Below are 121896 nucleotides of genomic sequence, written 5' to 3'. Positions count from 1 at the left end.
TTGATTGTTGACAATAATAACCTTCGTCAGTTTTTCCAATACATGTATGTACCAAAATATCGTGAGCAGCCTCCGATCTTTAAAATCAGTATGGATGCTGTCGTAGCATATGCCCAAAATGAGCCAAAAGGGAAGAGGAACCTGTTGAAGGTCTTTCAGAGTGGGTTAGTCTGTGTGTGGTGTTGTCATTGGTAAAATGCACATACTGATAAAGAGGAAACAGAATGGCAACCCATTCTGTCTCAGCCAGCTGTTATCCAAAGTCTAACTGCCCCACATGGAAAGTTTGTAGTTGTTTTCACTGACGCGACCTCAGATAACACAACCATTATACGTAAGCAGCACTACATTAATTGTTTGATGAAGCGATATTTACAATAATGCCACATAAAGAGCCAAATATGACACATCAGTGACAAAATTATGTCCGATGCAATTCGCTATTTTGACTTGTACAATTTTCACTTCTATATTTTTTTTCCGATGAACACTTGACTTGTCTTTGCATGTGTTTGTGACGGGTGTCCTCGGTGGACGTTCTCCTATTCGCGAACACCTGGTACCATCACAATTTGATTAATAAACACATGCCGATGATGTTATTATTCAGTTAATCATCATCTACTGGTGGCACGGGTGGCCCAGTTGTCTAGGGCGTCTCGATTCGCAGTGCAGAATTGCGTCCCTTGGGCATGCCAGAAACCTATGATTGTGGGTTCTGATCCCGATTCGCCCCGATTATGTTTCCAGGTTTGTCAGCACCATACCCGTGCTCGTGGGTTTCACCGAAGTGGTAAACGCATGAGACCTGTATCACTTCGGGCTTTCCACCCACATTAAGCTGACACGCCGTGATATTACTGGAAAACTGTTAAAAGCGGCGTTAAACCCAACTCACTCACTCACTCACTCACTCATCTACTACACTGAATATACATTAGAACTTGTTATTTTTTACCCATTTACGAATCATAACAGACTAGACATACTGAGGCTAACTTATGTAAAAGAGGTCCATGTATTCACGATAAGCTGTCACAACAAAAGTGACGACGTCCACACAAAGTGGAAGCGAGAAATGCAAGACAACATGAAACACTGTGAAGAAACAGGACTAAACTGACGATCAGTTCCTGAACTACCATCAAGATTATTGAACTTATATTAACGAGGTGACGTGCTCTCGTCTGCTTATACTATCCCGGATTAATGCCGGCTCACTGAGATACCATGCCACAGTTTAACATTGATACCCCGCTCAGACACAGTATACTGACTCTGAGTCAACCAGTCTTTGGCGGCCTTATCCCCGAGTGCCAGGCAGGGTAACAACGAGACAATGGGAGCGGTCGCAGCAATAAGGAACACGTGTAGCAAATACCTCAATATTACTGTATACAGTATTTATTGCCATCAGTGTTCGAGAACATAGGTTGCCCAGGCCACAAGACCCTGGAATGTTTCGGTTCCAACTCGTATTATCTGGTCTTGTGGCAATAAGAACCCATATTGTCCCTTATCTGGAAGCTCAACAGCAGCCGAGTATAAAACCCCAAGCTTTCCATAGGCCCAGTCCACGCTGTTCCCATTGGAGATATCTGGACAAATGAAGGAAATAAAAGCCAATTAACAACATCACAAAAAATGAGTTTGTATTCATATCATTACTATTTGATAGTGATTCATAAAAAAAACATGCTCATGATATATCGTATTCGACGTAATAAGCGCCTAGGGCGCTCTCAAAATTAGAAATAGGGGTCTCTTATTAAAATATTATTTTGGTGGAAAAAAACAGAGTTAAAAGATAAATTTCGTGGTTTATGCTGACAGCCTGAAATGTTTATGTACGGCAGATATATTTTGCCAGAATTTAATTGCCCATGATTAATGGTGCATATAACACAGAAGTGCGTATTATACGCGAATGAATAAGTCTTGTTTATATTGATCAATAGGAAGGGGTGCTAAATTGGATTGTTCAGGTGCCAATACATTAGTAAATATCGCCGTGTGCGCTTATTAGAGCGGGGCGCTTATTACGTCGAATACCGTAGTCGGAATCGTAAAAAGTCAGTTAAAGCCCTTGTCTCGGGAAGATGGTCTGACGTAAGTAAAGAGCCTAAGTCCTCAATACATAGACACCCGTACACAAATACAACAAACTGCCAAGCAACAGAAAGTAGACACTCACACTTGATGATGGCTAAAATGAAACAAACAAGAAATGGTTATTCGATGGTGATACGTTTAATATCATAGCTGTGGTTTAGACCTAAAGTTTACAGTGCGACTGTTTCAGCCTAGTAGCGTCTTTTATGTTTTGGTCAAACCAAATTTCCAAGTGAATACTTTCTTTTGCCCGACAGATTATATCTTGAAAAAAAGTGTTGCCTTTTTTGCTAAGTTCAACCACTCGCACATCATCCATCGCATACATTATGTTTCTAGAGTCATTCATATGTACTCGTAGATGTAGGTGTCTGTCATTGGATCCTTTCTAAGCATGTACTTACATATGGTGTTTGCTATTGTGCCGTGATCGTATATAGGACCGCCAGCGTTGCTAATGGCATCTACAGCAGCAACAGATGAGGCATCCTAAATGAAAGACACAAATAACTCCACAGACATATAGGATGTTCACAGTGACGGAGAGATGGCTGGTAGTATTTCCCCAAGAATGCAACACAAAACAATGTGAGTTCTGTTAAAACGTAGCCTTAAACAGTAGTTCAGTTACACGACTGTCTGCTTGACGTGGAACACAGTGGAGCCTGAAGTAATCCAGGCGTTTACAAACTTCGTGAAACCCATGAGCATGGGTATCGGGTTCTCATGCCTTAAATCATAATCAGAGCGAATTTGGGATTCTGACCAAGGGATGTTTTGAAGTTCTGATTGGTCATTGGTTTGAATCACAGATGATCACAGGTCAATGACCATAATGTCCGACCAAAGATGTGAACATTTACCAGCGAGTGGGCTTTCCACCAACGTTTGGCGTCCACAACCTGATTACTGTGTTAAGGTGTGTTGATGTAGCCACTGATCATCACTGATTACGTCATCGCTGCCACAGTAGCATACCCGATCAGTCATCACAGGAATGTCTGTCACAGAAGTCACTCTGGAATTTATGTCAGCATACATGTGTAGACGCTTGTTCTTTTAGACTATAGTTTGAAGACTAGTGTCTTAAATCTTTCCCAACAGTAGCAAACTCCATAATAGAATTCACCTTCTGTAGCATAGCTGATTAAAGACACCACTTTCTACAATCTCCGTCACCTACCAAAGATAAGAACTGACGTTCTGTCACAGCTCCATACCTTATTATAATGATCATCCTCTTTAATGTCTGTGTTTGTTAGTCGATGTCTCTCCTCCTTTGTCGTTGAACGCCGTACTCAGCAATATTCCAGCTATATGATAGCGCCTGTAAATATCGCGTCTGGACCAGACAATCCAGTAACTGACACACTGAGCATAGATCTACCCAATGCGAGTCGATGACATGCATCAACCAAGTCAGTGAGCCTGATCATCCGATCCCGTTAGTCTCCTCGTACGACAAACATGGTCACTTCTTACGACAAAGGTGGGTTGCTGAAGATCAATTCCAAGCAGGATCTTTACGGGTACCTCAATGCCTGTCACGGTTGCATTCCTGATTATAATGGTCATCATCCTATCACAGTTTTATACCTGCTTATAAAGGCTCCCCTCCTCAATGTCTGTCACAGGTGCCTACCTGCTTATAATGGTCATACTTCGCACTGTCCGTCACAGTTGTATACCTGCTTATAATGGCTCCCCTCCTCAATGTCTGGCACAGGTGCCTACCTGCTTATAATTGTCATACCTCGCACTGTCCGTCACAGTTGTATACCTGCTTATAATGGCCACCCTCCTCAATGTCTGTCACAGGTGCCTACCAAAATGATCACCCTCCCTCATGACTGACACAGTCGCTTGCCTGATTAGAATGGTCATCCTCTTCAATGTCTGTCACAGGTGCATACCTGAATATCGAAGTCAGTTTCAGGAACATCTTTGGTGTATCCCCACGGAGTCATCCACATCTGGGAATAGCTGTGCATGTCAATGAAGCCCCTGACTGTCACGTTCTTACTGAGATTCAACAGATACTCGGTAGCTCCGTGGATACATGGTTCGGAACAAGCCTTGGGTCCCCGGTACGTCTCTGAACAGGCCGCCCCGCTGGAGCCTGGATGACGCAAACAAATAGACTTAGATATCACCCTTATATGTCACGCAAGCAGTACACAACGTGAACATGATTTCGGGATCCTTTCGTGAGTTGTGACGGGTGCCATTGATGGAGAGGCGGGGGAGGGGGCAGGATACGCTCACCTTTTCGAGAACACCTGATATCATTTGAGATTAAGAATTGACTTTCACTTTGAGTGAGTTCATTGGAGCATGAACCTTCATAGAGTGACCAAACTATATGAACTTCGGAGCTTGTGTCCTCACACAAAGTGAAATTTCTTATATCACTAGTTTCACCTTAAAACTAGACCTTGACGTAGACCTTGATCTATACACAATTATATTTAGGCTAGTACGTGTGACTTCATGTTTACATGAACAGCCATATGCATACAACAACCAATGTTCTATTTATGTAACAATGTGTGCTTTCTATTATGAGTGGGTAAGTGACTTATTGACTACAGTAATGGGTTGTGGGACATTATATCCTGATAACTAAGTGGTATGTGACCTGTAGTCTCACCTTCTGATTCTCCCCACTGGTGGTCCCAGTTCCGGTTGGGGTCCACTCCGACACAGTCACTTGTTGGATGGATGCTCCGAGTCTTCCTCCACATCCGATCCTACAACATGGTATATGTGATACATTGCCTGATGGAACCCGTCATTTTGTGCATTCCTCTGACATCTTATCACCTACACTCACCCCATCCCTCGTAGAGATTCCGGGTTAGAATGGTTCGCTGCTTACAATATCCATCACTGGATTTTCTAGTCCAGACGGAATTATTTACAGGCCATTGTCATACAGCTGATTTTTTTCTGAGTGAACAAGACACACTCAAAGAGACAAATCCTTGTATTCCTCAGTGGAGTCATGCCATGACTCGTGTAGACTTTGCTGCATATGTTGTTCAAGCGGAATAAAATTTGACAATGGGTTGATTGGCAGCAATAGCAAATTTTTGACTGAAAAAGGGCTTTAGGCATTTTCCCTCCGCAACGGGTCAAAATTGTCAGCTTGTTTTAGTTTGCAGTTTTTATCAAATAATTGAATATGGGTGGTTCTCTCTCTCTCTCTCTCTCTCTCTCTCTCTCTCTCTCTCTCTCTCTCTCTCTCTCTCTCTCTCTCTCTCTGCGCGCGCGCGCGGTAATCTGATCTTCACCTTCAATCAGTTCTACAGAATACTGAGATATGGTTGGACTTACATCGGACCACGTGTACTCGTAACCGTCTGCATTAAGGACGGGTACTATGTACCAATCAAACCCGTCGACGATCCTCACAACATTTCTCCTTCCGTCGGTGTAGTCTCTCAGCAGCTGAATAGAAATTATTTCTGGCATCAGTAAAGTCATCAGTCATCTTGATGAAACTCATGCCTTCACCCCGTGCGTTACTCATATTTCTCTCTTTGCCCCGGAAAGATCCGGTTTAGAATTTGTCTTCAGCAACCCTAACCCGAACGAGGTGATTAACGGGATCGGATGGCCAGACGCGGGTGTTGAATGTCATCCTATACCAATTGTCTAGCTCGATGCCCAAGACGGCAATCGTTTGGTCCGGATTGGTTTATTTACATATCGCCGTCATATAGCAGGGGTATTGCTGAGTGTAGCGTTAAACAAACAAACAAACAAACAAGCTCTGTACGCCTCAAAACATCCAAGTGAATTCAAAACGAAAATAATCAGTCTCGAGAAGCTGCCGAAACAGATTCCATAGGTTTTGATTTCAAAAGATGAATCCTATATCAGTTATGCAAAATGTGATTTACAATACAATGTATGGAATCTGAAATGTTTTGGTGGTAACACTCTATCAAAGATCTGAATGTGTATTTCTTCATAACCCCTTAACGCGTACGTGGATAAAGGTAACAACACGGCCTACACTTTTACTGAGGGACTGGGAGAGGTGTATCATGTTTTGCCGACACCCCCTCCCACCATTTTTTCAGTCTACCCCAACTAAATAAGCAGTTCCTAAACAATATTCGAATGAATATCTTATATATTTGACAAATAGAACTGAGTCATTTCTATGCCCTCCACTCCCATATAGTCATGATACATTTTACCCCTCCACCCCCACCTCAACCCTATAATAAATTAGTAGTCCATAATATATCAGCGGTATCGTAAGCATAATATAGATGTACTTCGAATCCGGTTCTCCCACCAATCAAAACGTAACTTTAAAGGAATTTCATCAGAGTTTGCAATTTGAAAGGACCGGAAACACACTATGTACCTATGTATAGGATATCACTGCCGCCAGTGAAGCAAGATACGCTCATCTTTTCGCGAACACCTGGCATGATTCACAAACACATGCTCATGATATGGTCGTAATCTCACATCGGATTCAACTTGCAGCAGGAATTTCTTGTAGCTAGAGAAAGAGTTTTGTCGCTTTTATATTCGGTATATACCATCTTCCCGAGGCAAGAGAGATAACTGACTTTAAAAGTCCAGTTTCCACCCTTGCCGAACTTGGCTGGAATTACATGGCTCGATCGTAGCGCCACCAGTGGCTATTACCAGTTATGTCCCTTCTAAGCCTCTCCTATGGACCAATCAAATTCCACCTCTCGTATCACTTGCGTTTGCTTCACACAAAATGGTGGCGCCCAGTCATGACGATCTTATCGATAATCAAGATCTATATTGTGATAAAACGGGTCTTACATCGCGAAATGCATCAAATTACGTGAGCACCTTGATTAGAAACATGAAAAGATTTGGAAAATATCTGCTGACAACAAGTTGGCGGTACACATGCTTTGCAAATCTTTCAATCGACCGAAATCTGCACGACAGTTTATGAACCGGATTTCCATTTCGGTGCGCGATTTTGATTGGATTATGCATAGACTCGTTAGTCCAGCCAAAATGTAACTCCATAATACCAGCCTAGTTCGGCAAGGGTGGAAACTGGACTTTTATGGTCAGTTAACTCTCTTGCCTCTGGAAGATGGTATATGCACGCATACCCCGTTTGTTGTTTAACCTGGGACCTACTGCGTTAGCCATGTAGATGAGCGTGGCGGGTGAGATCCACTCTCTGGCGTGGATCCCTCCCTGGAGCCATATTGCTGGATTGGAGGAGCCACTCCCTGGTCCGCTGATCTGGAATAACCACTGAGCATTAAACTATAAATGTATCACAATGCCAGTATGGGACAGGTGAATAAGTAATCAATTAATACCGGCGTGGTGAAATTCGATCAATATATTGCTTCTCTATTGGCTTGGTTTGTCACTTACTTTCCTTTTTGCTAAAATTCATAAAATGAATCAATTATTCGAATATACAGTGACATCTCAACAATCCGGACCGTTTGCATTGAAATTGTGGAGATTAGCAATCTGACGGATCAGACTAAATGAATCATTGGAATGATGGGGTGAGTTGAATTCTAAGGTAGATCATTTCACTTACATAGCGACGTGGATTAACGTGTGTGTGCTGGTATCGGATTTATACTGGTGTTATAATATATACGTGCTAGGCCAATGAGATACCAGGCCGCAGTTTAACATGGATACCCCTCAGACACTGTACACTGACTCCATGTCAACCAGTCTTATCCCCGAGTGCCAGGCAGGGTCACAAGGAGACCATGACTCCGAGCCGACCAGTCCTTGTTGTATCCACTAAATGTCTAGTGCAAGCCAAGGTGACAACAAATACCATCTTTCACGTCGTTTGGTATTAGGCGACCAAAGGATCGAACCACCGACGCTCAATCCACATAGAATGTGCTCGGGCAGGACTCCCAGACTGATGGGCTTGCGCAGAGCTTCACTGCCTTTGGAAGAAGACATAGCATCAATAACGACACAGTACCTTAAGTCCTTTGATGTCTCTGCCCTCGTAACTTGATGACACTGTGATAACCTCTGCCATACTGGAGTAGGTGTGTGCTGTTTCTGCCATCCATGTATTTATCTGTGAAACAAAAGGCTCATAACCGTCAGCGTCAAATATATACGATCCACTTACATCTGGACATGTTCGTGCGGAACCACATACATTTAAACCTGTGTTCAGTAACTCGGTTATAACATATATTTTTTTATCTATTTTTTTAAATTGTTTTGATTAATTTTTGGGGGGTTTGGGCGGGTGGGGAGGGGGGTTGGATGGGGATGGGGCGGTGGGGGTGGGTGGGTGGGGGGGGGGGGGGCTAGGGGGGGGGGGAGGTGTTTGTTGTTTAAAGCCGCATTCACCAATATCCCAGCTATAAAACGGCGGTCTGTAACTAATCGAGTCGTGGGATGTAAAAAAAGGCACTCACTAACGGAAATTGGTAAGAGCGTCATTCAGGCTTGAGGTAAGGTCAAATGGAGTTTAACGTCGCGTTCAACATTATTGCACTTATATAACGACGTGCAAGCATGGTGGTGTGTCTACTTGTACTAGTCCGGACTATTGCCGATTTCATTGTGCTCGCTCACTGAGACACCATGCCGCAGTTTAACATGAATACCCCACTCAGAGCCGACCTGTCCTATTCATAGCCTTTTAATGCCGAGCGCAATGCAGGGTAACAACACGTACCATCTTTAAACGTATTTTGGTATGACGCAGCCGGAGTTCGAACCCTCGACCTTCCGCTCTCCGGGCGGACGCTCTACCATTAGACCTCGGAGGCGGTCTATTAAGGCGTGAACCGTTGCTATATCTGATAAATCTATCAAGGATATTGGCCACTGTCTTTAGGACATTATTTTTGTTTTTTTAGCATTTATCCGAAACGTTGTGTTCCTCATAATATAGAAGTTGACATCTAATAATTGTGTGACCGCCTCCGTAGTCTAGAGCGTCCGCCCGGAGAGCGGAAGGTCAGGGGTTCGATCCCCGGCCGCGTCATACCAAAAGGCGATAAAAGATGGTACTTGTTGTTACCCTGTCTTTCATCAAAGGGCTAAAACAAGGACTGGTCGGCTCGGAGTCAGTACACTGTGACTGAGTGGGGTATTCTTCGTGGGGTTTTACATTTAAATAGTTAGACAGTGGCCCTAATCAGTGGCCAGGGAACTGGTTGAAGATATGTGGTTCACAAGAAGGTATCATGTTTAGCGAATATTTCCTAGCCATATATATATTACGACCGGTTTTAGGCTGTCGTAACGCACTTTTATACACGATAATTAATCAAATGTTAACAGATATTTTTTCGATGGTTCACAAGTCCGATAAAACACTCCTTCGGGCAGCGGTCACCTCGCTAGTAAAACTGCGGGCTATCACAGGTTACCCTTGGGTTTTACTGTGTCAAACCAAAACCTCGAAGCGATGTTTTATCCTTTACTAATATATTAGCGAACAGTGAATGTCTGATAGTGAGGTGAAATGGGGTTAAACGTCGCGTCCAAGTTAAATTGCACTTATATAGCGACGTGTTTGCACGTGTGTGTGTGGCTGCTTGTACTAGTCCGGACTGATTCCGATTTATAGCGCTCGCCCATTGAGATACCATGTGGCAGTTTAACATGAATACCCCACTCAGACACAGCATACTAACTCCGAGCCGACCAGTCCTTGTTTTAGCCCCTTAATGCCGAGCGCCAGACAGGGTAACAACAAGCACCATTTAACGTGTATTGGTATGACGCGGCCGGGAATCGAACCCCGGACCTTCCGCTCTCCGGGCGGACGCTCTACCACTAGACCACGGAGGCGGTCATGTCCGATAGTAAAAGCGAAACAGTACATAGCTGCGGTTTTGCAGCTAAGTGTCCCTTTAAACTGTCATGAATAGATAAGAGTATATTCACTTCTTCCAGACGGTGATAGCAACCATAATCAAACCATTCCCCGCACGACGACGAAGACCCCGCCGCCTCAACGTCATTGATGATGATCTCATGGTTAAGGTCAAGGTCAGAAAATCCTTGATGTGCTTCCTGGTACTCCTCTGGAGACAAACGGATATCCAGTGGCGTTCCTACTCCGATTGAGTGATGCCATATGTCATACTGGAAGGAGAAATAGAATGCAATTTTACCAGCAGGTTTGCTCATATTTTAGGGGACTCTTACCTATCAATTGCCGCTGCTGACGTGTAACAGCATCTTGCGTTTTACCCCAGGATAGCCTGTGGTTAAAGCATCCGCTCGTTCGTTCGTTATTTGGAAATTGAGTTTGATTCCCAACATTTGTACATTGCGAAACCAATTATCGACTTTTAAGATAATCTTTTAGAGTGACAAGAAATATGATTTTGGGGAAAAGAACTCTTATTTTCTCATGAAACAGTTATTAAGCGTTCAGTGAATCAAAGTGTCCGGTTGTTAAAACCGAATTATAGGACGTCGCGCTAGTCTTGTGGTTCTCGTTCACGCCAAAGACCCGGGTTCGTGTTCCCACGTGGGTACAATATTGATGTTACTCGCATAGTGATAAAAGCAACGTAAACCCGTACAGACTCAATCACCATGATATCCGTGAAGATCCGGGGTAGTATAGGTCTTCAGGAACCCATGCTTGCCGTAAAAGGCGGCTATGCTTGTCGTAAGAGGCGACTAACGGGATCGGATGGTCAGGCTCACTGACTTGGTTGAAGCATATCATCGTATCCCAATTGCGTGGATCGATGCTCATGATGCCAATCACTGGATTGTCTGGTCCAGACTCGATTATTTTACAGACCGCCGTCATATAGCTGGAATATTGCTGAGTGCGGCGTTAAACAACAAACATACAACAATCACCATGACTATGATGTATTGACACGAAGGTAGCTAAGCAGATTATGGATGATAAGAGTGAATTTTTATCGGCCAATTTGATAAATAAAAGAACCACTATGTTTCGAGAAAATGGAAATAGAATAGTTCGAAAGCCATCTTGTAATCCTTGATACAAGGAAAAAGCTAATCACCTCCCCTTCTCTATTTTTGATATTCTGATCTTCCTTGTATCTTTTAAAAATGTGTACATATGACATTGATATCATTTTGATATGTCAATGAACACACCTATACCTGCTTGTTCTTCCAATGCAAGGGAGTTAATCAATCATATTCCACCTCCCATATCATATTGCTTCAAACAAAATGGCGGCACCCAGTCAAGATCGATCATCAAGATCTTGTAATAAAACGGGTCTTACTTCGCGAATTGCACCAACTCACGTAAGCACCGTCATTAAAAACATAAAAAGGTTTGGAAAATATTTGTTGACGCTAAGTTGACGGTACATATGCTTACGCGGTTTTGACTGGATAATGCAAAGACTCGTTTGACCAGCCAAAATCTAACTCCATAATTCCAGCCTTGTTCTACAAGGGTGGAAACTGGGCTTTTATAGTCAGTGATCTCCCTTGCCTCGGGACGATGGCTGGTTCGAGAACAAAGTATGTTCCTCCGGATTATCAAGAGGAATGGAATCAGCTGATCTACCTGTCTTGGTGAAATAATCGTTGCATGCCTCGTGCCTCAACTCTTATACAGATACTGGTTCATTCATACATTAAGACTACAAAACACTGAATGATCATGACTGGCATCGTGTTCTTCATACCCTGTTCAATTGGTACCTCACCAATGAGATTGAAAGCCTCTGTTGCTTCATCATACACATTCCTTTTCCAACAAAGAAAGGACTCTATTCACAGGCAGTACAACTTGAAGTGAAGAGGCTTTCTCTGGTCCTTGGAGTCCGACAAGGACATGAACAGCCAAATATCTTAATTGTTTGCCAATTCCAAAACCTATCCACTGGCGAGACACGTCTATTCTGTCAAACAATGCAATGGCCAGGACAATGACATCAGTATCAACGGTTCTAATCAACATACTACCATGACCCTGTGTGGCAGCATTAGACATGTGCAAAAGAGTCTTGTGTTCTTAATCTGAACATGGATGCAGGCCATTGACAAAGTCAGACCCTTTCTTGCACAGAACCCGTTTGCTGTAAATGCGTATTATTTGTTCATCTTGTTGGTTCACATGAGACATACTAGAATTTCGTTCATCCATGGCGGCCATATTGATTTGGCGGCCATATTGAAGTTATTTGGGCGGACCCATATCTGAAAATATCTCGAATGTCATTACCTACAATTGTGCCAAGTTTCATGCTTTTTTTCACCAAGTGCACAATTGATCCAATATGTGTCACGAAACGGCTCCACTGTATATACTTACGCCTTTCTCCTCAGCTATTCTCTGTGCTTGCAAGACAGATTCAACTTCATTCTCTGATTGTGGTATTATCCGCAGCACTAAATGCCTGCAATAATTATTATTATTAATTATTGACACACATATATTTATAAGTTCACAAGAGTTTAAAAGTGTACTTACTTCTGCTGCATCAACATTGCATGACTTTCCATCTATTGTCGAAAACTCGGCGCGTTGAAAGGATATTGGTGTATTTCAGAGCCTGTCAGCTTATTGTGGGGGAGTAAGGCGACACTGGTCGTAGGCGTTTCCTATATTTGGGAAACCCACGAGAACAGACATAACACAGCGGATCCTGGTACGCATAACGGACGCAACTCTGATTTTTGTTGTAACTGTCTGGTTGTCGAGACATGATGATAATGCAGCATCGAATATGGTCAATCGATACGCATATATTCTACACGACAATGAAGTTAGCAACATACTGGGAATTCAATCCAATACTCAGCTCTCCATGACACTGTAATAGTGATATGATTATGAAATTCTATACGGGACTTTGTCGCGTTCTCGCCCTCATATGTTCGCATTGTCGAACTTTGAAAAAAGATTTTGTTTACAAAAGATCATCAACCCGGCAATCTAACCTGGAAAAATATCGCAAAGTCGCACTTGGGATAATGTTGTCATTTTTCGTTTGGTTTTGTCAGGGGGTCAAAGCGACAATGTCGCTTCTAGGATGCCATACACGGCAGAGATGGAATATAATCCCATCTAAGTGAGAGAGTGTATGTTGTTGTAAGCCGCAGTCAGCAATAGTCCAGCTATATCAGGGAAGCATGTGTACAATCAAACAAACAAGTGTTATGCTCCATGCCACGGGGGTACATGGTAACCAACAGTACCTCATTTTAATCGGCCCTTACAACGAGCATGGGGTGACGGATGTCCGGGAATCAGGGGGCAATCGTTGTTATTTAATTTTTGGGCCCAAATCACTATTTTATAACAAGGTTACTTCCATATTTAATGGGGCGGTCGGGTAGGCTAGTGGCTAAAGCGTTCGCTCGTCACGCCGAAGACCCGGGTTCGATTACCGACATGGGTACAATGTGTGAAGCCCATTTCTGGTGTCCCCCGCCGTGATATTGCTAAAAGCGGCGTAAAACCATACTCACTCACTCTATACTTAATTGTATTCGTTTTCGAATCAGTGAGGGTTCATGTGAAAAATTGACTTGACTTTGTTTGTGTTTGTGACGGGTGCCACCGGTGGGGCAGGATACGCTCGCCCATTCACGAATTCATGGTGTCATCATTTTTTTATAGTGATTCATAAATACATACTTATGATACAGTCTGAATCATAAAATGGACTCTGCTTTCAGTAAAGATTTCGTTTGATTATGGACATGTTTTTTCAGCTTGTGTCACCTTTTCCAAAGTTTAACAGAAAAAGAGGCACACCACAATCACCACAGTTAGTTCTACGTTATCGCACTCTTTGGATATTGTTTATAACAAATCACAAAATAATATCAGTGAATAATTTGGCCATTCTATATAACCATGAAGACCGCACATGTAGTGTAAGAAATATAATTCTAGCCTTCATATAAAATACTTGTCAAGATCAAAAAGACATATTGCTTCCGCAGTGTTTATATTAACATTTTGCTCCTAACTGCATTCGTGTACATACAAAAAACATTCAAATCTATGCTATGTGAGACATGTTATAGAACATTGTTCGTTGAAATGTGTTTGCTTCGTAGCAACACTGATTGGTGTCTAAAAGTACTAGCAAGATTGACTTGGATATTTTCAAATTCATTGCTTGAAAAGAGAAGGTTTACAAAGCACAGATAGTTTGTTGGCATCGGCTGTATTATAGTAAATATTTGCATGTTAAGTACCTGTACGTAAAACAAAATCATTATTGCCCGCCCATTTTTAACAAAGTAGACATATCCTTAAAAACTTATTTAACGATTGCTGTCGCTCTAAATTGACAATACTTCGACTTGCCAAATCCAAACCATACGAAAGCACATCTTCGATACGCAAGTTATTTAAGTGAAAGAATATGTTTATTCTCTTAAGCCAGTATACGATGCATTTAATATGAGATATACACTAATCCAATTTTGATGAGGATATTTTTATATTGCAGTGAAACACAAAAATTATTCTCATTATAAAACTTATGTCAAGTGTATATTTATATAGGGTGACATATCTAATGATCCCGATCAAAAGTTAAGTTGCATGCACAAACGACATTCTCCACACTCACATTTGACCATACTGGAGTTGGAATACCAACATTTAGGAACTTTATTACAAGCCCAGAGATGCAACCTTGCTAATTTTTAAAATGTTGAATATCTTTATTTCCCCCAATACACAATGATGGATTTGAGCAGCGAGTTATCGGTGATTTTTAGTTATCGTGGAGATATGTTTAAGCTATTTTTGTACTATTACTAATAGATAACCACTGTTACCTAGGTTTAATGCATAAAATGACAGACTGTATTTAGTTTCACCATTAACGTCATGGCAATAAAACGGCCAGTCTTCATGCTGTGATATTGGCCCACTCCTTTCAAATATATTGTTTTGTTGGATTTAATCTTTAGCCTCCACTTAATGGACATTCTTCTGTAAGATAGTTGATTAGCTTTACAACCAAGGTGCGAGACTCCCACCATCATCAGCAACAAACAACATTAACATATCTAAACATTGGGGTGTAGTTGCACACCATGTCAACTATTTCTAAAATGTCATTCGTTGTGTTTACTATTATAAATAATTTGACTCGCCGCTAAAAAAACCAAGAAAACAAAATTGGTAACTGACATCCAAGTTTGGAGCCAACAGGACCATGCACATTTATGCATTATGAGCTTTTGGAAGAAGAAACGATAGTGTACATACCCTTCATAAGTAATCTTTCCATATACGGCTATAAAACCGAGCAGTGTTACTACACCTGCTAACATGGTCACTACAATGGTTGTTACAGCCTTCCATTTACAGTAATATAGCAACTGGTGGTCACACGTTCGATGAACGCATCAGAGCAAATGAGTGTCTATTTTTCCGAAGTCTGAAACAGATGTTTATCTGTTGACGATAGAATGCATCAGCTCCGACATTAATAGTATTTAACAGTATGGTTGTCCATTGTTTGTCATTGATATTGTGTCGATAGAGAGAAATGACAAGCGGATATTACTATTTCTGACTATGTTAATTTTAGTATTATTGCACAGTGGAATGCAATATTATTGAATATCTGCGCATGTCCTATCCTTTATATAGAGAGATAATGTCGGGTTTATTATCTTTTTGATGATTCATAAACACAGTCATGCTTATGGTATAGTCGGAATCGTACAGTGGACTCTGCTCTCAGGGTATATTTTAATGACAAGGAAGAGAATTTATGGATGTCAACTTCTTTGATATGAGGAACACAACGTTTCTGAGTACATGCTTACTCCTTCATCAGGTGAACGAGTGCCATGTGTCAGACAGCATATATATGTACATGTTAGGACAACAAAATTAATAAGAGGACAAAAGGTGGAAACTAACAAGGGAAGCACACAATGTAAACAATGGAAGCTAACACTTTACAGTAAATAGCGCTGACAGTAGAGAGGCCAGCACTTAAGTTATCATTGATAGGTTATAGGTAATGGACAACGGGCAAACGGGCAAACGGGCAAACGGGCAATGGGCAAATGTAAGCCAGCTAGATACTTAGCACCGACAAAGCAATAAGTCCCAAGCACAAGGCAGATAGATTCCCTGGTCACGGTTCATGGCTGGCTGGTGTCTCCTGATGTCAATGACTTCTTGTAGGTTTCTTTGTCGCCAGTTGTTGGTGGTGGTAGACAGGACTTTGGTGGCTTCCCACATGATGTTATGGTTTTGGTTCTTCAGGATGTGTTCGGAAATAGCGGATTTCAGGTCGAGTTTGTTAACAGAGGCCTGATGTTCTTTGAGGGGTCTGAGGGTTTCTCCAATGTACTGGTGGCCACAGTTGCAGGGGATCTGGTATATACATCCTCGGGGATTGGGACTTACGCTGCTTGTGCCTCTGCTATTGGCTTGTAGATGGGTCTTGATGGACTTGCCGCTAGAGAAGGTGACATCTATATTGGGTTTGTTTTTGATGAGGCGGGAAATCTGATGAGTGACAGGGCCTTGGTAGGGTAGGGTGAATCTGATGGGCGATGGGGCTGGTTTGGGGTCTAGGAAGCCTACACACACAGACCAGTGCATGCACTATAGCTCCTGCCACCATCCCCAGATAAAACAAGACAGCATCGCCACCCTCACCCGACGTGCCAAATTCACAAATAAACGAATCTGGACTAGGCAAACTGGTTGTAGGAGCAACGTTCCCCGCCGTCAGTGAACGATGGCACACACAGCCGTGTCATACGGCATGATTTCCGTCAGTTCCTAAGCATGGAATACTGGGTATTTGGGCTTTTATTTTGTTTGTCTTTTAACGCCGCACTCAGCAATATTCCAGCATTATGACGGCGCTCTGTAACTTATCGCGTCTGGACCAGACAATCCAGTGATTGACATCATGCGAATTGATCCACTCAATTGGGATTTTATGACATGCATCAACCAAGTCAGCGGGCCTGACCACCCGATCCCGTTAATTGCCTCTTACGACAAGCATGGGTTGCTAAAGACCAATTCTAGTCCGGATCTTCAAGGGCATAGTTCCTTCCCCGGACTCCCCGAAATCCCCGGACGCCCTGGTACACCCTCTGCATACATGAAAAAAACCGACAAAACCCTTTCCATATTTATAATCGTCGACTGTACGATTCCGACACATCATGGGCATGTGTTTATAAATCATGATAAAATAGTGATGATACCAGGTGGTCTCGAAAATTGTAAAAGAAAGCATACATCTATGTTTAATGGTGGCCAAAAAATTAAACAGTAGAAATGGTTATTCGAGGGTGATGTGTTTGATAGCGGTATCATAGTTGTGTTTTGAACCTTAAGTTTGCAGTGTTTCGGCGAATGTTTTCAGACAAGTAACGTTACATAACGTTTGAAATGTTTTGGTTTAATCCATTTTGTGGTTTCCCGGCAGAATATGTTGTTTATATTCTTTGTTTATGCTATGTTCTATTCACTGGTAAACGAGGTAAGAGATAAACATTATGTGTTTTCAGATTTGCGTGTGTTTTTGCATATTTAATACCGGGAAACTTCATTCGGAACCGACTGCTATAGTCGGGGGTTTCAATGTTAACATTTCTGCGCATCGAAAACATCCCACAAATCTAAGAACACATGATGTTTTATAGACATTGTGACAGACAAATGTTATCAGCAAGTTTCCTTTTTACTCATCGTCTCTCCAAACTCTGGAATGTACCAACTGGAAAAAGGTTAAGCGCGTTTTTCCGAAATGTGACCCTTTTGTGACAGGAATGATGCAATTCCCTATTTTGACTTGTGCCATAGTTTCCAGTGTTTGTTTTAGGTGAGAAATTGCCTTGTCTTTGCATGTGTTTATGACGGGTTTTACCGGTGAGGCAGGATGCATGGACTTTTTCGCGAACACCTGGTCTTATCAGTATTTGATCATGATCCACATGCCAATGATGTAGTCAGAATCGTACAATGGACTCACCAACGATTCTTCATCATTCAATAACCTTACTGTATTCATAATGTTTAACGATTCTTCATCATTCAATGACCTTACTGTACTCACAATGTTTAACGATTCTTCATCATTCAATGACCTTACTGTATTCATAATGTGTAACGATTCTTCATCATTCAATGACCTTACTGTATTCATAATGTTTAACGATTCTTCATCATTCAATGACCTTACTGTATTCATAATGTTTAACGATTCTTCATCATTCAATGACCTTACTGTATTCATAATGTGTAATGATTCTTCATCATTCAACGACCTTACTGTATTCATAATGTGTAACGATTCTTCATCATTCAATGACCTTACTGTATTCATAATGTGTAATGATTCTTCATCATTCAATGACCTTATTGTATTCATAGTGTTTAACGATTCTTTACCATTCGTTCATTATGATGAGATCATAAGTTCCTAATGTTTTTTTGTAAAGGTATTTTGAATAGCTGCTGAAATATTTTGATACCCGGAACGAGCACAGCATTGAACATGTTTCATTCCAACATTGAAATTGTACATCTTAAAATCACGAATCTTATGAATTCAATTGTACCAATATGTTTGAACCACCAAAAAGTCCGTTTCAAAAAACGTAACGTAAATTACATTAATGTGACGAAAAAGTTTATTTCATAATACGTCGGATCAATATGTTTTTACCGAAGCAGTCTTGCAAATCATCATTGGCAAATGGAAGGAACAATATGGTGTGTTTGTGATCCTATGTTTTGAACGAAATGCAAAGTCATAGATAGCGCTATCTATCTCCCCAGCTTGTGAAGAGACATCTGGTTGGCATTGTCAGGCTAACGACGTCCCCACACCGCCATTCACGATGTTCAGGTCAGGCGTCTTGCTGCTTCTTGCTGGCTGGACATGTGTCCACGCAGTGGTCAGATACGATGGGTGAGTCCTCCCTGCACACCAGTCCAATCATATTCGTTGCATTTATTTTCAGTAAACAAATGTTCAGTCTGTTTTTCATTGTTGCATTGGGCACTTTTTCTTTTGTCCATACTTCAAATACCATGTTTTTGTCTCTTTATCTGCGGCATGAAAGTATCACCTTAGCTGGTCACACGACGAGATATACATGCATTTGACATGGAAATACAAACAACTATTTCATTTTTAACATATTTTCTTACTGATCTTCGCGATCAATGACAGTAGTCCCGACATTAAGAACCGCCTCCGTGGTCCAGTGGTAGAGCGTTCGAAGAGGGGAAGGTCCAGGGTTCGATCACCGGCCGCGACTTACCAAAAGACGTTAAAAGATTGACATGTACTTGTTACCCTGTCTGGTGCTCGGCATAAGGGGTCGTTAAGGAAGTATTTATCATGAAGTAGAAGAGTTTATCGTACATTGTCCAGATAAGATCCCTTTCAGAAGATAAATAACTTATCGTCCTTGTTCCTGATCTAGTGTCTTTTTGTCCTGACCTGCTGATTGGTGAATACGCATTTTTTTCCCTTCATGACTGTTCTGCATCACAGCTCAGACTGCACAAAACATCATCTATTTATTTACTATATCATCATTTATTTACTATTTTAACCACGTTTTGTGGAGCAGTTTCTACAGGGCAGGGCCCCGTTCCACAAAGCGATCTTAGCGCTACGACCATCGTAAGCCGGTGTTAAAGTATGGGAGTTACGATCACCTTAGCGCTACGACCATCGTAAGCCGGTGTTAAAGTATGGGAGTTACGATCACCTTAGCGCTACGACCATCGTAAGCCGGTGTTAAAGTATGGGAGTTACGATCACCTTAGCGCTACGACCATCGTAAGCCGGTGTTAAAGTATGGGAGTTACGATCACCTTAGCGCTAAGATAGTTTTGTGGAACGGGGCCCAGGATTTCGAATTGTCGTACTCACTGACAACCAGTCTCACTCCCCGCGTCCAACACATTACCTCGATCTGCATTAGGGGAAATCTACATTGGTAATGGTTCAATACTATGAATGCAACAAACCCTTTTCCACCAACATAAGAAACGATTGTAGGATTCTGGCTACATCATGAGCATGTGTTTATAGATCCCTATCACATAGTGAGGACAGGATGATCGCGAAAAGTCACATGACAACCAAACCTGTTTCCCCGATGTAAATGATTGTGTTGCTTTTTTCATGCTTACTTTTCCAAGTATACAATAAGTTGGTCATACAGGAACTACATGTACAAGTGGCAGAACATAGCGATTCACAGACTGCAGTGGCAATATGTGGTATTTGTTATTATTTAATGCTGTCCGAAGAAGTATGTAGGCAACGGCATAAGCCGATTAGACTCGAGTGAACCATTCTTGGTTGGCATGATTCGAAACGTAACTTCGAAATCTTTTTCACTTGTGTCTGTTCTTTTAGGGAGAAAGATATTTCTTTTGGCAGATAATCGAGACTGATTGTTCTCCCGTGTTGACGTTATATGTTTCGTATCCATTAGATTGTGTATGAGATGTGTACGGTTGTTCAGAATGCGAAGTTTGTGTTTGGATCGGCGTGTTACCTTTCTGCGCAGACTAAGCGAACTAGCAACATACCACACTTTTCCAATTACCGGTGCTATTTCAGCAGCATGTGGTTTCTAATTAACAATCATTGCGCGAATTATATATGAGAACTTAGAGCACAGATGGGAAATTCAATCCGACTTCGTTCTACTCTGTTAATGAAAAACAGTTGTTACGTGATTGTTCAATCCAATTTCGTTTCACTGAACAGATAAATTTATTCATAGGTTCCTTTCTTGTTTTACATCAACCCTCATGCAAGATGGGTGCTACTGGAAGAGCAAGACGTGTCATGTTTCCGAATACCTTGATCCATCATTGTATCACAAAACGTTCTTTTTAATTGCTCCACAAATGGGGAATAGAAAACAATTTCAGAACAGTCGTTTTTCTTAATTTATTACCTTAACTTTTTCTTAATTTACTATATTTACCTTATGTATTTACCAAGGGGTTTGTTAACTAACTTCAGAAATGCAAGATGTCATGATTATCATGGCAAGGAAAGTAACCACTTGGCTTTGCCTGATTCAAAAATACTTTCTCGTGAGCTTCACACGATGGAGATCATGCGATCACTCAAAAGAAACAATTAAATTGTATTTTCATATTTATTTCAATATTATTTAAAAATAAGGAAACCAAGTTTTTGGAAAAGTGGCCTCATAATGCTCTGTGAATGAAGGTCCTCATACGCTGCTCCCAGTCTGCTCGCACTGTTTCTACGAGTAGGATCTGATCAAAAAGGAGCTGATTCAAGGTTTTAAATAGTAGAATTGCAGTGACAATGGTGATCCTTTCAGCGCACTCACCCATACTGACATCAAATGTTGGCGTCATGTACAGCTGACGCAGACACAATTTATTATTGCTTACTTGTGCACGGTATTTCATGTTAATATATTTGTATATTAGTTTATGTTAGGATGTGAATTACGTTCTGCCTGGGCGTGAGTAAGTTTGGTTTAACGCCGCTTTTCACAGCGTTTCAATTATATCACGGCGTGTCAGCTTGGTGTTGGAGGTAAGAAAGAAAGTGATACTGGTCACAGATGTTTACCGCTTTGGTGAAACCCATGAGCTCGGGCGTGGTGCTGACAAATCTAGGAACATAATCAGAAACCTAGACACATAGTCAGGGCGAATCTTGGATTGGAACCCACGACCATTGGTTCCTGGCACGCCTAAGGGTCTACAAGTCTACAAAGCGAAATGCGGTTCCATTGACGACTGGGCCACCGCGCCTCTTTGCTGGAAGTACTAGCAGATTAACATGGTAACTTTCTTCAAGATAACCATGATTTGTTATGACCTCAATATATGTGACCTGGTATGTGTGCTCCAAGAGAAAGGGGACCTTATGAGTGTTCTGATTCAATTGTAAATTGTATTTTTGTGTTCCGAAGATGCTGTAGTTTCAAAATATTATGAAAGGTCAAAATGTGATTTTTCACCCACAGGGTCCCTTATCTCATGGTTGGCCACATATTCTGTTTAAAAGCACTATAATCATAAGTGACAATATTTCCTTTTAGACACCGGGTGCTGAGAGTTGTTCCCAAAACATTGGCTGAATATAGAAGAGTTCAGAAGTTGGAGGCTTTTGGAGAAAAGGATCATGTATATACACAATAATTTAACTTTCAATACATTTAAGAATTACATCCCATTAAAGAAAGCACATTATACTATCAGGTGATTCTAACAAGTGAATCATTAATAGTTAAAATAGTTAAAATCAATCAGAGCTAAAGTATTCATCGATAATCCTATAAATCCTATAAATGTATGTAAGTTTATTTGCATTATATTTAAAACCCTTTGTGATGTTCGTCCCATCCGGGATTCAGACCCACACTCCCCGAGTGAGGCACCTACACGCCTAGAAGTAGGCTCGCCTAGAATCTTTACTTTACCAAGAGAGTGTTATCCCAAACACAGGTTATGACGTCGGAGGAGGTATTCAGCGTTGTGTTTTGCTGAAAAGGGATACACACACACACACACATATATATATATATATATATATATATATATATATATATATATATATATATATATATATATATATATATGAATACCTCCTCTGACGTCATAACCTGTGTAACTGTCGCATAACGTCATAATCAGTGCAACTTCATTCTCCCTGATGATTCGATAAAACATATCATTGGTATATATCAACAGGCAATAACTGATTTACCACATCAGTTAATCAGTTATGGCCTGGTGATACTCGTACATGGTACGTGTTAAAAGCGCTAGCCAATTAAATATGTGTTCAATTTTACTCCACTTATTTATTTTTTGCTATATTGCGCCTGAGAGTTAGAACATTACTATGATATATATATGAAAGCAACCAGTCGCACTCCCAAATATAAAATGAATTGTATTCTTATATGGTATATAAAAGAAAAGTGACGATGTTCGGAATATTGATGTCAACATCCCCAACACATGAACTTCTACTGCACACCCACAGGCAGACATCTGGCGGAGCAGCAATGGTGTAGGTAGTCCCTTTGACTTCCGGGTCACCCCAGAAGACTTTAACACCATGACCATGTGGTTGCACTTTTACGGTCTGCAATACGAAGTGATGGTGAAAGATGTCGAGGTCGCCGCGCAGAAACAACGACAATCAAACAACAAGTCTACCAGCGCAATTGATTTCGATTATGGAAAATACCATGACTTTGACGAGGTAATGGTTCCTTTCTATGGCCGAAGATAAAGACTCCTGTAACGAGTCAATGTGTGAATCCCCACCGTCATTGTGCTGGAATATTACCACTTACCATATTACTCACTCATTCATGCAAAGGTGTTGGCCTCAAAATATGTTTAGAAACCTCTTGACATTTTGTCCTTTTTCTGTGGACGTACATGTATATGCCTCTAACTATAGTGCGGTATTTCACGAACCATGATTGGTGATTGTTGGGGTTAGTATGTCATACATTCATTGAACACGAAATTAAGATGGAAGTTTTTTGTTTTGTTTTGTTTGCTGGTTGCTTAACGCCGCACACAGCAATATTCCAGCTATATGACGGCGGTCTGTAAAATAATCGAGTCTGAACCAGACAATCCACTGCTTGACATCATGAGCATCGATCCACGCAATTTGGGATCGATGACCTGTATCAACCAAGTCAGTAAGCCTGACCACCCGATCCCGTTAGTCGCCTTTTACGACAAGCATAGACGCCTTTTACGGTAAGTATGGGTTGCTGAAGACCTATTCTACCCCGGAATCTTCACGGGTCTGAGATGGAAGTGAACAGTTTTATGTAAAGAATTGATTTCAATATATACATAAGCACAAAACATGTTAAAGTCAATTGTTATGAATAAATTCGCCAACCAAAATAACTTCACAGACTGCTTATTTTATCATGCAAACGCAACAAATGTAGACAACAGTACGAAATCAGTGACATCCTTCAGCGCAATAATGCAACCTCACCTCCCACCCATTCTTTTTAGCCAATCAGGAAACAACAGACCGGTAGTTGGTGTGGACTATTTTATTTCGGTTTATGGAAACATTAAGGCAAAAAATTGCTTGGTTACCTACTCAAGTGCTACGAAATCACTTGCAATTTGTTTACTTAGTAATGTATTTTATTGATATGAGTCAACCATTATTACAGTTTTATGTCCCTCCGCCACCAGGTCAACCAGTGGATTACCGACATAGCAGCTGAATATCCCGACTTGGTCAGTGTGATTACGGCGTCCCAAACATACGAGGGCAGAAACGTCCGCGGTCTAAAGGTAATTGTTCATCATGATAGTAGACTTCTGGTAGACATGATATGATATCATTTATCTTCTTCAATTCAGTTGTTTCATTTCCATACTTAGGAGCCCGTGGGCCTACAGTACAATGTATATTTTACACCCAATCTGTGCAATGGACAGTGACGTGTATGAGTTTTAAAATCTTATTCACAGAAGTCAAACGGACAAAGTGTTATTATGTAAAAATAAAGTTTCTAAAGATCACAAATTTGTTTGTTTGTTTGTTTGTTATTTATTACAGTTTATTCACTTAATAATAGCGTTTACTTTATTAAAAACAAATCATGTATAACAATACTTATTTCAATTGCGTGCTTTGGGCAGAACAATTTCCTGCACATTGCGTAAAATGAGCAAGCTGGTTTCCCATATTGTCAAATATATGGAGAATTCTTTTTCTTTCACAATTTCCTGCCCATTGCATAAAATGAACAGATAATTGTTTGCACATTGCGTACATTGGGCAAACGGCCTGACCTATGCACAATGGACAGTTGCACAGATTGCGTGTAGCATACATGCACTGTTGAGGTATAGACTAGTGTTACATACATGTCTATACAGTTGTGTATTATACAAGTACATGGACACGTTTGTTGTTACAGTAGTTTTGTCGTCATTTGTGAATTAAAACTTTTAAACAAAGAATGGAATGTACATACATTTGAATGATAGAATCAGAAATATCCATTGCAAGTTAAAATGTCGTGTCACATATTAGTTGGGTAATATGACATTTTATGTGATCCATTATGTAATTGTTACGAAAATGTGCGATAATATTCAGAAAGGCACATAGGGACATTATGCTTGATGTCTTCAGATATCGGTGAGCAATGCAACCAAGCCAAGTCTGTGGTATCAGGGAGGTATACACGCCCGGGAGTGGATCTCTCCTGCCACTGTTATCTACATCACAGCACAGGTAGGTAGAGCACACGGAGGATCTAATCGTCGCAAGATATTCTTACAGTTTTTCACCTACATGTTTGTCACGGCGCATTAGCTTAATGTGAGTGGGGGTGAGGTGAAATGGGGTCTAACGTCGCGTCATAGATTATTGCACTCATACAATCGTGCGTGCGTGCGTGCGTGCGTGCGTGTGTGCGTGCGTGCGTGCTTGTGTGTGTGTGTCAGGCAAAACTTCACACTTCACTCTGCTCATTGCTGTGATTTTGTTCCTCGTGTTCCTTGAGACGTTATGTGTACGTCACCATTGATATGATGCATGTGATATCGCATTTATGATATTCGTATGAAATATGTCACCATCGAATAAACATTTCTTGTTTGTTTCATTTTAGCCACATTTAAACACTTGTAAGGTTTCTTTTGTCCGTCAGTTTATAACTGTAAATGAGTGAGTGAGTGAGTATGGTTTTACGCCGCCTTTTACAATTTGCCACCAATATGGGCTTCACACATTGTACTCATGCGGGGAATCGGACTCCGGCCATCGGCGTGACCACCAGGCTACCCTACCACCCCTAATAACTGTAAAACAGTGCACCATTGAAAATAATGGTAAACCTTAACACGTGTATAAAAAATACATTACTGTATGAGATGTACTCACGGCTGCCGATACACATTTATCAGTGCCGTTGATAAAATATTTGAATAAACACTTTGTTCAACAGTAACGAATACGATATTGGAGAACAAGACAGGAAGAGTGTCAATTCTATTCCGTATAGTTTCTCGAACGTAACTAATCTACAATGGTTCTAGTATCAACATTTACATCATATTTTGCCCAAAAAACTTCTTAATAAAATTGGATGCTACACTACAAGATGTAGCTACTGTTCTAATGAAGCATACATTTAGGGAATGCAATAAAGTGAGCTCCATCAGGTGAGACATGGAAACTTCGATATCGCAGAAAATGCAAAGCCTGGTAACAAGATCCAAAGAAAATGTTCCTCTTGACTGTTTATCGAAACATAACAATACTTTAAACTTTATTATTATTGTGTCAAAACGAATCATTTTCACCTCACACGGGAAGCGTATAAGATAAGCCATAATAGAGCCATTTTGGAGCCAGTATTGTAATGCGGAGGCTGCTATCCATTAACACTCCAGTTTACACGGAAGGAGCTCACTAAATTGTATAAGTATTTATAATTTTATAATAACAAAGTATTCTTAAGCCATTAATTGTAATAGAGAATAGAGATCAAGCTTTATTTCTTTGAGGGGCGGTCGGGTAGGCTTGTGGTTAAAGCGTTCGCTCGTCACGCCTAAGACCCGGGTTCGATTCCCGACATGGATACAATGTGTGAAGCCAATTTCTGGTGTCCCCCGTCGTGATATTGCTGGAATATTGCTACAAGAGGCGTTAAACCATACTCACTCACTCAATTATTTCTTTGAATATATTGATGCAATATTAATGCAATACCATGTAATTATTCAGAAAAAAATGAACAAATTATAAAACAGAATACGATATATATTGGTATATATATGGTGCAGCATTGATTCACCAGCTACTGCAGCAGTACCCGACACGGCCAGAGGTGAAAGAGATTCTGGAAGGATTTGACATCTACGTTGTCCCCGTCCTCAACGCCGATGGATATGCCTACACTTGGACAGGCGTGAGATTTCTTTAATAAGCATTGTATTGACAATATCCTTCAAATAATAACCCTTACTTGTTGCAACATGTTAACCTTATTCCACATTTGTGATTAAACGACCAAACTTTCATATCCATGTGACAGAATATGTTCTTAAAGGCATACCTTCGTTATCAATATCTCATAACACGGGAATGCATTGAGTACTGTTAAACACTGGATTTAGACGTTCAAATTATATAAGGCTATAGGTTGAGACATAGAGGTGAAATACTTAAATGACGACGAGGCGTCAATATATGAATTGGTCCAAATTAAAGTTCGATGAGAACGGAGGCATGAAAAAATGTTTACTTTCAAACTTCGAAGCACCTTATGACAAAGATAGTTCTTTTTTTTCATATTTATGAACGAAACGGAAATTCATGTGGCAAATTGTTTACTTTCCAGTATATTTGCAAGAAAAAGAAACTTATGGACGTGTGTCTCACATATAAACATGTTACGATAATTTGCAGGATCGTCTCTGGAGGAAGACGCGAACACAGCATGGTCTTTGTAAAGGAGTCGACCCAAACAGGAACTATGGGTTTCAGTGGGGAGGTAGGTACTACTCATAATGCATAAATGTGACATCGCCATCACATATAAGCACCATATCACAGAGTTATCATCTGGTAACATGCTGGTACTACTTGATCACATGATTACTACTTTGTATATTTGCGCAGCTCAGAAACCCAGCCAGTAGTTTTAATGCGGCACTGTCATGTCTTTTTTATATTTTGAACCTGTGGTTATAACATTTTGTAAGTGAGTGAGTGAGTTGGGTTTAACGCCGCTTTTAACATTATTCAAGTTATATCGCGGCGTGTCAGCTTAATGTGGGAGGAAAGCTTGAAGTGATTGAGGTCTCAGATGTTTACCACTTCGGTGAAACCCACGAGCACGGGTATGGTGCTGACAAATCTAGAAACATAATCGGGGCGAACCGGGATTCGAACCCACAATCATAGGTCTCTGGCGTGCCCAGGGGACGCAACTGTGCACAGCGAATCGCGGCCCCTTAGACGACTGGGCCACCCGTGGCCCCTATAACACTTTGTTACTGCATTTAACTGTGTTTATTTGTGACGACCATTTGGGACAGGTTACCCTCACGTTTTCGCGAACACCTGGTATAATCACTAAATGATAATGATACATAAACACATTTGCATATCATAGTTGAAGTGGTGGAATGGACTCGTTTGACTATGAAAATAGTTTTGAACCTTTTCACATCAGCTGCATGAGATACGTGCAATTATAAAAACAACGTCAATGCATTTTTGGCATTAATATGGACATTTCTTCTACAAGTGGATGTGTGGATCGTCGATGATCATCAATATCTTCTTTTTAAAGACGCCTTAACAACGTCTCACGTCATCTCTCACTTCAGATCGTCGCCCCAATCCTAATTTCGTCCTAAATATGATCTTTGATCCTTAAGCATGAAATACGAGTCACTCTAGCACTTTCTCCCACATTAAGCTGACACTCTGTAATATAACCTGAATACTATTCAAAGGGGAGTGAAAACCAAATCACTCACTCTCATTACAGAGTCTAGTGGATCAAGCGGAGATCCTTGCTCCGAGACGTACCGTGGCCCAAGTGCGTTCTCTGAACCCGTCATTAAGGGCGTCACCGACTTCATCAAGGACAGCGGAGTGACCTTCAAGGGATTCATCGACTTCCACAGTTATTCTGAAGTTTGGATGACAGCATGGGGATACACAACTGATACCCCCAATGACTTCGACGCCCAGGTATACGTAGATACACGTCGTTACTCTGTTTAAGTTCACTGACTCACACGGGAAGCGTACTAAGATAAGCCATAATGTCCCAATCCATTTTTAAGCCAGTATTGTCATGCAGAGGCTACTAGTAAACCTGATTTTTCCAATACTTTATGGACCAGTATTGTACAGGAAAGGTAACTTGTAAATTTGATTTTCCCCATCCTTTATGGTCCTGTATTGTGCAGTGTAGGCTACTAGTAAACTTGATTTTCCCCATCCTTTATGGTCCTGTATTGTGCAGTGTAGGCTACTAGTAAACTTGATTTTCCCCATCCTTTATGGTCCTGTATTGTGCAGTGTAGGCTACTAGTAAACTTGATTTTCCCGATCCTTTATGGTCCTGTATTGTGCAGTGTAGGCTACTGGTAAACTTGATTTTCCCGATCCTTTGTGGTCCTGTATTGTGCAGTGTAGGCTACTAGTAAACTTGATTTTCCCCATTCTTTATGGTCATGTATTGTGTAGTGTAGGCTATTAGTAAACGTGATTTTCCCCATCCTTTATGGTCATGTATTGTGTAGTGTAGGCTACTAGTAAACGTGATTTCCCCCATCCTTTATGATCCTGTATTGTGTAGTGTAGGCTACTAGGTAAACTTGATTTTCCCCATCCTTTATGGTCATGTATTGTGTAGTGTAGGCTACTAGTAAACTTGATTTTCCCCATTCTTTATGGTCCTGTATTGTGCAGTGTAGGCTACTAGTAAACTTGATTTTCCCCATCCTTTATGGTCATGTATTGTGCAGTGTAGGCTATTAGTAAACGTGATTTTCCCCATCCTTTATGGTCATGTATTGTGTAGTGTAGGCTACTAGTAAACGTGATTTTCCCGATCCTTTATGGTCCTGTATTGTGCAGTGTAGGCTACTGGTAAACTTGATTTTCCCTATCCTTTATGGTCCTGTATTGTGTAGTGTAGGCTACTAGTAAACTTGAATTTCCCCATCCTTTATGGTCCTGTATTGTGCAGTGTAGGCTATTAGTAAACTTGATTTTCCCCATCCTTTATGGTCATGTATTGTGTAGTGTAGGCTACTAGTAAACGTGATTTTCCCGATCCTTTATGGTCCTGCATTGTGCAGTGTAGGCTACTGGTAAACTTGATTTTCCCTATCCTTTATGGTCCTGTATTGTGTAGTGTAGGCTACTAGGTAAACTTGATTTTCCCTATCCTTTATGGTCCTGTATTGTGTAGTGTAGGCTACTAGTAAACGTGATTTTCCCGATCCTTTATGGTCATGTATTGTGTAGTGTAGGCTACTAGTAAACGTGATTTTTCCATCCTTTATGGTCCTGTATTGTGTAGTGTAGGCTACTAGGGAAACTTTATTTTCCCGATCCTTTATGGTCATGTATTGTGTAGTGTAGGCTACTAGTAAACGTGATTTTTCCATCCTTTATGGTCCTGTATTGTGTAGTGTAGGCTACTAGGGAAACTTTATTTTCCCGATCCTTTATGGTCATGTATTGTGCAGTGTAGGCTACTAGTAAACTTGATTTTCCCGATCCTTTATGGTCCTGTATTGTGTAGTGTAGGCTACTGGTAAACTTGATTTTCCCGATCCTTTATGATCCTGTATTGTGTAGTGTAGGCTACTAGTAAACGTGATTTTCCCCATTCTTTATGGTCCTGTATTAAGTCGTGAAGGCTACTAGTAAACGTGATTTTCCCGATCATTTATTGACCAGTATTGTGCAGGGAAGGCTAATTGTAAACTTTGTTTCCCTATCATTTCCGGATCCAGTATTGTATTGGGAAGGATACCAGTAATCCTGATTTTCCCGATCCATTATGGATCCAGTATCGTGTAGGAAAGGGTATCAGTAATATTGATATTCTTGAAAACTATTGGATCTAGTATTGCGCTACTGTGTTCCCTCTGTTTATTGGAGTCTCCGAAAAACGAATTAAAACCTTTAAAACTATAAACGAAATCACGAATATCTTGCAGTACCTACATAACCATCTTTTCGGAACGGCATTGCATAACATAATTCATATCTAATTTGCTAACATCGTGGACAAACATCCAAGGGCAATATATAAGCAAGATGGACATAGATACAATACATACAGAATATCAACTTAGGAAAATGCATGTTCTGTGTCCTGGCAATTTTCAGGACGCGTCTTCCGCTGCTGCCACGGCTGCCATCAAGGCTGTGCATGGAACCACCTATGAACATGGAGCCATTGCCAGCGTTTTGTGTAAGTAGAAATGACATGCTATTTGTGTGTATTGTTTAACGCCGAACTGAGACACATCCACCCAGTACAGTCGGGTACGATGACATGCAATCAACCAAGTCACCGTGGCTGACCACACGATCCAGTAGGTCGTCTTGCACAAGCCAAGGTTGCTTTGGACCTGTTCAGTCCCGGTCTCTTCACTGGGGAACGTATTATCAAGCCTTCTGCTCTTGTGTTATTCTTATAAGTGTATCATGAAAACGTCCTGCTGAAGCGCCGTGCAATATGTTTAGAAAAGGTAAAATTTCAAAATTCTCCAAATGTATCATTGAAATAGTGTGGGAGACTTAACTTTCACTTGACGAAAAGGCTCTATTTCCACGCCTGGAATGAATAGTTTTGTTTGTTTGTTTGTTGTTTAACGCTGCACTCAGCAATATTCCGGCTATATGACCGCGGTCTGTAAATAATCGAGTCTGTACGAGACATTCCAGTGATTGACATCAGGATCATCGATCTACGCAATCGGAATACGATGACATGCATCAACCAAGTCAGCGAGCCTGACCACCCGATCCCGTTAGTCGCCTCTTACGACAAGCATAGCCGCCTTGTATTGCAAGCATGGGTTGCGAAGACCTATTCTACTCCGGATCTTCAGGTCCTGGAATGAATGCCATTTCCTAAATCTCAAAGCGTTGAGTGACTTCTTCAAAAGATTATGCAAAATCGATTTAGTCTGTGGATCAAGTTGAACAACAACAGGCTGCGTTGGATTGTTTGGAACTAAGTTAAGGTTATTTTGGATTCCTTTGGATTCGAATGTGGAATATTCTGTACATTGTTTGTAATAATACATGTGACCAACCATAGGATAAGGGACCTTATGGGTGAACCATCACATTTTGACTTCTAATTATATAATAAAATTACAGTATCTTAGGACCATAAAAAAATCATTAATTTCAATTCATATTTATTACAGATATACATCAAACATTTAGACTTATTTTCTGCAAAGCAACATTTTCAGACTTATAGCTGTTTATGTAATGATTGCAGTTTTAAAGAAAAGAGACGTATGCTGAAATGTTTTGAAAGAGTGTTTTTATTACATTACGAAAAAACGAGAGCAAAATAAGATATTTTTGTACAGTCCGCACAAATGGCCACTTTTTACAGAAGTAAGTTGACGTCAAACGTCCCTATTTATGACGTCACAGCACAATTGTATCCTTGCGCCCATAAGACCCCCTTTCTCTTTGTGGCTCACATATGGTATTATGGAATAAAGTCATTCCACCCTTGAATATGTTACAACATTTCCAAATAAAAGTCGTTTTATCCATAACAAGCATCTGCCCGACAATGTAGCTGTACAACAGTCGCTCTTTATAAACATGTAGATAGTCAAAGACCAAACTGTATTTGTAAACTGCTTTGTAATGCACACGGTATACAAACAAACATCTGTAATGGACACAGACTGATAAACATATTTTAGTGTTGTAACATCCTATTTACTAATATAACGGGTTCCAGATATCGCCAACGGCAACGCCGTGGACTGGGCGTATGGCAGCATGGGCATCAAGTACGCTGCCACCCCCGAGCTGAGGGACAAGGGCCAGTTTGGTTTCCTCCTGCCAGCTGACCAGATCATCCCGTGTGGGGAGGAGACGCTGGAAGGGTTCCTCGCCTATGCTAAATATGTGCTTGACAACTGATGTGAAAAACAAATGACCCAATAGTAAAACTACGAAATGTGTAGCATTAATTATTTGCGAAATCCAACGCATAAAATTAGAATCCTCCACTGGTATAAAGTAGCACATTATATCTTCAGTAGCCACATGACCATCGCTGTTCACTGTTGGTATAAGGGCAATGAATATTTGAGATTAATTGTTGCCTCACCAATTGCAATTGCTCTTGTCCTTCAAAGATCTGATCACACGGTATATTACTTTATCTACATAAATACCCCAGGCAGCAACATATCAGGACCCCATTAAGTTGATATTACAGTTATGTGTTATTGAATGTTTAACCGAAAATAAGTATACACTTTGAATTCAAGCAAAACCAGGCAGAAACAGGTTAACAATACGGTTCATCAGCAAATGACCTCCTCCGTGGTCTAATGGTAGAGTGTCCGCCCGGAGAGCGGAAGGTCCGGGGTTGATCCCCGGCCGCGTTATGTCAAAAGACGTTGAAAGGATAGTACTTGTTGTTACCCTGTCTGGTGCGCTCAGCATAAAGGGCAAAAACAAGGACTGGTCGGCTCGGAGTCAGAAAACTGTGTCTGAGTTGGTTTTTCATGTTAAACTGCGGCTGAAATCTCAGTGGGCTAGCATTATACTTTCGGCATCAGTCCGGACTAGTCCAAGAAGCCACACACACGCCATACACTTGTGCATGAACTTCGCTATATAAGTGCAATAATCTTGGACGCGACGTTAAACCCCTTTAACCTCACCTCATTAACAATGGGTGTCAGGGGGACCCAGTCGTCTGAGTTTGCTGTGCAGAGTTGCGTCCCTTGGGCACGCCAGAAACAAAAATCGAATCCCGGTTCACCCCGAAGATGCTTCTAGGTTTCTCAACAGCATACCCGTACCCTCGTGGCTTTAACCAAAGATGAGACCTGCATCACTTTGGGCGTTCCTCCCACATCAAGCTGACTCGCCGTGATATAACTGGAATGCTGTTCAAACTGGCGCCTGGTTGCGTTATTTAGTGTCATGTGACAGGCACGTGCATGAAACTATTTCAAATATGGATTCCTACTAGCATTGGCCCAGATCACCTTTAGCAATGAGAAGACCTGTTTCACCGTTGCCAGAACAGTTAAGTATGCGAGTTCTCAAATACTGCTTTACATTGCAAATTTAACCTAGGAGCTGCGAGACAACGACGATGGGAACTTTAAATGGATATAGTGATACAATAATGGTAGAAGTGTTTGAGTTGAAATGAAAGATTAAAACAAAGCCGTGTGTTCAATTTGACATGGTAGATTTAGAACTGGTATATGCAAAAGAATCCATTCAGTCGCGTCCTGTTCAAATATGTATATATTGTTCCGATAAATAAATCCTGGGCATGATTGTTCAAGACAGTCGGAGTACAATTATTATATCATCGTATACGAGCCACTGAGATATATAGTCTTCAACAATAGACAGATATAATGTTAGTAATGTTATCGTGTAATTCATGTATCATTCTGAATCACTGTCTGCTAAATTAATATCCCGACGTGATAGCAAAATTATATATCACAATTATCTAATATATTTCTCAATCTAAAGACCGCCCCGTGGTCAAGTGAAAGAGCGTCTGCCAGGAGAGCGGACGGTCAGTAGTTCGATCCCCTGGTCGCGTCATACCAAAATATGCTTAATATGGTCTTGGGCGGCCGGGATTCAGTATACTGTCTCTAACTAGCTCTGTAAGTGGGCAAACGTCCGGACTAGTACAAATCGCCACTCATATACCTATTGCACCTCACCTAAATGTTGTGTTTGCATAATACACTTCCGACTATGATTTATTGTGTGGTATCCTGCTACAAATCAAAGACAACAAGCGATCGTCTCAACATAACAAGGAACTCAATTTATTTTGACATATTAATGCTACTCATAAACGCCAGCACGCCCGCCAGTGTCTCCTGTCCTGAGGGAACTATTTGGTCTGGCGGAAGCAGAAATCCATATTTTCCTGTGTCACGCAGTTCAACTCCGACAGAGTACTCAATGTTGGCCCCGCCGTATGTCCAGTCAGCACTACTTCCGGTAGCCACATCTGGCAAAAGGGAGAAATCGTGTGATCATTTCAACAAACTATATATTGATAAATATCACGTATTGTAATAACTCGATCTTGAATCTCGTCGCCTCTTATGGCGGCCATGAATGGTAGAGACCTATATTGAGTCCATGAATCCCACCGAAAGTAATTACCTTGTCATGGGACGTATCAATAATACACAGGTCAGATATAATGAATAATGATAATCATATAACTCAAATTCACCTTAACATATTAAGAATCCTTTATAAAATAGTTAAAATAACGCATATACCGTATTCGACGATATAAGCGCCCAGGGCGCGATCAAAATTAGAATGAGTGAGTGAGTATGGTTTTACGCCGCTTTTAGCAATATTCCAGCAATATCACGGCGGGGCTTCACACATTGTACCCATGTCGGGAATCGAACCCGGGTCTTCGGCGTGAAGAGCGAACGCTTTAACCATTAGGCTACCCGACCGCCCCATCAAAATTAGAAAAAGGGGTCTCTTATTAGAAAGATGTTGAAAGATAAAATTTCCTGGTTTACGCTGACAGCCTGAAATGTTTATATACGACTGATATATTTTTCCAGAATATAATTGCCCATAATTAAGGGTGCATATAACACACGAGTGCGTATTATACGCGAATATATAGGTCTTGTGTACATTGATCAATCGGAAGGGGTGCTAATTGGGATTGTTCACAAGCCAATATATCAGCAAATATCGCCGTGGGCGCTTGTTACGTCGAATACGGTATATCCACTCGTACGTTAATAGATGTTAATGTACGTACATATTATGTTGGCAATAGAACCGTATTTGTATTTGGTACCATGGACCGACTCAATGGCACCCACTGCAGCAGCCGACGTCACGTCCTGGAGTGAAAAGATGCCAAAGTCAGATTTACTATGATCTCATATCATTCAATGGTGGTTACTAAGGTTACGGATGACTTATGGTAGAATACATATCTACCATAACAATGACTTAAATCATAGCACCTAAGGAGAAATAAAAAAATCTACAATTATTAATACATTAATATAATAACAACTAAATGGTAATTCCTCTTTGATAAAGTTGCAGTTACTGTTATAAAGTGTTCGCTGTGGTATGAATACTGTTTGCATGTGTGCTGCAAAACTTGAATGTTGAAAAGAAGACGACGAATCTTCCGTGGTCATTCAAGATAATTTAATGTCAGTTAGTTCATCATCATAGGCAAGGCATGGCAGTTTGTCAATACACGCACACGGACAGCACATGGTTACATAAAAAATATGAATCAGTTGCATCCAACTGTCGAACCGGCAACGGAATGGCAGACAAACGAAATTACACCCACTACATGTATACAGCATCAGCAATAGGCGAACAGCCTGGTTATTCTTACTATTATTGAACAGCATTCATTCATTACTTTTTGACAAATGTCATTGCATTTCCTTTAATGGTTCGAAACAGCGAGAATATGAGTGGTATTCCATCAGTTTCTGTATTTGTACTAAAGTATATGCCTTTTGTGCATTCTCATTAATATAGTCAAACAAACTATTTATGGACAGTAATTAGATTAACAGGATTGGGTCTGTATCTGTGATGTGTACTCTTGAGCCTCCATACAATTGTCACATTTCGCAAAACGTCCACTTGTTCGAGTTCTGATATCCGAAAACCCATTTTGAAGCCTAAGTAAAATTCGCATTAGTGTGAGTGAGAGTGTGTGTGAGTGAGGAACGAGTTTAACATATTCTAGATGTCTATACTGTAAGTCAAGAAAACTCAGGAAAATTAAGTTGGCAGAGTGTGAGTTGGGTTTAGCGCCGCTTTTAACAGTATTCCAGTTATATCACGGCGTGTCAGCTGAATGTTGGAGGAAAGCCCGAAGTGATGCAGGTCACAGACGTTTGCTGACAAACCTAGAAACATAATCAGGCCGAACCGGGATTCGAACCCACAATCATAGGTTTCTGGCATGCCCAGGGGACGCAACTCTGCACAGCGAATCGCGGCGCCTTAGACGACTGGGCCACCCTTTCCCCCTACGTTTATAACGAACACGCTTAGAACTGACGGATATATTGTATCATGTAGTGATATGCATCCTACACCAGATAATTGTCATATTAGCCAATCTTATTTGCCTTTTGGATGGGCACGGTGGGATACTTGATGCCGCATTCACCTTATAACCTATATAAAACGTACAAAGCATAGCAATATAGACAGTGGCGCACCTGAGCATCAGCATCTTTAGGCAATGCCTTGGTATATCCCCATGGAGTCATCCATAACTGAGAGTAGCTGTGGAAGTCAATGAAACCAACGACGTTGATGGTTTTGTTCTGTATGTAGTCGGCGACACCGCTGACCACCTTCTCAGAGAACGCTGATGGTCCACAGTAGGACTCGGAGCAGGGGTCCGTGCTCGCACCTGGCAGGGCTGAAAGATGATGAGATAAATGAGTAAGTGGATGAGTTTGGTGTGAAGCCGCTTGGAACAGCATTTCAGTTTTACCACGGCGTGTCAGATTAAAGGGAGGAAAGCTCGAAGTGATGCTTCGATGTGTACAACCTGTTAACACCAAAGAGCACGGGTATGTTGTTAACAAACCCATACATTTAATCAGGCTCCCTGTAGGGTAAGAAACCACGATCATGGGTTTCTGGAACGCTTGAGGGACACGTTTCTGCTTTACGGCGCCTTAGATGACTGGATTATCCGTTATAAAAATATGTGACCACAAAGAGAAAAGGGACCTTATGACTGCTTCGAAACAATTCTGCTGTGACGTTATAAAGAAAGACGTTTGACGTCAACTTACTTCCGTAAAAAATGTACAAAAATAGTTATTTTTCTCTCGTTTGTTCGTAATGTAATAAAAACATTATTTCAAAACATTGCAGCATTCATGTCTACGTTCAATTAATCAGACATTATATCTAAAAACTGCAATTATTACCTAAACAGTAATAAGTCTGAAAATGGGACTTTGCAGAAAATGAGTCCAAAAGTTGATGCCATATATCTCTGAAACTTGTGAATTGTATTTTTGTGTTCCTAAGATACTTTCCTTTTAAAATACAATGATAAGTGGTAATGTGATTTTTCACCAATAATGTCCCCTTTCTTCTGGTGGGTCACTTATACATGTATTGACATAATTACCATAGTAAATTTCCAATTTGTTCCATATCAATAGAATAAAAAGACAATCAATATAAGGCCATTATTGCTGCCTACATTTAACCAAGTAAGAATATCGGTCTTAAATAATCAATACGGAATTCATGTATTCTCTTCTGTACAGTCTTCCCTTGGCTGCTTGTAGTCATCTATCGACACACACGAACCAGCGTCAGTGTATAACACAGAACCTACCGCACCAGTGAAAGTCCCAGTTTCTGTTGGGGTCCACACCCACACATCTCTGACCGTCACGCTTGCTCCTCGTCTTCCTCCACATACGGTCCTAAAAAGTTGTGTTTTTTGTTTCATCAAATAATGCCAGCGTGTTATAGGTAGCCATAGAATAATAAACAAAATCCAAAGAAAATATCTAATTTATAATTTAATGATTTGGTGACGACAACGGATGTTCGTGAAACAGGTGACATGTCCTACAAGGCGAGCCCGTCTTGAATGGTCATTCTGTTGGTGTTTCTTAACAGTGCGTTTAAATCATGTTGTCTCTTCAAATAAATATTGTTAACAAACATGTAAATTTTATCATGTTTAGAACTTAATAGTTGTGTAAGTTTTGACAATGGGTCAAAATTGTTAGGATATTCTTCTCGTTATCACAAATGCTTTAGTAGCAGTATCGCCTCGGTGGAACGTGTATACGTAACTTACTGTTTTCCGGGTGTATTCATAGCCGTCGATGTTGAAAACGGGGACGATGTAAACGTCAAAGGCTTTGAGAGCTGCCGTCACATTCGGGTCTTTCCCATTTTGCTCCAGAAACTGTTGCAAGATTGACACAGACGTGAGCTCTCCATTACTGTACATTTCTTGTCATTGCATTACACCATATTAGATTACATTACATTACATAACATTACATTACATTACCTTACATCAGGTGTAGTGAGGATGTAGATGTATATTGCAATTAGCAGTTGATGACGGTATTAGAATCTACACCGAGTAGATAGAGTATACCTCAACAAGAGTAACTTTTTACCTGGACGAAAGTAACGTTTGACCTGGACGAAAGTAACTTTTTTTACCTGGACGAGAGTAACGTTTACCTGGACGAGAGTAACGTTTGACCTGGACGAAAGTAACGTTTTACCTGGACGAGAGTAACGTTTACCTGGACGAGAGTAACGTTTACCTGGACGAGAGTAACGTTTTACTTGTACGAGTGTAACGTTATACCTTAACAAGAGTAACGTTTACCTGGACGAGAATAACGTTTTACTTGTACGAGTGTAACGTTATACCTTAACAAGAGTAACGGTTTACCTCGACGATGTTAACGTTTTACCGTGTTACTAGTAGATTAATAACACGTAGACGAGTAGCCGGATGCGTTTCAACCTTAATACGGGGCACAACGAATATGTACCTCAATGCTTAAATTACATGCCTAGGTATGGTCAAACAGTAGCTTCCAATGTTACCTGTTTATAAACATCTGACATTCCCAGATATTCTGGTATTACATGTGTGTAAAATACATCAGATTGTGCGTATACGTACCTGTCCTGTCATGTAAATTACTGTGGCAGGTGAGATCCACTCTCTGGCATGGATACCGCCCTCCAGCCATATTCCTGGTTTTCCTGGACGAGGGTCCACTGAAATCTAAACATTTGTTGATCAAACAGTATCAAACAGTATGTCAAACTAAGGACGCAATCGAGCGATACCCAAAGGAATGAAGACTTTATGTGACACGTGACCTAATTTCAGAGCATTGGAATTCCCTTCTTTAGACGACAACTTATTATATTTTTAGAACTCAATTATTGTGCGAAAACACAGTGGCTCCTATAATTGAGTTTCGTAATAATAGATTATATAACCCTAGTTCAGCAGAACATCGCAAATTGTCATTTCACAATAAATCACATTGTAAAGAGTATGCATATGAACCATTCAAACAATTAATCCCCCAAAGGGGCAGTGGGATAGTCTAGTGGTTAAAACATTCTCTCGTCACGCCCAAGGCCCGGGTTCGGTTCCCCATATAGGTCCAATGTGCGGAGCTCAATTCTGGGGTACCTTGCCGTTAAATTGCTGGAATATTGCTGATTGCGACATAAAATCATACCCACTCACTAAAATGTATTGTGTTATCCCGTACTATATTTAGATGTGATGTAGGGGTGTAGGTTAAGAACGCATGTTTAATGGAACGTGTTCTTTCAAAAGTATTTTCTTTTGCCGCTATCCCTATCAAGCAGTATAATGAGAGGTGAGGTGAGGTGATATGGGGTTTAACGTCGCGTCCAAGATTATTGCACTTATATAGCGACGTGCATGCACGTGTATGGGTGTGTGGCTGCTTGTACTAGTCCGGACTGATGCCGATTTATAGTGCTAGCACACTGAGATACCATGCCGCAGTTTAACATGAATACCCCACTCAGACAAAGTATACTGACTCCGAGCCGACCAGTCCTTGTTTTAGCCCCTTAATGCCGAGCGCCAGACAGGGTAACTACAAGTACCATCTTTTAACGTCTTTTGGTATGACGCGGCTGGGGATCGAACCCCGGACCTTCCGCTCTCCGGGCGGACGCTCTACCATTAGACCACGGAGGCGGTCCCAGTATAATGAGAAATACGTCAGCGCTGTGTGTGTCCCGTCAGGTATCACCTTGATTCCATTCAGCTGGCGGCCTTCAAATGACTCAGTGATAGGGAACAGCTGAGCTATTTCAGAATACTGAGAAACGATGTCCTTCATCCAGTCCATAATCTGAAAAAAGATAAGTGACATATAACATATGAAATTCTTCTTACTTCTGCTGTGGTTCTATTCTTTCTCACTTTCATTTTCTCTCATGCGTTCAATTTGTTGTACGGCTTAAGGTTCTTAGTACAATGTCATGTTTATGTAGTTGTATAACAAATCAGCAATAATTCACTCATTTAGTCCACAGCACGTAGATGTGTCTTGTATTAAGACAAGAAAATGTTGATGGACGTAATACTTAATACTCCCTTAATAATAACACAAAATTGTTTTTTAATAAATGAACTCAAATAAATGAAATTACATAAAATACTTTATAGAACAGAACAGAACAGAACTGAACAGAATAGAAGTTTATGCAAGGCAAACACTTGGGCTCATTGAACCCCTCGTTAACATTATTATGCATTATATAATTATTCATATGGATGAAAGTTACGCTCCCGAACTTAGGTTAACAACACTATCGGATCCAGTAGGATGCGAGCGTATATACACCCGCAAACGCACACGCACACGCACACGCACACGCACACAGGCATACGCACACATGAAGATGCCAAACTACATTTACCTTAAGTTCGAAACAGCGAAATCGAAATGAAATGAAAATATCCCTTGTAGAATTCCATTGGGTTCTGGGTTGAGGTGAAATTGGGTTTAACGTAGCGTCCAAGATTATTGCACTTATATAGCGACGTGTGTGTGTGTGTGTGTGTGTGTGTGTGTGTGTGTGTGTGTGTGTGTGTGTGTGTGTGTGTGTGTGTGTGTGTGTGTGTGTGTGTGTGTGTGTGTGTGTGTGTGTGCGCGCGCGCGCGTGTGTGTTTGTGTGTGTTTGTGTTTGTGTGTGTGTGTGTGGCTGTTTGGACTAATCCGGACTGATGCCGATTTATAGCTCACTGAGATACCATGCCGAAGTTTAACATGAATACACCACTCAGACACAGTTGACTCACGCCGAGTCGACCAGTCCTTTTCGCACTTTAATGCCGAGCGCCAGACAGGGTAACAACAAATACCATATTTTAACGTCTTTTGGTATGACGCGGCCGGGGATCGAACCCCGGACCAACCGCTCTACCACTAGGCCACGGAGGCAGTCCATTGGGTTCTGAACAAAGGAGCAAGTTAACCGAGGTAATGGACAGATGAGTAAGTAAGTGAGTTTGGTTTAATTCCGCTACAGTATTCCAGTATCACGGCGTGTCAGCATAATGTGGGAGGAAAGCCCGAAGTGATGCAGGTCTAAGACGTTTACCACTTTAGTAAAACTCACGAGCACGGGTATGGTGCTGACAAACCTAGAAACATAATCGGGGCGAACCGGGATTCGAACCCACAATCATAGGTTTCTGGCATGCCCAAAGAACAGATGATCCTGTTTTCTTTATTTTGACAACATACCTCGTCGAGATCATGATACATGCCGTAGTCAAACCCAGCTCCAACATGCTGTTTGGACATGATGTTGGTTTTCAGTTCGTAGTCAATGTAGGCCTGTACATTCGGAATGAGAACACGTGACGTCAGTCGCAGGTGGCCCAATATGTAACCCATATCCGGTCCAAGCCGGAAGTCGAGGTGTGAATTGGGTCCGGAGCTCTTGTGCCATATGTCAACCTTAATAATTATAAAGAAAGTTGTTGGTATGCAAGAAGACTGATATAATTTTGGTACCTCATACTTAATTATGGCTGAATTTAATATCAAATGCAAAACCCAAATATTGTGATAATTAAATCTGGAGCAGTATGAAAGCGCTTTTATTGAAAGCGCTTATTATTTTTTAAGTAATATTGATTTCATACTTTTTTTATTTTCTTCTTATATTGAGATATAAAACCCGAATATGGTTGGTATAATTGTTGTCTTGAACTCATACCAATTAGTAAAATAATAACAATTTGTCCAGTTATTTCTTTAATGTCACTGACAACAGACATATAAAACACTTTTCGTCGATTCCATTGTACATAAAGGATCACTGAAAATCATTGATAACACCAGGTGTTCTAGGAAAAGGAAATATGTTCGTTTCCCAACGCACCCAGCAATACTGGTGCCCTACGTTGTCGTCCTATATACAGTGATAGCGTGTTGGGACCATTCAATCCATACAAGATAGTGCGTTTACTGTTTTTGTTGAAACTAAAACCATGTTTTATTTGATGAACATTACACTAATAACTAACGTAATGTTTTGAATTACTTTGAAGTTTTCAGACACTTATGTATTTTCTACGCTAAGGAGGCAGTACATACATGTAATAAGTCAAGGTTCTTTACGTCACATCAGATATGTTGCAACTGTAGCAATGGTATATTGCATACAATCGACATTGTACACAACAATTGTGTTTGACACAATGCAATGTAACACAAATAAACAGGTCTTTGAAAGGCATTTAGAAATGATACACATAAGGAAGAGAATATATGCTAATTACGTAGCTGGCTTCCATTTGCCCATTGCTATGTCCATTCTCTCCCCTGTCGGTGCCAATTACCCCCGGCCTCCCGTTTGCCCAGTGTCCATTACCTATTACTTATCTATGATAACTTAAGTACTGGCTTCCATACCATCAGCGCTAAGTACTGTAAAGTGTTGGTTTCCATTGTCTATTGCTAATCACCTATCAGCGCCAATCATCTGTTGGCTTCCCTTGTTAGTTTCTCTTTCTTACAAATAAACAGATCATATTAAATTTCAACTCACCCTTTCCTTGGCCAAGTATTGTTGAAATTCATCGAGTTGATAAAACTCCGCTTCAGAGCTGGGTGTCACACGAATAATTTTGTGCCTGTATTGATAAATAAACAACAGATCATTACAGTCACTAGCGAGTGAGTGAGTAAAGGAGTTTGGTTAAACGTCGCTCTCAAAAGTGTTTCAGTTTTAACATGGCGCCTCAGCTTGATGTGAAAGGAAAGTCCGAAGTGAGGTGAGGCAGGTCTTATAGTAGTGCACCTCTTGAATGAAACCCTTCAGTGCTGACACATCTAGAAACATAATCAGAGTAAACCGACGATCCTTGGTTTCTGGCACGCCTTAATTACCAGTAAAATGCTTTGACGATTCTCCACACCCACCCCGATCACCAACTCCACCCGTGTCATCCCCCACATCCCCACCCCACCCCCCGTCCCGCCCCACCACCCCCACCCACCCACAACCAACAGTTATTGGCATGAGCAACAGCTGTTATCATACCTTCCAGATGAGGGCAGTAATAACGGAAACATATAAAACTTTATTTTGTTTCACGAATATGATATTATCTGCGTACATTGAAAAGTACAACATGAAATGAAATATTTTCCTAGCCATTCATTGAACATGTATTATTCAATGTTAGAATGAGAATAATGTAATATTTCTTACCCGTCATAACGTACTTTTTCAGCATACAAAGTGCCGACACAACACACTAAAAGAATAAGACGCAGCATACCTCCTTGCCTCACTACAGCGTTTCGTAGTTAATGATAAGACAGGGACTGACACGCCTTATCACTTGACGTGCACTGTCAGGTGAAATGTAACAATACACCAATACATGTGACAGGCGTTCAAAGCTCAGGTAAATGATTGTAATAACAATAGCGGGATATAGAATTTCATTTACATGTATATCCTATGGAGAGCATGACCATGCTGAAATCGGCAATTTACATATAATGCACGAATACTGGATAGGGACCGATCATTGCAGTAGGGTGTCGATGTTTAGATTGTTTTGTCACTGCTTGATTTTTTTTCAGTGAAAGGAGCTGAAGAGTTGTTTTTTTCTCTTTTAAACATTTTTTTTAATAAAGAATTTTGGGGTTCAAACCTGAGGACAAATTAACTTTATTCAAGCTTTTTAATGTTGTTGGGTTTTTTGGTGACGAATGTTGCCCCACAAAAGCCAGCGTTCACAATAACTTAAATCAAAAACCTTCAATGTTGAATTTATACTGCCATTTAGACGTACAAAGTTATCTTTAACGTACGGTAGATTAGATCCTTCTCACCTGGCGGCTGGTACCGAAATAAAGACTATACTCACCAAGTTTCATGATTTATAATTTGCATTTATCGATGGTATTGAGTATGTTATGCACACTGATTTCTCAACAATATTTAATTGCATTTAACTATTGATCATTGGTTCGCATACGAGATTCGACCCGAAAATAACCCTTGGGCCTGTGACATCTATATCCGTGTCTGTGAGCTTTACCAAAGTCGTAAACGTCTGAGGGTATTTATGGTGGCTTCTCCTATTTAAGAAAGCAGTCTAGCGCTCATTCCAAGGAGTGTTAAATACCCAAACCGAGGGTGGCATTATTGTATTTAACAACACAGTGGTTGTCTTCCTTTAAGTTCTTGTTTTGAAGGACGTATACAGTTAACATGTCGTAGTGGTAGTTATTACAATGACGGGGTCACAGATGGCCCAGTCGTCTAAGGCGCCGCAATTCAATCTAAAAGCGGCGTTTATCGCTGGCGTTGTGTGCAAAATTAATCCATCATATGACTTTTTAGGTCAGGTGTTACTGTAGGTCTTGCAGCCTTTGAGCATCTCCCAATAACTTCCCTTAAGTATACATAACTGAACTAACATTCAAATAGAATTATTCCCATCTGGTCAGCATATTGGATGAGCATAATACTCATTTTCAAAATAGAGAGATGCAGTACCCACTGACAGGATGGTAACCTAGATATGTATCGGCCGATATACGTCTACACCCCGTCAATGGTCACCGCTACCTTAACGCGTTATCACCATGCATTGTACTTGTCCTCTATTCACCAAGCAAGTTTAAGCAGTAGCGTGTTGGTGGAATGTTATCAACAGTAAGAGAATAACCTACGAGGTACGAGGAGTTGCGGTATAGCTGTCCGAAGTCAGTTAATTATGTAAGTTCTGAGCATTGGAATACCGTACGAACAATACAAAGCTGTATGCAAAAAGAAAAATGTTAAAAAAAATCTGCATGTATAATTAAGACATTTCCTTGCACCAGGAAACACACAAACACTCTCTTATGCAAATTGTGTGAGTGGTGGGTATTACAGGACAGGGCATGCTAACCCTTTTCGTCATCACTGATTTTTTTGTGATCTATTACATTATTTTCATCTTTCGGCAGGTAATGAGAACAGAACAGAACTTTATTTACGCTCAGGCCGGAATCCTCGGCATATGAGGTACAAATTTACCAACAGTAAATACATAAGGTGGTGGGATGGTTTACATGGAAGATTTTACAATTTTCATAATTACATTACAGAATGTACAGTTTTTTAATAACATTCATTTTTTTACAATTAAAAAGTTCTTTAAATTCAAACATATTTGGGGTTACACGTTCGTTCATTGGCAGGGATTTTGTGCCACCCACCTAGTTCAATAGGTAAATGGTGGCATGAGGTTCTAAACAGACGGGATTTTACAGCCAACGAGAAAGGGATAACTAATAAATACTTTTCAAGGACGAGTTCAGTTTTAAATATGCGATATGTGACACCTTTAGAAGAATGTGTAACCCCTGCATTCCATTTTTGAGTTGCTTTATCAGACAATCTTAACGAAATGATAGTTTTAAGGACATTAGGAGGAACGAGTTAAGCTTGTTGGCTTAACCAATAGAAACTCAAATCTCAGCGATGACGTTATAGACATGTACGGAACTGGTCTAAGGGTTGATAATAATTGTGGAAAAATATTGAACGAACTAGGGCGTTTCATGTGTGTGTGTGTGTGTGTGTGTGTGTGTGTGTGTGTGTGTGTGTGTGTGTGTGTGTGTGTGTGTGTGTGTGTGTGTGTGTGTGTGTGTGTGTGTGTGTGTGTGATATGTTTGCATATGCTCGTCCAGTTGTAGGACAGTCTGATATCTGAGATCATGTGTCGGTTTGTATCAGATGAACTGTGTTATCTTAGTGTTACTGACATAAAATGTGATAGCCTGTGACCAAGTGTATGTCATAACCATATCGTACTCTGTTCTATACAGTATCACATCCACGTGGCACGAAGTTATACGTCGTTTACTTCCCTTGTGGTGATATACGTTCACTCCAGGCTTAAACTTCGAAGTTTTTAAGTTTTTTAAATTATTTTCATTTGTTAATTCTTAATACACCTAGAAATATCCGGTTACCCTTATTATTATAATAATTATTATTATTATTATTATTATTATCATGTACATATTTAAGTAAAAAAATGAAGCAAAGAGGGTGTTGGGTGATCCTGGCACAGTCAGGCTGCTTAGGCTCATCATCAGCTCAGGGCCATTGCCCCCTCTACACGCAGCCCAGACAGCGAATGGGACTTCTCCCAGGAAGCGCTGCCTAGTCAAACACACCCAGAACCTTTCCGAGAATGTGAAATCTCCCCAACACTGAAGCCTTCTGCATTACCCAGATTGTCAGAAGGGCTGTATTCCTTGTAGCAAACCAGCGTACTCTCCCAATGTCAGTCAACAGATTGGGAGCTACCAAGACACCGAGAACAATGGGTAGACGGACAACTTGGTACTTGGGATGCAAGCGTGACATCCCGAAAGCGAGGTCCGCATATTTGCCATGTTTTTCCTGAATTTTGTCATTCACATTATGTGCATGTACCTTGTAGGCATCAATAAAAAGAACAAGTAAACGAACTCGGTTTAAAGGATGTTTTGGCAATCGTCAATTTAAATGTTTTATTCAGATTCATGAATACCTGTCAAAAAATAATTCGATTTGTATAATCAATGTTTTTCTTAACTAGGCAAACACAGATTACTCAAGAAAGATTTTGCCAAAAGGGAATAATACTCATATTTAAACTTGTCAATGTTCGGCTCGCGCAGTACTTTTTCAGTATACATGTTGTGAAACTAGTCCGGATCTCGGCAAAGTCCTTTCCAGATAACTATTTTGAACGTTTATATGTAGCTAAAGGCATAAATACACAACTAGGATTTGTAAATCGGTATCGTCCCAAACAACGGGGTTTTGTTGTAAACAAACAGGGTATCATTTTGAAAATATATGGTTTAAATTTCCAATTTTAGGCATCAAAACTTAGCCAATGTTTGTGTCGTCTCCGTCTTTGTCATTTTGATACACATAAAACCGTTGCCTAGACTGGATTCAGAATAACTCTGCATGGCGTCATGAAACTATCGAGATTGCTCCGATCTTATCTAATATTTGAAGTGGTTTGCAGTTGAGTCAGGCACTGCCTGTGACGGACAGAACCAGTGCACAGGTAGGTTAATGATCCTGCGCTTCAGACCGCTTTCGGAATAACTCTGTATGACGTCATAAAGCTCTCGAGATTGCCCCTATCTTATCTAATATTTGAAATGATTTGCAGTTCAGTCAGACACTGCCTGTGACGGACAGAACAAGTGCACAGGTAGGTTTATGGCGATTCTAACACTAAAAAACTAAAAAACGTATCTGACATAGTAGTCATCTATAAATTAAAGTGGGGTAACAGGTATGAATGCGAACATGTGATGCTTGGAATACCAGAGAAGAGAGAAACATCATGTCTGTAACGTGTACTTTCGTTATACAGAGTAGGTAGTTTACCCTCCCTTAGTGCTAGCATCACCATGAACATCCATGTATGTTACCGGTTCACTAGAAATACCTATTATCAATGATGAATTTATATGTATTTTAATTTTATATTATACATAACTCACTTCATTTTTTAAACAAGATCTCAGCGAGTATGACACCCCGATCCCGTTAGTCTCCTCTTACGACAAGCATAGGTCGCTGAAGACCTCAGGGTAGAAGCCCATGTGACCGGCGACCTGTTGGTGTACGTGCGACACTATGATGGCCTTTTATAATCATTTGTATTAAACCCCCAACGAACCCATACCAACGATAATTACCTGAATGTATTACCTCATTTTGTGTAATCAGTTTATGTGAATACAGCCTAGCACTGAGTGTTGCCAAACCAGGAAGTTAAATAGTGTTAGCCTACTGCATGAGATGAAGCTTCACTGGAGACGTGTATAATTTCTCTAGTCACTCGTCGCCTTTTGAAAAATGACTGCTTTGAAACATTTAACCAATCTATTTCGTTGACAATATTTTCATACGCGAAAGAGAAATAATGTTAATAGGAGAACATATATAACGTATTTGATAGAACAAAACAAGAGACAGATTCCTCATGTGATGGAATGATATTTATTGCAATAAAAATCGAACAAATTACAACGTACACCTGTTCTTAGGATTTAGGAATACTGTGTCTTTTGTTCTAGAGAACAGCCAGTTTCAAAACGTTGATTAACTGTTTCAGTTTGTGTTGTCAATGGTGTCAAGATCTCTTCTGGCCTCAGACCACAATATTTTCTTCCTCTTTGCTATCTACAGCCCACCATAATTTATATCGGCCGTAGGCTGTTCTCCTGTTGCATTCCCATTTGTCCGCAAAGTATCGGCCTGGATCCACCAGCTGGATTTCGTAGTAACCACTGTATACAATGCTCACCGGATGTTTCGAGACGAAACACACACAGAGCGGCCTTCACCTTAGGGTCAAACCATGGGAAGATGTAATCAGGATGAACAGCCCATTAAAACAGGGTAGTTTTCCTATGTTGCTTCCGGTTCATGGTAAAACGGGGGATAACTGTGGTCTGAGGCCGTATGACAATGTCACTTGGGCGGGAGAGGTTTCTGACCTTGTGCCACTACCAGTAGCCTTGAACTATGACCAGTGGTAATACATGAATTCGTCCCTCGCGAGAATGCTAATTGTATAGAAAACGGATTCAACTAAACCCATAGGTTCGGCTTTTGCCATTCTGCCCCTACTCCACACCGAGTAGGTTTGAATAACAGTCCTCTGGGCAGCTGCATGGCCTAGTATTGACTGAGAGATTTCCCTCCACAAGACATTTCAGGTGAAACACGTGCGCTTATAACTGTTTAACCAACATAGAAATATAACAGTTCCCTCAATGGGTTCTGTCTCTTTGCACATTATTTCTGTCTGCTTCTGTTCACCTAACCCCATCAATAATGTACTGATTAATCAACTTAATCCAAACATCAAATCTCATTAAGAACTGTATACCTAAGCGAAAGGTGTCAAAGCGAAAGTGTTTTTATAACGAAGCCATATCAGTGATATGGTGCCCTAAATTTGCTGTACACACAGGCCTATGATCCTGCGCTTCAGACCGCTTTCAGCAGCAGTTAAATACAAACTATATTTCCAATCAACATGACACTCAACACTCAACAATGCTCACCCGCAGTGTGAAGTCGATATGGATTTGGACACCAAAGGCAATAATTCAACGGAGCAGATAGCCTATGGCCTGTTATTTGATGTACTTTATATGTACACTGGAATTCAAAAGATTGATTACAAGCATCAGTTCTCTGCAATATTTCTAAAATTAAATTATACCTTTGTCTAATGTCCACAATGTCCCCGCGCATGCATCGCTACTAGGCACTGCCCGGGTAATACTAAAAGTGTTATAATACCAAATGCTGATCCTACTCCAGATCACAAGATATAATATTCGATACGTTTCCTGTATAACATAATAACTGTAACAAAGGCTCGGACAAAGAAAAGGCAGGAACATCCTGGAAGCGTCTTCCACGTAGGGCAGATTTCATTTACCGGAACAGGAAATAGTCACTGGGGGCTAAATCTGGGCTGTAGTGTGGGTGATTTAACTGTACAGTCCAGACTTTGCCCCCAGGGACTATTTCCTGTTCAGGTAAATGAAATCTGCCCTACGTGGAAAACGCTTCGAAGATGAAGAGGACATAAAGGCTGCCACAGAGGCGTGGTTAGAGGGCCAATCTGCGGATTTCTATAAAAGTGGTATTAAAAGCTTGAAGGACAAATGGAATAAGTGCATTGAGGTGAATGGAGATTATATTGAAAAATAAAAGTGCAAAAGTTATTCTGCGACTTGGTCTTATATTGAAGTTGCGGAAGTTGTGGAAGTTGTATTAGCTGGAGCTAACTTGGAGTAGAGGCACCTGCAAGAGAGTTGGATCTTGGAAGTGGTCAATGTAAAACCTCGTAATATTTTTAAAATACCAATACATCATACATGGATATAGCCGTTGATATAAGCTGTTCCTAAACGCAATTAAACTGGAATATTAGCAAATGTAAGGGAAGGGACAAACACTTCTGAGACGAACAACATGGGATTGGAAACCGATTTTTCGTTATTTCAAAGGAGGTAATATTAGTAGTGCTTTGTCGCGACATTACGTCCCTTTGCTTAACTGTAACACGATTGTACTTGCAAATCCCATATTCGCCCTGGAAACGCACGTGGCTCATATGATACTCAGCTGATTATTTCAACAAGGCTGGAGTCTCTGTAACTATGAACCAACAGAGTTGATTTCCGTAATGGAGGACTTCTGTGTGGCGTCAGGCAACAAACAAATGCTCACCTTTTCATGCAAATTGTGTGAGTGGCGAGTGCTACCAGTAAGGCATGCTTACCCTTGGCAACACTGATTTTCAGTGACTCAGTCATATAACGGCAACCGCTATTTTGCCTTTTATGCCCCATGGAATCTGTATCGGCAGATAATCGAGACTGTTTATTCTCTGGCATTTAGGATCTATCGCAGAGTATGTGAAGTTTTATCTATTTCATTTAATAATTCAATATCATTTGTTGAATTGCACAGCTGTCACTTTATTGGGTAAAATCTTACTTACCTCACTTTGAGATAACAAATACAGGAGTGTGTGCGTTCGTGTATGTTTTTGAAATGATGTTTTGAACGTATCTCCTTTTCAGTGTTTCAGATGGCTACTTCCCAGACGCTGAGAAAGCATTTTCTCTCCTGTGTCATATGTACCGAGGTGTTTGACAATCCTTGTACACTTGACTGCAATCACACCTTCTGTCGGAAATGTGTCGTCAACTATACCAAAACCAGACCAGAAGTCATCAGTGCCAAGTCTCTCCTGTGTCCATTCTGCAGCAAGATGACGAAAGTGACTGACCCTGAGAGACCAGTGGAGGAGTGGGCGGATGACGTCAAGCCTAGCTTTGTCATCCAGGGACTCTTGGACTCGTTTGGTCCAGGATCTAAAGGTATACAAAGTGGTGATAGGAGGTGGAGTGTGATAACATGATGATAGAAGGTGAAGTGTCACAAAATGATGATAGAAGATAAAGCATGACAATATGGTGATAGGAGATGAAGCGTGATAAAGTGATGATGGATTGTGAAGTGTGACAAGGTGATGATTGAAGATAAAACGTGACAAGGTGATGAGAAGAAGTGGAGTGTGATAAAGTGATGATGGGATGTGAAATGTGACAAAGTGATGATGGATGATGAAGTGTGATAAAGTCATGATAGAAGATGGAGCGTGATAGAGTGATAGAAAGGAGGTGGATTGTGATAAAATGATGATGGGAGATAAAGCGTGACAAAGTGATGATGTAGATGAAGTGTGATAAAGTGATGAAGTGTGATAAAGTGATGATAGGTGATGAAGTGTGATAAAGTGATGATGGGAGATAAAGCGGGTCGACGGGTCTAAATCCTTCGCCGATGCATGTTTCTTCACATGTTACTTTTTTTATACATAATACATGAAGTAGTAATCAGTCATATAATTACATTGAGGTAAAACATAATGAGTTTTCATACTTCTGGGCGTTTAAGAGTATTTCCTCTCTCGCAAATAACCAACAGCGTTTATTGTCAATAGTATGCAAATTGTTATTGTTACCTGGTATCATCCCTATCTGATACTGATTCATAAATACAGGCTTATGATTCAGTCGGATTCGGAAATTGTACTATGGAAAGGTTTTGCCGCTTTTATGTCTGTGACAAGAAAGAACGTTACCTTGAACTACAGCAATGAAAATAGACAGAAGGTGGCATCATGTCATTCAAAGACAGCCCATCAGAATGTTTCTGACAAAATTACGAACATCAGTCTGCCTGTCGAATGCCGAATAGTTTATATATTTAGCAAAACTAAAAGTATCAAACCTACACAATTAGGCTTTCTGATGTGAAATGTCCCTTATCAATGCGTTGCAGTTTATACTTGGTTTTACAATATAGTATTCTCAGTTGATGCTAATGATAATGAATCCACTTTATCAAATGGCTTTTTTGTCTCGAGTGTTCGTGATGTGAAAAAAGAGCGCGCATTTGGACCCAGGAGCTTCTCCTGTTTGAGTCAATGCTGCATATACTGTTTTTTCGTTCTTTCTAATTATAAATACGCATATAAAGGAGTTTGTTGTTCAATCCTTGATGATATCAACGGTTTCCTATTTCACATGTGTTTACAGTTTATGTAAACGCCAGTTCATTCAGCCAGGAGCACTCAAGTAAAGCTTTTTCAAACAAAAGTTATAATACGAGATATATGGTTTTCAGATAGAGTGTCCTGCAGTTACTGTAAAGACGACGGGGAGACAACTCCAGCTGATGTTTGGTGCTCAGTCTGTGATGACGCCTTCTGCCAGAAATGTGCAAGAGTGCACAACCGTATCCCAGCAACACGTCATCACGACGTCACTGATCTTTTTAGAGAGGTGAAGGTTGAGAGAAAGGGAAAGGTCATGTGTAAAGAACACAAGAACGAACATACAAAGTTTCTATGTAAAGATTGCAAGAAAGCAGTTTGCCACACATGCTGCACTATCTACCACAGGAAGTGTGACCAGGTCGTCACCATAGAGTCGGAGATACAGACGATGAAAAGTGTCATAGCGAAGGCCAGGGGAGAGTTATCACTGAAACAAGATGAAGCGAAAACACATGTTGAAAAACAGCAATCAAAAGTAAATGAAGAAACAGCTCGACATAAACAATTGGAATCCGACGTTCAGTCAGCAGGCAAAACATTAATCGCCAAGATTAAACTCCAGGAAAGGAAACTCCTGGCTGAGCTGAAAGAGATGTCAGACAAACACATTGGGCAACTAAAAGCAGATATAAAGTTAGGTGAGATGTCAGTACAGATGTACCAACAACAGACTGAGCTGATGGACCGGGCTCTCCAATCTGAGTATGACATGGATGTATATGAGATGTATCAGGGGTGTGAAGCAGGTGATGTGGAGGCTGTCGGAGACGCAGACCTGAAGGAGAAGATAAGGATAGAAATGATCTCATTTAGACAGAACAGCAGCGTACTAAGTCGAGCAATAGACAATCTACAGTTGGGGGAGATTGACGTTTTATATGAGGATGTGCTGGACTTGGAGGCTACGCCTGCGTTACGTGACACCATCAGCACCAGAGTAGCGGGTGACGTGAAAACAAAAGACTCTTATGATGTGAAAGTGATGGTTGTGAATGGAACAGATACAGTTGTAATAACAGACAGGGAGAATAAATGTGTGAAGTCCTTCTACACCAGGAACAATCAACCTTGTCACAGTAGACTTAAACTAAACAATCATCCGTGGGGTCTGACAAGGTTGACACACAATCAGGTGGCTGTCGCAATGCCACATATAAACCGTATTATAATAGTAGGAGTCAACCCGGACCTGGAACTGCTGTCAACCATCACAACCAGCAAAACGTACGTGGGTATCACATCTCTGACATCATCGACACTAGCAGCAAGTTCCCAGTCTCCTCCCTGTGTTGACATCCTGGATATGACAGGAAACGCCCTGAGGTCAATCGGTCCACTTCATAATGGTAAAAACATACTACAGCATCCCAACTACCTTTGTACCACGAGGACAGGAAACATCCTAGTGTCTGACTGTGCAACCAAGTGTGTCGTGTGTCTGACCCCCGAGGGAGATGTGGTGTTCACCTACAGACCTACAGGAGACACAGCACTGAAGTCTCCACGTGGTATCACAAGTACCAGCACAGGTGACATCCTGGTTTCAGATCACCATCTACACAGAGTCATCCATCTGACAGAGTCAGGACAGTTTGTTGGAAACATACTGACTGATTTAAAGCATCCACAGGGGATTTGTAAAGATGGGCGTGGTAAAGTATATGTATTATCCAGGGGTATTAAGGTCTTCACCTTTGTGACCAAATAACTGTGTAGAAAACGGTAGAAGTACAGTATATTCCTCGTTGAAGAGGTCACAGCTGTATACAAATGTTTAGGAAATGAATAATCATTTCCGAAGAAAGACTGAGGGTGCTATCCGATATGTCACTCCGTCATGTGTTCTCAGAAAGAACTGTCAAGCTGTGAAGAGCAGGGGTCCCAACAAGAAGTGGCGTATGGAATTTGTTCCTTTGAAGATGTTGACGCCTTATTGGAATCTTAATGTACCAGTATTTAAGAAAATTCCTAATGGGTGTATGAGGAGACTTTTCTGTTTTCAACATTTGATGAGTAAGTGAGTTGTGTTCTTTTCTTTTGGAACATGTTTTCGGTTATATTACGGCTAGGGACGCAGGATCTATAGCTAGATGTTTACCATTTTGTTAAACCCTTGAGAATAGGTATAGTGCTGATAGACCAAGGGTCATTATGTAGACGAAACACGGATTTAAAACCAGGAACATCAGATCTCTGCACTACTATGCAACTCTTATTATAACACCTAAGCCCACTGACCCAACAATGATCAGTGGCCAAGATAGTTTTCTAGGTGATACTTTAAGTTGCAAAAATGTTCGCAATGTATATCAGATAAAATTGTCGACTTAAATAATCATTTTCCCTTGAATTTTATAGATATGTAAGTTAAATGTTTCATACGTATATTTCTCGTGTAGTTTCCATGCACCATGACCCAGACATGTCGTGTATATCACAGAGGTGATATACTGTTACACGAACACACCCTTCGGACAACTGAAAAATCCAAATGTTTGCATGTAAAATATGGGCACACGAACGACTAGACAAAGCTCATTCATTATTGCCAGGTTTCCCCTAACCAAGGATAAGGGCTTGATATTCAAACAAGCTCGGGAATCACTGGAGCGGGGATCTAGGACACGAGTGAAGGAGGATTTTCCACAGTCAGTGCGCGAGGATCGACGAGCCCTCTCACCCTGGTTCGCCCAAGCTCAAGAAGCTGGAAAACAACCTAAAATGCGACTCAACAAGTTGATAGTCCAAGGTGAGGTGTTCATCTATGACAGAAACACGAAATCAATAAAGAACATTACCCATGATCAACAATATGACACAAGATTGCCAAGAAACAATCGCACATGGGTGGATTTGTTTGGACCCGGAAGAAGGGAAACGTATACTGAAAGGGAGGCAACTCTCGTGCAGGTCCAATTATTCAACTATTGACAACATTTTTAGTCTGCAGGCAATGACTACAAAATATGCAGGGAGAAGAAAGGGGAGATTTTACTGCCTCTTTGTTGACTTTTCAAAGGTATTTGACACTATAAGACATGATAATCTACTGAAAAGCCTACATGATGTTGGGATCAAGGGTAAACTGTTCAACATAATTTCATCAATGTATTCAAGTCTGTGTGCTTGTGTAAGGGCTTCAACTGGACTAACTGATAATTTTGAATTTAATATTGGCACCCGGCAGGGCTGTATTTTGAGTCCACAACATATATAATATTCATAAATCAGCTTTTTATTCAACTTGAAGACTGCGGAGAAGGTTTTATATCACATGATTTTAAAAATGTTTCTGCCATAATGTTTGCAGATGATGTTTCATCTGTATCATATTCAGCAGTTCAACTACAAAAGAAAATTGATGCTCTACACTTATTCCGTTTACAAACTGGTATGAAAGTCAATCTGAAGAAGATAAAAGTAATGGTATTTAGAAATGGTGGTCCCCTAAGAAGTTATGAAAAGTGGTCATATAATGGTGAAAGCATTGATGTTTTTTACAGATATTTAGGAATTTTGTTCACCCAAAAATTGTCTTGACCCAGGCTCAAACATGTTTAGCTGCCCAGAGTTCCAAATCTGTGTTTGCCATAAATAGATATCAGAAGAAACTTGGTGATATTCCATGCAAAGATTTATTCAAAATTATTTATAGTATTGTAACTCCTATCCTGTGCTATGGCTCTGAAATCTGGGGTGTTAATTACAGCAAAATCATTGAGGATATTCAAGTTAAGGTGTGCAAATCTGTTCTTAAAGTGTCAAAAAATACATGTAATGTGATGGTGCTTGGTGAGTGTGGTAGAGCTCCTTTACAGCTTACATATATGACAATAGCTGTGAAGTACTGGTGCAGGCTGATACAACTGAGCCCTGAGAGACTACCATATCCAGAAGGTAGCTGTTCTGGATGATTCAGGTCGCACCACCTGGGCCACACACATTAAAAATATTTTATTCAGATTTGGATTTGGATATGCATGGATAGCACAAGAAGTTGGGGATAAAAATGTTTTTATTTCCATGTTTAAACAGAGACTATTTGACAACTTGCAGCAAACCTGGGGCGTAAATGTGAACAGTTTATCTGACTCTTATTCCTATCAACATTTTAAAGCGCTACTAAATGTTGAATATCTCTACATTCACCACTTCCATCTCACTTAAAAAGGATTTTATCACGCTTCAGATGCAGTAACTTTCCAATAGCAGTAAACACTAGAAGATACCATGCCACACCATATGAAGAAAGACTCTGCTCTCTCTTTCTATCTAAATATAAGTACTTTATTGAAAATGAATATCATGTATTATTTATTTGTGAATCCTACAGCTCCCTTCGTAATGCACTTTTAGATAATATATTACCTCTAACCTTCAGCATAACTTTATCTCTATTATTTCCTCAGATGCATATGATACCTTATATAAAATATGTATTTTTCTTACCAAAGCTATCAACTTAGGGTAAATAGCAAATAATCCACTACGAATAAGTATTTAAAAAATATAAAAAAATAAATAAAAAATGTAAATAATGTAAATTTTCCCAGTTTGTAAATATGTCATTTTTCGCAGGCTTTATGTATTCCTGCATATGTATGTATTTTGGGCCAGTGGCCTTTTATTGAAAAATTGTCTGTCTGTATCGCAACTTTAATCTTATCACAAATAGCTTTAATTGTATGTATTTGTGTCGTTTTCCCCTACCCTGTCATTTGATTGTGAAGCGCAAGAAGTCGCCCTGAAACTTTGCGTATTTATGATAAAGAAGTTGATATCCACAATACTCCTTGTCATTATTAAAATATACATGGGGAATGTTAGAAATGAGTACCAAGAAACGTTATTTATTTTTTTATTAGTGTACCATGTTTGTCTGGCACTGTAAAACAGTTATATTATTCAGAAGCAAAAAACATTCAATTCATGTCCAGTGACTAAAGACTAAATTGTATAATCAGGTATTTAACTATTTTACTAACACAGGTCCGTGAACAATGACTGATTTCAGAAATAACATCAGTGCCATTTACGTTATCTTCATGTTCACTGGTAGAACACCTTTGTGTAATCACGCCTTGTTGGTGTTAATTACACAGTGAAAACGTGGGTAGTCTCGTGTAGAAATGAGTAGGCTTGAGATATATAGCCTCGATCTTTAATGGCATAAATTACTTTACAAGTTCTTGTTGACAAACCCTATAGTGCAGATAGTACCTATATACTATGCACAATTACCTAAATAAGAAAGGGTTACACCTAAACTGTTTATAAAGACACTTTGTCGCGACCCTAAATGACTGAACTGACAACCATAGGTGGTGTAACGTGACATTCACACAACAACACTGATCTTACCCTGATCATACCCCAGTATAAAAGAGAAATAGACTATTCGAGACGTTTATTGCACTACTTTTTACATAAGGGGTTCTTCAATTAGATACAGTCGTAATAGTGAGTGAGTGAGTTAATGCTTTACGTCACATCGGCAACATCAGCCATATAGTGACGATACAGTCGTAATAGCACATGATAAAGTGGACATATTGGAATCACAATACCATCCCAAGGAACAACCTTCAATGAAGTGATTCAAAGACACCCATATACTTGCATATACAACAAAGAATGAAAAAAATAATGTTTGAATTAAAATATTAAAAACAAATTTTATTACAGACACCACCTATTTTATTAATACTTTACTGCACAAAACATACCATTCCTCATAAAACACCAGGGTGACTAAACATAAACACTGACACAATCGCATGTTATGTGTAAGTAATTGAAAGAAAATAAATCATAGTTAATATGAAAAACTTCAAACACACGAAGAAAACATACCAGCTTTCCATTGGTAGACACATAGGACATGAGTGTATGAACTTAGATCAGAATATTAAACGAACTATGTAACCAGAAAAATAATGCAAATGTGTGACTACATGTGTCTTTAATATTTTACTTTATAATACTGGATAGGTTGATGTAAAATAATTATTCTCGTTGTGAGTGTAGTATGAATTGAATGTCATTATCTAAAGATAAATTGGTCATTCTGGTATAATACAATGGCAATGCTGGTAGGTCAATATAACACCAAGTTCGCTATCTGATGTTTTATTACCAGCATAGCGGCGCGATGTAATACCAGTGTTCTGACTGTTTGACAGTTTGTTTGAATGTGAACACAGATATATGTTATTCATAGACATAAATCATGAAAAGTGGTCGGGGAAAATACAATGTTAATGCTAACATGGTAAAATATCAATAATTCTCATAATTCGATTGGTACATGTTATCGTTTCCTTTCACATCAGCAGCATTGCGTCCCTTGGGCACGACAGAAACCTATGATTGTGGGTTCGAAACCCGGTTCGCCCCGATTATGTTTCTAGGTTTGTCAGCACCATACCCCTGCTCGTGGGTTTCACCGTAGTGGTAAACGTCTGAGACCTGCATCAGTTAAGGCTTTCCTCCCACATTCATCTGACACGCCGTGATATAACTGGAATGCTGTTAAAAGCGGCTCTGTTAAACCCAACTCACTCACTCACTCCTTTCACATCACAATAAATGAGGGGCAAATCTTGTCCGTAAATTATTTTTCAACTTCGAATAGAAGAACATCTACCAGACATCATTTCATACAAGCACATCATGCAGTGACAGATAAAAATATGAGTAAACGTCCTTCAATTGTAATGCATAATTTTCTGATGTTCAGCAATGCTTTGGTGATTACGGAAACACTAATACCTTCTACGTGTATTATTCCTCCCCAAACAGCAAATACACATTGCTGTAACAACATACGTGTCACTGATCAACAAAGTGTATTTTTTTGTCATGTTCTGTGGCTTCTCCGGACAACCTAAAGCACAAATGAGGAGGTAGGGAAGCTTCAATTACATGTACGAATATAGTACTCCTATAGTCCCATACCTCGACGTACAATCATCGTGGCGCTCAAATTGTTTTATAAGAAGAAGAAGACTACTCCCGGTCAATGGATCAGTGTGCACACAACAATCATTCTCAGCTCCCTGGGGGGTATAAGACCCAAGTTGCCTGTAAATAGGGGGGTTGGACGGTTAACAGCCACGTTGCCATCTCATCTTACCGGGTACCCATTCACTGCTTGGTAAACAGAGACACAGTTCGAACGAAGTCACTTGACCTAAAAAACACCACATGTGTTACATGTCCTTCAGTGTTGGGCAGGACCGAGGACAAAACTCCCAGGAACCAAACTCCCCAAATATGTTTGTTTGTTGTTTGATGCCGCACTCAGCAATATTCCAGCTCCGAACATGTGGTTTACACTTGAGACCTGGATGTCCTCTTTTGAGGCGAAGTCAACTTGCATCAATATTTACATAAGATGGTGTTGATTACTGGATATTCCTGACGTTAGTGTATAATAAGTCTTTAGTAGTAGCCCACAGTATGTAACAGCAAACTTTGCCACAATAATATATTCTTATATAAAAGAAAATATGCTATAATCAGATGCGCAGAGTTAGGTTGAAGTACCAGGATCTGCTGATACCTAACAACAACCTACCTTTCGAATACATATCCTGATTATGATCCTTGGTTTGCCATCCAGCATAGGTAAATATCTGAGTCCTGCATCACGTGCAGTGAGTCATACTCCACACTTAGCTGACTCGCTGTGATAAAACTGAAATACTGTTCACAGCGGCATTAAACTCAACTCCCTCACTCACACTCACTATCTGTCTTAACCCGCATGATGCCACCGGGACAGATATCTCCCTCCTCTTCAACCCTCACTTTAAAGTCAAATAATATTGGAAATGCATCACGCACACCCATAATCACATCACAGTTTTGCATTACGAGGCAAACATTCTGTTCAGTGGTATCATCCGCTGTCATTTTAGGCAAAGAAAAATTACTGAAAACGAAAATTAGGTTCATCGTAAATCTCGCCATTTTTGACATATTACTAAACCACTATTCACAGCGTTAATTCGGGAATGTTTAGACATCTAAATATTGGATATTTTCTCGGAGAATGTACAAAAATAAGCATATTAGTTATCAATGGTATCTCGTTTTTTTCAGATCACTACCAATGATCACTCTGAAACATCGCCAATAGCACTTGAATCCTTTTGAATGTTTTAGAACAAAATCACGTGTCACGCATACCGGTTATGAGACGCCTATTAAACCACATATATTTTACACCTACGAGAACACACACACTACGATACATACATCCCTGCATTCCTCATACATTTTAGAATCAAATGACAAATCGTCTTTGCTTTTTTTCTCGCATAACAAAATCTCGGACAACACTTAGCAGTGTCTGTTTTTCAAACCACTTTAAATTTTAAGATTAATTTACATATTCTACGTCTCTGTGTATCTTTGTAGTCAGAGGTAGACCCAGTGCCGCAATTCTTGCACAACGTTCAATTTTCAGAACTTATGAAATATGCGTCAGAAAAATAACTCGACTCGGCTTCCAAGGTGTTAACGTTTACCAACCGTCGTCGTATCTGACACCGGAGTAGCAGGCGGTACCTAATGGATAGGACATGACTCAATGGGGGGTCATTTTCAGCCATGGTGCCGTTCACTGGACACCTGGCATTTCTGGACCTACAGGAATGGCACTTGCTGGATGTGGAACAACCTACAATATATAGCAAAAAAGGCACTTAGAACGTAAATACATTCACATTACGTTAATGGTTATTAATGCAAATATGCAAACAAAATTGTATTCATTTCTTTATACATATGTTCAGTTGACTGGAGATTCATATAATTGATATGCATACTTGTCATGTACATTGTCCACTGTCTGCACGCAAACCTCTAGAGAAGGCAGATCTCATATATAAGCAAGACTACTTGTCAATGGGTGCAAAAATTGTCACAAGGTTTGCTTGACCTAGACCTAGTGAAAACTGATCTTTCATTGCCAACAATTAAATATTTTCTTTCCTAAATTCCACGATCCCTTGATCACGTTGGTCCCTATACAACCTGATGTTAGGCTGCCTGATAATGCCAACACAAGTGAACGAATGAGTGTGTGTGTGTGTGTGTGTGTGTGTGTGTGTGTGTGTGTGTGTGTGTGTGTGTGTGTGTGTTTGTGTGTGTGTGTGTGTGTGTGTGTGTGTGTGTGTGTGTGTGTGTGTGTGTGTGTGTGTGTGTGTGTGTGTGTGTGTGTGTGTGTGTGTGTGTGTGTGTGTGTGTGTGTTTTCAGTGACTTACGCTCATTGTTGGTGATAAGTACAGTTGTGGTGGCCGTCAACCCTGACAACAGAATCATCATCAGTATGGACAATCCAACCACAAGACACCGCTGGCATGACTGTGTTGATCGTCTATCTACATCTTGAGATGGTGAAGTCTGGAAGATATCAAGGTCTTCTTTATGTTCCTCACACATGAAAACAACGGAAACCCAACAAAATCAAAGCTACAACTGAACAGAAAACTACACTATCGACATCCTCAGCAATATTCTAGCTGTACTACGGCGGCCCTACACTATCGTTGTCTGTTGTATATTGGTTAACGCCGCACTCAGCAATATTCTAGCTATATGACTGCGGTCGGTAAATGAACTAGTCTGGACCAGACAAACCAGTGATTGACATCATGAGTGTCAATCAAATTGATAAAAAAAAGTAATTACAACATCAGCATGTCCGTCCCCATCTTGGGGGTCCTTCATCAGAATTAGTATTTCGTTATGGAGATATGAAATCATATCAACCGTCAATGTAAAACCTCCGTAATATTTTGAAATACCAATACAACATGCATTGATATAGCCGTTGATATAAGCTGTTCCTAAACGCAATTAAACTGGAATATCAACAAATGTAAGGGAAGGGACAAACACTTCTGAGGTGAACAACTGGGGATTGGAAACCGAGTTTTCGTTATTTCAAGGGAGATAATATTAGTAGCGGTTTGTCGCGACATTACGTCCCTTTACTCAACCGAACACGATTGCACAGGTAGGTGTTATGACCACTCTCCCCTCAATTAACAAAACACAGTCTCACACACTATTCCTGTACATTTCGAGTTTTACGTTGTATGCATGTGGACATGTATTTGACTCAGAATACCAGTTGAAATTCGCATCTAGGGGTAGAGAACCTGTAACTGTGACGTGTACTTTCGTCATGTTGTTACCCCTTCATATTTGTGTACTTACATAACACCATACAAACCTGAATTTACTGGTTCAACGGAAATGTGAAATATATATATTTGACAGACGTGTTAAAAATATTGACATGTATTCGTAGATCCATGCACTTGTAGCAACATGTGATATGTGTTGTTTATGGTATTATTGGGGCTGTCACGAGTCCCGATGGCCGAGGTTATACATTGAACTGTGTAGCTAAACCAGGAAGTTGGATATGATGAGTCAGTCTACTTTTGTTATGGAAATGAGCAATGTCAGCCTACTCGCTTACACGCATGGGGTTGTAACCAGGGCAGGGAACCAGTCTACGCCTATATCACTAAACTGACCACACCCACACGTACCCCCACCACCACAACCACCCACCCCCTTCACCCCTCGGCTCTCGCAACCCCCTATCTGTATGGTTGTTGTGCCGTCCTCACAAGCGTAACATTGGTGATGAAAAAAGCAGACAAACTGTTAAATAATGATATACGATGCGCCTATTTTGAGGTTATGGTGTGCGTTACTGTTGCCATTATATCGCAGGTGATCTTCAAACGTAGACTGAGAACAAGTGTATATTGTGGAATATTAAAGCTACAAATAAACAACAACAAAATTCAAGTTATGATATTCATAAAGCTGTTTTATACAGAGCTGATGTTGAACTGTAAAAATGCATAGTTACAGATATAAATGTAGTAACAACTGAAGCATGCCCTTCCTCATCTTGAAAATATCACCTACTTAACTGTTTAAATTAGTATTTCGTTGTGGAGATGTGCAATCCTTTCAACCTTCAATGTAAAAAAGTAATACTTCGAAATGTTAATTCAACCGTTATTGATAAAGTTGTTTTTAAGTTGTGAATATAGCCAATTAAACTGAATAAAAATAACATCATCATCCATATCAGCAGAGTTTTAAGTTGTATGCATGTGGGCATGTATTTGACTCATAACAAGCGGAAGAACTTCGCAACTAGGGGTAGAAAACCTGTATCTGTGTCGTGTACTTTCGTTACGTTGTACCCCTTCATATTTATGTAGATACAATCACCACACAAACCTACATTAACTGGTTCAACGGAATTGTGAAACAAATATACATGTTATGCATGTTAAAAATTAGCATATATTAGTAGATCCGTGAACTGTGTAGCTAAACCAGGAAGGTGAACATGCTTCGTCAGTCTAGGAAAAATCAGCTTACTCGATTACTTTTGCCTTAATGTTGTGGTTGTTATTCAAAGGTTAATTCAGAATAAATGTGTATTGTGGAATATTTAAACTACAAATGAAAAACAACCAAATTCAAGTTATGATGTGAATAAATACTGTTTTCTCCTGTCACATTGAAACTGCTCCACATGACAAACTTCGGCGACATAACTTTGAGGGGCTGATTAATTGTCTTCTTATTTTCTGCAGGGGAGAAAGAGAATTATTAATGTCTCACCCTTTTCTACATTAAAAATAAAACATTATTAAAAACATCAAAAAGATGTACAAAAGTCACCTTCTCCATGATGCCTTACACGTGCTTTCGTCCCATCTGATCATGATTATGTCTTTCTGTCTCACGCTTGGTCCTCTTTACAATATATCGTATCACAAACCGTACCTTAAATGTAGATTGTCTTTGGGTTGACAATTTCAATTTGTATGGTCTTTTTGTAGTACTTCTGTTCTGTATACACTTTTAATTTTGTTTGTCTTTTTAGTTTTGGATGAACTGTAGTTGCCAAAATATCCCTAGACAGAAATGTGAACTTTTTACCCACTTCTATCTTAGGGCGTCTTCCCCTCACAGCTTCTTCCGCTGAAAATGGTTTGAATAAATGCTCTTAGCATGTTTTATCGTCCCTCGTCATTACCTTTGTCTAAAAAACAACGCCAGTTATCGTAATGATATATAAATTACTTCCAAAAAGTGGGGATGGACATCTAAAAGAAATACCAGCTATGTAGATTTATTTTTAATTTAATTTAATTTAAAAAAACGATTATCTCAATAAAACTCATGTTTGGTTTCTGTAAATAAATACTAGTTTCAATATTAAACACCTTAAACCGAAGATACCAGCATATAAACAGACAACTCATTTTACAATGAGTGAGTGAGTCGGGTTTAACGCCGCTTTAAACAGTATTCCAGTTAAATCACGGCGTGTCAGCTTAATGTGGGAGGAAAGCCCGAAGTGATGCAGGTCACCACGTTTACCACTTCGATGAAACCCACGAGCACGAGTATGGTGCTGACAAACCTAGAAACATGATCGTGGCGAGCAGGGATTCGAACCCACAATCATAGGTTTCTGGCGTGCCCAAGAGACGCAACTCTGCACAGCGAATAGCGGCGCCTTGGACGAATGGGCCACCCGTGCCCCCTCATTGTACAATCAAACATGACAGCATCGGGGCTGTAGTGCGGGCCCTATTCACTACTCTACAATTTCCGTGCGCTCAACACAGCTCGCCTACATTGGGACGTCGGTATGACTTTGGACACCAAATGCAATAAATCAACTGAGGGGTGGCCTATTGATTTACATTATGTAAATATTGGAATTCCAAAGAATGATTACTGTTTAAAATTGAAACAAGATCAATTCTCTGCCATCTTTGTAAAATGTCATTATACCTTCTTCTGATTGCGGCAAATACTAAAAGGTATATTCAATGCTGATCCTACCCCGGATTTGATCATCTTCTATGAAGGAAATGAAGTACCCGGAGTCGGCGAAATGGTCATTATAATTGTCGTCGAGGGAGTCGTTCAAGTTTGAGGAGTCGTTTTTTTATTGGTTACTACGTCAGTGCTTGTAACCAATATTAAGTATCACTTCGTTCCAATCTTGAAAATAGTACCTTTCGGGCGGGGATAGAGCTGTGTAATGTGTATGTTTGAAAATGTTTCGTTATTTCAAGGGAGATAATATTAGTAGCGATTTGTTTCGACATTACGTCCCTTTGCTCAACATTGACAAGATTCCACAGGTAGGTGTCATATCCATTCTCTCCTTAATAGACAAACCACAGTCTGACACAGAATTCATCTACAATTCATTAGCGGTGTTTCAAGCTGTATGTGTGTGAGCATGTGTTTGACTCATAATACCAGTTGAGATTCGCATCTAGGGGTAGAAAACCTGTAACTGTGACGTGTACTTTCGTTATGTTGTTCCCCTTCAATGTTTATGTTCATACATAACACCATACAAACCCGCACTTACTGGTTCAACGGAAATGTGAAATAGATCTATATATATTTGATGGACGTGTTAAATATTGACATGTATTCGTATATTCATGCACTTGTCCATGTGATATGTGTTGTTTATGGTATTATTGGGGCTGTCACGAGTCCCGATGGCCGAAGTTATACATTGAACTGTGTAGCTAAACCAGGAAGTTGGATATGATGAGTCAGTCTACTTTTGTTATGGAAATGAGCAATGTCAGCCTACTCGCTTACACGCATGGGGTTGTAACCAGGGCAGGGAACCAGTCTACGCCTATATCACTGAAACTGACCACTCCCACACGTACCCCCACCACCACAACAACCCACCCCCTTCACCACTCGACTCTCGCAACCCCCTATGTGTATGATTGTTGGGCCGTCCTCGCAAGCGTAACATTGGTTATGAAAAAGCAGACAAACTGTTAAATAATGATATACGATGCGCCTATTTTGAGGTTATGGTGTGCGTTACTGTTGCCATTATGTCGCAGGTGATCTTCAAACGTAGACTGAGAACAAGTGTATATTGTGGAATAATAAAGCTACAAATAAACAACAACAAAATTCAAGTTATGATATTCATAAAGCTGTTTTATACAGAGCTGATGTTGAACTGTAAAAATGCATAGTTACAGATATAAATGTAGTTACAACTGAAGCATGCCCTTCCTCACCTTTCGTCTGCTTAACTGTTTAAATTAGTATTTCGTTGTGGAGATGTGCAATCCTCTCAACTTTCAATGTAAAAAAGTAATACTCCGAAATGTTAATTCAACCGTTATTGATAAAGTTGTTTTTTGTGAATATAGCCAATTAAACTGAATAAAAATAACATCATCATCCATATCAGCCAATATCAGGGAAGGGACAAGCACTTCTAGGACGAACAGCAGGTGAAATAAAACCGCTATGGCAAGGGAGCTAATATTAGTAGCGGTTTGTCGCGAGATAACGTCCCTTTGCTCAACCGAACACGATTGTACAGGTAGGTGTTATGACCGCTCTCGCCTCTATTAACAAAACACAGTCTGACACAGTATTCATCTACAGTTCATTAGCAGAGTTTTAAGTTGTATGCATGTGGGCATGTAGGCATGTATTTGACTCATAATAAGCGGTTGAACTTCGCAACTAGGGGTAGAAAACCTGTATCTGTGTCATGTACTTTCGTTACGTTGTACCCCTTCATATTTATGTAGATACAACCACCATACAAACCTACATTAACTGGTACAACGGAATTGTGAAACAAATATATATGTTATGCATGTTAAATATTAACATATGAGAGAGAGTTTATTGCAGTAAAGGGGCCACCGGCCCATTATACAATACATATTTCATTGATTTTTTCAATTCAATTGAGCGCCATACAATATTATACATTGGTCAATCAAAGTGACAATTAATTAATATTGAGTTGTTTACATCTTTTTTTCATTGACAGGAAAATATATTTCGCTAAGACATTTACAGTGTAGGCATTTTGTGATGACAGTAGTTGTTGGAATTTAAAAAGAGTTGGGTTTTGTACATAGTATTTTGGTAATAGACTTCTTATATCATTATAGAATGGGCATATCATACAAAAAATGGTATTCAGTTTCGACACAAGGTACGATACACAATGGACAGAATCTTTCATTCGCACTTATACCAAGTGTACGTCCGTATTCAATCATAAGTTTATGGTTTGAACATCTAAATTTAATCAGAGCATTTCTATAAGGATGTACAATGACAAGTGATAGGTATTCTTCAAATTTAAAGACAGTCTTAACAGACTGGTACATTTTCAATTTAGAATATTTTGACAAATCCTCAAACCACATTTGGTAATCAATCTCTTTACAACGCTCTTCAAACTCTGACAAAAAGGAAGTGATACAATTAACATTTTGGTTTTTCCAAACAAATCCAAAACCGTACTTAAATAAAAGCATTTTAACATTATATGCCCAACAACTCTTGTCTAATTCAGCTAACCTATATTGAAAAGAATATGCCTGCTGTAGAATCACATTATCTTGTTGATAAATTAATCTCAGCCAATACTTAATTATTTTGATGTACATCTTAGCTTTTAATGAACAATATCCAACTTCACCTCTAGCAACAACATTTGGTGTGCTTCTACCAAGACAGAGTAATTGCTTAAAGTAAGTATCGTAAACACGGGTTGCGTCTGGCGATGGATGAAAACCCCAAATTTCAGATCCATAAGTCAACACTGGAAACAATTTAACATCAAAAATATACAGCAATACCGGCAATGATAAATTTCTAAAATTATTACATTGGGAGCGCATTGTATTCAAAACCTTGGACATTTGAAAAGACAGAGTTTTCTGTGTTTTATACCAGGAACCACTGCTAGAGAACTGAACACCTAAATATTTATAGGAAGGAACTATTTCTAACGGTCTATTGTCAAGATAAAACTTTTCATAGTTCCTAAGTCTACCACCTTTTCTAAAAACAACTACTTTTGTTTTCTCAACATTAACACAGAGGCTCCATTATTAACAATAAACAGATAATTTGTCAAGTCTTTTTTGTAGACCCTTTACTGTTCTATCGAAGAGTGCCATGTCATCTGCAAACCGGAAACTTCCAGTAAAGTTATGGGGCGATAATTTTTAGGATTGTTTACATTTCCTTTTTTATGAATTGGAAGTATTGCACCAAGTGACCACTGTTTTGGATAGATGCCAGTTCTCAATACTGCATTGTATAAAGTCAGTAATAGGTTAACGCAAGCAAATGGAGCATTTTTGAAAAAGTCAATTGGTATACCACTATATCCTGGAGCTTTGCCCTTTTTCATACCTGAAATAGCAGCAGTAATTTCATCATAACTAATATCTCTATCTAAATCATTCGTATTTACAGTTGTATCTATCAAATCATCGGTGATTGAGTCAATAAAGTCCATTATGCTTTCAATAAAGGATTGTTCATCGGGTGAAGTGCTTATACTATTAAAGTGGCTTTCAAAATGTCTTATCCACTCAGCAGGTGTGATAACTGGATTTGTGAATTGTCGTTTTCCCTTTAGAATTGACCAGAATAGTTTGTTGTCCCTATTAAGAAGGCTCTCCTGAAGTTTTTCCTTTTTCATATTGAGAGCACGTGAACATTTCAGGTGACACAAATGTTTGTATGATTTCCATGCTTCGATATAGTTGAGGCGGTCGCGTCTACAGTTAGTTGCATGAAATGCACGAAGTTTACGGCGTGCGTCACACCTGGCTTGGTAGCATTCCGCATCCCACCAGTTATGTCCCTTGTTGACTGTGGATACTGACGATTTCTTGAAGTCCTTTGAACATGACAGTAGCAAGTCGTGGAATTTTTCAGCCACTTCCTCGACACGCCCACATGCTGCTTTTGTTGTTATTTCTAGGATAGAATGTTCCGATATTAAATTCCAATTTTCAGTGTATTTTACCATTTTGTTCTCGTTCCAGACATATCTTGACTTTTTAGATAATGTATCATTGGTCAACTTAGGTGATCTATATCCCTTGAACAAGACAAGTATGTGATAGGAAAGTGTGTGGATTCAACTTCGTTACAAATATCGAAACTGGTAAACTGGTGAAATATGTTATTTGAGCACAAAACATAATCTACAACGCTTTGGCCCTCATTCACAACACAAGTTATTTTCCCAATGTCTTTATCTTGAAACAAACGACCATTGCAGATACGGAGTTCATTTTTCTTGCAAAAGTCTAACAATGACTTTCCCCTTTTGTTTACATTGTTTTCTTGAGATATTCTTGGGGCGGGTTCATCCATTATATAGTTTATATTTTCGTCAATTGGCAAATAGGTGGTATCATCATTTTCTAAATAGTCTGCTAAATTCCCAGTTCTGGCGTTAAAGTCACCATGTAGAATGAATTCACAATTAGGAAAAGAACTTCGAAACGTATCAATATCCTCTTCTAGAATATCAAACAATTGTTCCTTTGAGTGTGAGCTGGTTGATCCTTCTGGAGAGTAATACACAGTGCCTATCACCACAGTAATGTTTAACTGAAGTTTTATCCACTGGACATTATCTGTTTTAGTAATTCACAGACGTAAGTTGAAATGTCTTGATTCACGCATGTGAGTATCCCGCCTGAGTTTCTGATAGCACCACTTGCTTTAGTTCTGGTTTTGCTGTATGTATTATATCCATTAATGTCTACTTTATCTTCTTTATTCAACCAGGATTCCACGAAACATGCTATGTGATGTTTATTGATAAAATCTAAAGAAAGACTCTTTTGTAGTAATCTCTTGAAACCTTCACAGTTCCACACTGACAGTTTTAGGCTGATATCTGTGCATAATGGACGTTGGCCACACCCCTAATCATCATCATTTGTATCTGTTGCTTCCGCTGATTCCGTCACTGCTGCTGCGTTGTTTATACCACTCCTAGTGACTGGTGAGAATGTCTTTATGTGTATTAGATTTTCATTTATGTGATCAAATCTGTACAGTTTGTTATCAATTTGAATCTTATCATATCTCAGTACTGCATACTTCATTTCATCTCTTGCCTTATCTAGAAACGTTTTCAACTTACGTCGGGTTTGTCGTACTTTTTCTGGAAAATCCTGAGAGACACCAAACTTCGATCCTTTCAGTTTGCTTGATCCTTTCAATATCGATTTTCTGTCAAGCGAATTTCTAATAGTCACGAGTACAGGTCTGGGTCCCAGTGATTTGGTAGGAAGTCGTCTGATGTCATCATATACAAAGTCTGTGGGTCTCAGTTCCATTTTGGTGATAACTTCTTTAAGTTTATTTTCGATTTCGCTTGTGGTTTCGCCAGTAGATTCTTCAATATTATATAATATCAGATTATCTCTCTTGCTAAGTCCCTCCAGATATTCCACTTTATTTGATAGATTATTCACAGTGTCTTTCAGTTCTTTGTTTTCCTCCATCATCAATTGCATATCCCTTTCAACAGATTCAATTTTTCGATTAAGTTTATCAAAGTTCCCATTTATTTCCTTGCGCATTTCTTTCAGTTCTTTTAGGACTTCAGAAGCAGAAGCCTCAATCGTCAGTTGGCGGGTTTTGGCATCGTTGCTAAGTGTCAACGTCAACACAGACACAAACAAACAGAGACGCAGAAGTAACCTGGTGTTCTTCGGCACGCGCAGCACGTGCGGCCTCATGGCTGCTCGTCTAGCTCTTTTGAACATGAAGTTGATAAAGATTGAGTGAAAACAGCCGATTCTGGCTGTATAATCTGCATGTTCACAGCTCATCTTCTAGACGTTGTTGATATGAGGAACTTCTCAAAATGTTACCTTCGGTGGTAGATTGGTTTTGACGTTATTTCATTTTTTTCTCAGAGCGAAATTTCTCTGCTGCTGCACTACACACCGCTAGGTGGCGCTCCCCAATATTAACATATATTAGTAGATCCATGGACTTGTAACATGTGATTTGTGTAGTTGATGGTCTCATTTGGGTTATCATGAGACTCGGTGACAGGTGGATGAATCGTGAACTGTGTAGCTAAACCAGGAAGGTGAACATGCTTCGCAAGTCAACTTTCCTCATGGAAATGAGGAAAATCAGCTTACTCGCTTGTGCACATGCGGTTGTAACCAATGCAGGACATCAGTCTACGTTTTTGTCACAGAAACAGACCACACACACACCTCCGATTCTCGCAACCCTGCATCTTTGTGATTGTCAAGCGGTACTCGCAAGCGTAACATTGGTAATGAAAAAGCAGTCGAACTGTTAAATAATAAAATAAGACGTGCCTATTTTGGGGGTTAAGATGTACGTTACTGTTGCCTTGGGTGTTATTCAAACGTAAATTCAGAACAAATGTTGTTGTTTTTTGTGGAATATTTAAACTACAAATGAGAAACTACGAAAATCAACTTACTTCAATCTTTCAGATGGCGACCTCAATGAAACTATCCCTGAAGGCTACTCCTACGTTAGACATCACATCCACCAGAGTAGCGGGAGATGGAGAGATAGCACAGCCCGTTGGCATGACAGTGATGGCGGTGGACGGTACAGATATAATTATAGTCATAGACCTGACTAACATGTGCGTGAAGTCCTTCTACAAAAAGCACGGTGCCTCACGCCACAGTAGGCTCAGTCTGGAAAGCAATCCGCTTGATCTGACTAAGTTGCAAAACAATCAGGTGGCTGTCACTTTGCTTAATAGGAAAAAGATTTCAATAGTAGGCGTCAATCCGGACCTGGAATTGCAGCTGCTGACAACCATCAACACCAGCAATGAATACATTGGCATTACATCCCTGACACCATCGACACTTGCAGTAAGTTTCACCACAAAAGCCTACTTAAAACCTCCAGATCAGAAACTATTGAGTTAACCGCAAAGTTATAAGTCTGATCTCTATGATGAAATCCAAGTCACCTGTCTTGATATCCTGAACTGTCGTCCACGTGATAACCATGGTATGACAGTAGAAAAACAGCGGTTAATTGAACAGATAACCATCGTAGAGTATCCCAGTTTCCTCTCTACCACGACGTCAGGAAACATCCTGGTGTCTGACGAGAAAACCAGGTGTTTCGTGTGTCTGACCCCCAAGGGAGATGTGGTCTTCAACTACCGACCCACAGACCTTGAGATTCCAGCGACGTTTACACTTCGTATGACAAGTCTCAGCACAGGTGACATCCTGGTTACAGATTACCATCTGCACAGCGTCATCCATCTGACGGAGTCAGGAGAGGTTGTTGGAACCATTCCGACTGATTTAAAGTATCCACGCGGGATTTGTGAAGATGGGAATGGTCGTGTGTATGTTTTGTTAGATGGTATTAAGGTTTTAACCTTTGTGACCCAATAACTGTGGGAAACGGTAGAATTACAGTAGAAGGATATTCCACGTTGAAGATCAAACAAGAAAAAAGTATATCCGGGGTTTATTTGGCTGAAACTGTGCTTTGCGGCCAAATAATATTGGCAAGTGACATTCAAACAGGCGTGATTTACCTTGCTTAAGTTGTGCTATGCGGCCATAAAATATCACTTATTGAGAGAAGAAGATGTCACTGGACTTCATTGACAAGTGACATTCAAACAGGTGTGGTTTACCTGGCCCAGACATGATAATTTACAGGCTGCCCTGATATAGCTGAGATGTCGGTCACTGCATTGTTACACATTAACGCTTTTACATGTAAATACTTTTACATGATAGATTTTAGGTCCACACTTCTGATTACATTTACTTCTGATATAATCTTTATATGCACATATCATATAAACTTGTTACCCAGACAAACTGCAATAACACAAAACAATAAAACAGAATTTATGTAAATCCTGTCCGTGTTTGTTTGAGATTTTGAATTTGTTCAGGAATGCGCACTGATATGCAACAGTTAATGTACCTCCGATGCCATTTCCATTAAGGATATTGATGTCACCGTGTAATGTGAAATACCAGAAAATTGTCTGTATTCAACACGTGAGGAGTGAGTGAGGTCAAACTCATTAAAATCAGATCTTAGTTCTCGCTAAAGCTAAACAAAGATCTGAGGGCATCCCATTAGAGGTCACGTCAGAACGACCTTTCATCCGACCAATCAGAGCGTAGCTTTCCAGATCAGGAAAGTGACAGTCGGAATGAGTTTTCTAATCACGAAACCTCGAAAAGGTTAACACGGGATATTACGAACGACAGTTAGGCAGTTGATTCCATCAAAATCATTGTCTATCTCTCACATCAATGGAATAAACATTTGAACGGAAGAGACGTTGCATAGCACTTGGGAAGTACTACCATACAACCTCGGGCCATACACTAGACATTTAGAATGTTCTTTAGTTCAGTTTTTAAATCTTTAATCAAGAACTTTGTCAACATATTTTATCAGTGCTGATACGTCAAGCATTATTATCTAGATAATCATTATATTATCTAGATTCAAACCCATGTACAACAGATCTCTCCACTACTAGTGCATCCGAATTGCAGCACCTTATTCCACTGACACACCCATAAGTGACCACAACCATACAGTTGTTACGTGTCGATTTCTAAATTGAAACAGTTAGTTAACCCTGAACTCTGTACGCTAATGAATTGTGAAACCAACAAACGACAAATGGTATACAATTAAAGGCTGTAAATTAAAAAATAAACTAGGTTTACAAATCAATACAACTTTCATCCCAGCAATTACCATAGCAGTATACGTTAGAAGGGCAGTACAAAATTCAATTGCAGTACAAGTACAATGGCAATAACAACTAAAGTAGTAGTGGTTATAGCAATAATGACAGAGACAATAATATTCACCTAGCAGCAACGGTGGTCAAACTTCTTAAGTAGGCCTAGGCTGGGTTTACAGAGTGAAAACAACGATCTTCACACATCCGCGGGTCTTGATGTCATGTGAGATGTAATGTGAAGACAGAGAGGCACCTGCTGACTCATTATATGGTCTAACTAGCTTCCAGAACTTTTACACAGTGCTGGACCAGTCCGGCTGAAATGGAACATCCTAGATTACACTACTCTCACACCACTGCTTACATTAGATAGTACTACATTTCTGACAAGCAACCATTGTCAAAACACCGAGAATGCTTTGAGCTTCTACTGAATCTTAACAGAAACAATGTAATGCAATTATGCATTGATTAACAACAAATTACACTGCCTTAGTTATGAAGATATAATTTATGCAAATAAATTTTTCATACGTTATTTTGTTATATAGCGTACATGCATCATGGCCCAGACACGTCGCGTATGTAAAAGAGGTGACCATGACAGGAGCGCAAACGCCTTTATAGCTATTGCTGCACAGACAGTTTCCAATTTCGGAGACGATCCTATTATACACCCGCGTAAGACAACTAGAAAACAACAATTTGCATGTAAATGTGGGCATATATATTAACGTCTAAACATGGTACAGATTCTTTATTCAAATATATTTAAATTACCATCATATATTACATTAGTATATTTATTTTTCTTTGGGGTCATGTTTATATATTTGCTCACATGTTTTACCTATGATGCACATCCGAATTCAGTGACAAAGTACACCAACTTCTCTTAACACAGAATAATAAGAAACAACAAGTAAAATTGAGAGAATGTGTTCCGAATTTTGTTTCAATTTATTTTCAGTTCCTTTATGCATCTTGTGTGACATTTCAGGCTTGCATTCCATGTATTAAATCTCATTCACATTGGTTACACATAAGGAGCAAGTGTCATTTAAATAACTTAAACAACATTTATCGAATCAACATCTTTACGGGATGTGTGAAAATACTTGTACATTTCTTATCCTGAAATATAGTTAAGCAATGCTTTCTGATATCGAGTCTTAACTGTGTATGTATTTGTAACAGTACAAATTAACCTGAGGCCTGGTCAACAATATATTTATTTTTCTTGATGCTTCGCCAATGTTCAATTAATTTCATCTGTGATGATGTCTTGAACGAACATCTTTTGTTAAGGCTATCTGTAGTGTGTGACGTCAGCATGTTAGCATTATTTGTATTTATTGTTACCAACATATAAAAAAAGTTTAACCAACCCAAGAAAGCCTACATGGATGAAATAAATACAAACAATTGAATTGGTGGAAGACATCTGGGCACAGTTTATTGCTGGTTGTGAATACAAAATATGATTATTTGGACCCGAACCCTCACGGCAAATGAAGTACACCGCTCAGCCGGGGAGGCACCCAATGGCCACCTCAAGCCTACAAATAACCTCCTGGTGGTTAGCAGACCGATAGCTGCCAAGCGTCCAGCCTACCAGACCAATGGCATGAGAGGAATAATAGCGAGGGGCACCATCATCGCCGACTATTCCACTCGGCCAAACTCCCACATATATATAGGGCATCAAATGAGGAGACCCGCATCAATATACACCATCCCTGCAAGTAGAAGAAAAAGACAAACCAAAGAAATCTGCTGGATTGACAAAAACACCCCAAGGTATGCTGACATAGCAATTTAAGTAATGGTTAAAAATCGTGGAAGGGAGGGCGGGAACTTATAAGCTACTGCGTCTTGGGTGGCTGTTTCAACGGAAAAGAGTGCCGTCCAAGCAATTATTGACATGATGCGCTCTTGCAATACAAGAGTAGTCTCCCTTTGATCACGAATTACTATGTTAATGTTGTTAAATTATTTATCTATAGGTGCACTTTGATATAATGCATTATTATTTGGGTTTTCTTTAGGTCGCAATTTACATTCTGACAATACTTAACACAGACCTCCTCAAATTTTGAAGGAGCAAGCCTTTGGGCATCTACATGGCTAGGTATCCACAAGAACTGAGAGATTTACGTCCTCGGGACATTTCATAACTGTGGACGAACAGGAGAACTGGAAGCGTTTGTGTGCTGGCGATTAGGTGCCTCACTCTGGCAGTGTGGGTTCGAATCCCGGATGTGACTCAACCACGGACGTTTCACAATAAGATCTCGGAGAAGTGTAACTGATCCCGGGTAAGGTATAGCCTTGTCTTTCCCACGCCATTTTTATTTTGGGCGTATCCTTACTACATACTCATATATGCTACCTACACTGTGGGAAGCAATGAACACTGAGTGAGTATGGCTTTACGCCGTTTTTAGCAATATCACGGCGGGGTACACCAGAAATGGGCTGCACACGTTGTACCCATGTAGGGAATCGAACCCGGGTCTTCGGCGTGACGAGCGAACGCTTTAACCACTAGGCTACCCGACCGCCCCCCGGCGACTGTACTGTGACGCAAATGACAGCCTTTGATATTCATTTCTGTCGAACCTTCATACGAACCCAAGCCAACAACAATTCCCTGAATGTATTACCTCAATTTGCATAACCAGGTTTTATGTACACAGACCCACAGTGACTGTGTTGCCAAACCAGAAAGTTTAATAACGATAGTGGCCTTGAACTTTGACCAGTGGTTTTACATGATATCACCTCTCTTGAGAATGATAATGATATAATAAGTGATATAGTAAACAGAATTAATCAAACACATATTTTGACATAGGTTTGAGTATTGACATCCTGACCTTTCTCGACACCATCTCCCTCAAGGTCTGAAAAGAGTGGGTGTGGCTTTTTAGCAATATTCCAGCAATATCACGGCGGGGGACACCAGAAAACGGCTTCGGACCCGGGTCTTCGGCGTGACGAGCGAACCCTCTAACCACTAGGCTACCCGACCGCCCCTAAGGTCTGAAAAGGGCCTCTGGGCAGCTATATGACCAAACTGGGAGATTTCCGTCAGCAGGACATTTCGTGACTGTGGATGCACAGGTGAAACAGGAGCACTAAGAAACTAATTAACAATTGTGAAATGAACGCTCTTTGAAATGAACAGGTTTCTTAATTTGGGTTTGTTGCATTGCACATGATTTCTCCCTTCGAAAGTAATTTCACTTTGCCCCTTCAATATTCTACTGGTCGATACGCTATGTCCAAACATCCAACATTATTAAGAACTGTATACCGAAGCCAAGAGTGTCAATGCGACCATGTTTGTATATTAATGAAGGCACATCAGTGTTATGGTGCACTAGAGTAGCTGCGAACACACGCATATGATCAGAACAGAACTGCATTGTGTGGCGCTTCGGGCCGCATGCTGTAGCATATAAACAGACAACTCATTGTACAATGAGTGAGTGAGTTGGGTTTAACGCCGCTTTTAACAGTATTCCAGTTATATCACGGCGTGTCAGTTTAAAGTTGGAGGAAAGCCCGAAGTGATGCAGGTCTCAGACGTTTACCACTTCGGTGAAACCCACGAGCACGGGTATGGTGCTGACAAACCTAGAAACATAATCCGGGCGAACCGGGATTCGAACCCACAATATTAGGTTTCTGGCGTGCCCAAGGGACGCAACTCTGCACAGCGAATCGCGGCGCCTCGAACGACTGGGCCACCCGTGCCCCCTCATTGTACAATCAAACATGACAGCATCGGGGCTGTAGTGCGGCCCCTAAATCACCACTCTACAATTTCCGTGCGCTCAACACAGCTCGCCTACATTGGGACGTCGGTATGACTTTGGACACCAAATGCAATAAATCAACTGTGGGATGGCCTATTGATTTACATTATGTAAATATTGGAATTCCAAAGAATGATTACCGTTTAAAATTGAAACAAGCATCAATTCTCTGCCATCTTTGTAAAATGTCATTATACCTCCTTCTAATTGCGGCAAATACTAAAAGGTATATTCAATGCTGATCCTACCCCGGATTTGATCATCTTCTATGAAGGAAAGAAGTACCCGGAGTCGGCGTAATGGTCATTATATTTGTCGTCGAGGGAGTCGTTCAAGTTTTAGGAGTCGTTTTTTTATTGGTTACTACGTCAGTGCTTGTAACCAATATTAAGTATCACTTCGTTCCAATCTTGAAAATAGAACCTTTCGGGCGGGGATAGAGCTGTGTAATGTGTATGTTTGAAAATGTTTCGTTATTTCAAGGGAGATAATATTAGTAGCGATATGTTGCGAAATTACGTCCCTTTGCTCAACATTGACAAGATTCCACAGGTAGGTGTCATATCCATTCTCTCCTTAATAGACAAAACACAATCTGACACAGAATTCATCTACAATTCATTAGCGGTGTTTCAAGCTGTATGTGTGTGGGCATGTGTTTGACTCATAATACCGGTTGAAATTCGCATCTAGGGGTAGAAAACCTGTAACTGTGACGTGTACTTTCGTTATGTTGTTCCCCTTCAATGTTTATGTTCATACATAACACCATACAAACCCGCACTTACTGGTTCAACGGAAATGTGAAATAGATCTATATATATTTGATGGACGTGTTAAATATTGACATGTATTCGTAGATCCATGCACTTGTAGCAACATGTGATATGTGTTGTTTATGGTATTATTGGGGCTGTCACGAGTCCCGATGGCCGAGGTTATACATTGAACTGTGTAGCTAAACCAGGAAGTTGGATATGCTGAGTCAGTCTACTTTTGTTATGGAAATGAGCAATGTCAGCCTACTCGCTTACACGCATGGGGTTGTAACCAGGGCAGGGAACCAGTCTACGCCTATATCACTGAAACTGACCAGACCCACACGTACCCCCACCACCACAACCACCCACCCCCTTCACCCCTCGACTCTCGCAACCCCCTATGTGTATGATTGGTGTGCCGTCCTCACAAGCGTAAGATTGGTTATGAAAAAGCAGGCAAACTGTTAAATAACGATATGTGATGCGCCTATTTTTGAGGTTATGGTGTGCGTTACTGTTGCCATTATCTAGCAGGTGATCGTCATTCAAACGTAGACTGAGAACAAGTGTTTATTGTGGAATATTAAAACTACAAATACTCAACCACAAAATTCAAGTTATGATATTAATAAAGCTGTTTCCTTCTCAACTAGATCTGACTACTTTGAGATCACCAGAGAACTGCTCGACATTGCAAACTTCGGCGAGGTAACTTTGAGGTGAGTGGTTAAAATTCCAGTTAAAATTCCGAAACCATCCTACCGGGTACCCATTCACTGCTGGGTGAGGCAAATTTCGAACAAAGTCACTTGCCCAAGGAGACGCCACATGTTAAACGTGCTTCAGCTTAGAGCCGGACCGAATCCCTAGAAACTCTCAGGAACTGAGCTGTAGGAATACGATTACTTCGCCTGATTTGTGACCTTTGGGCTGTGCACAGGACCACGTCCCGCCAATACTTATTTGATACAACCACATTTGAGAGGTTCAAATCTCAGATTGTGATTGTGATTATCTTTCTCTTTCTTTCGTGAGAACTCTATATACAGAACAGATTTTAAAATTGAAATTTATTATTAACTCATTGAACATGAAAATTCAGTGTCTTCTCATTTCAAAACGTGGTGTTTGATAAGAAACGCTCACATAGAGCTTGTTGTTAGACTATATTAAGTGTATACGATGACAGTCTCTGTTGTACGATGAATATTCTCGGCTTATTACTGTGGGTCCTCTGCATCGCCTCAACCTGTGAGGATTATAATGATTGTCGATATGACGTCATCAGGACTTTCGCTCCGTGATAGAGTTTGCGTATAAATATTGTGTGAGGTAAAATGGGGTTAACGGTTTAGCCAAATATGCGTAAACAATTACTGTTGATCAACACGTTCAAGCGGTGGAACAATGCCATGGAAGCCCGAGCTATAAAAAAAGCTGGTTTCGCATTCCAATGGATAATAGCCTGTGTTGACACGGAAGTTATTAAAAGCAAACTTTCAAAACATTCGACAAACAAGTCACTTAGGCAGTAAGAGCTTGTGTGTGAATTTATATCAAATAGGGTAAACTAAACCAGGCTAGTGTTTTGAAAAGGGAATGCTCTGACATTAGAATGGAATGCTCTACATTGTTCGAAAATATGACGATTGCTCCTCCAGGTATTTGGCACTGTTCTTGCTCATTTTTTATAACGGAGAGGAACTATTGCTCTTTCACCATCTCATAGATTTTCCTCTACTAAAATTTATATTCACATATCACTTTAAACATCGAACTTGAAGATGCCAACATCTTATTCAATTCTTCAGATGGCGAACCTATCACTGAATGCTACTCCTGAGTTAGACATAACACCTAGCATGGTACATGGAGATACAACGATAGTACTGCCCGCTGGCGTGACAGTGATGGCGGTGGACGATACAGACACAGTTATAGTCATAGACCGGCAAAACCAGAGCGTGAAGTCCTTCTACAAAAACAAGGACCGTACCCCACACCAAAGTAGGCTTAGTCTGGACAGCTATCCCTGTTGTTTGACTAAGTTGCAAAACAATCAGGTGGCTGTCACTTTGCCGATATTGAAACAGATTTTAATTGTAAATGTCAAACCGGAGCTGGAAACGCTGCGAGCCATCGAAACAAGCAAGTCCTATGTGGGCATTACATTTCTGCCACCATCGTCTCTAGCAGCAAGTTCCCAGGAACCTCCCTGTGTTGATATCCTAGATATGAACGGAACTGTGAAGCGGACAATCGGTTTGGGTCCATTCTGCAATACATTCATCATGGATTCTCCAAATGTCCTCTGTACCACGAAGACAGGAAACATCCTGGTGTCTGACGGGGACTCAAAGCGTCTCGTGTGTCTAAAGCCAAATGGAGAAAAGTTGTTCACCTACATAGATCCAGACAGAACTGAAAAAGTACTCAGTACTCCTGACTTCGATGCTCAACTTCGTACCACAAGTATCAGCACAGGTGACATCCTGGTTACAGACTTCTCTCTAAACAGAGTGTTCCATCTGACTGAGTCAGGAGAGTTTGTTGGAGACATTCTGACTGATTTAATGTATCCAATCGGGATTTGTGAAGATGGGGATGGTCGTGTATATGTTTTGTCAGGTGGTATAAAGGTCTTCACCCTTGTGTGGAAATGACTAAGATACGGTAGAATTACAGTAGAAGGATAATCCACGCTGAGGGTCACACGGTTGTGGTATACCTTGCTTAAGTTGTGCTAAGCGGCCATAAAATATTGACAAGTAACATTCCAAAAGGCGTGGCTTACCTTCCTGAAGTTGTATTAAGCGGCCATATAATTTCTCTTGATGCGCGCAAAAGAACCCACTGATTTCATTGAAAAGTGACATTTATACAGGTGTGGTTCACTTGGTCCAGACATGGTAATCTGCTATAGCTGTATATTGATGCATTGTTACACATTGGCGCTTTTACAGGTACATATATTTACATAATGGGTTCTGGACTACACTTCTGACCACATTCAGTTCTGATATATTCTTTATATACGCAAGTTATGTAAACTTTTTCACCCGAAAAACTGCTATAACAAAGGGACAATAAAACAGAATGTTATGTAACTCCTGTCAATGTTTGTTTTGAGATTTTGAACATATTCGAGGTTGCGTACTGCGTGGCAACTGTTCAGGAACAAACGATACGTCACACTATCACTTTTTCTAAGGGAAGCTGATCAAAGTACAGGAGTCGTTACGAAAAGTGGTTTGCGGGCGCACTTTCATTAAGGATGTTGAGGTCATAGTGGAATTGGAAATACCAGAAAATTTTCTGTATTCAACATGTGATCGAAATCAGATCTTAGTTCTCGCAACCACTATGCAAAGACCTGAGGACATCCCATCACGACAGCGCGACCTTTCATCAAACCAATCAGAGACAATCGAAATGTGTTTTCTAATCATGCAACCTCGAAAAGGTTAACACGAGGTATTCCGAAAAACAGCTACGGCCTGCACGAGTGACAAAATCACCGTCTATCTCTCGCTTCAATGGGATAAACATTTGAACGGAAGAGGCGTGTCATAGCACTTGGGAAGTGCTGCCATACAACCTCGACCATACTCTAGACATAGTGAATGTTATTTTGTTCAGTTTTCACATTTTTAATCAATAACTTTGTCAACATATTTTTCAAACGTAGTCTGAAATGAAAGTCGTCTGTTTGAAACTAGTGTCGTAAACCTCGAGCTGCTTTCTGATTGGCTAATGTCGACTTCTTGTTAGTCATTTCATTGGTCGGTCAAAATTCGCGAAAAGTCGTTCTGTCGTGACGCGTAATGAGATGTCCTCAGATCTTGTTAAGCCGTAGCGAGAAACAAGATCTGATTTTAATGAGATTGGAGTGAGTTTGGTTTAGCGTATTGTGGAATATTGTTTCAGTTATATTACGGCTTAATGTGGGTTGAAAACCCCAAGAGACGCGGAATCTAAACGTTTACCGTTTTGGTAAAACACCTGACAATGTCCACAGAGCTGATGAATCAAGCATCATTATCTGGATTATATACGGATTCGAACCCACGAATAGCAGATCTCTGCACTAGTATGCAATCCAAATTGCAGGACCTCAGCCAACAGTTGACAGTTGTTATGAATAGATTTCCATATTGAAACAATAAAGTAACCCGGAAATCTGTGAGCAAAATAATTCGGCGTGAAACCAACAAACAACAAAGAAATGGTATACTATTAACAATTGTATTATAGAATTAACTAGGTTTACAAATCATTACAAATTACTGCAGAACAATTACAATGGCAGTACACAATAGAAGGACAGTACCAAATTCAATGGCAATATCAAATGCATTAGCAGTGATTATAACAATAATGACAAAATTAATAATATTCACCATGCAGCAACAGTGATCAAGCTTCCTAAATAGGCCTAGGCTGGGTATCCAAATCCAATTATCTGCACACATCCGCTGGTCTTAGTGCCATGCGGGTGATCGGGTAGCCTAGTGGTTAAAGCCTTCGCTTGTCACGCCGAAGACCCAGGTTCTATTCCCGACATGGGTACAATGTGTGAAGCCGTTATATTGCTGGAATATTGCTAAACTTGGTGTCTTGTGAGATGTGATGGTAGAAGAGAGAGGCACGCTGTCGTCCCATTATATAGTCTTACCACCTTCCAGAACTTTCTACATAGTACTGGGCCAGTCTGGTTGAACTAGGGCATTCCAGATTACACTTGACTTAAAACGTTTCTAAATATAGTAACTTCCACACCACTGCTTACATATAATATGGTACTACATTCCTGACAACGAACCATTGTCAAAGCACATCGCTATGAGCTTCTACTGAATCTCAAAAGAAACAATGTAATAAAATTAAACATTATTTAACAATAAATTACACAGCCATATAACACACTATACCAGTAAATACTTAAATTCACGAAAATACACGCAATTATATATCCCATGGAATTGTCAATTATCGAGATCAAACACGGATTAGAACCCACGAACAGCAGATCTCTGCACTACTTTGCAATCCAAATTGCAGCACCTCAGCCTACTTACCCACCCATGATGAGTGACCACGATCTGACAGCATGCCAGGTAATACGTGATTTCGCGAAAATACATGCAATGTTCATCCCATAGAATTGTAAACTGAAAACATGATGTTGTCTTAGAAGTTATGAAGATATAATTTGTGCAATTAAATTCTTCATACGTTATTTTGTGATTCGCGTACATTTGTTAAAAAGCATACATGCATCATATCCCAGACAAATTGCGTATGGGAAAGAGGTGGGCAAGACAGAAGCGCACAAGCCTATTGCTGCAAAGACAGGTTTTCCAATTTCTGAGACGATCCTCTTATACACCTGCTCAAGACAACTGGTGAAAAACAATGTCCGATGTAAATGTGGGCATATATATACTTCAACGCATTGTACAGATTTAATAATTCAAAGGTATTCAAACCACCATCATATATTACATTAGTATATTTATTTTTCTTCGGGGGGGCATTTTTATATATTTCCTCACATGTTTCACCTATGATGCACAACCGAATTCAATGATAATTCACAGAATAATTAGAAACGACAAGTAAAATTGAGTTAATGTGTTCTGTATTTTGTTTCAATTTATTTTCAATTCCTTTATGCATCTTGTGTTCGGGCTTCCATCAGTCAAATCTCATTCACACTGGTCACACATAAGGAGCAGTTGTCATGTAAATAACTAAAACAACCTTCATCTAAAAAACATCTTTACGGGATGTGTGAAAATGCTTGTACATTTATTATCCTGAAATGAAAGCAATGCTTTCTGATATGGAGTCTTTGCTGGGTATGTATTTGTAACAGTACAAATCAACCTGAGGCCTGGTCAACAATATATTTATTTGTCTTGATGCTTCGCCAATGTTAAATTGATTTCATCTGTGATGATGTTTTGAACGAACATCTGTAGAGTATGTGGTCAACATATTAGCATCATTTGTATTTATTGTTACCAACATATAACAAGTTTAACCAACCCAAGAAAGCCTACATGGATGAAATAAATACAAATTATTGAATTGGTGGAAGACATCTGGGCACAGTTTATTGCTGATTGTGAATACAAAATATAATTATTTGGACCCGAACCCCCACGGCAAATGAAGTACCCCGCTCAGGAGGGGAGGACCGCCTCCGTGGTCTAGTGGTAGAGCGTCCGCCCGGAGAACGGAAGGTCCGGGGTTCGATCCCCGGCCGCGTCATACCAAAAGACGTTAAAAGATAGTACTTGTTGTTACCCTGTCTGGCGCTCGGAATTAAGGGGCTTAAATAAGGACTGGTCGGCTCGGAGTCACTATACTGTGTCTGAGTGGGGTATTCATGTTAAACTGCGGCATGGTATCTCAGTGGGCTAGCACTATAAATCGGCATCAGTCCGGACTATTACAAGCAGCCACACACACACAAACACACACACACACACGTGCATGCACGTCGCTATATAAGTGCAATAATCTTGGACGCGACGTTAAACCCCATTTCACCTCACCTCACCTCACCTCAGGAGGGGAGGCACCCAATGGCAACCTCAAGCCTACAAATAACCTCCTGGTGGTTAGCGGACCGATAGCTGCCAAGCGTCCAGCCTACCAGACCAATGGCATGAGAGGAATAATAGCGAGGGGCACCATCATCGACGACTATTCCACTCGGCCAAACTCCCACATATATATAGGGCATCAAATGAGGAGACCCGCATCAATATGAGCCCAATAAACACCATTCCTGCAAGTAGAAGAAAAAGACAAACCAAAGAAATCTGCTGGATTGACAAAAACACGGGTTCGAATCCCGGATGTGACTCAACCACGGACGTTTCACAATAAGATCTCGGAGAAGTGTAACTGATCCCGGGTAAGGTATAGCCTTGTCTTTCCCACGCCATTTTTATTTTAGGCGTATCCTTACTACATACTCATATATGCTACCTACACTGTGGGAAGCAATGAACACTGATTGAGTATGGCTTTACGCCGTTTTTAGCAATATCACGGCGGGGTACACCAGAAATGGGCTGCACACGTTGTACCCATGTAGGGAATCGAACCCGGGTCTTCGGCGTGACGAGCAAGCGCTCTAACCACTAGGCTACCCGACCACCCCTAAGGTCTCAAAAGAGCCAAAAGGACATTTCGTAACTGTGGATGCACAGGTGAAACAGGGGGGCTAAGAAACTAATTAACAATTGTGAAATGAACTCAAAGAATACCGTTTTCTTAATTAGGGTTTGTTGCATTGCACATGATCTCTGCCTTCGAAAGTAATTTCGCTTTGTCCCTTCAATAATCTACTGGTCGAAACGCTATATCCAAACATCCAATATTATTTAGAACTGTATACCGTAGCCAAGAGTGTCAATGCGACCATGTTTGTATATTAATGAAGGCACATCAGTGTTATGGTGCACTAGAGTAGCTGCGAACACACGCATATGATAAGAACAGAACTGCACTGTGGAGCGCTTCGGGCCGCATGCTGAAGCATATAAACAGACAAAAATCATACAATGAGTACAATGAGTGAGTGAGTTGGGTTTAACGCCGCTTTAAACAGTATTCCAGTTAAATCACGGCGTGTCAGCTTAATGTGGGAGGAAAGCCCGAAGTGATGCAGGTCTCAGACGTTTACCACTTCGATGAAACCCACGAGCACGAGTATGGTGCTGACAAACCTAGAAACATAATCGTGGCGAGCAGGGATTCGAACCCACAATCATAGGTTTCTGGCGTGCCCAAGAGACGCAACTGGCCAACGAATGGGCCACCCGTGCCCCCTCATTGTACAATCAAACATGACAGCATCGGGGCTGTAGTGCGGGCCCTATTCACTACTCTACAATTTCCGTGCGCTCAACACAGCTCGCCTACATTGGGACGTCGGTATGACTTTGGACACCAAATGCAATAAATCAACCGAGGGGTGGCCTATTGATTTACATTATGTAAATATTGGAATTCCAAAGAATGATTACTGTTTAAAATTGAAACAAGCATCAATTCTCTGCCATCTTTGTAAAATGTCATTATAGCTTCTTCTAATTGCGGCAAATACTAAAAGGTATATTCAATGCTGATCCTACCCCGGATTTGATAATCTTCTATGAAGGAAATGAAGTACCCGGAGTCGGCGTAATGGTCATTATATTTGTCGTTGAGGGAGTCGTTCAAGTTTTAGGAGTCGTATTAAGTATCACTTCGTTCCAATCTTGAAAATAGCACCTTTCGGGCGGGGATAGAGCTGTGTAATGTGTATGTTTGACAAATAAAGTACAATCAGGAGTTGCAAGATCTTTGGGTCCATCGATCGTTATTCCTATGGCCAATAAAACTGTCATAAACATGCTCCTTCATATTAGCAAATATAAGGGGTAGGGGGGGGGGGGGTTGAGCAAGCTCTCCCAAGACGAACAACTGGTGATCGAAAACCGAGATAATATTTGACGCGGTTTGTCGCGACATTACGTCCCTTTGCTCAACAGTTACCCGACCACACAGGTAGGTAGTATGATCACTCTTGCCGCCACAAACAAAGGACAAGTCTGACACAGTGCTCATCTACAATTCATTAGCAACGTTTTAAATCGCATGTATGTGGGCATGTGTCTGACTCATAATACCGGTTGAATTTCGTTTCTCGAAAGAAAACTTGTGTCTGTGACGTTTACGTTCGACATGGTGTTACCCCTTCATATGTATGTAAATACAAACATCATAGAAAATTGCATTAACTTGTTCAACATCAATGTCAGATATATATAAATGACAGTATTGTTAAATATTTACATTTACTAGTAGATCCAAACATGTGATAGCAGTGTATGGTTTCATTGACATTAGCATGAGACCTGATGACCGAGGTTATACTTTGAACTGTGTCGCTCAACCAGGAAGTTAAATATGCTTAGTCAATCTACAGTCTACAGTCGATATCGACATGAGGAAAGGTGACCTTGCTCGCTTACCACATGCACGCGGGTGTAACTAGGGCACGCCTAAATCACTCAGGCTCAAGTTTTAATCCATTTAAGAACGTTTTCTATTCCTCGATCTGGCCACTTTGCGATCACTGACAGAACTGCTCAACGTCTCAAACTTCGATGGAGTAACTTTGATGCTCTCATTAAATTACTTTTTGTCTCATAAAGTGGCGTGGTAAAACAATCATCTTCATATGGTATGTGCAAATATTTTATTCAATATATTTTATTTTGATTACTTAAGATGGCGACGTCCCAGAAGCTGACAGAGCACTTCCTGACATGTACAATCTGTACAGATGTCTTTGACAATCCCTGCACACTTGTGTGTTACCACACCTTCTGTCGGAAATGTGTCACCAACTACACCAAAACCAGACCAGAAGCCATCAGTGCCAAGTCTCTCCAGTGTCCATTCTGCAGCAAGATGACAAACGTGTCTGACCCAAAGAGACCAGTAGAGAAGTGGGCGGATGACGTCAAACCAAGCTTTGTCATCCAAGAACTCTTAGACTTGTTTGGTCCTGGATCTAAAGGTAAACCTTTCAAACAGAATACATACTGCGCTTTGTCACAGCAAGTGAACAGTGGTACGTAGAAATCTTGAATGCCAAATGTGACAAATCTAGATATCTTTACTCACGAACCAGTGCAATGATATATTCAAGTGTCATTTTAGAAGCTGTAGTATTAATGAAGACAGCGTTCACTTATCGATTTCGACTTCTTTTATATTTTCATTGCGACTGCTTTGGTACAGTTCCAAGTACACCTTTTTCAAGCAAGTGATCAAAAACTGAATGGGACGTGATAATCACGCTAAGAATTACGTATACGGAGATCAACAAAAACAACAAGGTTGGCGAAGTGATAATCGGTATGAGGCCTTGTGTGGAGGTTTGTAACAATAATATGGTTGATGCAGTGTGTTGTTACAGTGTGAGATGACAATAGTAGGCTTATGGGATAAAGTAACCACTGTCTCTGTTGATGGTTGGTTTGATTTTTTTTATGTCGATGGCTTACGATGGTGTTTTGGGAAAGGACGATAGGGCTGATTCACTGGATCTGGTGACAGGTATTTTGCTGAATGTGAACTGCGACGGCGGATTTAGAGTCTTGCTTGTCGGTTGATTTGTGCTGTTATGTGATTTGGATGGTATACTTAAAGCTTCTCAAAGTTTGCTGAGGATAAAGTTTGATTATATCAAAAACTCATCCAACAAATAAAGATTGAAATATCCCAGTACACAATGATTGGATAACCGCTATAGGACCTCAGTTTCATGATGAACGGACAAAGGAACGCAGTCATCTGCACGATGTCATAGGGTGCTTGAAAACCCGAATCTTGATGTATCGCGACAGAATCATTGCACATCATTGTCAGAGAACACAACAACATTTGCTACTAAGGATTGCAAAAACTGAATGCAATTGGGTCAACATCAAGCCAAAGTGTGATCAGCAGGGGATGGAATCGATACCATGCATTTAGGTATGTTATCCAGCGACATGCGTCCGACAGCGTCCAACCACACAGTGGAAAGACAGGTTTCTCCTGATCGCAGCAAGACGGCAATTTTTCGTGACTGCCGCCACACTCAGAAATTACCTTCGGAACGCCAGTGGCGTTAACGTTTCTACTTTCCGCTCGCGGAGATCATGCATTCGCATCCCACTGACCCGACATCACAGGCAGGGACTTTTGGATTTGGCTGAAGATCACGTCAACTGGACAGACCAGGACTGGACTCCAGTACTTATTACTGATGAATCGAGATACTGTCTAGACTTTACAAATCATCGTTCCCTACTGTGGCGTAGACAAGGAGAAAGATTTCAGGCGAAATTGTGGCTGAACATCACCGCTATGGAGGGGGCTCAATCATGATTTGGGGTTGCATCAGTAGTGCTAGAAGAACCGATCTCAATGTCTTTCAGGGAGCACGATAACAGGTGTGTGCGCTACAGGGATGACATTTTGGATGTGTACTTGAGACGGTATGCTGATGCAATCTGACCGAACTTCATCCTCAAAGACGATAATGTACGACATCATCGTGCTATCATCGTGGATACCTACTGAGTGCAGGCGACCATTGTCCGCATTGAGTGACCAGCCCAATCACCAGACCTCAACCCCATCGAACACGTGTGGAACGAGCTGCCCTCTCACAACGCCCTGTCCTTCAGGCACCTCTAGAGGAACTCGGCAATACTTTTACAGAAAAGTGGAACAATCTTCCCTTGGCAACCAACCAGACACTTATATTTATTGGGAGAAAAAGACGACGGTGCCAGGCTGTGATCGCATAACGTAGATCAAATACGCGACTACTGATAGTTGTTTTTTGGACGATGAATTTATTTTCGTGATTTTTTTACGTTTCAGTTTTGATCATTTTGACGGAGATCTTACTGATTATTGGTCACATGTTATTTGCTGACATTAGGTGACACATGACAACGGACTTTTGTTCAATAAACATGTCTTCACGCAATTTGACGAATTCCCTTTGCAAACTTTGAGAAATATATATCTCTTCACTTGCAGCACTTATAATGCACGACATAATGCATTATACATGAAGTAGTCATCTCTGATATAATTACTTTGCGGTTAAAACATAATGCATTTTCTGATTTCTTGGCATTTCAATTCATGCTAATTATGATTAGCCTTTTATGTTATATGGTTTTCTTTCTTACATACTTTTTCTCAAGAGTTATGGGTTGCGGAGCTTTGCCATTTAAAATGAGAGCTACTCCAATTTCTCTGTTCCAATGTATTTGTAATTTACATGAAAGCCAGTTCATTCTGAAACCAGGAGCACTGATCGATCATGAGCCGTGTCACTGTAACTCAAGTAAACATTTTACAAACAAAAGTTATAATAGGAGATATATGGTTTTCAGATACAATGTCCTGCATTTACTGTAAAGACGACGGGGAGTCAACTCCAGCTGATGTTTGGTGCTCTGTCTGTGATGACGCCTTCTGCAAGAAATGTGCAAGAGTGCACAATCGCATCCCAGCAACTCGTCATCATTGCGTCACAGATCTGTCAAGCGAGGTGAAGGTGAAGAGAAAGCGAAAGGTCATGTGTAAAGAACACAAGGACGAACATATAAAATTTCTATGTAAAGATTGCAAGAAAGCAGTTTGCCACACATGCTGCACTATCTACCACAGGAAGTGTGACCAGGTTGTCACCATAGAGTCGGAGATACAGACGATGAAAAGTGTCATAGCGAAGGCCAGGGGAGAGTTATCACTGAAACAAGATGAAGTGAAAAAGCATGTTGAAAAACAGCAATCCAAAGTAGACGAAGAAACAACTCGACATAAACAAATGGAATCCGACGTTCAATCAGCAGGCAGAAAAGTAATCGACAAGATTAAACTCAAGGAAAGGAAACTCCTGGCTGAGTTGAAAGAGATGTCAGAGAAACACATTGGGCAACTAAAAGCAGATATAACGTCAGGTGAAATGTCAGTACAGATGAACCAACAACAGACTGAACTGATAAACCATGCTCTGCAATCTGATTGTGACATGGATGTGTATGAGATGTATCCGGGGTGTGAGGCTGGTGTATTGGAGGCTGTCGGAGACGCAGGCTTGATGGGGAGTGCAAGAATAGCTCTGATCTCATTTAGACAGGACAACAGGGAACTAAGAAGGGTAATAGACAATCTACAACTGGGGGAGATTGACGTCTTATATGAAGACGTCGTGGATCTGGTGCCTACGCCTGTGTTACGTGACACCATCAACACCAAAGTAGTAGGGGACGGGATTATAAATGATCCTTTTGACGTAACAGTAATGGTTGTGAGTGACACATATACAATTGTTACTACTGACAATTACAATAACTGTGTGAAGTCCTTCTACACTAGGAAAAATCAACCTTGTCACAGTAGACTGAATCTGAACAATCAGCCGTGGGGTCTGTCGAGGTTGACACACAATCAAGTGGCTGTCACAGTGCCACATATAAACCATATTATAACAATAGGGGTCAACCCGGGCCTGGTACCGCTGTCAACCATCACAACCAGGAAACAGTACATGGGTATCACATCTCTGACACCATCGACACTAGCAGCAGGTGCCAACTCTCCTCCCTGTGTTGATATCCTGGATATGACAGGAAACGTGTTGAGGTCAATCAGTCCACTCCTCAGTGGTAACAATGTCTTACGGCATCCCAACTACCTTTGTACCACGAGGACAGGAAACATCCTTGTGTCTGACCAGGGTTCCCAGTGTGTCGTGTGTCTGACCCCCGAGGGAGATGTGGTGTTCACCTTCAGACCTACTGGAGACACAGCACTGAAGTGTCCACAGGGCATCACAAGTACCACCACAGGTGACATTCTGGTTACAGACATCTCTCTTGACAGAGTGGTCCATCTGACGGAGTCAGGACAGTTTGTTGGAAACATTAAGACTGATTTAAAGTGTCCCCGCGGGATTAGTGATGATGGGCGTGGTAAAGTATATGTCTTATCCGAGGGTATTAAGGTCTTCACCTTTGTGACTGTGTAGAAACTACTTTAGAAGAATATTCCACATTGAAGGGATCACAACTGGGTTATTAGAAATACTGAACACATATACATGATATATCATTTCCGAAGAAATGCTGGTGGTGATGTTTTCACGTTGTTCTAAGCGGCCATTAATTACAAACTATTGTGAGCAGAACATATCAGTGGATTTCATTGACAGGTGACATTCAAACAGTCGTGGCTTACCTGGCCAAGACATAATAATTTACAGGTTGCCGTAGCATAGCTCATATATTGGTGACTGCATTGTTAAACTTTAACGCTTTTACAGGTTCATGTATTTGCATAATGGATTGAAGTCTACATTTCTGACCACATTCAGACAATACATCATCTTTATAATTATGTATTTATTATATTTATTTATTTTCATCAACAAAATCGCAATAACACAAGACAATATACAGATGGGCTTACCAATTTCGGAGACAATCCTATTATACCTCTACTTCAGACAACGAAAAAGACAATGCCTGTAAATGTGGGCATGAGAAATATATAAACGACAGGACAATGTTATAGAGTTTACATTCAAATATATTCAAATTAGCATCATATATTACATTAGTATGGAAGCGTATTAGTGCCACAGTCTAAAAGGTATTTAATCATCTACGTAGATCATATTTTCATCGACGAAGATGATACTTTAATCCACGTGGATGATTCTTCCATCTGCGGTACCATCAATAATGAATGATTAATATACTTTTGCTAAACATCATATCCATCGAAGCCTATATTAGGCAACAGTACCGATATTTTAGAAACACATGGGTAACATGTCTATTTCTTTACATCTCAAAATAACTTTATACTAATATGCTGGATTCGTTTCATTTTTAATTTTAATATTTTGAAATAAAACGGACTAAATCATATGCTACAAGTCATTACTCAGAACCGCACCATGGCATCTCCTATGAAGATATTTTAAGGGGGATCTTTGCTACACCACAGTGTCACAGGTCTATTTTCAGTATTCTAGCGGTGGGTATTAGGGCCTCGTTTCAAACATTGTTCTTGTGTATACACACTAGGGTAATCATTCACTACTAGATCCTTATACGTCATAACATCGTGGGTTTTGGATTACTTGTGCTAGATGTACTCCTTGGACCTCTTCAACACTTCCCCACGAAATTGCTGACCCAACCTTGCCATGTGCTGCAATGTTGATGACAGGAGACGAAGGGGTGGTTCAGTCCGGCTTGGGTCTGGGGAAGTGGGTGGCCATCTTTCCCCCACTCACTGTTGAATGTGGGCAGTTGAGCACACACTGAAACATTGAAACCTAGACAGGAAATTATTGTACTGATCAAGGAGCAAGTTTGTGTGCGTGCGTTCATGGGGACGTTCTTGCATATCCACAATAACTACTATTCTAATCCTAAACTGACCCCTGAGTGATATAGGATGGTGGTGTACTTCTCCGAAACAGGGCTCAATTTCCACACTAGCCGGACGCACAATATTGAAAATGGAACAGACGCATTATTATCACAGCTGATACCATTCATAGTTTCATTTCTGTAACAGCACAACAGCAGATATATCAGCTATCTTGTGATATGCAACTTTCTTGAACGCGTGATCGCTGGCATGAGCAGCTCAAGAAGGGAGAACTTACTCTTACATATTGAAAATATATACACATATGATATCTATAAAATTCAACAAAGCGACTTTTCCCAACAAGATTACAGAGAACAGTAAGTCACAAAAGGTCAGAAAAACCTTGTTTTTTGGCCACGTCATATATATTTGGGGTGTATGTTTCAGCACTCACTTCACATCAGTATATGATACATACACTGCGAGAAACAACATTGTTCTCTTCTAGCTTAGAGACTGCACTGAGCCATAACAACATAAGCCTTTCTTATTGCTCTTATTCTCTTGTGAAGAATTTTTTTCTTTCAGAGAGTTTCACATCGTGTCTGGATCAGTTAGCAAATGGCAACGTGACTCTTGCGATGTAAGAACGGTCTACGTTCTAGTTGTGAGAGAGAAATTGTACGAATGCGTACGCCACGTAGAACTTATGACATTTATTGAGTCTCGGCTAGGGTCTTACAAACCCATTGCATTAGACAGCAACTTCCCAACGAAAGGAAATTCATCAATAAGAATCTAGAAAAATCCATTGAAGTTGAATCATGAGTTTATGGTACATGGATAGTGGGGAAATGTACTGAGGAGATACAAAACTGCAACTGGGTTTTGTCGCATTGCACATTATCTCTCCCTTACTACCATATTCCTCATTGCCCTATCCACTATGCACTTGTTGATCCATTTTTTCCAAACATCACATCTCATCAAGAACTGTATACCTAAGCCAAAAGTGTCAAAGCACTTATGGTGCCCTAAACTTGCTGTGAACACAGGCATCTGATCATACGTTTGGGACCCGCTTGCGGCAGCATTTAAATACAAAATATTTTTACACTAAACAAAGCTCGCCCGCGGTGTGACGTCGATATGGCTTTGGACACATCAAAGGCAATAATTAAACTTGGCTTTTCTATGCTTGTCGTGAGAGGCGACTAATGGGATTGGGAGATCGGGCTCGCTGACTTGGTTGATGCATGTCATCGTATATCGTTTGCGCAGATCGATGCTCACGATGTCAATCACTGGATTGTCTGGTCCAGATTATTTACAGATTGCCGTCATATAGCTGAAATATTGCGGAGTGCGGTGTTAAACAACAAACAGATGTTATTTGATCTACTGTATATGTACATTGGAATTCTAAGATTGATTACTGTTTGAATTTAGGACAAACATAAGTACTTTAAAAATTACATTATATCTTTGTCTAACTATAATGTCCCCGCGCATGTGTCGTTACTAGGCACTGCCCGGGTAATACTAAAAGGGTTATAATTTTAAATGCTGATCCAGTCCCGGATCACAGGATAAAAGATAACTAGACCATTCGAGACGTTTTCTGTATAAGATCTTGGGCCAAGAAAACGCAGGGACACTTCCTTAACCTGCATTGAAAATAATATATAACATAATTAAGAATTATGTAAGAAAAAAATCATATTTATTCTTTTTATGTCATGATTAAAGCGCCTGCATAATGTACTAGAAGTGCACTAGCAGACAATAATGAGAACGTCAATACAGTACGAAGTCCTTAATAGGCATTTAGAAATTGGAAGAATATGACTACAAGACTAAAATCATGTCTTCACGTCTATAAACGTAGGGAGTGTGTGTTGAGGTTGAATTGAAGCTGGAGCTTGCCGTCAAGGTACCAGAGGCAACTTTAAGAGAAGAGGGTCTTGGAAGAAGTCGTGGAGGGTTTTCGGATTATCGCCGATGAAGGAGATGAGCTAGCTGGCGTCGGTGTAACGTTGATTCTAACTGTCGTTGAAGGAGTCGTTGAGACTGTAGGAGTCGTTGGTGGTTTTATTGATGGCTACATCTATGCACACTTAGTATCACCTCGTTATACAGAGCTGATGTTCAACTATAAAAATTCAACGTAGTTACAACTGAAGCATGCCCCTCCACATCTTGAAAATAGCACCTTTCATCTTATAAACTGTTTGGATAAGGTGGGCACAAAGCTGGTTAATATCTATATTTGTAAGACATCGTACAGTCAAGAATTGCAAAATGTTGAAGGTCCATCTTCAAAATTAGTATTTCGTTATGGAAATGTGAACAGTGTTGAAATACTTATTGATATAAGTTGTTCCTAAAGCCAAATAAACTGGAACAAAACTGTTTTAACTGGCGATTGGCATTCTAGAAGCTGGTGAGTTGGTAAGAAAACGTACAACTTTATGGACATCAACTTCTGGCATGTTGCATATAGCGCTCCTTCAATGTCGATTCTTACACCGTTATCAAGCTGGAGAGAGATGAGAGGTATATATGGCTGTTATGTTGTGATAAGCAGCAGATTAACATTGGCAGCAACAGTTAATAGATAACAAATAACACACGGGTAAAGAATCTAGATATACAGTAAGGATAAGTATTAAAAGGATTAAACAGATGGACAAGCTGATAGCATGCTAATTAAAGTAGTCTAAAGGCATCACCATCAATATCAGCAAATATTAGGGAAGGAGCAACCACTTCTGAGACGACCGCTGGTTGAAATACTTCATTGCTTGTAGCTGATATTCAAAATAATGACACAGAAAATTAGTTACAGATTTGAATATTGAATTCTCTATTTATTCACAAAACATACCAAACCATATATGTACATTGCACATACATGATTTCAGGAACTGTTAGATAATGGCAAACACCGGTACGAAACAGCGGCCCAGGGGGCGCTGCTGAATTTCCGTCCTTGTTGCTAGCTCCGTATACGTATGCTACTGTTTACATACAAAATACCTTCGCACTGTTGTGTACCGCAATGTGACAGTCGTTCTGACGGCCACGGTTTTCCTCAAAATCCGGATATTTGCATGAAATATTATTGAAACATCCCATGCAAAGTAACCTGCCTTGTCAAAGTTGACAAGACAGGAGAAATAAGAAAGGCATATGTTGGGTTCAAGGTCATAGGAGTGGCAGGACTTGTGGGCTGCCCTAAGCTTTTATCATAATGAGTTATATTTGGTAACTTGAGTTACCAGCAAGCAGGCAGAAGCAGCAATGGGCAACTATGTTGCCAGCAGCAAAATACTTAGTTTCTGCCTAAAAGCAGACATGAATTAAGTTGAGCCCAAAGGCTCCCATCCGTTGAGAAGCAGAGGGACTGAACAAATTCCATCTTAAGAGCAGGGACCAGATAATTTTGACGATTACTTGGTGATTAAGTAAGTATTTACATTTGTAGCCCACAATGAGCTTGTGAAAATTTGCAGTCCTTTGACTGAGAGGTGCACTCCGTCCCAGACATACAGGGAACTGTCGCCAGCACAAATCTTGGAATGTTGAATGTGTACCCCACCAAGCTCCCTGACACGGTTGCCAAACCATCTGTTGACTTTCTTCCTGGCCATCTCCACCGCATCATAGCAATTGGCTCCATGCCAGTGCCTCCTTGGCAGCATGTCGGACCAAAGGATGGTGGGCTGAGGAGCAGATGGAGCCTCAACATAGCAAGGTGAATGTCGTAAGGTTGTAAGGGTGATGGAAACCCCGTTTTGATCCCTGTCACCTTTGAAGTGCCTAAGGATGAATGTTACCTGTCCCCGCTCTGCTTGTAATACAATGTCTTTCATTGCAATGCCCAATTGGCCCGGTTTACTCTGTACCAGCTCACATGCTCTGAACAATCAAAAGAAAGCTACGGAAAACACAGCTGTGTAGAGTTTAGTTTTAAATGGTAAACTTGAAATAAAGGCTTGGAGCAAATCGACTGTAATAGGTTTGCGAGTGTCAGTGTTGTGCTTGCCCTAAGTCATTCCAGATATGAGCTTACGCACCAAGAAATGATCGGTGCAATCCAACATGCCCCTTAGCTTATGGTAGGTAGAAATAGGAGATTCATAGGTTCTTACCGTATTAATGGAGAATCCCTTCACTGACATGCATATATGCAATGAAGTTGACGATGTGGTTAATTCGGACAGGCTTTACCTGGGACAGCCCTTGCAGCACCTCGACCAGCGTCTGGTATGTTGACCATGTGTTACTGGCCAATGACTGTTTAAGTAATCTTCACACTTCTTCATTTAGAATGTCAATATGTTGTGTGACAGCGGCGTTTGAGCCAGGTCTGCTGTTGGTGCTGCTTCCCGAAAACGTGCCCACTGTAATCTTGAGAGAGCATCAGCAATGACATTTGCATTTGTGTTGATATACTTCGCCTTAAAAAGAATGTTGTGCCTGAGGCATAGCAAAACCATGGCCAAAGTTCTTGGAACCTGACAGGAGTGCTTATCACAATAGAAAAGTACCCTCTTGTTGGCGAGTGACTTACCCCAGAGTCTGACAAACAGTACAATTGGAAATAACTCTAACAAAGTCAAGTCCTTGGTCATAAGTGTGTCAATCCATTGTTGTGGCCGATGACCACTCGCCCAGTGACACTGGAAAAAAGTCTTAAAACCTGCAGTGCCTGCTGCGTCAGTGAAAAACTGCAATGTACTATTGTCATCCACTGAGCTTGCTGAAAGATTGAGACGCCATTATAATAGGTGATAAATTCTAGCAAGATAGACAGATCTTCTTTCAACTCCTTTGTGAGACGTATGCGATGGAATGCAGATCAACCTGCCACAGAAAGTCCGACCCATTGGGATTGCCCTGCAAATTAAGTAAAGTTTTCCCACCAGTGACTGTAGATCCAGTTTAGTTACCTTAGAACCTCCAGTCAACATACCTTTGATCTGGCTGCTCACCTCCTCTATCTTGTTGAATGGTATCCTAACCTGCATTGCCACTGTGTTAATTTGCAACCCCCAAAACGTGATGTCAGTAGTAGGATGAACTGTCTTCTCCGCAGCAATGGGCACTCAAGAATTCAAGAATTTGCAAGCTATATGTAGGTTATTGCTGCAATCCTGCGTACCTGCTTGGCCGCCAGTTAAGAATTCATCTAAGTAGTGCATAATCTGCTGGTTTGGAAGGTGCTGCTGTATACACCACTGTAGAAAGGTACTGAAAGTTTCGAATATTGAACATGAAATTGAACAACCAAATGGCAAACATTTATTGACATAAAAACTACCTTGGAAGGCGATTACCAGGAGTTCAAAATCTGCTGGGTGCACTGGATTAATGCGAAATGCTGATTTAACATCAAATTTGGAGAGCAAAGCCCCCGGGCCAAACTCCTGTGCCATCCTCACTGCTTCATGAAAACGGGCGTATTTGACTGAGCAATCCTGTGGAGAAATGTTGTCATTAAAAGATGATGTATTAGTCTGAAGCTATCATGTGACTTAATGTCAGCAGATCGAGTTACCAACTTCTGCTTTTTAGGGATTAGGCCTATTGGTGACACCTGTATGTTCTGGAACAGCAGGCGAATGAAAGGCCCGGCCATACTACCCAAGCCTAACTCCTTATTGTCCGCTCTGCTGGGTGCTGCTAGTTTGAAGCCTAATGGCCCCTGTGGCTCGAAAGCAAGTTGAGACTCCATGAGAGATACCCCCCCATTTTCCACATTTATGTAGAAAGTACATGCAAACCTGAGGCACGAAATCCCAACAAACGTTTTGTGGAATTCCTGAACTACCGTGCCAGATGGATTCCTCGACCTGTATTTCATGCGGAATCATGCAGTGCAGCCACAGTTCACCGTCAATTCTACCCCATTGCCACCCGGTGACGAAACTGTTTGTCATACGTTGACCACACGTCGCCATCGAATCTGAATGCTGCGTTACGCGTAGCCTGCACTGTGTTAATAGAGGCATATGGGTGTCCATGCACTGATGCCAAGCGACTTGCCTGGCAACTTTTCCGTCTATACTTGTGTCAACACCACCTTACCTGTGCTGTCGGTCATTGGTCTAAGAGTACCTTCACCTTCTTCAGCTTCGTTGGCTTTAGGGGACAGCACAGCCAGATCCACATTTTCCTCTTTCCAAATCTTTTCCCTCATGGCTTGCTTCACATGTGCGCCAATATTGTCGGCCATGTAGGAGAGGGGATCCCCCATGTGACCATCGGCGAGGCCATGACGTCAGAGATCTAGAGAAGACCAGGACCGGCCGCGGCCTGAATAAAACTGGCAGAATTATCAGTTACGTTGCTCACCCTGCTAACTGTTGAGGTGTTGTTAAGAAGTGGCCTAGAAGAACTGATGGAGGAATCATTATTTCTAATAAGTTCCATGATGGCACCTAAGTGTTGAGATAGCTGATCAGCTATGGTTGCCAGAGTTGGAGGAACCGGGGCGGGAGCAGCTACAACAGTGGAAAGAGCTGGCAATAAAAGTGAAGAATTAACGTTGACATTTGGCATTGCAGACGGGGGCCTATGGTGCAAACATAGTTTGGTAACTCACCCGGTGCTGTGGCTGTTGTTGCGTCGCACTTGAAGTAGTAGTCCTCCGGTTTTTACCGCCGGTCTAACAGCCAGCTTGTGATTCCTAGATGCCTTACGCTTAGGTGGCATTATGAGCGTTGTAAAAGTGAAAGAGAAACTTTCAGAAAATCGATGCCAAGAGTACTGATAATCGGTGAAGAGGAGTCGAAAGTAGCAATCACAAGCCGAAAAGTAGAGTCGAAGAGCCAAAAGTTGAGAATTGCTGTACAAAAACTGGGTACAGAACATTTTGACAGAACTAACGGACGATGGTGTTGACGCGAAAGAAAGTTTGATTACGTCATAGGAAGTAGAATTATGACGTACATGTAAGTGGCGGGCGATTGAAAGAGGAAATGATGTAACGGAGGTAAACAAAGAGGTGCATTATGGTTTCAATAAACCCATTTAATGAGAAGTACTAAATGAAATTATGGATATCAGCAAATATAAGGTAAGGAACAAGCACTTCTGAGACGAACAACTGGGTATGGGAAACAGATTTTTCGTTATTTCAAGGGAGATAATATTAGTAGCGATATGTTGCGACATTACGTCCCTTTGCTCAACATTGACAAGATTCCACAGGTAGGTGTCATATCCATTCTCTCCTTAATAGACAAAATACAATCTGACACAGAATTCATCTACAATTCATTAGCGTTGTGTTGTACTCCTTCTTGTTAATATTTATGCTGTCCGGATACTGCTGCCACCACTCTGGATACAACTGCCATACAAACCTGCATTAACTGGTTCAACGGAATTGTGAAATAATATACATGATGGATACGTTAAGTATTAACATATATTGGTAGATACATGCACGAAACGTATGTCATTTGTGTAGTTGATGGTGGTCATTGTGATTACAACGAATCCTGATGTCCGAGGTTATACTTTGAACTGTGTAGCTAAACCAGGAAGTTGGATATGCTGAGTCAGTCTACTTTTGTTATGGAAATGAGCGTTACTGGAGCATACGTATAGGATTGCAACCACGACAGGCAACCAGGCTACGCCTTTGTCACTGAAACTGACCACACCCACACATAACCACACGACCACCACCACAACCGCACCGCACCGCACACCACCGCACACCACCGCACACCACCGCACACCACCACCCCCTTACCACACACACACCCTCCCCCCTTGGAGGTTATAGTGTGTGTTGCTGTTGGCTATATGTTGTAGGTGTTGTTCAAATTCAGAACATATGTTTACTGTTTACTACGAATGAATAATAACAACATTTAAGTTATGATATTTCGAACGTAGTAACTTGCTTAAAGAGACACCACATGCGTTACATGTGCTTCAGTGTGGGGTAGGACCGAATCCCTTGAAACTCTCAGGAGCTGAGCTGTTGGAACACGATCACTCATCCAAGGATTTTCCTTGACCAATGTTGCCTAACTTCGCCTGATTTGTGACCTGTGCGCTGTGCAAGACTCCCAGCTGATTATTTCAAAAAGGCTGGAGTCTCTGTAACAATGAACCAACTGAGTTGATTGCCGTAATGGAGGACTGCTGTGTGGCGTTAGGCAACAAACAAACGCTCACCTTTTCATGCAAATTGTGTGAGTGGCGAGTGCTACCAGTAAGGCATGCTTACCCTTGGCAACACTGATTTTCAGTGACTCAGTCATATAACGTCAACCGCTGTTTTGCCTTTTATTCCCCATGGAATCTGTATCGATTCTCTGGCGTTTAGGATCTATCGCAGAGTATGTGAAGTTTTATCTATTTCATTTCATAAGTCAATAATATTTGCACAGCCGTCACTTTATTGGGTAAAATCCTACTTTCCTAACTTTGAGATAATACAAGGATACAACATATGTAAGAGTGTGTGCGTTCGTGTATGTTTTTTAAATGATTTTTTGAACGTATCTCCTTTTCAGAGTTTCAGATGGCGACCTCACAGAAGCTCTCCAGTGTCATATGCACCGAGGTGTTTGACAATCCTTGTACACTTGACTGCAATCACACTTTCTGTCGGAAATGAGTCACCAACTACATCAAAACCAGACCGGAAGCCTCCAGTGCCAAGTCTCTCTGCAGCAAGATGACGAGAGTGTCTGACCCTTAGAGACCAGTGGAGGGGTGGGTGGATGACGTCAAGCCAAGCTTTGTCATCCATAGACTCTTCGACTCGCTTGGTCCGGGATCTAAAGGTAAACATTTCCAACAGAATACACGCTTTGCTTCGTCACAGGAAAATACAAAACTGGTGTATGGACTTTGAAATGTTTAGATGAGTAACCGAAGTAACCTTCACTCACGAACCAGTGCAATGATTTATTCAAGTGGCATTTCAGAAATTATTTTCTTCTTTCAATGCAAATTTTTGGTACAGATAAAGTGTGACAAGATTATGATAGGAGATGAAGAGTGACAAGATTATGATAGAAGATGAAGTGTGATAAAGTGATGATAGGAGATAAAGCATGACAACATGGGGATAGGAGATAAAGCGTGATAAATTGATGATGGGAGATAAAGCATGACAACATGGGGATAGGAGATGAAGCGTGATAAATAGATGATGGGAGATGAAGTGTGACAAAGTGATCATGGGAGATGAAGTGTGATAAAGTGATGATAGGACATAAAGCGTGACAAAGTGGGGATGGGAGGTGGAGTGTGTTAAAGTGATGATAGGAGATGAAGTGTGACAAAGTGATGATGGGAGATGGACTGTGATAAAGTGATGATGGGAGATGTAGTGTGATTAAGTAATGATGGGAGGTGGAGTGTGATAAAGTGATGATGGAAGGTGAAATATGACAAAGTGATTATAGGAGATGAAGCGTGATAAAGTGATGAAGTGTGACAAATTTATGATGGGAGGTGAAGTGTGATAAAGTGATGATGGGAGATGAAGCTTGACAAAGTTGTCCTAAATATGACATCGTTACTTTTGACCACTTTCTAAAAGGCATTGTTTATTCATAGCTTTCGGCAGTGGAGACCGTGCCAGTTTACACTTATCATAGGGTTACGCAAGGTATGTGATCTTTGTGCAAGCCTCGGTGGAGAGTTGGTTAGAATTATGACTTTGAGGCACCTAATCATCAACACACACTCTGAGTGAGGGCACAAATCCCGAATGGGGTTCTAACAAACAAAGGTACGAGAATTGTACTTTACTGAGTACTATTATCCCACAATATAACATTTGTTACATTCAACAGACGGTGTTATTTTTCCACTTCAGGAGCAAGGATGCTGGGGTTGATCCGCTGGATCTGGTGACTGTGGTTTTGCTAAATGTGATCAGAATTTTGCGGATTTTGGAGTCTTTTTTTGTGGCTGATCTGTGGTGTTCTGTGATGCGGACGTCGACGGGTCTAAATCTTTCTGATTTCAGAATTTACATCAGTGCCATTTACTTTATCTTCATGTTCACTGGTAGAAGACCTTTGTGTCATCACGCCTTGTTGGTGTTTATTACACAGTGAAAACGTGGGTAGTCTCGTGAAGAAATGAGTAGGCTTCAGATATATAGCCTCGATCTTTAATGGCTTAAATCACTTCACAAGTTCTAGTTGACAAACCCTATAGTGCAGATAGTACCTATATACTATGCACAATTACCTAAATAAGAAAGGGTTACACCTAAACTGTTTATAAAGACACTTTGTCGCGACCCTAGATGACTGAACTGACAATCGTAGGTGGTGTACCGTTGACATTCACACAACACTGATCTTACCCTGGATCTCAGTATAAAAGAGAAATGGACTATTCGAGACGTTTATTGCATTAGTTTTTACATAAGTTCTTCATAAGGTTCTTCAATAGATACAGTCGTAATAGCACATGATAAAGTGGACATATTGGAATCACAATACCATCCCAAGGAACAACCTTCAATGAAGTGATTCAAAGACACACACATATTTGTATATACAACAAAGAATGAAAAAAATAATGTTTGAATTAAAATATTAAAAACAATTTTTATTACAGACACCACCTATTTTATTAATACTTTACTGCACAAAACATACCATTCCTCATAAAACACAAGGTTGACTAAACATAAACACTGACACAATCGCATGTTATGTGTAAGTAATTGAAAGAAAATAAATCATAGTTAATATGAAAAACTTCAAACACATGAAGAAAAAACATAGAACACACAAGCTTTCCATTGGTAGACACATAGTACATGAGTGTATGAACTTAGATCAGAATATTAAACGAACTATGTAACCAGAAAAATAATGCAAATGTGTGACTACATGTGTCTTTTTAATATTTTATTTTACAATACTGGATAGGTTGATGTAAAATAAGTATTCTCGTTGTGAGTGTAGTATGAATTGAATGCCATTATCTAAAGCAAAATTGGTAATTCTGGTATAATAGAATGGCAATGCTGGTAGGTCAATATAACACCCAGTTCGCAATCTGATGTTTTATTACCAGCATAGTGGTGCGAAGTAATACCAGTGTTATGACTGTTTGACAGTTTGTTTGAATGTGAACACAGATATATGTATTCATAGACATAAATCACGAAAAGCGGTCGGGAAAATACAATGTTAATGCTAACATGGTAAAATATCAATAATTCTCATAATTCGATTGGTACATGTTATCGTTTCCTTTCACATCAGCAGAATTGCGTCCCTTGGGCACGACAGAAACCTATGACTGTTGGTTCGAATCCAGGTTCGCCCGGATTATGTTTCTAGGTTTGTCAGCACCATACCCGTGCTCGTGGGTTTCACCGAAGTGGTAAACGTCTGAGACCTGCATCACTTCGGGCTTTCCTCCCAAATAAACGACACGTCGTGATATAACTGGAATACTGTTAAAGCGGCTCTGTTAAACCCAACTCACTCACTCCTTTCACATTACAATAAATGAGAGGCAAATCTTGTCCGTACATTATTTTTCAACTGCGAATAGAAGAACATCTACCAGCCATCATTTCATACAAGCACATCATGCAGTGACGGATAAAAATATCAGTAAAAGTCCTTCAATTGTAATGCATAATTTTCTGATGTTCAGCAATGCTTTGGTGATTACCGCGTGTATTATTCCTTCCCAAACTGCAAATACACATCACTGTAACAACAAACGTGTCACTGATCAACAAAGTGTAGTTTTTTTGTCATGTTCTGTGGCTTCACCGTATAACCTAAAGCACAAATGAGGAGGTAGGGAAGCTTCAATTGCATGTATGAATATAGTACTCTTATAGTCCCATACCTCAACCTGGTCGTACAATCATCGTGGCGCTCCAATTGTTTTATAAGAAGAAGTAAAACTCCCGGTCAATGAACAGTGTGCACATAACAATCATTCTCAGCTCCCTGGGGGTATACGACCCAAGCTGCCTGTAAAGAGGGGTTTGATTGTTAACAGCCACGTTGCCATCTCATCTTACCGGGTACCCATTCACTGCTGGGTAAACAGAGACACAGTTCGAACGAAGTCACTTGCCCTAAGAAACACCACATGTGTTACATGTCCTTCAGTGTTGGGCAGGACCGTGGACAAAACTCCCAGGAACCAAACTCCCCAAATATGTTTGTTTGTTGTTGCAATATTCCAGCTCCGAACATTCTGTTTACACGTTGGACATGGATGTCCTCTTTTGAGGCGAAATCAACTTGCATCAACATTTACATAAGATGGTGTTGATTACTGGATATTCCTGACATTAGTGTATAAAAGTCTTTAGTAGTAGCCCATAGTATGTAACAGCAAACTTTGCCACAGTAATATATTCACATCTTCTTTATATTCAAGAAGGTATTTTTAACCAAGAAAAGGAGTTTGGCATTCCCTCTACATGTACATATATGAACTGGTTCAGCATCAGGGAATATATGACGTCATGTCGTGTGTGTTGCACCGATCCCCATGACAGAAACACAGGAAGTGTCGACCAATTTTTCGACATGACAGGTCAGAGGGGGATTCTGGGAGCCACGTCGGAAAGTCCCTCCAGCAGCCTCTATAAACTGTGTTAGCTGAAAGGTAGATGACCATATATGGTGGCTATTGTAGTCGGGTGTGGTTTGTGAATCGGATATTTGAACAACATAACATCTTATTAGTTTTGATTTCAAAAGGAGACACTCGACATTTCGCGAAGATGAGGGCCCACTTGCACAAAGCGATCTTAGCGCTAAGATGATATTAACTGCCATACTTTAACATAGGCTTACGATAGCCTCAGCCTCAGCTCAAACAAAAAAGAAAATGTCAAAAACAAAAGCGGAAATGTCAAAAACTAAAATGAAAATACAGAAAAGTATTTCCACCGCGGTGGAAATACTTTTCTGTATTTTCATTTTAGTTTTTGACATTTTCGTTTCCCTTTTCAGCGATTCAGTATCTACTTTATACATGATTTATCACATATATGTATGACAAATCGTGTTAATTTGCAAAAGGTTACGTTAACAGTAAGTGAAATATCAAAATATTGAAAAACAGACTCCATGTCCTTTATTGGTCATCGTAGTGTTCGGTAAAAAGCGACGAAATTTCCTTAACACATTTCCATAACAAAATCTCGGATAACACTTAACAGTGTCTGTTTTTCAAACAAATTAATTTGTTTAGATTAATTTACATAGTCTACATCTCTGCGTAATTTGATAGTCAGAGGTAGACCCAGTGCCGCGCAACCGCAATTCTCGCACAACGTTCCATTTTCAGAACTTATAAAAATGTGCGTCAGAAAAATAATTCGATTCGGCATCCAAGGTGTTAAAGTAAAACGTATACCTACCGTCGTCGTATCTGACATCGGAGTAGCAGGCGGTACCACATGGACAGGATATGACTTCATTGGGGTCATTTCCAGCCATGGTGCCGTACACTGGACACCGGGCATTTCTGGACGTACAGGAATGGCACTTCCTGGATGCAGAACACCCTACAATATATAGCATATAATACACTGAGTGAGTGAGTGAGAATGGTTTTACGCCGCCTTTAGCAATATTCCAGCAATATCAAGGCGGGGACACCAGAAATGGGCTTCACACATTGTACCCATGTCGGGCATCGGACCCGGGTCTTCGGCGTGACGAGCGAACGCTTTAACCACTAGCCTACCTGATAAGACATTGAAAATAAGTTAGATTCACATTAAGTTCATGATTATCATGCAAATATAAAAACAATAATGCATTTGTTTCTATGTGCATACAATTGACTGAAACTAGAGGTTCGTATAACTCATATGCATACTTGTCATGCACATCGTCCATTACCACCATTCCTGGTGTCCACCGCCGTGATATTGCTGGAATATTGCTAAAAGCGGCGTAAAATCAAAAACTCACTCACTCACTCAATTGTTCATAACCTGCACACCAGCCTCAAGCCTTGTTTCATCCAGTGTATTTTACTGTTTTATTCACAATGGAAACGCTAATAAAACTAGGATGTACTGGATTCTAAGACTATGGAAATGTTGACAATGAAAATTATTAATTTTACCTCAGTTTATTGAAAAATTAATTAAACTTAGAATCAAAAACGTTGTACAAAAGGCAAACTAACGTACACATGTATGCAAACTGTTGACAAGACCCTCGAACAGATACTATCTATGAATCCATCACAAGGCATGTAATTAATTATAAACTTACCGGGTGTAGTTGTGGTTATTTTAGATGTCGTTGTTGTGGTTGTTACCGTCGAGGTACTAGTAGACACTGTAGAAGGACGGTTAGTAGAAGTAGTGGTAGGCAGCGGTGTCGTAGTCGTCGATGAAGATGACGTAGCCGGAGGTGATGTTGTAGTGGTCGCTGGATACTTTTTTGTGATGTTCGGTGTCGCTGTACCTGATGTATAGGTTGTAGTTGTATTTTCTGTAGTGGGTGTAGTGGTTGTAGTTGCTGTAGGATTAGGGAATGCCGTCACATCCGTAGTCGCTCCGATTGTTGTTGATGCAAGTGTAGCTGTTCCTCCAATAGATTCTAGGGAAGGGAGATTTCATATATAAGCAAGGCTACTTGTCAGTGGGTGCCAAAATTGTCACAAGGTTTGCTTGAGCTGGACCTTGTGAAAACTAAACTTTCAATGCCAACAATAAAATATTGCTTTCCTAAATTCCACGATCCCTTGATCACGTTGGTCCCTATACAACCTGATGTTAGGCTGCGTGATAATGCCAACACAAGTGAACGAATGGGCGGCAAAAGAAAGTATAGGTCGAGTTCCATGATCACCATAACAAGAAGAGGTTTTGGTGTGAATTATAATATAATCTAGAGTGGGGTAACAAATGATTGATCAACCACAGTTTGAATGAAATTGTGCAATCACAGGTAATGTAAGCTCAAGGTAAACAATGGTGGGGTAAGAAATTTCATTTCTAAAGTTGTCTGAAATGTCAGCAAAAAGTTGTCAGACACACTACAAGTTCATTGTCGACACAGTTGCCTTCAATAGCGCGTATGACCTCCAGCTGCCTCAATGCATGCTGTGATACGCCGCCTCATCGATGACGTCAGTCTTCTGATGACGTGGACTGGAATCCGTTGCCACTCGTCTCTCAGGGCCTGCTGCAATTCTTGTCTGTTGACGGGAGGCTGATGGCGTGCTCTAATCTGTCTGTCAAGATGGTCCCACAGGTGTTAAATAGGATTCATATCGGGTGAGTGGGCAGGCCAGGGCAAAATGGCAACGTTCTGCTGGTTTATAAAGTTCCTAGTCAGTCTTGCAGTATGGGGCCTGGCATTGTCGTGTTGAAACAATGTCCCCTGCTGTTTGTTTTGTAAGAACGGAAGCACAACTGGATGCAACACTTGGTCTCTGTACTGCACAGCGTTCAGGTTTACCCCAGGCTGTATAATCAACAAATCAGTCTTCTGATCTCAACAAATACCGCCCCACACCATGACACCTCCGCCGCCGAATGGAAGGACCTCTCGAATACACGCCGGAGCCAAACGTTCCCCCTCTGAGTCGATAAACTCGCTCTCTGCCGTCATTTCGAAACAAGTTAAACCGACTTTCATTAGTAAACAGCACTCGACGCCAAGTTCTCACTTGCCAGAGTCGAACCTGCCCCGTCCATAGCAGTCTCAGGCGTCGATTTTGAGCAGTCAGTACCATTCCTCGGAAAGGACGATACGCTCGGATTCCAGCAGCACGAAGTCGTCGTAGTACTGTACGTTGGCTAATGGGATGTCCCAACGCTGTTGCTGCCGTCGCCGTCGCCGTTACGAATCTGTTTCGCAGGTAAATGAGCCGTATCTGACCGTCTTCCAGTGGTGTTGTCCCTCGGGGTCGTCCGATTCTAGGCCTGTCCTGTGTCCTCCCTGTCTGCCTGTACCGTTGAATCAGCCTGGCTACTCTCAATGGTGTACAACCAAACCTTCTGGCAATTTGGACCTGTGTTGCCCCCATTTCGGCCATACCGATGTCTCTCTCTCTCTGCTCCTGTGACAATCGTGGCATTTCCTTTGTGTGCTTTCATCACGTGTGGTTATACCCTGCAGACGAGCGCATTTATACAGCTAACATGCACGTGCAGTTTATGCCATAGGCAGGAAACCTGTTTCACCATGTTTTTGTCACCGCACGAGTGCCGTCAAAGGTGGCGCGTTCGGGTGAGGTGTTTTTTTGTTTACTGTTCCTGGGCAGTCATATTCCCAATACCCACTTTCCATTAGTTATCGCTGTTTTTAGGAAAATTACAAATTGCCGACCTATACTTTCTTTTGCCGCTTAGTTTAGATTTACATTAAGTTCATGATTATCATGCAAATATAAAAACAATTATGTATTTGTTTCTATGTACATACAATTGACTGAAACTAGAGGTTCGTATAACTCATATGCATACTAGTACTTGTCATGTACATTGTCCATTACGGCCATTTCTGGTGTCCACCGCCGTGATATTGCTGGAATATTGCTAAAAGCGGCGTAAAATCAAAAACTCACTCACTCACTCACTTGTCCATAACCTGCACACCAGCCTCAAGCCTTGTTTCATCCAGTGTATTTGACTGTTTTATTCACAATGGAAACGCTAATAAAACTAGGATGTACTGGATTCTAAGACAATGGAAATGTTGACAATGAAAATTATTAATTTTACCTCAGTTTATTGAAAAATCAATTAAACTTAGAATTAAAAACGTTATACAAAAGGCAAACTAACGTACACATGTATGCAAACTGTTGACAAGACCCTCGAACAGATACTATCTATGAATCTGTCACAAGGCATGTTATTAATTATAAACTTACCGGGTGTAGTTGTGGTTGTTTTAGATGTCGTTGTTGTGGTTGTTACCGTCGAGGTACTAGTAGTCACTGTAGAAGGACGGTTAGTAGAAGTAGTGGTAGGCAGCGGTGTCGTAGTCGTCGATGAAGATGACGTAGCCGGAGGTGATGTTGTAGTGGTCGCTGGATACTTTTTTGTGATGTTCGGAGTCGCTGTACCTGATGTATAGGTTGTAGTTGTATTTTCTGTAGTGGGTGTAGTGGTTGTAGTTGCTGTAGGATTAGGGAATGCCGTCACATCCGTAGTCGCTCCGATCGTTGTTGCTGCAAGTGCAGCTGTTCCTCCAATAGATTCTAGAGAAGGCAGATCTCATATATAAGCAAGGCTACTTGTCAATGGGTGCAACAATTGTCATAAGGTTTGCTTGAGCTGGACCTTGTGAAAACTAAACTTTCAATGCCAACAATTAAATATTGCTTTCCTAAATTCCACGATCCCTTGATCACGTTGGTCCCTATACAACCTGATGTTAGGCTGCGTGATAATGCCAACACAAGTGAACGAATGGTCGGCAAAAGAAAGTATAGATCGAGTGTGTGTGTGTGTGTGTGCGTGCGTGCGTGCGTGCGTGCGTGCGTGCGTGCGTTCGTGCGTTCGTGCGTGCGTTCGTGCGTGTGTGTGTGTTTTCAGTGACTTACTCTCATTGTTGGTGATAAGTACAGTTGTGGTGGCCGTCAACCCTGACAACAGAATCATCACCAGTATGGTCAATCCAACCACAAGACACCGCTGGCATGGACACCGTGTTGGTGATCGTCTATCTACATCTTGAGTTGGTGAAGTCTGGAAATTATCAAGGTCTTCTTAAAATTTCTCACACATGAAAACAAAGGAAACCCAACAAAATCAAAGTTACAACTGAACAGGAAACTACACTATCGCCATGATCAGCAATATTCTAGCTATATGACGGCGGTCAGTAAATGACAATCCAGTGATTGACATCATGAGTACCTGATCACCCGATCCTGTTAGTTGCCTCTTACGACTTTAATAGTCGCCTTTTTCGGCAAGCATTGATTGCTGGAGACCTAGTCTACACTAGCGAGTGAGTTAACGGGTTAACGTGAAAGGCTGTACACACTGTGTCCCTGTGGGGTATTGAACCCTGGTTTGGGGGAAATCGAACTGAAACGTAACCTACTGGACTAGCGACCCGTTACCGCCATGAAGCAGTGTCAAGCAGAGATGGTGAATCCAGGTGTTCACGAACGAACCGGCATGACGCTGTACTGTACTGATATCATTTACGTCTTGTCGCTTTTTAAGACAAGTAACATAAGACACGTTAAGACACCACACAAAGAATATACCTTGCACCATGACACATTTAATTCCTTTCTGAAATACTCTTTGTGTTGCCTATATGATTATCACAGTACAGTTTCACAAAAGGAAATTCATAGCATAAAAAGATTTAGAAAATATCTGCTGACAATGAGTTGGCGGTGCACATGTTTTGCAAATCCTGCTATCGACCAAAATCTACACGACAGTTTTACGAACCGGATTTCGATTTCGGTGCGCGATTTTGATTGGACTATGCATAAATTCAGCTAATTTAGTCCAGCCAAAATGTAACACCATAATACCAGCCTAGTTCGGCAAGGGTGGAAACTGGACTTGTATAGTCAGTTAACTCTCTTGCCTCGGGAAGATGGTAAATAATCGAGTCAATCCAGACAATCCAGTGATTGGCATCATGAGCATCGATCTACGCAATTGGGATCGATGACATGCATCGACCAAGTCAGTAGTAGTAGTAGTAGTAGTAGTAGTAGTAGTAGTAGTAGTAGTAGTAGTAGTAGTAGTAACAGAAATAGCAACCGCATCAGCAGAATACAGTGATGGTAGTAGCATCAGTAGAACAAGTGTTCCACCCACAGTAGCCCCAGCAGCAGCAATAGGAAAGACACAACAACGTGGCTTACCATATTATTTACATGAAGGTACGGCGCACTGCTCTGTGAGGATTGACTCGTCACTGACTCATCTCCAAAAGTGGACATACCACCATCCTGTCTAGCGTCGAACCCAGACCCGTTGATGACAACATCTGGCATGGCCGCACCAGTAGGACTAAGTGAGAAGCTGCTGATCCTCCCTGTATGGTGAGACATGTTTGTAGGGAATCCGTTGAAACGCTTTGATGTCCGAAGTTTTAGGACAAGAGTAGTTCATTCGTCATCACATCAAATAGCGCTGTTACATATACAAAATATGTCAGGTTATCCTAGGAATATTGATGTCCACATCCACACAACGATCACTGGTTTCACACAGAACTGCCCACCTTCACCGAACAGTCATTGCCATCGCGAATGTCATCAGCACTTCATTCCGTGATCTGAACGTAAAAATAGACACAGCGTATATCCAAGAATACGGGTGGGGAAAGATTCGCCAGTATAGAGCTTACATCATTTGGAAAACCCATGATATGGTCACTGGGCATTGGCTTTGTATTGACAATGTCTCTATGCAATTAGGCAACTAAAAAAAGTATTATGTTTCAAATCCCCGCTCGCGTCCTTTTTAATCCTCTTCGTCGATCTGTTTATATTGTCCGGATCTTTTACAAATGACAGGCAACTCTAACCTGCTTTCTCCAAAACAACTGTTCACACTGCACATGAAGCGCGAAACGACGCGTATCTATGATGAAAAGATTAAAGATGAAGCATATCTGTGTTACACCAAACGCAATACCCCGTGACATAGAATAGCTTACTCGAACCCGGAACATGACAAGACAAGAACCTTAAATACTTATATCGAGAGTACAAGGTCGGCGGATTCAAAGCAATGAACGAGAGCACGCCCTCTGTGTATTGTGTTTTTTTATCATCGGTGTGTCCTAGCATGGGTGTTACAGTTTAGCCAGTCACTTGTCTGTCGTGGCTGAGCTGGATGACACAATTCAACCAATATCCACTTAAGGTAAAGGTGTGTGTAGGACTAAGCTCAAGCTTAAGAATGCTCTTGTAGTCGCATGCCATGTACATGCCATGGTAAGATCTAGAACGAACTCTTTCAGATATTATTATTATTATATATTTATTATTATTTTCCGATTAAATTTTTTTTAAATGCAGCAAAGAGGGTTTGGGTGACCCTGGCACAGTCAGGCTGGTTAGGCTCATCATCAGCTCAGGGCCCTTGCCCCCTCTGCACGCAGCCCAGACAGCGAATGGGGACTTCTCCCAGGAAGCGCTGCCTAGTCAAACACGCCCAGAACTTTTCGGAGAATGTGAAGACTCCCCAACACTGCAGCCTTCTGCATTACCAAGATTGTCAGAAGGGCTGTTTTCCTGGTAGGAGCAACGGGTACTCTCCCAATGTCAGTCAACAGATTTGGAGGTACCAAACCTAAGGCACCGAGAACAATGGGGAGTCGGACAACTTGGTACTTGGGATGCAAGCGTGACATTTCGAAAGCGAGGTCTGCATATTTGCAATGTTTTTCCTCAATATTGTCAATCACATCACTGTCAAAAGGGACAGAAAATTCAAAGAAATAAATGATTTCATTGGATCTATCAAAAAGGACAAGATCAGGTTTGTTGGCCTGGATATGTCTGAGGCTGTATACGGGCCTATTCCAAAGGATTTTGTATTTATCATTTTCCATGACGCCCTCTACATACTCAGGGTCGTGCCATGGATGGACCTCTGTGTCAAAACCACAAGCATTGCGAAGACGGTAATAAAATGATCGAGCAACTCCAACATGTCGCTTAAGATTCTGTGTTTGTGCCAAAGCTGGGCATCCACTCACAATGTGTTGGACAGTCTCATTAAATTCATTGCATAATGTACATTTCATATTCACATTTTGATGCAAAATCACACATTGACGGTTTCGTGTGGGAAGTGACTGGTCCCGAGCAGCAAACAGAAAGCCTTCTGATTCACTTTTCAGGCCAGACGACTTCATCCGAGCGAAGGACTCTGCAGGATTGCTGATCTTCTCAACACACTGCACATAAACTCGATGCAGTGCTCGTGTAGAAAGCCTCTCCTTTAAAAACTGAGTCTGGGCCGATTTGACATGGCACGTCGCTCGGTTGACATTCATTTCTGTACCGTCCATTATGAAGAGCCTCCACATTAATCAAACCACGTCCACCCCTCATAATTGGTAAATATAAGTGATTGAGGGAAGAGCGAGGGTGGTGGGATCTATTGTCTGACATGATTCTTCGTGTGAGGGTGTCAATACCCTCAATTTCTTGTTTGGTCCGATCAACAACACCAAAAGAATACGAAAGGACGGGCGCAGCATACGTATTTGTGGCTTTGACTTTATTGCGAGCGTTCAGCTCTGAACTCTGGAGTTTGTCCCTAATCCTCATCCCTAAGTACGTATAGGCCTGAGCTTCTACAAGATGGTCAATAACTCCTCCTCCATGTAGACTGACTGATCCTCCCTCTTCTACCTTGCCACGTTTCAAATGAAGAATGTTGCATTTGTCAAGTCCAAAGGACATGCCGATATCATTAGAAAAGGACTCGACAAGCAGAATCTGTTTTTTTAGTGTAGATCCTCCATTGGCAATACGTTCAAGGTCATCCATGTAAAGGCGGCCAGGGGTGTTGGGGATCTGTGCTTAGGAGGTCCCGGGTGATAACCTTCATCTTTGCTGAGCAAAATGCTTAAAGGATTTAGTGACAAACAGAAAAGCAAAGGGGCTATAAGAATCGCCCTGAAATATCCCTCTTCTGATAGAAATGGGTTCCGAAGTCACCACCTGCCCCTGCGAATACATCGCAAGTTGAGTGGACCAGCGATTCATTAAAGACTTGAGTAAAACAAGTAGTCGCTCGGGGAGGTCATTCTGAGACTTCAAAATACATTCGTGAGGTACAGAATCATAAGCTTTTCTGTAGTCTATCCAACACTTTGAGAGGTTACGGTGGTAAGTTTTAACCTCTTCAAGGATCATTTTCTGAACTAGTAGTTGACCCTTACAACCCCAACTTCCCTTTCTAGCTCCTTTCTGCTCCATGTAAATAATGACATTGGGTGCGCTGTATGATGGCACAATATGTGTGAGACACCCTGTAAATATTTTGTATTTTGTATTTAGACAAGTTATAGGGCGGAAGTTTTTTGGATCAGTCAAATCACCTTTCTTTGGGAGAAGTATTGTTTGACCTTTGCAGAACCATGGAGGAACATCCCCTGTATCCACAAGATAATTTATACAGTGAAGTAATGGTGTTTAGGCAGTTTCCAAAACCGGTTTCGAATTCCATTAGGCCCAGGCGCCGTATTAGATTTGGACTTTTTACCTATTTCAGTCAATCACGTGTAATGAGACACAACAATGGTGACTTTATTTTGTCATGTACATTATTAATGAATGGATTCCTTTATTTCCTCAAGAAGTTACATCCGAAGATTTACAAATCTCTGATATTCTCAGAGCAAATGCATTGTGCTAGTATTTATATAAATGGGTGCATTATTAACACATAAAATACATATACATATATACACACACACACACACACACACACACACACACACACACACACACACACACACACACACACACACACACACATATATATATATATATTTTCGTCGTTAACTTTGTACACAAGTGAGCTCTATTACGATACATTATTAGTTTGGGGTTAATCTAATACATTTCAGTTTGTCAATGAGCGTGGACAAGAATTTATTTCGATCCTTTATAAAATATTCACAGTGTAGAAGTACATGTCTGTCATAATCATAGGCATGTCTGCCACATTTAGAACATTCGCGTGATGTAATGGATCGGGAAGCTATCTTAAGGGAATATTGGATGCAATACCTAAGATGAGGATAAGTTAGTGCTAGTTTCCATAATACATGTAGTTTTAGTTTAGAGGGGACTGACCTGTATCGGACCAGATCTTCTCCCAATGACAGTCTGAGTTTCCACCTACCTTCTTCATATGAGGATATTGCATCACCTACAACTCTTCTCCATTCTTTTTACAAGTAAATATTCCAGTACAGATAAAGTTCAAAATGACATTTTTAAGGTTATGTTTACCAGCAGTTAATATCATTGTGTGACATATGCTAGTGCTAGTTTTGATATTATGAGCATTGACTAAGGCTAAGTATGCACATATAATATGTAATATGTTTCATAGGAGAGAAGAAGAGTTTGTACACAGTCTTCCGAGGAGAAGTTGCCTGCATTTGTCTATGTATCCAGTCAGCGTCCACATTCCAAGATTTCCTATGGTTGAGTCAGTTGATGATTTTTTGGTCTAGACCGTGGATCACTCTGGCAAAGTGCCTTTGAACCTTCTCTATCTGAATCGTATCTTTACCACATATGCCGCTTAGCAGCTCACACGCATAGAAGCTAGTAGAGAGAACCATTTGGTGCCATATTTTAACACATACAATCGGGTGGAGATCATAGCTATTTAATCCTACAGATTTGAGTGAGTTCACTGTGAGCCTTGCGTTTTTTCGCAATATCGCACTATCATATTTGTACATGTCAGTTTTGTGTTTAGAATGACTCCCCCATTTGTTACACAATCTGATGTATTAATAGGAACACTACACAGTTGAAATTTGAAGGGATTATGTTGGGAATCCAATCTACTGAATATAACAGTTTGGCTTTTAGTGACATTGTAAGTTAATCTCCAATCATAAGCATACTGTGTAACAGTGTTAAGAGCAACGTATAGACCTACAGGTGAGGCGGTGACTAATGTAGTGTCATCAGCAAGCATAACAACTGGGACTTTTAGTCCGCATACAATAATACCACAATCTTTTCTTCTCAGTTCACAGATCAGATCATTAACACAAACAAGAAAGAGCCACGAAGAAAATACTCGTCCTTGCCCGACACCCTGCTCAACAGGAAAAGTATGTGATATTTCACCACAGCAGGTGACATATGAACTACTAGTGCTGTAACTTTGATAGAGAAGATGCCACATCTTCCCCTTAATGCCTAAGTCATACAGTTTTACAAATAGACCAGCATGCCAAATACGATCAAAGGCCTTTTCATTGTCCAGGAAGGCTCCATGGACGGGTGATTTCCTGGATAAATAATAATTAACACATACATGTAATGTAAAGGCAGACACGATGGAACCATGCTCTTTTCGAAATCCGAATTGTTGAGGGTCTGGAAAAGATGGACAATGTACCTTACACCATTCTTCCAATCGTTGTAAAATTACATTTTCAAATAGTTTTCCCAGACATGATGTTAGTGTAATTCCCCTATAGTTTTTTTTTTATATAATTTATCTTTTTACCTTTATAGATAGATTTTCCGGCAATCAGGTGTAATGAAACACAACAGTGGTGACTTTATTTTGTCATGTACATTATTATTGTATTATTATTATTGTTGTTGTTCTTGTTCTCGTTCTTGTTGTTATTATTAATGTCAATTATTAGTGGCAATTATTTAAAAATATAGAAATGCATGTACTTTCTATTTAATTACCATAAGGCCATATTTACAATGCCTTGCCTATTTACTGTAACATGACAAGAACCAAACAAAATGAAAGCGACCAAAAAAAGATGAAATCAAACTCAATGTGACATCACATATTTATTGCCCGTATATTCTTGTCATGTCTGATATCCCTTTTAAAAACATAAACAATACCAAAGTGTAATGGATTCTCGTTGTAAATGTTACATTGAATACATACGCCAATGACACCAGTATTGCCATAGTCGAGCCTCGGTCACATATTTACAGATAAATGATGGTAATGATGGAATCAAAATACAGTTATTAATAAATGATAAAATATATATTATGCTGTCAAGATTATAACAATCATGGCATCAGCGAAAAAATCACACATAGTAAAATAATTGCAGAAAGTGAAAAAAAACGCTCTTAGCAATATTCCAGCAGGAGACATAAATCATGGGAATCACACATTTTACCCACGTGGGAAATCGAACCTGGGAATCGACGTTACGAGAAAAATTCTTTAGTATCAAGGCTATTCCACCGACCAGGGCCCACTTGCACAAAGCGATCTTAGCGCTAAGATGATCTTAACTCCCATACTTTAACATAGGCTTACAATAGTCTTAGAGCTAAGATCGTTTTGTGCAAGTGGCCCCAGGACTTGTTATGACCAAAGGCTAGTAAGTTGACAGTCTCACGTGACTTTCGGTCAACAGATGTTACGCGGCCATATGCGATACTGTATGGTTCGTGTCATATTCATACTACAAAGAACCTATCAGAGATATGATGTTTTTATCCTTCTCCGAAAGGCTAATGTTTTGTCTGTGAATGATGAGCCGAACAATGTTAGTTGTTTCCACAACGGATCGCCTTGGGGGGATAAATCCTCAAAGTGACCTTGACCTGCTCCAGGGTCGCCAAATACTGCACTGAGGCCTATTGTGATGAATACACCCTTTACTCTTGTTCTCTCCATTTAAAACTTAATGAATGTAAATTGCATGTGTTAAGTGTATTCTCTGCAATTTGTCAGTTAAAGCTGATCATGAGAAGGGGCTGTCAAAATTATTTGTTGGTTTTTTCGTTCTTTGTTGTTTAACGCCTCACTCAATATTCCAGCTATATGACGGTGGTCTGGAAATAATCAAGTCTGGACCAGACAATCCAGTGCTTGACATCATGAGCATCATTTTACGCAATTGGGATAGGATGACATGAAACAACCAAATCAGCGAACCTGACCACCCGATCCCCTTAGTCGCCTCTTACGACAACCATTGTCGCTTGTTACGGCAAGTATGGGTTACTGAAGTCTTATTCTCTACCCGGATCTCCACGGGTCTCAAAAAGAACAAGATAGTTGTTAATAATCGTCGATTCCGATATAGATGAATTGGAAAGAGGGTGACTAAAAATGAAAACAGTAAACGTTATTTTAGCAGCATCTTATTAGTATAGAAAATAGATAACACAACACAAATTGCGTGTGTGGTGTGACCTGATCGTTTCGAAGCACATTGTTATCCACAGTCCCACAGCAGTTACAAAACGATAAAATGGCAATAAATATCTCAATCATCAGAATAGTGGTACAGCTGATGAAGATTATCAAATCAACGAACACACACATTGAAACATACACATACACACAATGAGATGAACATAACAAATCCATGGCATTATGTGCATTAATCATCCACTCATTTCAGGAAATATGTGACGTCATATCTTCCTTGTTACAGCGATCTCCCAAACAGAAACACAGAAAATGTCGATCTATTTCTCTGCAGGTCAGGTTAACAGAGGACGCCGCATCCCACGCGGGATAGTCACCTGTGCATCCTCGGTGGACAGAGGAACCTGAAACATAATTATGCACTATATGGGACTCGAATGTTTAAAAGCATTTGGGAGCACGTGTGGGCCAATCGTCCAAGGCGCCGCGAGAGTTGCGTCCCTTGGGTACGCCAGAAACCTATGATTAAGGGTTCCAACCCCGGTTCGCCCCGATTATGTTTCTAGGTTTGTCAGCACCATACTAGTTGATTTCACCGCAGTGGTTGACATCTGAGACCTGCATCACTTCGGGCTTTCCTCCCACATTAAGTTGACACGAGGGTTGTAACTGGAATACCGTTGAAAGCGGCGTTAAACCAAACTTACTTACAATTAAAAATATTTATATATCCCATTCTGCGATTACCGGTTTTGATTCATAAATTGAAACGACATGCCGTCGATTTGTTCCATTGTTCGGTATCATGACGACATAATTTGTAGAATTACGTCATCCAATCTTTAGGCTGACTTCGCCTAAGTTTCGTTCTACTGTTTTCGTGTGTTTTTTCATTTTCATTCTTTAAGTCAGTGGGTACTATACATGTATATGATAACGTACTCGAAAATCGGAATTACAGATTTTCTTACCCTGGTATAAGTCCTAAACATTTATACACCCAGACAGATAATCCGCTAGGATTCTGAAATGTCTGCAATAGTATTTACATTTTAAGTTTAATGTAATAATAAAAATTAAAAAGCGACAAACTGATATACAGTGCAAGAAAACGAAACGCGTGATTATGTCCTGTGCTTCCGGTCGTATTTGTCGAATTGAAAGTCAAGGTTATTAGTTTATTACTTGAAATAAGTCTGTTTCAATCAATGTTTCAATTAAGACGAAATTCACATCTGTATATTTTACAGACATGTACATATAACGAGTTTAATGGTAACGGTAATATCCTGAGTAACGGGATTTCACTGTACATCTTCCGCTCTTCTCCACCTCTTCACCGCTCGCGCCGCTCTGTAACCTCAATGGTATGCGCGAAAACACGGGCAACCAATAACAACGTGTTTGATTATAAGACTAGTGCTTTTGTCAAAGAATCTCTCCGTAGTGTTTAAAGGTTTTACAGTTTACATTTTAAAATACACCAAAGTGACAGTCATAATTGTTCATATATGCTGAATAACAAGTACTTTTAAATGATAAACTCGTTAGAATTTAGCAAGTTTCCACGCAACCTTACAACACAAAGGCGGATGTGGTACAACAAGTGGACTAGTCTTTTCGCTGTGTCCGTTTGCGCGAAGACGGAACAAAGTTAATAAAATGGTCACGTCCTGGAATGATTG

At 40.5% G+C, this 121896-nt stretch overlaps 8 protein-coding genes and 1 long non-coding RNA gene across 14 annotated transcripts in view; 5 read left to right on the top strand and 4 right to left on the bottom strand.

Moving 5' to 3' along the window:
* Positions 1–1370: 1370 nt before the first annotated feature.
* Positions 1371–15425, bottom strand: LOC124148261 (carboxypeptidase B-like). 2 transcript variants are annotated; one of them, XM_046519263.2, is made up of 10 exons: positions 15329–15424; positions 12404–12488; positions 10027–10227; positions 8093–8194; positions 7264–7371; positions 5449–5562; positions 4763–4862; positions 4026–4231; positions 2517–2601; positions 1372–1598 (listed from the first exon to the last, which is right to left on the bottom strand). In XM_046519263.2, exons 1-10 carry the CDS (start codon positions 15391–15393, stop codon positions 1414–1416), a joined length of 1251 nt encoding a protein of 416 aa, XP_046375219.2. In that variant the 5' UTR covers positions 15394–15424; the 3' UTR covers positions 1372–1413. The 2 variants fall into 2 exon arrangements, with proteins under 2 accessions (XP_048254688.1, XP_046375219.2); XM_048398731.1 differs by lacking the exon at positions 10027–10227 and having other exon boundaries at positions 1371–1598; positions 15329–15425.
* A 3461-nt stretch (positions 15426–18886) lies between these two features.
* On the top strand, positions 18887–32836 carry LOC124148262 (carboxypeptidase B-like). The gene is made up of 10 exons (XM_046519264.2): positions 18887–19016; positions 22165–22249; positions 23115–23336; positions 24311–24412; positions 25263–25364; positions 26935–27045; positions 27546–27630; positions 28636–28841; positions 31002–31086; positions 32611–32836. Exons 1-10 carry the CDS (start codon positions 18946–18948, stop codon positions 32793–32795), a joined length of 1254 nt encoding a protein of 417 aa, XP_046375220.2. The 5' UTR covers positions 18887–18945; the 3' UTR covers positions 32796–32836.
* Positions 32837–34668: 1832 nt separating this feature from the next.
* On the bottom strand, positions 34669–44339 carry LOC124148240 (carboxypeptidase B-like). Its single transcript, XM_046519228.2, has 10 exons — positions 44190–44339; positions 43524–43608; positions 42212–42427; positions 40709–40810; positions 39586–39690; positions 38734–38844; positions 38260–38350; positions 37115–37320; positions 35668–35752; positions 34669–34878 (listed from the first exon to the last, which is right to left on the bottom strand). The coding sequence occupies exons 1-10, from the start codon at positions 44255–44257 to the stop codon at positions 34691–34693; spliced, it is 1257 nt and encodes a 418-aa protein (XP_046375184.2). The 5' UTR covers positions 44258–44339; the 3' UTR covers positions 34669–34690.
* Positions 44340–48167: 3828 nt separating this feature from the next.
* LOC124148263 (probable E3 ubiquitin-protein ligase MID2) lies at positions 48168–56400 on the top strand. The gene is made up of 3 exons (XM_048398923.1): positions 48168–48204; positions 51611–51910; positions 53223–56400. Exons 2-3 carry the CDS (start codon positions 51619–51621, stop codon positions 54860–54862), a joined length of 1932 nt encoding a protein of 643 aa, XP_048254880.1. The 5' UTR covers positions 48168–48204; positions 51611–51618; the 3' UTR covers positions 54863–56400.
* A 6744-nt stretch (positions 56401–63144) lies between these two features.
* LOC124148268 (tripartite motif-containing protein 42-like) lies at positions 63145–93890 on the top strand. 3 transcript variants are annotated; one of them, XM_048398921.1, is made up of 4 exons: positions 63145–63182; positions 80046–80111; positions 88687–88978; positions 91362–93890. In XM_048398921.1, exons 3-4 carry the CDS (start codon positions 88687–88689, stop codon positions 92999–93001), a joined length of 1932 nt encoding a protein of 643 aa, XP_048254878.1. In that variant the 5' UTR covers positions 63145–63182; positions 80046–80111; the 3' UTR covers positions 93002–93890. The 3 variants fall into 3 exon arrangements, with proteins under 3 accessions (XP_048254878.1, XP_048254877.1, XP_046375227.2); XM_048398920.1 differs by lacking the exon at positions 63145–63182 and adding an exon at positions 79169–79183; XM_046519271.2 differs by lacking the exons at positions 63145–63182; positions 80046–80111 and adding an exon at positions 87892–87960.
* LOC124148264 lies at positions 66351–82503 on the top strand. The gene is made up of 3 exons (XM_048398922.1): positions 66351–66366; positions 72541–72783; positions 81441–82503. Exons 2-3 carry the CDS (start codon positions 72541–72543, stop codon positions 82053–82055), a joined length of 858 nt encoding a protein of 285 aa, XP_048254879.1. The 5' UTR covers positions 66351–66366; the 3' UTR covers positions 82056–82503.
* Positions 93891–102890: 9000 nt separating the features above from the next.
* Positions 102891–105339, top strand: LOC125381658. Its single transcript, XR_007221949.1, has 2 exons — positions 102891–103172; positions 104216–105339. It is a non-coding gene; the product is annotated as an uncharacterized LOC125381658 (long non-coding RNA).
* Positions 105340–105450: 111 nt separating this feature from the next.
* Positions 105451–113889, bottom strand: LOC124148269 (cell wall protein DAN4-like). Of its 2 annotated transcripts, XM_046519272.2 has the most exons (6): positions 113212–113882; positions 111919–112063; positions 111244–111573; positions 108630–108959; positions 107762–107908; positions 105451–106994 (listed from the first exon to the last, which is right to left on the bottom strand). In XM_046519272.2, exons 1-6 carry the CDS (start codon positions 113398–113400, stop codon positions 106840–106842), a joined length of 1296 nt encoding a protein of 431 aa, XP_046375228.2. In that variant the 5' UTR covers positions 113401–113882; the 3' UTR covers positions 105451–106839. The 2 variants fall into 2 exon arrangements, with proteins under 2 accessions (XP_046375228.2, XP_046375229.2); XM_046519273.2 differs by lacking the exon at positions 108630–108959 and having other exon boundaries at positions 113212–113889.
* Positions 113890–120064: 6175 nt separating this feature from the next.
* Positions 120065–121896, bottom strand: part of LOC124148270 (A-agglutinin anchorage subunit-like) — a 21644-nt gene continuing 19812 nt past the window's right edge. For both annotated transcript variants that reach the window (XM_046519277.2, XM_046519275.2), the window contains one exon: positions 120065–120615. In XM_046519277.2, coding sequence (XP_046375233.2) covers positions 120461–120615 — 155 coding nt within the window. In that variant the 3' untranslated portion in view covers positions 120065–120460. The remainder of the gene's footprint in view (positions 120616–121896) is intronic.

The sequence above is a fragment of the Haliotis rufescens genome, unplaced genomic scaffold (assembly GCF_023055435.1).
Source record: "Haliotis rufescens isolate VD_foot unplaced genomic scaffold, xgHalRufe1.0.p SCAF_19, whole genome shotgun sequence".
Lineage (NCBI taxonomy): Eukaryota > Metazoa > Mollusca > Gastropoda > Lepetellida > Haliotidae > Haliotis > Haliotis rufescens.
Note: the sequence above shows the minus strand (reverse complement) of the source record. Positions and strands in the feature narration are given on the sequence as shown.

Excerpts from the sequence above, each read along its gene's own strand:
- LOC124148264 (XM_048398922.1), top strand. The coding sequence starts at position 72,541 with ATGGCGACCTCAATGAAACTATCCCTGAAGGCTACTCCTACGTTAGAC. Across the intron at positions 72,784-81,440 it reads ATCCGCTTGATCTGACTAAG|TTGCAAAACAATCAGGTGGC; the intron begins TTGCAAAACAAT and ends TGTTTGACTAAG.
- LOC124148268 (XM_048398921.1), top strand. The coding sequence starts at position 88,687 with ATGGCGACGTCCCAGAAGCTGACAGAGCACTTCCTGACATGTACAATC. Across the intron at positions 88,979-91,361 it reads GTTTGGTCCTGGATCTAAAG|ATACAATGTCCTGCATTTAC; the intron begins GTAAACCTTTCA and ends TATGGTTTTCAG.
- LOC124148240 (XM_046519228.2), bottom strand. The coding sequence starts at position 44,257 with ATGCTGCGTCTTATTCTTTTAGTGTGTTGTGTCGGCACTTTGTATGCT. Across the intron at positions 38,351-38,733 it reads ATGAATACACCCGGAAAACA|GACCGTATGTGGAGGAAGAC; the intron begins GTAAGTTACGTA and ends ACAACTTTTTAG. Across the intron at positions 35,753-37,114 it reads CTAAAGATGCTGATGCTCAG|GACGTGACGTCGGCTGCTGC; the intron begins GTGCGCCACTGT and ends TTTTCACTCCAG.
- LOC124148269 (XM_046519272.2), bottom strand. The coding sequence starts at position 113,400 with ATGTCTCACCATACAGGGAGGATCAGCAGCTTCTCACTTAGTCCTACT. Across the intron at positions 112,064-113,211 it reads ACCTTCATGTAAATAATATG|ACTTCACCAACTCAAGATGT; the intron begins GTAAGCCACGTT and ends GATAATTTCCAG. Across the intron at positions 108,960-111,243 it reads AACAACCACAACTACACCCG|AATCTATTGGAGGAACAGCT; the intron begins GTAAGTTTATAA and ends TCCCTTCCCTAG.
- LOC124148263 (XM_048398923.1), top strand. The coding sequence starts at position 51,619 with ATGGCTACTTCCCAGACGCTGAGAAAGCATTTTCTCTCCTGTGTCATA. Across the intron at positions 51,911-53,222 it reads GTTTGGTCCAGGATCTAAAG|ATAGAGTGTCCTGCAGTTAC; the intron begins GTATACAAAGTG and ends TATGGTTTTCAG.
- LOC124148261 (XM_046519263.2), bottom strand. The coding sequence starts at position 15,393 with ATGTTAGCAGGTGTAGTAACACTGCTCGGTTTTATAGCCGTATATGGA. Across the intron at positions 10,228-12,403 it reads GAATAGCTGAGGAGAAAGGC|TATGACATATGGCATCACTC; the intron begins GTAAGTATATAC and ends TTCTCCTTCCAG. Across the intron at positions 5,563-7,263 it reads TCATCTACATGGCTAACGCA|CTGCTGAGAGACTACACCGA; the intron begins GTAGGTCCCAGG and ends ATTTCTATTCAG.
- LOC124148262 (XM_046519264.2), top strand. The coding sequence starts at position 18,946 with ATGTTCAGGTCAGGCGTCTTGCTGCTTCTTGCTGGCTGGACATGTGTC. Across the intron at positions 19,017-22,164 it reads GCAGTGGTCAGATACGATGG|ACACCGGGTGCTGAGAGTTG; the intron begins GTGAGTCCTCCC and ends ATTTCCTTTTAG. Across the intron at positions 27,631-28,635 it reads CTATGGGTTTCAGTGGGGAG|AGTCTAGTGGATCAAGCGGA; the intron begins GTAGGTACTACT and ends CTCTCATTACAG.